Here is a 144,179-nt window from a genome sequence, read left to right as displayed (position 1 = left end):
CTTTAGATCGTGTCGGACAGCTATGGTCACCAGTATAAAGATTAATGGTCATTTGTTAAACTACAGTGCTTATGAATGTTTCACTAAGCTATAACAACCAGTATAAAGAGTATTGGTCAGTTGTTACTCATATCCACTTATCCATTGGAAAGTCTAAACATGTATCCCTAAAAACACGACCTTCGGGCCCCGTCTAATAAAAAACACTCAAACTATCGTCAATATTATGCTTTCAGATTGATTCCGTGTACTAATAATGATATTTTCCTTTTTAAGACAAACATTTAACGATTATAACATTTGAAAGATTAAATTATTCTACTAAACGTTATCAAACAAAAAAGCATAAATATATCAACATAAGGGAAAATGTCAGTATTTTGGCACTCTGTATTTGTAATGAGGTACACATTTTGTAAGTTGTTGCCGTTGTTTTACTGAGTAAATCAGAATAGATACAGAGAAAAAAGCGTATTACCCTACTGTTAATACTGTGCATACTTCGGAGGTTGTGGCAGATGGCAACGGAAAACTGATAAGCCACGCCTTATCTGGACGCTGATTGTTGATTAATTATTATTTAAATGTTTTTATTCCAAAAGAAAAACAAATATCGAAATATTAAAATAACCTTAGGATCAGCATCGTCGTTCAAAAGCTTTAACCTTGTTAATTACTAAAAAAAACTCTCAAGAAACTCAAATGAAACTTGGTACATGTGCTGCTATTGTTTTTGAGACAATAGGAATATGTATAGCAAGGCCAATAACTCTGGGTATTATTAATTTTCAAGTTATGACCCTTGATAATTGGAAAATATCATTTAAAAACTTTACCTTGTCCATAATTTGATAACCTTTAAAGATATTAAAAGGAAACTTTAAACACAGTTTACTAATAAAAAGATGCACATGTAAAGCAAGGCACTTAACTCTAGATTTACTTACTGTTAAGTTATGTCCCTTGATAAATTTGAAAATGTCATGCAAAACCTGTTATTTGGTCTTAAGTTAATAGTCGTTTAAGTTATGCATATATAATATACAGCTGAATTGAACCATATAATGGTTGTATCACAATGTGTTCTCTACTCAAGCCCCCGATCATAAAAGTTCTACACGCACAAATAGCTAAAACTATCTCTTCCGCTCTGTTTTCTCATCAGCAACAACCAAATGACTCAATTGGAAATAATAATGAAACTATCTGTATAATATAAAAATAGCAAAATGTGTTTGTACCTTATTTAAGAACCATTACTCAGTGATCTATATGTCACAAACTAACCCCCTTCACATTTAAAGACTTAAAGTGATTCACCTCATTTAGTTATGGACCGAACGAAATTTGACTTGGAAGCTCTTGAGCACCTGTTCTTCGAAAAAGCTATATCATGTTTTTTTCTCTAGAATATTTTATAAAAAAATATCAGATTTAATTTTAGTGTTCATATAATCATCTGTTCGTCTGTTTTACGAAATTCAGATTTTAATTATGATTTTGCTTTAATAAAAGTTATTAAAATCTAAATGAAATTGCTATCACTATTCCTACTTAAATCATATCCACCAGTGTGTTTGCGTTGTGTTTATCTCGGTCAGGTAAGTTTATGATAAAATAGATTAGTGATTGATTCTACTTCCTTGTTTCATGAAATACAAAGGAAAACTTGCCAACTATCAGTTGATCCGTTTAAACTTGTCACAAATAAGTGAATTGGAATACCTAAAGCTATATTTTAGTGAAGACGTATTGAAATTTTCGTCATCGTGGAATAGTTACAAAGGTAGAAATCAATGTAACGCAGATTCAACTTTAAAAAAAAAACAATTATTTAACTACAAGGCGAAAACATGGCGGCTGGAGGTTTATCTTTTAACAAAGGATCCGACATGATTCACGACTACAGTTGTTCCAAGTGTGAGGAAAATGACCTGAACGCTGAAGCCCAGCATTTCTGTCCACAATGTGAACACTATCTGTGTGACAAGTGTGTGAAGATTCATGGGGGGTATTTTAAGAAGCATGTTGTGTATGGGCGTGGAGACATTCAGAAGTGGGCGGGGTTCTCAATAGACATATGTGCCGAGCATGGCAAAGAGCGGGATGTCGTCTGTGGTGACCACTATCTATTTTGCTGCAGTGTCTGTGTGGCCCTTAACCACAGGTTAGAGTTAAACCACGGGTGATTACCAGTCTAATTATAATCTTAATAACGTGGCATTCATTTAGATGGACACCTTTTTGCTCTTTTTCACCATTTTGTGTGTTTGCTGTGTTTGACAATTTTAAAATGAAGGAAATAGAATACTTTCCCCCCCCCCCACCCCAGATAAGTAGATCCAAATATTTTGCCATGCTGGAAATTCTTATCTCACCCACGGACAAAGAAAAAAAAAGTGCCTGTATGTAAAATATAAATTAAAATACTTTTTTACTATTTTTTGTTTAACAGAGGTGAGGGGAAACGCATCTGCCATGGACAGTATTGTAAGACGGATTCATCCCAAGCCTCGCGCAGGGTGTTCTGCAGAAACTCGGTAAACCTGGTTTCCACAAAACACCCTCCGCTCGGGCTGGGATGTGACTATCTTATATTTCCGGCCAAGAAAGATACTTAAAATCCTTGCCGCTATGATAGAAATAAGGTACAGGAACAATAACCAAGATATATATATATATATATATTCAGTGATAAAGGTATATTTTAATAAGCAGAAATGCACTATTTTGTTCCTTTCATGAAATGGTGTTAGCCATCAATCAAATGAGAACATGTATTCCAGGCTGTGTAACAGCATAAGTCACCTGCCTGACTTGGCCAGAGGTTTCCTGAAGACAGCAGAGTTTAAGCATCTGCCAGCAACAGTGGACAGTATGAGGAACAGGCTGGATGAGCTCAAGAATAACAGGATGAAATACCAAGCCTCATTGAAAGACTCGTACAAGAACATCATTGCTGAAATCAAGGCTCTCCGCAAAGAAATAAACCAGATCTTAGATAAGGTGGAGAAGGAGACAGTTGAACAGTTGGATAGCATGATGAAAGATTTAGAGAAGTCTATTAAAGCTGATTTAGAAGCCTGTGCTCACATATATGACGAACTCGACACCATGATTGAGAAGCTCCAGCAGCTTACTGGCAAAAACAAGGAGACCAATTCTTTCATTGGATTCGGAAAATGCCATTCTAAACTGAGTGAAGCCAATTGTCTTGTGAAGGAAATACGGGGAAAAGAAAGAGTGGAGTTCAAATCTGATGAAAGTGTATTGCAACTTTTGGGAAATCTGAGCCGCCTTGGTAATGTTGCACATGATCTTTTCATTCATGTTAATAAGGCTCAGAGTTCAAGGCATTATCAGGTTAGAATAAAGAATGACAAGAAAACGTGCCTTATTGATGGTATATGTGAGTTACCCAGTGGAGAAATGGTTCTGGCTGACCGGAGCAACAAGAGAGTGAAGCTTCTGAACAAGCAGTTTGAGGTCATTGATCATAGTGATATGCCTGGTAATCCTCAACACTTGTGTCACATCACAGGCAATGAAGTAGCAGTAGTTGTATGTGACTGTATTTCAAATGAGGTCCACTTCCTCACAGTGACCAAGGAGAAGCTACAATCAATGAGAAAGTTCACTACAGACCATAACTGCGTCTTTATTGCCCACCATCAGGGTCAGTTATATGTTGGCTCCATGGATGGCCTGTACCTGTACACTATGGCTGGAAGACTCCTTAAGAAGATTTATGAAGACTTGTCTGGTTTGTTGGAAGTGTACAGTTGTGCTGTCTCTCCTAGTGGGGAGCGAATATATGTTTCAAATTATTATTCGTCTAAACTAATAACACTCTGTACATCTGGTCAAGTGTTATCTACAGTTAAAGATCCTACCCTACAAGATCCAACTGGACTATGCGTCAGCCCTAGTGGGCATGTGTTTGTGTGTGGGCATGGGTCTAACACTGTGGTGCTTGTAGACAAGGAGGGGAGACATAAGCTAGCCACAGTGGCCAGAAAGGCTGACGGCGTGTATCAACCTCGTTCAGTGTGGTTCAGTGAAAACACCTCCACCCTCATTGTTGGGAATTATGCGGATGACGAAATCACTGTTATCAGGTTATGTTGATCTAGATTCTACTACGCGAAAGAAACTTGATACAAGATGTCTATGTTTTCTTCAATTCTAAAATCTAGCAAGGGTGGCGTTTAATTTTGAATGTTAGCCGTGTTTTCTATAAGTTGTCATATAAATTAAATAAATAATGTGTATTATTTCTTGTGTAAATGCTGAAAAGAAATAGAAATAGTATTTTGTGTCAGTAATAATGTGTGGCATATGTATTTAAAGCGAGGTCTATTCTATGAACTTATTTTTTGTATCCATGAAATAACTGAGTAAAAGTACATGTGTAAAAAGTATATATTTATATATAAAAATGAAAATGAATATATATACATTTATTTTTTTCCATTTTAATATAATCTGTATATGACGACTTCACAACTTTGTTACGTTGAACCCAATATGAGTAAGTCATAAATATATTATATAATATATAATCCCGAAGCAAATCGAAGCGCTTAAAGCGTTGAAATCCTTTGGCCTGCTACATTTTGTGTGTATGGTAATGTAATTATAAAAACAAATAAACATAATCATATATTATGCATGCTCATGAATTCCTTCGCGCAAACTTTTAGATTTTTATGCTCAATTAAATCAAAACCATGAAGAACCAGTCACTTGAATTATTGATTTAATATGTCGAATACCCAAACAATTACTTAAGTATAGAGTCATACTCAGTTGCATATGAAACTTTGGTTTTATAAACAATGCACTGTCACGTATAAAGCATTTAGGAATGGTTTAGTAAATCTTCTCTACACTTCAAACATAACTGAGTCGTTTTTAATTTACTACCAGGGTATGACCGCTTAACCAAATGCATTCAAACATTGGACATGTTAAATAAGTTTATGTTAAAGTTTCTTTCTACAATGACAGGATCCTCGCGCAAAATTCCTCTGGATCGAATCACATACTTGTTCTATTTATTCCCTGTATGTATTAATTATCTTAATATTGTCCTCATCCAATGTCACTCGTGGACAAAATGAACAAATTTATATCAGTGGTTTAGAAATACGCACATGCAACATGCTCAAGACTCTGGCCTGAAATTATTGAGACAAACACCCTCTTCTCACACTTTCCGTTCCAATTGGCATAACATGATTATACTCACAAATTGAAGCAGGTCGAAAGCCTGTCGACGTTTTAAACGCATTGATTATAATGTAAAAGTGTATAATATGCATTTAGTAATAGTTTAGGGTTGTTAGTATGTACTTACACAATTAAACGGTTTGATGCGACACAGTACATACTAACAATCTTCATAAAACATGATGCAAATATAAAAATGTCAAGTAAGAGCCGAATTATGGTATTTTAAACATAGAATATATACTAATGAATGGATTACAATCACCAAAAAGTGATTGTAGGATTCAAGGAAATACTATCTTACATTTAAAACATTTTGGTTTGACATGATATATAACGTCAAAATGAGCATTTAATTGTATCTTCAATGCTATCCATTTTTTCTCCTGGTTCTAAAGTGTTCTCCTGGTTATTTTCCGGGTAATAAACCTGTCCGAATTCGTTCACCCAAATTCTATTTTTGGCCGAAAGTAACTTGTTTCTCGGCCGCGGCCAAAATGTGAACACAAATATATACATGAATCTATTGTTATTCAGTACGCGTTCTTTTTGCGTATTCTGGTTTTTATATTGCGATTTGTAACTAGCCAATATTAAAACAATTGCGTTTTCTATTATTTTAATTGTGTAATTACGCAAACACGCAGCTTAAAAGCACTATATTAAGTATATAGCAATATATTTTTTATAATAACATAAAATAAATACTCGTACAGCGCTATTTCTAGAAATCTACTTAATATGCAGAATGCAGCTCCGTAGCTATTTGAGCAGATTGGTAACTAAGTAATTTAGATGTAAATGTAAATTAGGTCGTTGACAACTGCAGTTCTAACAGCGCTTTGGTTGACAACAACAAAAATACGTCCCGCCTATTTGTAGACAATTGCTTGGTTAAGCGTGAAGCAGACGATCATAAAAGCTATTATTATTCAATGGTGTATGTGACGTTTGGTCGTATATCCTGGAAAATGGCGACATGTACATATTTGTATTGAACCGCTCGGACTATAACTATATAAGTCTTCAAGAAAGGGGTTGAATAAAAGTGCATTAAATTTTCCGATGTACAATTACATGAACTGTGGATGAGGAGAAGTGTATACGCTTGAATTGTACCGAAAACAAGATGGAAAGATTGAAAAATAAGTCATTTCGAATCCATGTTCAATTGAAATAAAGTACAAATATTTAAACTGCAATTACATACTTAATGATGTTTTCTGGACATTTATTAACATATCAGTTGGATATATTGATGCGACCCATATCTGGACATAAACTTATAAAACAATGTCATTTTACTTACCTCACAATTGTTTAGGATTACGGCATCCTTTTTATGCGTGTGGTGCCTTTGCACAACATCATACATTTTGCTACATTAAGTATGCATATTTTATGTAGAAATTTCTTAATTCCTTTAATTGTGATGACAATGAACTTTCGCGAATTTGTATTGCATGTAAAAGTTTGTCATGTACTCACTTATCCTTATGACAATGAAAATTCCTTTAAGGCTTGCATAATTGCCAAGTAACTACTCTTTAACTTGTTGACTTGTTACCCTATAAATTAGCTTAGTCATAAGTATGGAAGCCTTAATCAACGGCACAACACTTGTGTTCGCGTAATCTTAAGTACGAAATTATTGTTCCAATTTTGTGAAGGATGGTTCGCAGCTTCCTTCTTACTTGACTGAACGTGTTTATGTTGCATCATTTTATCGATTACCTGGTATTTGCAAACATCAAGTTACAAAGTAAGAAATGATTATATTAATATGTTAAAACTTCGTTATGAAGCTTAGAATTTGTCCAATTTATATTGTTTTTCATATTAATCCATTAAGGCTGCCGTTTCTTGGCCGCCGGTCATGTATCAGGTGAATACCTACAGATTTGAAAAAACAACATTTGTTCTGCAGCTGTCATTTTATTATTCTACGGAATTGGAACGAGTTTTTGCATTTATTCATCTTTACATATTCTGCACTTAACAATCATTGACTTGAGAAATTTTAGACTTTCTGAAAATGCAGGCACACTACCAAAATAATTGAAGAACTTGTATTTCATCTTTGGCACTAAGATTCTCCCATTTATCTTGAAGAAAATATTTTGCATAAAAGTTATTATGAACATAGCGTCACTATTTTGGCGGTCCTCAGATATATATTTGTTATTCCTCCATAATTGAAGATATCGCAATTTTCTACCTAAGTGTTAAGTATTGAACCACAATTGTTTTAAACCTGTCCCATGATATGTAGGAATTGTGTCCGATATTGGTTGTCCATTTCCGATGATAATATAATGCGGAAAGGCATCGCTGATTATTAAAGGCGAATTACTCAAAATCGGATACGACTACTCGTTGTAACAGGCTGTAGGTTTTATCAAAAGATAAAACAGGCATAATATATTAATTTGCAGAATAATTAAAACAGTTACAACAGAAATAATTCCAATGATATGTCTATGTGGTTACCAAAAGCAGGAATAGTAGGAAGCGGTGGACATTTCTTTTTACATTCGTTTCGAATATATGTAATTAGCCGAGTACGACAACATATCGTAAGATCAAGAACTTCAGTTGCAGTGTGTGTATACCATGTGATATATACGTCATAAATGCTAGTTCGGAAGGCAACATTTTGCTTAAAATTAAGACTTAAAACATAGATAACTGTTTTTTACTACACCATTTTAAATGAAACAAAGGGCAGTCTAGGCCGCTTCAAGATCCCCGCCTTCGTTTTATTACCGAAGTTTGATAAGGTGATTAGTTTCATTTAGCACTTCGACAACCCTGTTTCCAAAATAATGTTTGACAGTGCTCCGTCAGACGGACGTTTTGTGAAAATGTTTTCGAAAATGTTAAACTCTCAATCGAACTCTGGTAAAAGACCGAAGGCTGGACTCCGTAAGCGCCGTAAACTGCGCTATGTATCATTTAAAATAGTGAAAAAATAGTGAAGTTATCTTTGTTTAAAGTATCCATTCAAAGCAAAATATTGGCCTTCGACGTAGCATTTATGACGCTATTTAGTACGTGGTATACACACACTGAGTTGGAAACTAAAGCGAGTGTCAGTTTAAACTTACAAATTCAAATAAATTTGGCGCAACAATACATGTTGTTGATGTTTATTTTTCAAAATATATATCACAATTAGATATTAAAGGTTCGAATAAAGTATAGTTGGTACCAAGATGAACCCCTGATGGTCAATAATGGTCTAATTGACAGTCTTTTAGAACTAGGACAGGCAAACTAAACATTTTAGCACGTAATACATATCGTTAGGGTAACCTTTATATGTTCGACTACGATAAATGCACGACGTACTCCCATGTAATTGATTATAGCTTTGAACTTCCTTTATTGGTCAGTTGGGTTTTTGGTCAAAAACAACATCATTTCGAGCCGTTCCAGAAGAATTATCTAGTGTTATATCGCATGCAAACAAATATAACAGTAGAAATATCCCTGCACAGTTAACCATACGCAAAATTTGAAATTCAATTATGCAAAGGGATTTGACCTCGACAAAGAGTTCTACCAACATCAGTTACCGCCCTTTCCACAAACGTTACATACAATTATAACAGGCAGAATCGTTTATGCCAACTAATAAGAGTAAAAACTTATGCCTATTGCATCGCTAAAGGGCAAACATGATATACAGGAAACAGTACAGAAAGTGTGTGTGCGCAAAAGAAAGTCTTGAAAATGGAAATGGTTAAAACACCGCCATAAGTTTGGAATTATGACAGGAAACAACAATTTGCCAGGTGAAGGAGGTAGTTGCCAGAATGTAACCCTTAATGACAGAACCTGTAATCCTTGTGAAAATTATCGTATCGGTGACATTTAAATTCATTTTTGTTACATTGCAATTAGTTCTTTATCAAAAGACGACATTGCATTGATAATAATAATTATAAAATACCAAACTATTGTTATTTAAACGTGTTATTAAAAGAAATCCAGAAAGTATGAAGTTTTTTTAAGATGTCTATCTTTATAAATTGTTGTAAGCAAAGTTCACTTAAGAATATTATGTCTATTTTATGCTTTGTATGAAGAACTATATGTGCTTAAAGTTCATTTCCCAATGATTCTTTATATACCCGTATACCTAGTTTATTTCAATACTCTTTTTCATGAATGTATGATATGAGTTTACTGAATAAAACATGAACAGGCAGATATCAAGAGAATGTCTTCTTCTGATATTGATTGTTTTAAATTTTAAAAGGTGGGTAGTTGACGTTGTCTTATTCGATTAAAGTCATTTCTTAACGATCAGTTGTCGGTGCAAATGTCGGGCTAACTATACTCTATCAAAATGAGTTGTGCTGCTATATATGATCACTTTAAGTGCATTTACATACTAAGAAAATCTTTAAATAATATGTTATTTCAGTTTAAATGATTGGGGAATATTAGTTCTGAAATAATGTTTTGTTATGTATTAACATGTAAAGCATGTGACCATCTAATAACCATCAATTTCTTGATGTTTATCCATGTAAAGGAGTGTTTTCTTTGTTTTCGTTTATTATATTACCTACCTTATCGGAACGGTAAAAAGTAAGCGGAGTTTAACCGTGCTGTTACTAGCGTCCGGATAATTTTCAACACAATTTACTAATACGCACGCTAGTTTTGACCCTTGATCTGGGCAACCTGGTACAACATAGCTAATGCACCTACAACCCTCATGATTGAAATTATACAACTCGCGCTCTACGCTCGTGTATAATTTTAAGAACTCGAGTAGCGAGTTTTAAATTGGAAGGACGGCTTACTGATGTTGTAAATGTGTTGTTTTAATGTTCATAAAAGTAGCGAAATTATAGAAGGCGATACAACACAATACAATAAAAGTTCACGCAAGTATACGCAAACAACGGCAAAAGTATGCATGTATGGAAACAAAATTAAAACAATATCGCACAGAAAAAACAGCAGAAAAACAATAGCAAACAATACAATAGTGGCTGAGTTGTAGATAGAAGGCTTCCTCACAGTTCGGCGCATGAAGAAACCCCAGGTTTTTGCGCCACCAATCCACTTCCAGGTCGCCCTCTTGTGAGCGAAATCTGACCTGCAACTTTAGGAAGGTGTCTGAATAAATACGAGGTACATACACATGCTATTGGTGAATAATCATTAACCTTCACATGTTTTGTTTGAAACACAGCGTATGTTTAAATGTGTATTGATAACGTTTAGTAAAAAATGGGACTGATATTATTAATATAATGTTTAAGAAATTGCTAAAGCATTTCGGCCAAATTCGTTAACCAGGTAGATAGCTTTATGATAGCTTTATTCACTCAAGGCTTATTGCCCTTGACTTATATTTCTTCTTTTTTAAAACAAAAATATGACGCTTTAAGCAGACGACATATCCATGCCGCACTAATTTAGTTGTTTTTGTATTGTCTTTATACACAGTTTACACTGTATAACGTTTTCCATTATATATATTCATTAACCCCTATTGTAACTTGCCATACGACACTAAGGCCAGAGCTTTTTTATTTTTCGTTTTACGGGAGCGCCGTACCTAAATATTGCAAAACCCAAATACGTAAAAGATTCAAATTCCTAACTTTATTTTTATTTTTCCGCCGCCCGTTTTTTCGATCTCCGATAGAAAATAAAATTTAGTGTTATTTAACCTAATGCTAATTTCACAACAACACAAATTATCGCGCACAATTTCCAAGATGGCGGAAGCCGGCGGTTCGTGCTTATGATGTCAACTGAAATATGTTACATTGTTTTGTGATATCACATGCATATTATATGCCATGATGAAAATAAAACTTGAAACTTGCTTATTATCATCATCTAAGCGCTTGTAAGGAAAATGACCGCCTTTTACGAAAGTGGATTAAGTTTGAAGACTGATACACTGTTGTTCATAAAATCAGTGCGTTTGTCATTTTGTGATATTTTGGAACGGAATTGTATTTTCTTTATACCAAAGCATAAAATTTCTTAAATATTTCTGTGTGTAGACCGGTTTACACGGGGATACACTGATAATTGGAATTTGCTGTACAGTTTCTGACAGTGAGAACAGAAAAAGGCGAGAATGTGACATTGGATTTGGCTTGTTTGTCTAAAGACAATAAAGTTATACCAACATATCGCATACCATTTTAATGGGAATTGGCTCCTCTTTTCATGGCACCCATTTTAAAATGGATTTTTTGTATGTTGATTAAGAAACTATAAAAAATGGACTCTACTGTGAAATCTGGTAAGTTGAGTTACATACTTTGTTTCTTTTCTTGTATCTCAAAGACATTTAATTTCTTCATATGTGTTATTTATCTCAATATATGGATCCAAAATGATATTAATCAACATTTTAGACACAAACAATATGCCAGATGCCTTATGTTTTGCTAGTGCGAGTTTCAGAGACTATTAAAAGCTCTACAAATGTATAGATGCTCATATTAAAATCATGCATATATAAATTATAATAATTTACGTGTAATTTTTATTTAACCGTGCAGTGTTAAATACTGTGGAGTTTCAGTTGAAGAATATATTTTCATTGGTGTGAATCAGTTGACTTGTGGCGTTTCGGGAGTAAAATAAATATGCAAATGTTAAAAAAAGTTCCTTAAAAGTGCATTGTGCACCAGATTATGCACCAGTCAATTGTAACCATGGCCCCCGAGGTCCTTGGGTATATAGGGGATAATGAGGGAAATGGGCCGTGTTTTTACCTTCCAGGTGGCCCCGCAGTCCCTAGTGAATGCGGTGGTTTTGTTTTTGCGCCGAAAATAGTGGGGAAAAGGCCTTACCTTGATGTGCGGGGGAATTTGGCGAGGATTTGACCAGTACTTTCTCTCTCTAATTTGACTGGTGCATTATTGTGGCTACTTGTGAAAATGACATCTTGTTTTGACTTTATTATACATATCTATTATATACAGGCAGTATGGAGTACAAAACAAGTGTGCACAACTTCAAAACATACATTCTATAAATTTTTCCGAAAAAAATAAAAAAAATACGGAAAATCCATCTTATTTTTATTTATTTTTCTCGACGCTCATTTTTGGACATCTTTTTCTTAATTTTATTCCCTCCTCCTGGCGCTTATTTTTGAAAAATTTCCCGTAAAACGAAAAATAAAAAAAAACTCTGGCCTAAGGCTTTGTAACGCCGCATAACAGTATCGCCGCATAAACGAAATCGATCACGTTTATGCGGTGATTTTCAACAATAAACAGGACTTTCTTATGTGGCAAAAAGGCACACTTTCGCCGCATAAAAATCCAATTAAAACACATACTAGTACAAAAGTGGTTGATAAAGTTTAATCAAGATCGGACCTAGTTTTTTGTGTCCATTGAACAAGACTTTTAGAGACGTCATTTCTTACAAAGATTTAGTAAGATCGGTTTAATTGTGGACCAAACCAATTGATTTTTCTGAGAAAACGTTTGAAATGACGTTTGGCCCGACTAAAGGCGTGAATATATGTTACGACAACGCACAACACTGTCATTTGGGACAATCAGAAAATTGAATCGTCGTATGACGCAATCTCATTAAAATCAGATCCCCAATACACGCTTCACGACGTTACATAACGTAATGAAATAAAGTGAACGTCACAAATATGATTTTAATGAGATTACGTATGACGTTACATATTTTCTAGCCTTATTGTCAGTCTGACGAGCATGTACCCTTGACAATGCGCACTTTCAACGTCATTTCAAAAGTTTCTAGAAAAGTCAATTGTTAACGACGGACAAACAACAGAAATCCAACAATCCTCACAGCTTCACATGTGCTCTTTGCCCTCAGATGAGCTAAGAATTATTTCAAGAACCACTGGTAATTGTGCGATTGTGAAATTTATTCACGTCTAGGCCATCAGCGTATATCTCTGATTACCAGGGCATCGAAAGGAACCTTTTTGGATATTGTATTGTTTCCAAAAATTTCAACAAAACATTAGTTTTGGGCACTTGAACAAGAGGACCCAGAGGACTGATATAGGGTCATCACGCACGTCTTTCTGTCATTGACTGTTTTTATGCACTAGTCGTTTGTAAACAAGAAATTGTACACTGTGAACACTCCAAGGGAAGTATTAAAAAAGTTCAACTTCAATTATGGCTCAACTTCAAAATAATACCATTAAATTTAATCAATTTGCCTGCCTACTATCCCGTAATATTTCAAAAAGACAGTCATATGCTACGCCCTAATCTTAATCATCATCATATTCAACAATATCATCACAACCACCATCATCATCACCACAATCACAACCACCACCACCACCACCACCATCATCATCATCATCATCATCATCATCATCATCATCATCATCATCATCATCATCATCATCATCATCATCATCATCATCATCATCATCATCATCATCATCATCAACAACAACGTCATCAACATCGTTTTTGTTAAAATATTAGAACTTTTTTTTTAGCTTTATAATAAATGGTTAAGTTAATCCTCTTTATGTGGCAAAAAGACACAGTTGCGCTCCATATAAGCAGTTTTTGCTTTGTGCGTTGAGCGTCGCCGCATAAACATCGCCGCCCTGTTTGTGCGTTGAAAATCACCGCATAAACGCTAAAAAACACCTTTATGCGGCTAGGTTGCTATGCGGCGTTACAAGGCTTTAACATTTGTTATATATTGATTAAAACAAAAGCCATTCGGAGCAAACGCCATTTCTCGTCTGGTGTTGTTTTCTCAGCCAAACAAGGGGAACATAACGCGTATTACAACTATTAAATCCTTAGCTGTGTGAAGTTAGCTAAACATACGACATTGGACATTGGACATTCAAGATCGAATGTTGTGCTGGCACGACATTGGACATTGGACATTCAAAATTGAAAGTCGTGCTGGCACGACATTGGACATTGGACATTCAAAAATAAATGTCGTGCCAGCACGACATTGGACATTGGGATTTCAAAAATGAATGTCGTGCTGGCACGACATTGGACATTGGACATTCAAAATCGAATGTTATGCTGGCACGACATTGGACATTGGACATTCAAAAATGAATGTCGTGCCAGCACGACATTGGACATTGGGATTTCAAAAATGAATGTCGTGCTGGCACGACATTGGACATTGGACATTCAAAATCGAATGTTATGCTGGCACGACATTGGACATTCAAAAATGAATGTCGTGCCAGCACGACATTGGACATTGGGATTTCAAAAATGAATGTCGTGCTAGCACGATATTGGACATTGGACATTGGGATTTCAAAAATGAATGTCGTGCTAGCACGACATTGGACATTGGGATTTCCAAAATGAATGTCGTGCTGGCACGACATTGGACATTCAAAATCGAATGTTGTGCTGGCACGACATTGGGCATTCAAAATCGAATGTTGTGCTGGCACGACATTGGACATTGGACATTCAAAATTGAAAGTCGTGCTCGCACGACATTGGACATTGGACATTCAAAAATGAATGTCGTGCCAGCACGACATTGGACATTGGACATTGGACATTGGAATTTCAAAAATGAATATCGTGCTAGCACGACATTGGACATTCAAAATCGAATGTTGTGCTGGTACGACATTGGACATTGGTACTTCAAAAATGAATGTCGTGCTAGCACGACATTGGACATTCAACATCGAATGTTGTGCTGGCACGACATTGGACATTCAAAATCGAATTTTGTGCTGGCACGACATTGGACATTGGTATTTCAAAAGTGAAAGTCGTGCTAGCACGACATTGGACATTCAAAAATGAATGTCGTGCCAGCACGACATTGGACATTGGACATTCAAAAATGAATGTCGTGCTAGCACGACATTGGACATTGGACATTCAAAATCGAATGTTGTGCTGGCACGACATTGGACATCGGACATTCAAAAGTGAAAGTCGTACTAGCACGAAATTGGACATTGGACATTCAAAATCGAATGTTGTGCTGGCACGACATTAGACATTGGACATTCATAATAGAATGTTGTGCTGGCACGACATTGGACATTGGACATTCAAAAGTGATAATCGTGCTAGCACGACATTGGACATTGGCCATTCAAAAATGAATGTCGTGCCAGTACGACATTGGACATTGGACATTGGAATTTCAAAAATGAATGTCGTGCTAGCACGACATTGGACATTGGACATTCAAAATCGAATGTTGTGCTGGCACGACATTGGACATTGGACATTCAAAAGTGAAAGTCGTGCTAGCACGACATTGGACATTGGACATTCAAAATCGAATGTTGTGCTGGCATAACATTGGACATGGGACATTCAAAATCGAATGTTGTGACTAATTGAGTCGATAAAAAATAAGTCGACAGGCAGTAATAGGTTACTTAATCGGCTCATTGACAATATTTCGTGTTATAATACGTAAAACCAGATAAAGTAGATGTAGGAACGATTACATTTATATTTTTTTGAATCATCAATGCATGTGTATATTTTCCATATGTCATCATATACTGTGAATATAATTATCTTCACTTCGTTTATAAATGGTACTATATGTGTAGCAGTGGTGTGTAAACAATTAAGCTTATTAAAAGTATGCCATTTCGAAAGCATTATCACTGTTTGTCTACATATAATCCACGACCATTCATAAGTATATTCATTTGAATCTTTCTCTGCATATGTGACATCATGTCTATCTGAATCATGCTTAAGTTTCAAAAATTGCGATGGAATCGTTAAGACAATGCTCTCTTGGTGTTTATAAATTTATAATGAGTCATTGTTTTTGTGATCTCTAACCCTTTTCAAATAATTTTAAGACAATATCTCAAAAATATTAATTCCGAAAATTGCATGTCATCCGAATTAATTTAAAGTCGGTAGAAAACATTCATTCATAAAACATGTCATACATTAATTTGAATGTGCCAGCACGACTTTCAGTTTTGAATGTCCAATGTCCAATGTCGTGCCAGCACAACATTCGATTTTGAATGTCCAATGTCCAATGTCGTGCTAGCACGACATTCATTTTTGAAATCCCAATGTCCAATGTCCAATGTCGTGCTGGCACGACATTCATTTTTGAATGTCCAATGTCGTGCCAGCACGACTTTCAATTTTGAATGTCCAATGTCCAATGTCGTTCCAGCACAACATTCGATTTTAAATGTCCAATGCCGTGCCAGCTCAACATTCGATCATTGAATCATTCTTGAAATCCCAATGTCCAATGTCTAATGTCGTGCTGGCACGACATTCATTTTTAAATGTCCAATGTCCAATGTCGTGCCAGCACGACTTTCAGTTTTGAATGTCCAATGTCGTGCCAGCACAACATTCAATTTTGAATGTCCAATGTCCAATGTCGTGCTAGCACGACATTCATTTTTGAAATCCCAATGTCCACTGTCGTACCAGCACAACATTCGATTTTGAATGTCCAATGTCCAATGTCGTGCCAGCACGACTTTCAATTTTGAATGTCCAATGTCCAATGTCGTGCTGGTACGACATTCATTTTTGAATGTCCAATGTCACTTTTGAATGTCCAATGTTGTGCTGGCACGACATTCATTTTTGAATGTCCAATGTCGTGCTAGCACGACTTTCACTTTTGAATGTCCAATGTCCAATGTCGTGCCAGCACAACATTCGATTTTGAATGTCCAATGTCCAATGTCGTGCTAGCACGACATTCATTTTTGAAATCCCAATGTCCAATGTCCAATGTCGTGCTGGCACGACACTAAATTTTGAATGTCCAATGTCCAATGTCGTGCCAGCACGACTTTCAATTTTGAATGTCCAATGTCCAATGTCGTGCTGGCACTACATTCATTTTTGAATGTCCAATGTCCAATGTCGTGCTAGCACGACTTTCACTTTTGAATATCCAATGTCCAATGTCGTGCCAGCACAACATTTGATTTTGAATGTCCAATGTCCAATGTCGTGCTAGCACGACTTTCACTTTTGAATGTCCAATGTCCAATGTCGTGCCAGCATAACATTCGATTTTGAATGTCCAATGTCCAATGTCGTGCTAGCACGACATTCATTTTTGAAATCCCAATGTCCAATGTCATGCTGGCACGACACTCATTTTTGAATGTCCAATGTCCAATGTCGTGCTAGCAAGACTTTCACTTTTGAATGTCCATGTCGTGCCAGCACAACATTCGATTTTGAATGCCCAATGTCTAATGTCGTGCCAGCACAACATTCGATTTTGAATGTCCAGTGTCCAATGTCGTGCTAGCACGACATTCATTTTTGTAATCCCAATGTCTAATGTCGTGCCAGCACAACATTCATTTTTGAATGTCCAATGTCGTGCTAGCACGACTTTCACTTTTGAATGTCCAATGTCGTGCCAGCACAACAGTCGATTTTGAATGTCCAATGTCCAATGTCGTGCTAGCACGACATTCATTTTTGAAATCCCAATGTCCAAAGTCCAATGTCGTGCTGGCACGACATTCATTTTTGAATGTCCAATGTCCAATGTCGTGCTAGCACGACTTTCACGTTTGAATGTCCAATGTCCAATGTCGTGCCAGCACAACATTCGATTTTGAATGTCCAATGTCCAATGTCGTGCCAGCATAACATTCGATTTTGAATGTCCAATGTCCAATGTCGTGCTGGCACGACATTCATTTTTGAAATCCCAATGTCCAATGTCCAATGTCGTGCTGGCACGACATTCATTTTTGAATGTCCAATGTCCAATGTCTTGCCAGCACGACTTTTAATTTTGAATGTCCAATGTCCAATGTCGTGCCAGCACAACATTCGATCTTCAATGTCCAATGTCCAATGTCGTATGTTTAGCCAACTTCACACAGCTTAAATCCTTTGTAATGGGTCTTGCTTTACATGTGCACAGTGTGATTGGTTACCTGGGTACCAGTTTCATATGGATATTACGAACGGTTTTAAAGTTTTGACAAGGTTTTTTTTTCATTTAATAATATTTTATTGCATAATTATAAACATTATTAAAATTGTCAAAATATTTACATACATGTATATAGAAAAGTTTGAAATAAATGTTATCAAAGTAAGGGTCGCAAAGGGGTCGGGCCACAAGTTATCAACAACATTAGTTACGGCCCTCCCCTTATAGTTTCGTTAGAGTTAACAAGATGATTGGTATGTAAAGTAGTATATGCTAAAAAGAGCATAATGCATAATATGCTAAAAGTATATAATGTATTTAATTTGTGAATTTGCGTGTATAAGTAATATTCGTTATATTATTAGAAAAAAGAGAAGAAAAACAACAACATTGTATCAAACAAGAAAATGAAGAATTGATATAGAAGAAGAAAAAGAAACTGACGAGAAAAAAAAAGGACAGAGAAAAAACATATAAAGGAGACAAAAGCACACACCCCAAGCACAACCCTCACATAACGTTACATCAAATGTTACAGCGCTTACGCTTCCACATGGCTATTTACTAACTGTATACTCGCTTAGGTAGTTTGCTGGTGAAATCTTCCTGTATGTTTAATAAAGGCTTGGACTTGTTGTAAGAGTTTACTATTATCGTCATCAGTTAAACTGTCTATACCATTCAGGAGTTTATCAGGACTTAAAGGGTGATAGGGTCTAGTTTTTGTAAATAAAGTTAATCTCGCATTTTCATATAAAGGACATCTGAAGAAATAATGTTCAGCATCTTCGTAACTTTTGCCACATTCGCAAAATGGATCGTCACGTAGAAAGTTGTTAAAAAGATCTGCATGAAGATTGCTACATTTGTTTCTTATTCGAGTGTGTTGAATTTGCATTAATCTCTCACCATGATAGTAGTAGTTTGGGACTGTTGGGGGTTTGTACATCTTTTTTAGCTGATATTTAAAAGCTGTTAGTGTGTCAGACATTTTTATTTCTGGGTTAAGATCATTCCATAATTTCGCTGAGGATGGTATCGTGGAATTAGAATACATTTCAGTTCTTCTTGCAAGTGTTTCAAGGTTATCATTATTTCTTAGATTATATGGGGTATTATTTCTAACAAGTTGAGGCATATCGTCAATTAAATAATGTGGCAAGTAACCTTCCTTATATTTATACATCAATATTAGTTTTTGCATTTTTCTTCGATCAGCTAAAGATACCCAACCTATTTCATTTAATAAATTGTTAATAGAGACGGAACGGGTAAGTCCAGTGACTAGTCTTGCCGCCTCATACTGAATTCTTTCTAACATGTCTTTCTCATATTTAGTGCAATTGTCCCAGATTATTGACCCATATTCTAGAATTGGACGAAGGTATGAAATATATATTTGGCTAATAGTGTTCCGCTTCAGTTTATATGTAAGTAGTCTCATAGAGCCCAATACTTTGCCTGCAGAATTAATTATAGAGTTAACATGTTCATGCCATTTTCCATTCTCACTAAGTGTTACTCCGAGATGTTTATGGTGTTCAACAAAGTTGAGTTGGCTGTTATTGAAAATAAGAGTTGGACGGGTATCATTGGTTCTTGAGAAGAACATAACTTGCGTTTTAGCAGAGTTAAAAGTTATAAGCCATTGCTCTGCCCAACGATGTATTTTATCAAGATCATGATTCAATGTACGTTCAATGTAATTAACATCAGTTGAAGTAACTGCTAGCGAGCTATCATCAGCGAAAAGCCGTGTTATACTTAATAACGGATCAGCTATATCGTTAATATATATAAGGAACAATAAAGGACCTAACACGGACTCTTGTGGGACTCCAGCATTTATTGACATTTTTTGAGAGAATGATGATTTTACAAAAACCCTTTGAGATCTACATTGAAGGTAACTTGAAAGCCAATTAAAAACATCACCATTGATACCGTATTGTCTTAATTTAAATAATAAACCTTTATGCCATACTCTATCAAATGCTTTACTAATATCACAGAATACAATACATGTTGACTTTTTATCGTCAAACGATTTACAAATTTGATTATACATATCTAAGAGCTGGTATATTGTCGAATGTCCTGGTAAAAAGCCTGATTGGTTTTTGAATATGAGATTATTTTGTATAAGATAATTATGGATATGTTTGTGTATTACTCTGTCCATAACCTTGCCAACACAACTAATTAGGGAAATTGGTCTATAATTTGAGGGCAAAATACTTTTCACCTTTTTTGAATAATGGCAATACATGAGCTAACTTCCAATCGCTAGGAAAAGTGGTCTCTACTAACGATTTGTTGAATAATATTGTGAGTGGTTTGCAAATTGTATTTTTTTTGTTTCTTTTAACATACGGTGAGATATTTGATCAGGTCCTGTTGCTTTATTTATATCCAGAATACCAAGAATGTCTGTGACTTCTTGTTCATTAATAATAATATTGGTAAAAGAGGAATTGGTTTTAGAGGCAAATGGAGGAAGAGAAGAAGTTGAATCATCAACAGTAGATATTGACGAAAAGTAATTATTAAGAGTAGTTGCTTTATCGGTGTCAGTAAATGAAAATGACTGGTCATTGTTTTGCAGTGGTGGTATATTCTGGTCACAGTTTGTATTGCTTTTAGTTAAGAGCTTTACGGTCTTCCAATATTGTTTTTGATTGTTGTTTTTGAAATCAATTAAAGACTCCTCAATGTTGTTATAAAAATTTGTTTTAGCGTACTTTGTCATGTTATTAACTTTGTTTCTAAAGGTTTTGTATTTATTCCAATCTAATGTTTTACCACTTACGGTTGCTACCTTCTTTAACCTGTCGCGTTGTCTTGAAAACTTTCGAATCTCGTTTGTGTACCATGGTTTGTCGTCGGATCGTATAGTAACTAAATAATTTGGAATACATTGTTTGACTAAGTTTATGAACATTTCTGTAAATTTACGTGTTGCTGTATTTATATCAAGCGGGTGTAAAGAAGACCAATCATAATTATTAATTAGGTCATTTAGTTTAGTAAAATCTGCGCGTTTATAGTTCCAGACTCGCCTTTGGTAAGTATTATTTTCCGGAAAGTTAAAATCAATGTATGCAAAAGTACCTAGATGATCACTGATCGAGTTATTTGAATCAAGTATGCCAGCGTGATGCAGTTTTATGTTATTGCTTATCGCGATTGGGTCCAAAAGTGTTGCAGAGGTATTTGTCACTCGCGTAGGAGCATTAATTATATTTGTCAAATTATTTAAAAGAAGAATATCCTTTAATTTATGATTTGAAGTATTGAGTTGATCTTCATTTATGTCACCTACGATGATGATTTGGTTCGAATTTCGTAAGCCTTCTCAATGCCTAAATGTAATCTTTCCCACATTTCAACAGATGTATTGGGTTGGCGGTATACATTACAAATTATATAACTACTTGATCTGTCATAAACTTGCACCCAAATAGATTCTGGTATAATATTTTCAATATCAAATAATCGTTTCGGTCTGTAGACCGATGACGTATAGATGAGAAGACCGCCAGAGTACGATGAACAGCCTTTTCGAAAAACAGTATCAAATCCTTCGAGAGCAATATCTTCGTTTAGAATTTTGTGTGATAAATGCGTTTCCGTAAAGCAAAGTATGTTAAAATCTGACAGATTGTCCCTGACATAATCGATTTGATTACGTATACTACGGATATTTTGATGAAAAAGTGAGAAGCTGAAATTGTTTGTGTCTCCTGGACCGGGGTTTTGTTCAATATCACCAGATATAATAAGCAGCCTGTATAATGCAGTTGAAACAGACAAAACCAAAACGCAAAGAGGGTCGTTTAAATACATCATATCCGCAAAATCGTTATCAAAACGAACTGTTCAAGATCTGCGTCTGTTAGAGCCATCGTTGGTAGTGTTTCAGGTGGGTGGGGTGGGTTTGATTCAGTTTGGCTAGGTTGAGGTTCTGTGTCCAGGTCAAGGGGATTAAAATAGTCACTCTCACTATCACTATGGTCTGTATCTAGTAAATGGTTATTACTTGATGGTCTGAGACTTACTCCGGGCGACGAAAGGTTTCTCTTGCGACGTCTATTTTTGGACGGCATCAACAATCAGTTTATTTGTCACAATTACTTTTAAAGGAGCTTTAAATGTGGTTCATACGGCAGTCCGCTAGATGCGTTGCATATCTCAGTTTTAGTATACCTAATACCATTCATGATCTCCCATCTGAAGTAGATGATATCTCGAAAATTCACATATTTTTTTCTGCCGAAATTCAAATGTCCACCATCTTGTTTTCAACCGGAAGAAAAGGTCTAACGTGTTTGCACTCCGACAACACAGCCAACAACGACGACAACAAAACACAGAAAGGCCATCATAATATATCGGCCCCTATTTCTTCAAAAACTAGAAGTGTCAATAATTCACTAGTTGTAACTGTAATTGTAACCTCGGCCCTCTGGTCCGGGAAATAGCGGGGACTTTGACTTTCGGTCCAGCAAAGCCCGGGTAAAATCAACGACCTGCGGGGACAACTGATGGTAAAATCCCCGCCAAATGCCCCCGCACCCCGGGGACCCTAGGTAAGGCCCATGCCTCGCTATATTTGGCGCGAAGACAAACCTACCTCATTCATTCGGCATTGCGGGGCCGCCGGGAAGGTAAAAACACGGCCCATTTCCCGGCTTTCCCCGGTGTGGCCCCGGGGGGATGGGGACCGTGGTTACAATTGACTGGTGCATAAATAAAGAACACAAAAAAATAAACAGAAAGAAATGACTTTATTTATAGGTACACAATATAGGTTGATGTATATTCTAATGCACTATTATGTTTTACTCATTTGACTTTAATAATCAAAACAAAGAAACATATCATTTGTGTACAGTTTAAAAATGTTAGTCTTTAAAGATGTTGTTGTTGATTTTTAATTAAAATCTATGTGGCCACAAATTTGAAAAAGTTTCAAAATATCACATATTTTTTAATCTGTACCCAAATCATATGCCTTGTTTTGATAATTAAAGTTAAAATGACCTAAACATAATACTGCATTTAAATGAAAGTTTGTTCACCATCTTATATTGTGTCCCTTTAAGCATTTGAGCCGAAGACCTGAAGGTACTTTTAACAAGTTCGTGTCTTATTTTTTTCAGAATCTCCTGTAAGTCTAACCCGTTAGACTCGCTACAAATGCGCTAACATCTTCTTTTACACATTTATTGCCACGTGCATGGTTCAATCCGGTTTGTCTGAAAAGTGCTAGAAAAAAATGAGAGCATGTAACTAGATATTTAAGTATTGATCCTTCATTTTGAAAGGCCTTCCACATTGCCAAAGTCGTTCGAAGGACGGAAAACAAAAATGTTTAACCAGTTTTTTTTTATTTAGTTTTAAGGTTCAATATTTAGCAAGCATACTAGCAAATTCCAATCAGTAGTTTACAAGTTATGCTCCGGACTAGAAAAAGTAATAAAGGGCTTTAACTCTGTAATTTGCTGAACAAGAGTTATGGTCCATGTATACTGCTTTTTTTCTCATTTCGCCTTACCGTCGTATAGAGTTTAATTAAATTCCAATAAATAGTTTTCAAGTTATGCTCCGTACAAGGAAATTTGCAACGGACCAACCAATAACAAAGGACAACAATTCTGTATATAGCTGAAATAGAGTTTTGGTTCTTGAACATTGGACTTCCTCTTATTGTACTTTACCATTGTATAATGTTTAAATAAGTTCCAGACAGAAGTATTTTTTAAGTTATGCTCCGGACATAAAAAGTAACAAAGGGCAATAACCCTGAAATTAGCTGAAATAAAGTTATTGTCCTTTTAAACTGCACTTTTCTCAGTGGGCTTTACCATCGTATGAAGTAAAATTAAATTCCAACGATTTGTTTTTATGTTTTGCTCCGGACAAGGAAAATTGCCACGGACCGACCACGGTGTTGTGTCACTCCAATATATCCCCTTTGTACATCGTTTGTCGGGGATATGTTTACAAATGCCTGGTCGAAATGCGCTAAAGACATCGTAAAAAGGTCGCACAACAACTGAAAATCTATTAAAGGGTTAGTAAGATAGCTTTAAGCTATTTGCTGCTGATCATTGCAGTCTCCCGTTTCAGTATAACAGTTGTGGTTTAAATCACTTCTATAATACCATGCGGTTGTGAATAAATTTCGCAGAAACGCCAGCGAATAATGGTGACTTCTCGCAGGAGCTCACTCTAGTTAACTATTACAAATACAAACGACAGGATAAGACTGAAAATCTATCTAAAACTATAAACGAACTTAAGACTAATTACATGTACTATTCTGTCATACCAAGCAAACTTCTATGATCGTATCATACCGTATCATTGATATCAAATGTTCAGTCACAGTAAAGTTTATTGGTCGATAGCAATCATAAGTTACCATAAGTTATCTTCGATCGATGTTCAATTGTCTCACAATCGTCGTATGTTTTAGATATTCTATAAAAAAAAATACATGGCATTTGTATTTGTATTTGTAATTTGTAATTAAGTACTTTATTTGAATGGCATATCGTGCAATTATGAAAGAATTGTTGCCTAGTGTTACTGCTCCAATCAATTTGAAATGAGGTCCTAGGCGATGTTACCGGTCATAATCTTAAAAGTGACAAGTAATACAATGCAATCGTAGACCCAGTGTGACTTTGTATTTTGTTTCTACCACTAGTGTCCATTTGCAGTTACAACTCATTTTATCGTTTTGTACGGTTTCTGCAGGCCGATTTGTCTTGGCCCAAACGCATTTTATACCTAGCCTCATTCGGAACTCCTCGGCCATTTTTTCGAAAACAACCTCGGATGTATTTGGACGGTTTACATACTCAAAAAGTGGTACGTTTAAGGCCGCTGCAAGTAGATCGTGTAGTAATTTTATTTAGCAGTTAAACTTTATGAGTTAACTCTTGGGAATCTTAATTATGTTTGCAATAATACACTTCACTGGCAATCAATTTAAACTTGATACATATATACAACTCTAAAACACTACATTTAATTAATAATAAAATTTAAAAAAATACGAACTTCTTCAACTGATGTACCGGCATACATCCGAGTTTGTTTTCTATAAAAATAGCCGAGGAGTTCTGAATGACCTAGCCTAGGTAGTCTAGATTTACAATTCTGAGATCATTTAACCAGAACAAGGGGACAGAGAAAACACCATATACAAGAACTACTCATGGAGTTCGTGGACTTTTCCAATACTAGAATTTAAACAATATACTTATAACATTGTCAGTGAGTCTACTCATCACTTGTAACATTTGATTTTGTTACATTGACCTTTCATATAATTATTTGTTGTTCAATAGCATGGGTGGCGCACCCCAAATGACGCCAAGCGATATATGATTTTGATGACGCGAATTCAGTTATATAGGATAACGTCTTCTTACTTTCTATTCGTGTAAAACATATAATGGATTATTTCAAACTTACACACAATTATAATATACTAAAAAGTATTTATTGGTTCGTTTAATTTTGAACCTAATTTTGTGTTCGCAACTCCTTGAAATTATATTATGTTAATAATAATACTAATACACCAAATGCCAGTATTTTTTTTCATTTTAAATTGAGCTATATCACTAAATTAAGTCATATCCAATTGATACGTTAATACTTCCATATTAAAGAGATTTTATCTCATATTCTATAGTAATTATAATTATTCAGAAAAAAAGATATCGTTATTAAAAAGGTGCAAAACTTGATTTCAAAATACGTTTTGACGTTATTAGTTTCGTTGCATAGAATCTTTTTCCAATCATCTCTTCTTTGAATACTTTCATCAATTATGAATGTCCTTTTGTCATCTTACTGGTATATCAGCTAGATATGGAGATAAAAAGAAATGCAGAGATATACTCCTCGACTTAAGTATACGCCTAGTCGTTTTTAGCGTGCGCCAATCTAAGGTCACATGGCTTGTCAATATTGCAACATATCAGTGCAAATTAAGCATTTTGCTTATTGTACGTGATTAAATTGTCGGTTCTAATCCTGTGCAAACATTATGTGTAATCATCATCTCAATACGAAGTCATTAAAGTCTATGGATTTTTAACAACTCTCGTAAACAGGACATCAATTTTGAATCAAACATTTTTCAGTTTGCCAGAGTTCAAATCTACGTGTTTCGATTAATAAGCTTGGCATCTTTCAAACAAATACCATTATAATAAATAAAGGGGGAAAACACAAAAGAAGGTTTACTGGGTAGAAATAGTTCTTATTTTCTATATAAATTTAATGTTCATTTGCAAGAATCCGATTAAAATTTATTTCATGATGATTGCTAAAAGGTTGTTAAAACAATATTCCAATTCAAATGCTTCAATCTAGTTCATCAGTATCAAATGTGTAGGTGTTTAATTGCGACTATGAGAAGACCAAGCATTCCTCGATTTTGTTGCTTCGTCGCAATGGAATACCATTCGTACATTGTTTTGCTTGTCCGAAACAAGTCCGTCCATTTTCTTTACCGCTCCTTGGTAGCTCCGACTGAATAGGTCCAGCTCGCCAGGTTTGATAACAAGAATACCATTACATGGCTGGTACTCTGCTGGTCCACCATCAATCTTTAAACAAGATGGTTTGCATGAATAACCGCAATTATGAACAGCAGTTATCATAGCTTCCGACGGTCCGATTTGGGGAACCCATACTGCTAGAATGGCGACTGTTGTTGAAATAGGTGATTTCGCGGTTATACCTGGATAATCAACAAAGCTTTCCAAGTAATTCAAACCCTGGGCTATTACTTTAATCTGTTTTCCCCTGTAACATCGAAGGTTTCCAGATGTTCTTTCAATGTTAATCTTATTCATCACGCGTATTGGAACATAAAACCAGTCAGATTCAGTTTGCTTGGCTACATTGTCAGTCGTACCTTTCGACGAAGACAGCTGTTTGCGTGTCTGGACTGTTCCTATGTACGGCACGGGGAGTAGTGGAAATGGCTCAGCATGCGTGAACAAGTGACCATTTCGCTCCGAGCTTATCGCAACGTCGTATCTGTCATACGTTCCATTGTGTGTTTGGTTGTTTGGTGCGTCTCGCCGGACCCGAGCCACACCCAGCCGACCGGCCTGTGTTCGAGGTTCAGCTGGTGGAGCAGAGAACCTGGGACCTGTGCCGGCGGCTCGGGCAGCTATTGCCCTTGCATTGGCCGCCGCCGGGCTGGCAGCGTATCCTGCAGAACTCAACGGAGATCCCATTCCGTCGCTAAATGGCGCCATTCTAGCAGCAGAAACGCATCTTCCTCGTTTAACATCACACCAAAGATAAGGTGATCCACAGAAGGGCATTGCACCCGAACAAAATGGTGATCTTTCATATCGGTACCAGAATTGTGTCCAATAGCTCGCATAGCCGTCAATGCTACGATGTCCGGGAAAGCCATCCATTGGTCGTAATGGGTGGTGAAGGCCTACGGCCGGAGGGTAATCTGTCGCCGGGTTTACTCCACATTCGAACATCTGGTGAATTCGAAAATTTTCCCAGAGATAATCTACAAATGCGTGGTGCATGAAAAACACGGGATCCTCGGCTGCTGTGGCTAAGCTGCTCATCTGTCCACTAACCCAGTCATGAGGACCACCGTGGGCGTGCTCAATATCAAACACTTCGGCAGCTGTTGGAAATGTGATTTCTGCCGTACGACATCGGGTCATCATTCTAGCAATAAATTCTTTTGAATAGAGCTCACTGTTCGCCCCAATATTTCTAGCAAGTGGTCCAGTCACGGTAGGCCAGTGCCTGAATGGACCAGTTACAACATACCCGTCGCCATTTCCCAGGAATGGTGGTGTAAATATAATAGTCATTTCCGGGTTGGCCATGTTGTTGTCTAGTGTTGAGTCCCAATAGGGTAGTGAAACCATTGGGTTAATTCGTCTTAAGGATTCTTCCAACCTGAAAAATAACGGTATGTGTAATACTGTTCAAACTGTACAATGGAGGAACATATACTGATTAAGAATTAAAATATTGTGTACATTTATGTAACGACATCCTTTTACTTTACTTATTATGTTTTTTCTATAGCATTTTTCAACTTACATGGCTAGATAAACACGATGCCAACCCAGAAAGTTAGGTCCCTTGTGACCGGACGCTATCACAATAACATGAAGTTTAGCAAAAGCAGTATATCCTCCATTCTGTATGAAAAAAGAGATATTGTTATAGTGTGCTAAAGATAACTACCTTTACTACTTAAGCAAGTAGTAACAAGAGTTTGATATGTGTGTAATATTTTACGATAGGTTTGGCCCCTATAACCTTGCATCATTATACTTGACATTGGTTAATGTTTAGGTTATTAAAATTGTTCCAGGAGTTCCCATTGTTTTGTTGTACACTTATTGGTGCGTCTTAAGACATTGTATTGTTTCAGCTGATACAATTACAAATCTTTGAATTGTTGCGAACATAATGACATGCAGAAACGTACCTTTTTAATACCATTAAATGCATCATGTACAGCCATTCTCTCAAAGTCTGTCAGACGTCGGTACTCCTTTCGTATTCTAAATCCGGTCGGTGGAAATATACCTGGGCCTACCTCTCGCTTCGATCTAGACGACCCAGGACCGCGTTTAAACACCTAAAAATACATCATCAAGACTTAACGGCCTTCCACTGTGCAAAAGTGGATAGGGAAGGTCACAAATTAAAATGTTTCAAAAGTGTAGGTTTTATTTAGTTTTGAGAAACGATCTTTTTGGGGGAGTAAAACATACATTCTTTGTGATTTCTTTTCAAATAAGAAAGTAATTTAAAAACAATGGAAAAAATGGATAAAATTCATTTCTTGGTTATAAAATTCCAATATCTTCTTCTTCTTACAAAAAAAACTGTAATCACCACAAAGCATTAAGACATTGCTGATTGGGTAGTTCCGAAATTTCGACTCATAAACATATTCATTTTGTATAAACAGCTTTCCGGGAAAACCTAAATGGTTTTTGATTGGAAATCTGATAAAAATCTTCTTTCGTAAAAATTGAATTGCTCATATCCTAAATACAGCTTTACATGCAACCGATATATCAATTATGCTTGCTAAATGTTAAACCTTCAAAACAAAATAAAAAATATGAATATTATTTATTTTTTTAAACATTTAAAATGTTTGTCTTTCAAACGACGTTTGAATTGTGGCTGGCCCTTAACTACCATCACATTTAAAGGAAACTTAAATGCAGAATATTGTTTCGCTCTTCATGCATATTTCAACCATAAAGAGATAATTTGTAACCCGTGATTATCTTGAAAATGTTGACGAAGCACGAACAACAATTATTCAATTACAGGCAAATGAGCTATCAAATATAAAACTTTTCTATTGTTTTTTTTTTAAATATATCAAAGTAATAATGTAAGACACTAAATAAATTTTGTAAACATAATGGTAACATGATTATGAGAAAATAAAAACTAGAAATGAATAATTTGCCGGCAGCAGGGATTAAGTAAAAAAATGCTTTGTGGAAAATGGTATAACTATAGAGTTATAGAAAACATATTAATTACTTTCAAACATATAGATATTCAAATATAAAGAGTCAATAAATTTATAGTACATGTATTGTAATATATTCCATTGCAATTTGATCATTCTAACGCTGGTTGGTGATACAAGGTCCAAGAAAAGACATATTTAAATAGGTATATGTTTCGGTTTGTTTTTGAAAGCCCTGTTTCATTAAAGAGGGGGTATGTGCTGAATATATAGTTGATCTTAAACCGGTTAAATATTTTGTTTTAATCAAATTAAAGTTGAACCAAATAAACAAAAAAGGTAAAACAAGATTGGTCCTTTATCCCCTTACAGATTGAACAAAACGTACATCGTAAGAACACCTAGGTCCTCCAGGTCAGCAATCTGGGACCATATGCATTTCATCATGGTAGATATATATTCTACGAGGTTTTCGTGTAACACAAATACAAACATTACTGTTGTGAAAGAATTTGGCAATATTTGAAAGTTTATAATTATTGTTTAGGGATATAAATTTAGATATATTTTAGAACAAAGCTATAATCTTTGTGGACAGGTTTTTGCCTTTTAAATTCAAGATGTTATTTATTTCTTTTGTAATAAAATATATGTTCGTCAGAACAGAGTGTGCTTCTTTAGGATAGTTAATTGTTTAAATGGGTTTTGAAACAGCTGAATTTAATTCTGATCGAAACAACTAATTGTATTTTAAGTAAATACTTACGGATCTGATGATATCATTTATGAATTCCGTTTCCTTATCAGTCATATTGACAGCTCCATCCCAGCGTATTCTGTCCGCCTTCCAGACAAATTGCTGCATGCATTGGATGTGAGCTTCCTCCGAGACTTTCGCTCCGTCGTTTGTGCCGTTTGTCAGTTGGGCAACGCACTGTTGCACCTCAGCGGGCATTTCTGAGTAGACATCCGTCCTTGTTGACTGCGACACGACCATTGTGCCTGTGAAAAGCAGCCAAAATGCTGCCTGGAATTCATATAGAAGAATGAGCATAATTAAGAAGACAAACTTTTCAAACATAATGGTCTTCTCTTTAGATACAAAACAAGCTATTGATGAGGTAAAAGTCATATTTAATAAATCCAATTAAAGGTCAATGACTTTGCAGACTTAATTATCTTTTATTTCATGAGTATTTTGCGTTTTTACTCAAATGTTCAACCTTTTTGAATTCATCAAGAGCTAGCCAAATGTTAAAGAGAGAAATGAAAGTTAGATATTTTAAATTTTAAATTTCTCCTACCTGAAGGCACTCCATTTCAAAGACGGAGGAGGGTTATGGGAGTTTGTAATATACATTCCTTATATATACTAGCCTTGGACGCAATTCCTACCACTTTCAATCTTATTGATTGAGCATAGATGAATGCGTTCACGAATACAAATGTACCAATTAATTAATAAGATAATGATAATTATTATTAAAAATGGATATGGGGATATCGCAAGGTGCCTCGCGTTTAAATGAGATGCCATATAAGGATGTAATAAAGATTTAAATATATGTATGTGGTTTAAGTGCAACGATCTTATACAGGAATACAGACGAAACCGCACTAAGTAAACAATAACACACTAAATACCAAACAAACCCGTCCGTCAGTAGGACAAGAAGGCAATGTAATATTTTTCGAATAAAAAAACAAAACAGACAAATATATGATGTCTAGGTTTCATTGTGTTCATAGAAATTACTATAAAAACGTCGAGAGTAAATTATAATTTTATATTTGGTAACATATTAATAAAATTAAACATTGATCAATAGTGTATAGAGTAGTTTATTTGGTACTATTTGACAATCCACTAGCCCTATGCTAGTGGGTTGTCAAATAGTACCAAATAAACTGATGTAAAGAAAATTATATACAAATTTTGATAAGCCGTAGGACTGTCAAGGTGATTAGTCTAATTTCTTATCATTCAATTTGTTATGTCACAAATAGCCTGACCAAGGTTGGGAATCTCAAACTGATTTGATTCATTTCTTGTCATTTGATTTATAATGTATTTCAACATGACCAAAGTCTGGAGTTGATCAGAAGACCAAAGGTTGCGAGAAGTCCTTTGCTACATGTTTTGGTGTAATTAAAATTAGCCAAATTTACTTAGTTGTATTTTATCAGATATGTGTTTTTCGACAAAATGAATAATAAACTATCCAATCAACAATTTGATGAAATGAGTTTGCATTCAATGGAAAAGTATCTTGACAATATGGATATGTTTTAGTCATTATTTTAAACATTGTTGTTTGGATAGTGTCAAGCGTTTTTGTGCCGGAAACTGTTATTTTTCTTGTCGCACTTTTTATATGCAAATGCTATTGAATTTCATTCTGAAAAAAATAATAATTGCTAATCTATCAAAACATATAATCATGACTAAACCCTCCCTGACGGAGTGAGTGCTATACCAACTAAGTTACCGTGCTGCTTACACACCTCATAATACCTGTATCGAATACGGTAACGGGACATACTCCCCTGTCAAGGTGGAAATGAGCTTGACGAAACCACAGCTAGGATATTCAGTACATAATATGTTACAGAATATATATAACAGATAGTGCAATAGCTGGTATACAGTTCTTTCATACTGGAATGAGGTTACGGACATGTTTTGTAAAGAAAATAATTCTAATGATAAAATGGAGAGTGAAGGGACCGCATTAGAAATCAAAGCGCCGATGCCACTAACATACTGACGGCATGATAGCACACCCCATCTTATCTCATTCGTAAATAAAATCAAGGAGCCGTTTTAATATAACAGCGTCCGGTTTAAATTCGCCAAACTGGAACACTCCAACTACGGGTGAAAGTGCACTTTTGGATGCCATTTCCCAATCGAGATTTCTAAAGTAGCCACGGGCAAGCCAACTTTGAATACATTTTTCTGCAAGTTATCTTAAATTTTGAAAGTTAATACTAAATGTTGTATATAGATATGAGGTATGATTCCTTGCATGGTTGTTGTTGGAAATGGGGGGGGGGGGTAAAGTACTTTTGGCCCGTTTCGTTTTATTATCCGCATCTTTTTTTCAGTAAATGCAAGAAAATATTTTAGATTGGTAAAATATGACATGTTAAATCATACAACTTCTCCTATTTTTCAAAAGCAGACATGCCCCAAACCGCGATATTGCATCAAACAAAGCAGATGATGTCACCGATAAAGATAGATTTTATATTTAGGCTTATTTCTTATGCTTGAAACAATTTTTTCCTATTAGGGGTTTATTTAAACATGAGGATTTTACCAGCATAGGTTTCTCTCGTCGACAAGAAATCAATCTTTAAACGAGGTAGTGGTAGGCCAATTGCATATCCGGAAATCCTCGGCCATTTTCCATCGAAAACAACCTCGGATGTATGCCGGTACATCAGTAGAAGTAGTTCGTATTATTTTTAATAATAGTTTTAATTAATTGTAGTGTTATATCATGTGAAAGTGAATTATTGCATACATAATTTAGATTCCCAAGAGTAACGTCATTCAGTTTAACTGCTAAATTCAAATAAGAACGCGATCTACTTGCAGCATAGTTAAAATGTAAAGAATTCTGACATTGTAAACAGTCCATATACATCCTTGATTGTTTTCGATGGAAAATGGCCGAGGAGTTACGAATGTCCAATTGCTGTGATATTATCAAATTTACCAAATTAAGGGCAACACTTTAGCCAAAACGCGAAATTATCCACTTATTTCGATTTAAGTGATGTAAAACTTTATTCAAACTACTGTTTAAAACAAACAAATATAAGCGCCAAAAACTAATTGACAAAATTAAATTTAACTGATATGAAATAAAAATTCAAAGCTGTGTTCACACGATTTAAAACAAGCATGAATGATAAAAATACAGGTACCAAAACACGAAGACAATTGATTAATTTAATTTTAAGTGATTTAAAATTATCATTCGCAGCTTTTAAGCACAAAAACAAATATATGCGACATAAAACGAAGTAATTGATTAAATTTTAATTCAACTAGTCTAAGAATAATAAACAAATTGGTGTAAGACTATTTCTTTAGATAACATTATTATTTATATGTTAGGCGGTCTTGCTAGTTATACATGTATATGCGCTTTCGTGCACTACAGATATCATAAAACATACCAAAACATACAATAATCAAATTTTTAACAATAAAATAAATGGTATATAGGTGATTATATTTTATATGTATATACATACACATAGACACATACATATACACATATAAACACACACATATACTTATGTTGGATATAATGCTAATGCTATAATGCTATATAAAGTTCGAAAACCTTGTATTTAAACGTACTCAGATTCATTTTCTGTATTGATCAACGCAATTGATTTATACATAGTATGATGTTGTCTATAATACCTAGGTATAAATATCATTCTTACTCCATGAAATAATGTGCATTCTAGAAGAAAATGGTACTCATCTTCTAATAAGGAACAAACAGTGCATTTACGATCATTTAGGGGCGTTGATTGCGGTCTATTCCATCGTCCCGTTTCAATGCTTAATTTATGCGAAGCAATTTGGACACCGACATTCTAAATTTAGTAATATTTATTATGTATGGTTGAAGTCTAAATTTTGACACATTTTTGTAAAACGTAACCCTTCTGGACATGTCTAATCTACTTTGCCAATCTTGAATAAAACTATCTTTTAACCTTTGTTTAACAAAACACAAAAATATCTTAACATTTTCAATTTCTTGATAAAACCAGGCATCATATAAACCTAAACTACAAAGTAGGTCTTGTGTGAGTGAGCACTAATTTGGTTTGTTAGAATGCTGTTCAATATCTGTTTTCAGCATGTTATAAACCTTTTAATAATATTTACTTTCATTACTATGCAATAGTTTTACCAAGTATTTTATTATACTCATGTATCTTATTGTCTTATTAAAACTAAGCTTCCCTAACTTTCCATAAATGAAGTCATTTTATGTCGTTTTTTACACCGAGAAGACGTTTACAGAATTGTAAATGAACGCGTTCAACTTGATTGCCTTGAGCAAATCCCCAGACTTCCTCAGCATAATTTAAAGTAGGCGCAAAAAGTTTGCCAATTAAATCAAGTCTATGTTTAACTGATATGCTAGTAAATTTGTAAAGATATGTATTCATTTGAAATATCGCTTTAAGTGCTTGACCATCTAGTGCTGTTTGAGCATCAGACCACGATCATCCATTGCTAAACACAATGCCAAGGTACGGAACCTTGTTTGTAATTTATTTTTCAACATTGTTAGAGCTCGAAAATAGAGAGCTTGTTGTATTTAAACAGTCATGGTTTGAAAATATAAACAACAGTGATACCCTATGTACGTATAAATACTTAAAGGAATACTTTGGAATTGAATTCTATCTTGATGTTGTATCCAAATATTTAAGAATTGCTTTGTCTAAGCTAAGATTGTCGTCATATAAATTTCATTTTGAAATAGGGCGATATGGCCGTAATAGAATTGATAGGGCTGATCTTCATTTTATTTTGTGTGACTCTAACAATATAGAAGATGAATACCACTTTGTCAATATATGCCCTGTGTATAACAATATCAGAAAAGAGTTGATAAAACCATTCTATATTAGAAACCCTAGTATGTACAGATGTATCTATTTAATGAAATCGCAACACATCGTCAGAACAAATCTAAGTAAATGCATAGGACAAGCATTTCTTTAAGAAATTCTGTGGTAAATGATTTGATCCAGTCTATAGAATAATATATCATTTCAGCCTCCCAAATCCCTATTATCCTGGTATTCCAGATATGTACCATTTACATTTTAATTTAGTTATTTACTATTTGTAAAAAAAAAATCCTTATTTTATTTTCATTTGTTGTTGTTTTTTCTTGTTATTTGCTATGTATCATTGGACCATATTTGTTATTTGGCATATCATGTTTTGTCAAGAAAATGTTACTTAAAGGTTTACGACAGTAAACAAATCTGTCTTTCTTTAACTTAATTATATGACAGTTAAAGGGTTAATTCTTAATATGAAACAAAAATTATCGATGAAAAGTAGGCCGAAAAGAATCATGCCGTATCGACCAGATACCACTGAGATTTATCGCTGATAGCGCAACACTAATCCAGATAGTCGTTTCCGTGATAAAGTTTGCCGGAAATTGTCCGCATCAATAATGTTTCGCTATTTTTTCATGTGATGAAACCGTCATAGTTCGGATATTTCCGTGTTTATTCGGAATGTTTAAAAAATAAATTGACAATTATTCCGTCGTCAATTTTAAATAGAGTGTCATAAAAAAACATATATGTTTTCTATGATCACGAATGAATTTAAATACATTCTTACACTGAAATCAACTTAAATCTATCGCTGAAATACACTGAAATTACACTGTTCGCCATTTACTGAATGAAAAATGAAAAGTTCGAACGTACAAGTACTTAATAAAAGTGAATAAACCTTTGATTTAAAACAGTTTTCCTAGTTGTATAGTGTATTCTATAAAACATGGGTATTCAATTACCCCTTACCGACATCAGATATCAGTCTGATTCGCTTGGAGACTGAACATTTTCCAGATAAAGAGTTAAGACCACGCTTGACTGCTGACAAATATTCCAAAAAGTGTGTATTTCAAAGTCGTCCAGTTTAAAAAGATATTTGTTATATGATATAACAGTATTGTTTCAGTAGTTGTTTTTGTTTGTACTTTGTTTTTTACGAAAGCAAATGTTAGAACATTCAGCTTCAAGTTAAAAAAACTGTTTTAGATAACCATTATCCTAACAAACGGTAAGTTTGTTGTTGTTGTTTTTGTTGTTGTTTTTTGTGGGGGGGGGGGGGGTAGATATCAAATTCTTATCTTAGGCACACATTTACTGGTGATGTGTTTGGTTTTGATCAAGGGGAAGTAACTACACCTCGTAAATATACGTCCCTTTTCGTGCTTATTCGTTTGTTACTGCTCATTTAAAAATCAAGGGACTGTTAAGTTGCGTTCTCAGTATATATTATTTTGAATAGATAAACTATTTACTCTACGAAAACATCTTGTTACAGTATGAAAACAAAGTATTTGAAATAATAAGTCAATTAAAAACTAAAATCGTTCATTATATTCATACGGCAAAAAAACAGTATTAAAGTGATATGGCCACAATAGCATCTGTTATGTTACTGTTTCTACACGGCATCTTAATTTCTACAGGAAACGGATTCCTAATAAAAACGCATGACCAAATCACAGTATGGCAGAAAGCAAGTCAGTAGTCAGACTACAATTTATCATACCAAATTCTTTAAGATCTGAATGGGCCTCAATATCAATGTTTTGGCATGATTTCCATTGTAATATAATGTACAAAATAAATATCAAACTCATTAATATCACCTTCAATATTTAGATATGCGCTAGAATTTACAAATACGTCGGTTTCTTAATATGTTATGAATAATATAAGATGCTTTAAATTGGCAATTGCCTCAAAACTAATGAAATAGAAATTTAATTTTGAAGTGGAATATCTCATGGAAACTGGTCAATATGTGGACTATATGAAAGAAATATTTAGTCATAAGGTTAATAATAATATTGCACTGTCAATTAAATCAAAAACGTCTATGAGGAGTTTACTTATACATTAAATGAGCCTTACTCATGATGATTACGAACAGATTATATAGTTTAAGATACTTACACCTAGTCTATTAAGTATACAAGATGGCCACCATGATGAACGGATAACAACACTATTTACTGTATAGTATGTTGTTGTTGTGAAGGTAGAAGGATGTTTGCGTTAAATAGTTTTTTATTCGATTTTTTTGGCAAGGATTTCAGGAAGGAGCATATTAAAAGTTGTTATTTCATAATTCAAGTTGTGCTAAAATTCAATTATGTTTGCTAGGTTTTGGTCGAAAGCTGTCTGCTCCTATATCTTAGTCTCCAAAACGTGTTTTCTGTGCGGAGATGTACTACTAGAATTGACAATTGAAATTAAATGTACCTCTGCCTTTAACATATACCAAACGATTTTAGACAACGGCTAAAATGTTGTAAAAGAGGCATGTATAAGACGATTTTACCTAACTTCCTCGTTTTCAACCCGAGATAACATAAATTCGGAGATTAAGTTGACCACTACTTTAAAGGTATTGGTCGAGATTATCCGTATTCGAACTTGTTTGAGAAGCCAAAAATTATCATTTATATACAGAATAACAAAGATCGGATGATAAAAGCAGCGTCGATTGCTTAACCAAATGCTTGACCACGTGACCTAGTCTTTGGCCCGAGTTGACCTCAAATTCAAATTATTCGAGATTTCATTCTGCTCAGATTTCAGAAGTATTGGTCATTTTAAAGGTTGACCAAGTGATCTAGTATTTGATCTGAGATTAACCATAAATTTAACCAAGATCATTCTGACAGAGGTTTACAAAAAAACAGATGATAACAGCGACGTAACCAATGAGGCTTTTAAAGTATAAACAAACAAATCGTTGATGACGGACGACGGATGCCTTACAACTAACCTACCACAATACCTCTACCTGAACACTTTAAAATGGTTTAAAATCGTTTTCAAACCATCCACATCGAGTCTAGTGGCAACATTATTGCTCGGGGTCACTTGACGATTGACTTCCATTCAATTTATTGTTGCCAAACGTCTGTTTTATTGCGGTATTGATAACACATATGTGAATATTCATATCCTTGTCAGATCAATACTGAATTGTTTTGTTTTATTTTATTAGTTTTTGTACCAATGTAATTAGTTGTGTTAAAGCATATAACAGTAGCAAAATGGGATTGAATCGGAAACAATTTTTTTCTTTTCAAAATCTAAAGTTCTGTAATACACATAAAGGTGTTTAACTGCGTCTATGGGAAGACCAAACATTCCACGATGTTGTTTCTTGGTTGCAATGGAAAATCATTCTTACATTGTTTTGCTTGTCCGAAACCTGTCCGTCCAGTTTCTGCACCGCTCCTTGATAACTCCGACTGAACAGGTCGAGCTCGCCAGGTTTGATTTCAAGAATACCATTACAGGGTTGGTACTCCGCCGGTCCAGCATCACTTTTCAAGCATGATGGTTTGCATGAATAACCGCAACTATGAACAGCAGAGATCATAGCTTCCGACGGTCCAATTTGGGGTACCCGTATTGCAACAATGGCGACCGCTGTTGAAATTGGTGATTTCGCAGTCATACTTGGATAATCTACAAAGCTTCCCAAGTAATTCAAACCCTGAACTGTAACTTTAATCTGTTTTCCCCTGTTGCATCGACGATTTCTAGATGTACTTTTCATGTTAATCTTATTTATCACGCGTATCGGAATGTAAAACCAATCCGTTTCCGTTTGCTTTGCTCTTCTGTCAATTGTTCCTTGTGACGGAGACAGTTGATCTCGAGTTTGAACTGTTCCTGTATAAGGCACTCGGAGTAGTGGGAGTGGCTCAGCATGCGAGAACAAGTGGCCATTTTGCTGAGAGCTTATCACAACATCGAATGTATCATACGTGCCATTGATGGTTTTGTTGTTTGGGGCGGCTCGGCGGAACCTAGCCCGACCCAGCCGACCTGCCTGCGTTCTAGGTTCAGCTGGGGGAGCACGGAACCTTGGTCCTGGACTGGCTTGGGCAGCAATTGACCGTGCATTGGCCGCCGCGGGGCTGGTGGCGTATCCAGCAGAACTCAAAGGAGATCCCATTCCGTCGCTAAATGGCGCCATTCTAGCAGCAGAAACACATCTTCCTCGAGAAACATCACACCAAAGATAAGGTGATCCACATGAAGGCATTGCAGCCGAACAAAATGGTGATCTTTCATAGCGATACCAGAATTGTGTCCAATAGTTTGCATACCCGTCAATACTACGATATCCTGGGAAGCCATCCATAGGTCGTAATGGATGGTGGAGTCCCCCTGCCGGAGGGTAGTCTCTCGACGGGTCAATTTGGCAGTCGAAAAACTGGTGAATTCGGAACATTTCCCATATATAATCTACAAATGCGTGGTGCATAAAGAACACGGGATCCTGTGCTGCCGTTTCTAAGCCGCGCATATGCCCATTGACCCAGGCATGAGGACCACCATGAGCAAATTCAAGGTCAAAAGTTGACATAGCAGTTGGAAACGTGATTTCAGTCGTACGACATCGGGTCATCATGCTTGCAATAAACTCTTTCGAAAAGAGCCTACTTTCCGTCCCTATAGCTCTGGCCAGTGGTCCAGTGTTTGTAGGCCAGTTGCTGAATGGACCTGTTACAACAATCGCGTCGCCGTTTCCAAGGAAAGGTGGTGAAAATACAATCGTCATTTCCGGGTTGGCCATGTCGTTGTCTAGTGTTGAGTCCCAATAGGGTAGTGAAACCATTGGATTAATTCGTCTTAGCGATTCCTCCAACCTGCAAGATAATTAAGAAAATCCTTTTAGATTTTATAATCAATTCCCATACTTTTTATTATTGATGTTTTATTATCGAGCATTTTCTACTTACATAGCTAGATAAACACGGTGCCAGCCCAGAAAGTTTGGTCCCGAGTGGCCGGAATTTATCACAATACCCCTATGAAGCTTAGCAAAAGCAGTATATCCTCCATTCTGTATAAAAAAAAGTTTTAGTTTTTAAATGAAAACGAAATTTAAAAATAATAGTAATGTATAGTTTAATATTTCTGTTAAAAGTTAGTTCTCAATTGATGTTTCTATTATGTTTCTGCTGGGTGGCCTTGATCATTGGGCCGTAAATGATATTTTTTGTTAAATTGTTAACTGTTAGGCTTTTCTCTTCTGTTTCCATTGTTTCATTGTAAATTTGTTATAAACATGGAAATGTGTTGTCGCAATGCAAATTAAGTCTTATATTAGAACTATCAATTCTTTGTACGAATTACAACATAGTATTGAAACGAAAATAAGGAAATACAGAGGAAACGTACACTTTTAATACCATTGAATGCGTCATGCACTGCCATTCTCTCAAAGTCTGTCAGACGTCTGTATTCCTTTCTTATTCTAAAACCAGTCGGAGGAAAGATACCTTGGCCTATCTGTCTCTTCGATCTAGAAGACTGCTGCCTATGTTTAAATACCTGAAAAACACAAGACTGCGGTACCTACCATCACGTTTGTAAACAAATCTTCGCTGACTCGAACGGAGAGTTATTTACTTCCAATATGCATTTAACTTTATTTTCCCATAATTGTGATAGTATCTACTGTACTAACAAAGGGTTTTAATCCCAGATAACTTTAAATATGTCAAATAGAAAATAAACACATAAACAATCAAGAACGGATATCTTTTAAATTAGTTTCAATTCGGGTTGCAGTTCATTTCGATCAGCGATTAAATGTTTTTTTCAGCAAATACGTACGGATCTGATGATATCATTAATGAATTCCGTCTCTTTATCAGTCATATTGACAGCTGCGTCCCAGCGTATTCTGTCCGCCTTCCAGACAAACTGCTGCATGCATTGGATATGCGCTTCCTCCGAGACTTTTGCTCCATCGTTCGTGCCGTTTGTCAGTTGGGCAACGCACTGTTGTACCTCAGCGGGCATGTCCGAGTAGGTATCCATCCTGGTCGACTGCGACACAACCACTGTGCTTATGGCAAGCAGCCAAATGGTAGCCTAAAAAAGTGATATGAGTATTCGGTGGAAATCCCAGAGAAACCTGTATTAAAATGATGGTCTTCAATTTCACTGCGAAAGGAAATAATAGAAAATAATAATTCAAGAAACAATAAAGTATAGAGTGTTTTTACATTTATTGTTTTATGAAAGTCAATAAAAAATGCGATAAATGTATTTTTCCATCACCGTTTTTAAGTATTCAATTTGAAACAAAAAAGGTTTATTAATTAAAAGAGAAAATATGACAGCAACAATATTTTTTTAATAATTTATTAATCACAATTTAATAATATAATCCTTTCATTTGGAAACTATATTAATGGTGTTATTTTGTCTTAATGCTCTTACCTGAAAGAACTCCATTGCGCTGGTTGGGGAGTGATAAAAGAACTCGTATATATACTGTTACTGCTGCCATCAATCTAATTGAAAGGTGAAATCATTTTATTTGGTCGCGCCAGCAAATAAAAGTGAAACAAAATAATTAGGAGTAATGACTAATTAAAAACCATGCAGAGATGTCACAAAAGGTTTTAAACGTCTACCTCAATTATTTCGATTGAGGTTTAAAAGGGATGACAAAATATAATGCTGTAAGATAAAAACATCACGAATGAAATATTACGTTAAAAATAAAAATATGTTTGATATAAAATGATATAGGAATAAAAATGCAACCGCATTAAGTAATCTATAACACTATAGACCATCAATTATTTCGTAGAATAGCTGATGATTAAGCAAGTTTCTCGTAAGCATGTTAATTTGTATATTAAAAGCAAATCCAGGTTCAGGACAATTGGCAATGTCATAGTATGCGATTAGAAAACAAACATATATCAAACAAAATAACGAAATTGTTTCGCTGTGTTCAAAGAAATTAAGTGTCATTCAACCTCGATGTTACGTTTTTTTACACATTAGTAAACTCAAAAGTTAATCTATGGGGGATTGATGCAACGACTGGTCCCAAATTAAGTAAACTAAAAAAAATATAATGCAAGTTTAGTTATTCGTAACCTTAACAAGGGTCTCAGCTGTATTATATTTCTTGACAATTTGGCGTATTAAAGCTTTGCCAAGGTCATGAATTAGCCAGGATGCCAAAGGTCACTATAAGTCATTCGTTCCATGTTTTGGTGTAATAAGGAGATGAACAAACAAAAGTACTAGTTTATCATAGATATATTACATTTTATTACAAACAGTTAAAGAAATTCGGCAATACGAATAAGAAAACATGTCCAATAAACAATGCCTAGTGACTAATTAGTGATATCATCTCGATATAGAGAGATATTGGAAAAAACAAACAATTTACTGAAATTTTCCTCATACATATAAACATGTGTCTTGATTAACAACAATATCAACAATGCCACAATACATTGTTGTGTTGATGGTGTCAAGCATTTTTGGCATCGGACACTTATCCTAAACGTTTCGCACGTTTTAGTTTGAATACCAATAGTTTTATTTTTAATTCATTCTATTACAATGTTCTTTTGTACTCAGCTTCTAAAATGCCAAACCATGTTTGGAAAGGACACACATATTATGCTTGCTAAATATATTTTTTAAAGTTTTAGTATTGGTCTGTTTGGCCCCATGCATTGCTGATCACGGTCCGCGGGACATTATGTGAACACGTTTGTTCGGGGAGGTCGTTATTAAACAAACTGATAAAGTTTCATAAAGTTGATAAACTTATATCTGTGTTCAAAATTAGAAAGTAAGACGATTTTTGGTTGATACTACATACGAGTGTTAGATATCTCAGTTCTGTTCCTTAGCACTGGTTTCTGGTTCCTATTAACGTTTTTTGTTAAAATATTTGTTTAAATGATTATGAACGTACCAAAGTAATTATGAACTCTGTTATACAATGTATTCATTTTGGAACATAGGTTAAGAAATTACAGTAATGACAAAATAATCGAGACTACAGATATAACATCAGGAACCAAACATTTAACCATATTTCTGTTTTAAAAGCTACATTTCCACTAAAGCCAGACTCCGGATTAAAACGAACTCACCGATATCACCGTCAGGGGCTATCACCGGTGACCCGGGATGGTCCTTGGTGAAAAGTAGTCAACGGTCCCTCGACGTTCTCAAAACACCTGACCAGCCCAAACCCAATACGGCACCCTTTAAGTCTTAAGGACCGACGACTTGCATACACTAAATAAGAGGCACACAACGTCACAAGACGCAACATAGGTTGGCATTGATAAATCACTTTTCAGTTTGAATAATAATGTATTTTGATATGTTCAAGGTCACCGGTTCATCAAGGACAAATGCTAGAAAAAGTCATGAGAGAGCAAGTTAAAAATACATCAACTATTATCGGCACATGTTTCCATAATAATCAAATTTTTAACCGCATCAGACTGATCTGCTCTTTTTATGGGATTCTTTCTTGAATAAGAGATGACATATTTAATGTTCAACATCAATCTTTCGTGGGTTTCCCTTACTCATTTATCCCTACTTCGGATCCCCTGATTTTCCCCTGATTTTCGGGTAAAGTCCTTACACTTACGTTATAATATTTTAGATATTATAACATATCAACTTTCGTCTACTTGGCCACATATCAAATATTCATTCTGAAAACGTGTTGATAACCTTAGGTTTAATCTTATTAATATATATTTGTCTACAGCTTCGATTTCAGTTAATGTAAATTATAGATAGATCACATAAAACTCTTATTAAGGGAATATGAGGTTTCATTAACAATAAGTGAAAGATAACCACTAGAACTGTATATAATGTGCCGCTTTCCACAACGTCGATTTAATTCGATTTTTGAAAACTGCACAGCTAGGTTAGGGGCTCCGCTACATCATCAATTTGAATCAAGAGTTTTGGTTGATCACCTAAACAAGAATGCTTTTCTTTCTGCATCGTACACTCAGGTTCAGCGATGTGAAGCCGGTGCTGCTGCTACTTTAACATTTAACTGTCAGACTTTTTTCTTACGAAAATTCCTACAATTTATTGCTTACAATGTTGACCATAATATATGTACATTGAATGGTCATAATAAATTTCAAGGAATTGGTAAAGTATGTTGTACAAACACTGGATCAGATGTTAAGATGCCAACACCTAAAAAAGAAATGAACCTAGAAGAATTTGCAGAGCTTGACAAGATAAACATTAAGTTGTCACACAATTTATGTTAAGCCCGGCTTAGAGCATTGCAGACATAGAATGCACATATTCACATATTTTCAAAAATCATCTGGCCTCTAAACAAGAGAAAGCTAAACTGGTCAGTTGTTATGCAACTGTACTTCAAAGCAGAAGAAGAGTCTCCTGAAAACAACATGGATAACATTCATGATAAATTTCAACCTAAGTGATATATTAACTCAAGCTTAGCTTACACTCTGTCAGTTCACAGTCATCGATATATGGAGGTACATCAGTGATAACCTTTAATCTGCCACTTTCTAGAAGGCCCCTAACATCATTTAACGCCATGCAACAGATCATCGGCACAACGTTGATACCAAATGACCAGCATAAGGACACAAAGCCTGAAGGAACAGTGAAAGATGACAATGACATTAGGAAATTACTCGCATTTCTTCAATATCATTCGCCTTTTAATGAAAACAGACGGAGCTCTGAGAAAACTTGAGACTGGGTTCGCATCAGATAGCTAAAGTGAAGGCTACTTGTAGAAAATATGGCTTGGCAATTTGTGGATGAATTTTCGTTGAAGAGATTAAAATCAAGTCGTTATCATTGATGTTATAACATAAGTTAAAATTTGGTAGCTTGGAGATTGTAGCATTGGCCCGGTTGAATATAACAATGACCAAAGAAAGCACTATCTAATAGATGGTGGATCATTGCTGCACCGTATTCCTTCGGCAAAAAGATGACTTTTGGTTCCATATTTGATCTTTACCCTAGTTACATCACTCAGAGTTGTTCCGAATCAACTATCGTAATTGATGTCCACATTCAGGACCCATCAATCAGCGATACCATGCATCTACGCCGCTGAAATTGAATCGTTGGAAAGTAATTCAAAATCCGACTAGACACTTCATTCAGATCGAAGAAAGACAGCTTTTCCAGCAATTCAGAAATATTTCAGTAAGCATCTTGATAGCCGCCTTGGAATCACTAGGGATGCAACCTTGCTTATTGCTGAGACAGCCATTGAACAGGCTCCAATTGACCGCATTCAACATTGGAAAATACACTGGCTTACTTGTACGTCTATATTAGCATCTACAAACCCCATCACAATTCCGATATAAGGCAAAACAGGTCATCACTAAAAAATATATGGGACATTCAAAACGCTGTCAGTTCTTATTAGAAATATTTTGTGACCTTTTGCATTTTCTGCATGACCTTACACGATGTGACTCAACGTCTCGGATATTCGGAATGGGAAAGTCGTCTGCATTGAAAGAATTGGTTATTAATGCATACTTGCAGGAAATTGGTAAACAGTTTATCGTGAGAAAAAAAATGTCATGTTAGTAGAGGAAGATCTTTGTCTTTTCTTTCTCTAGATACACATCAAACATTTCCAGCGAACGTGATGACAAGACGCAGCATTTTTACATATTCATCCAGTCTGTATTTAGACCTGGATATGGATTGGAAATACAATGCTAAAACCTGAGAATGGGGATGGTCTTTGACCGGTAACAGGTTTATACCCTTGAACTGTGCCCTGCCTCCTGTACCTGACTTTATGTAATTCTTTGCAAATGTACTCATTGTTGAAACTATATATGTAAAATGAAATCATGCGTATCATAGTAGCACTGCTGTCTTATATTTGAAAACACTGAAGGAAAATAAAATAAATTTGAATGTTATCATTTTCTTAATTTTTACTTAAGTGAGTGGGGTATTTTAACTCCCAAATATAGTGGTTAGGAGTGCAAGAGCGAAACAAAAATGCTGATATTGCCAGTTTCTTTATCCGTTTTATAACATCGCTCTCGATTATGCAATGAAGAAAGTATTTGCAAAGTAAGTATGTTTAACGGCATTTTTTATTCTCTAAGGTAGACATATTCTTCAGACAGAAAACATACTAATTAATTATTCTGCAATTTCTTCACTCTTCGATGCTATTTTTGGCTACGTTGACTAGCTATTTCCGTTGTTCCGTTGACGATGCGTCCCCATCTATAGAAGAGACCGTAAAGCTTTCTGTTCCTTTTGTGTTTTTACCTCGAGATTTATTCAACAGCATTTATAAATATCCTATTGTTAAAATCGATTTTCATTGTTTCTTTCCGCTTGGTTTATTCAAAGATACTATCATTATTAGACTATATGAAGACATGGTTTTATACCTTGCTGTGGCAAGCTATGTTATAGGATTGCATCATGGCACTGTTGCTCCGGCTTGATTCATTCGTTTGAAGGTGATGTTTGTATCCGATCGTTGAGATATTTAACTTTGTCTGTTTAGATGTTATTTGTTATGTTTTTCTTCATTGTTTTCAAATTCATGCTTCCTCTGATGAGGCTTATATTTATATATATTGTAATTATTGATAAACTAGTTTAAAGCTGCACTCTCACAGATATACCCTTTTTACAACTTTTTTTTTATTTTTTGTCTTGGAAAGAGCAAATTTTTGCGTAAATATCTGCAAAACAATGATATTAGATCGCTGACAAGAAATTAAATCGTAGATTTTCATATTTTAGTTCGAAAATTAATGTTTTATGACGTTACTAACGGTTTAAGAAAAATGCATAAAGCATCAATTTTTGAACTTAAATATAAAATTCTGCGATCTAATTTTTTTGTCAGCAGTCTTATATAACAGGTTTCCATGGATTTTTGTAAAATTTGGCTCGTTCCAAGACAAAAATAAATAAAAAAGAAGTCAAAACGTTCAATCTGTGAGAGTGCAGCTTTAAGTTCCCGGTAGACTCGCGTTCTCTAGTTCATTGTCCTTTTGTCTCTTGCCTTGTTCCACTAAGCAGGGTTGTATTAAATGTTCGAAAACTGGGCTTGTCCTGTATTTTTCCTTGTAGTTTTGATAGTGTGTATGTCTTGTGTGCTTCTGAAAGATTTCTCTCCCAGAATGTCAGGTTGAGGTTTTGACCCGTGGAGATCTATGTGAGAACCCCGTTCAAGTCACGTGATTCTTCACCCTAAATGTTGTCAAATAAACTTTTAAATCGGTGAAAAATGAACTATGGTTATTGTTTTAAAGAAATGAAGTGTATCAAAAGAAATTAAACCTCACGCAAAGTCAGTACTCTATGTCTATGTAACCCTTGTTTTGTATTTTTCGTTGATAATGTGTAAGTTATTTGGCCCTGTGCCTCAAAACAAGGTCATAGTCTTTAAGCAAATCGGTGAAAAGTGAACTACGATTATGTTTTTTAGAACAAAAAAAGAAATTAAAACTGTCGCAAACTCGGTACTTAATGTCTACGTAACCTGTGATGTTGTGTATTTATTTCTCGTTGAGTATATGAAAGGTATTTGACCCTGATCATAGTCATTGTTTGACTTCTTGGCTTGTCACTGCAGTTTTCATTGTAGTATATAATTGGAAATCACATAATTTTCCTGGGTACAAGACCAAGGGAAATGGGGCGCTGGAGACGACCATGGCAACATTTTAGTGCCTCAGTGTCTTATTTTGTTGGGTCATCGTGCTAACCTAGTTCAAACGAAAGCATAAGGACATGACCATTGGCACGATATGTAATCGTATGCAAAACAAGACCATTAGCGCGATAAATAATCGTATGCAAGACAAGACCATTAGCACGATAAACAATCGTATGCAAGACAAGACCGTTAGCACGATAAATAATCGTATGCAAGACAAGACCATTAGCACGATAAATAATCGTATGCAAGACAAGACCGTTAGCACGATAAGTAAGGGTATGCAAGACAAGACCGTTAGCACGATAAATAATCGTATGCAAGACAAGACCATTAGCACGATAAATAATCGTATGCAAGACAAGACCATTAGCACGATAAGTAAGCGTATGCAAGCCAAGACCATTATCACGATAAATAATCGTATGCAAGACAAGACTATTAGCACGATAAATAATCGTATGCAAGACAAGACCATTAGCACGATAAATAATCGTATGCAAGACAAGACCATTAGCACGATAAATAATCGTATGCAAGACAAGACCATTAGCACGATAAATAATCGTATGCAAGACAAGACCATTAGCACGATAAATAATCGTATGCAAGACAAGACCAATGCAAACCAGTAACTACTACAAAGCGGTGACCTCGATATCTATTGTTAAGGATATGTTGATGCAGATGCGGTTTGTATGTGGTTTGTCTCTCGTTGTGCCTTAAAACAGATAATTTGTGGTAGTTTTAGCTACCTGATCATGTATCTTCCGTTTTAATTTATTCTGAAATTCATGATGCAATTTAGCTTCTTTACATTATTGAGAAGATTACCTGCACTCAAGCAGTTTTAAGCGTAAGATAAAATAAGACTCTTGTTCTAAGCTATGACACCGCACGACAACACTTTCAATTACTACAACTTACTAGATGTCGTTTTATACCTAAAAAAGATTGACTTTTTACGGTTTTATAACATAGTTGTGAAAAACCTATTTTAAATTTAAAATATCAACACTGAAGAAACTAGTTTTACTCCTTTTATTATATGGTAAATAGGTGAAAAGAAAGGCTACATTCGTAGAATGAATAAACAATGCTTTGCGCGATTTTATAATTCTCAAAATAGCAAATTATTCAAATTGAAATGCATTAACAAATAAATGGGAAAGTTCTACAACCCCGCGACCACATGCCGCCCTGGAGAGGCCCACGGCGAGTAGCTTCTCGGGCTGCAGTGAAACACAATTGGTGGGTCCTGCTCGGGCCTGTCTAGCCCATTACGTCCCCGCTCATAAGTCGCTGAGGCGTCGTCGTAGCTTTTACGGAACTTTGCGACGTCAATGGGCATTAACTTTAAAATGCCGGCGCACGGCTGATACAAAGCGGGTTTCGAATCGGGAACCAGGCAAGTAGGCAAGCACATGTGCCCACAACCGTGAGTCGCAGTCACCATAGCTTCTGAAGGACCTACATTTGGCGCTCGAACAGCGACAAAGCCTGGCGACGTGGACGCAGGGAGGTTCGATTCAAATATGAGATAGTCCGTGTACGCTCCCAAATAGTTGAGTCCCTGGGACTGGACTTTAACATGAACCTCAGTGTGTTCATAAAAGCATGCATCTGATTGTCGAGGTCGAAGAATGCTATACGTGTTTGGTCTCGTGCTTTGTGAACTGTCATGGTACTTTACCAGTACAGGAACGAACAGCCACTCTGACACGTTGCCGTTTTTGGAGTTGTCGTATGTGGTGAAATTATCGGGAAGACGTTGATCAGTGTTGACCGTGGGTGGAAGAACTTCCATTGGTTCCGATACAGGGAATACATGTCCATTATTTCTCGCATCTATCACCCGATCATGGCCACCTGGCACTCCACTCGCAATATTGAAACCCATGGCGTCCGAGGTCCGTCCGTCAGATGGAGGAGCAGTAAAGCCGCCTTTCGATTTTGCAATGGACGTTTCGGTTTGATTACCTTCCGGCAGTGCTCGACGGACACGCATGAGACTCAGCTGTGCTGCCTGCGTTCTCGGTTCTGCAGGTGGCGCCCTGAACCTTGGTCCTACATCGATACTAGCTGCCTGCAACCTTGCCCTGCTCGATCGGGGTGATGCGGCTCTTCCTGTTGCAGAGAAAGCTGCCGCTGCGCCAAGCGCAGGCGCACCTTCATCGGGAGCCAACATCCGTGCGACAGAGATGCATCTGCCCCTCATACGATCGCAAGTAAGGTAAGGCGTGCCACAATATGGTCGTCTCATGGAACACCTAGGCGACCGTTCATACCTGTACCAGAAACGTGTCCAATAGCTGCGATATCCGTCTATGTTCCGATATCCAGGCAGACCGTCCATGGCGCGGGTAGGAGCATGCTGGCCCATTGTAGGAGGATAATCCCTGCTGGGGTTCACGCCGCAGAATCTGAACTGACGAATTCGGAAAAGCTCCCAGATATAATCGATAAAAGCATGGTGCATGAAGAACACGGGATCGTGCGCTGCGGTGTTAAGGCCAGCCATTTGTCCTCCGATCCACACATGGGGTCCGCCATGGGCAATCTCGAGGTTAAACTGAGGCTGGGCCGTCGGGTCGGAAATCTCCCTCGTGCGACATCTGGTCAATATCATTTGAATGACCTCTTTTGACAATAACCTACTGGCTTCGGCTATGTTGCGCGTCAACGGACCAGACGGTGTTTGCCAGTTTGCAAAAGGGCCGGATGTAACGAATCCGTCACCGTTTCCAAGAAATGGGGGAGAGAATAGAATGCTGTTGACCGGATTTTCCATGTCGAAGTCGAGTGAGGAATCCCAGTAGGGTAGAGATAGACGTCGGTTTATCCGTCTGAGTGCCTCCTCGAATCTATCAATCAACAAAGCATTTAAATTCCAATATATGTTTCAACCAAATTCAGCTGTTGGGTAAACTATGTTTTCATATCTACATTTTATAAATGTAAAATTGCAATAAAAATCTTGTTTGAAGTCATATCACGAGGAACATTTGAAAACGTTTGGTTGAACGGTCACCTGCTTTAAAAAGCCACCTGTCATATCGGGTCACTAAAATCACCCTGTACGTTTTTACTTTATAAAGTACGTGCATTTAGCGGCGTATGTTTGATGTAATCGTCTCTGAGTCACATTTATAATGGACAAAACGAAAAAAGTAAATAGTTATTCCCATATTGAAGACTTACAGTGAGAGGTAGACCCGGTGCCAGCCGAAGAAGTTCGGGCCCTCGTGCGCGGACGTTATCACTATGCCTTGGTGGAGGTTGGCAAACGTGTCATACTGACCATTCTGTGGAAAGGTCCTTGGTTAGAGTTGTTTAATTGAATAATATAAATAAATAAATTGTCTGATTGAGCTGCTGATGTTCTTGATGGTGTTTTCATTATTGGTGTTTTCAGTGCCGTTGTTGTTGTTGTCGCTTTTGTTGTTGTTGTTGTTGTTGTTGGTGGTGGTGGTGGTGGTGGTGTTGGTGGTGGTGGTGGTGTTTGTGTTATTGTTGTTTGTGCTGGTGTTGGTGTTTATGTTGTTGTTGGTGGTGATGGTGGTGTCTTTGCTGTTGTTTGTGGTGGTGGTGGTCGTGATGGTGGTGGTGCTGTGGGGTTGTTGTTGTTGGTGGTGGTGGTGGAAGTGGGGATGCCGAAAGTGGTGGTGATGGTGGTGGTGAATAAGGCGTGCACTTAGATAAATAGGCCCGTTTACCATCGTCAGATACCTGCGAGTACCTGAGTACCCGTATACATATTTTACGTCCCAGAGTAAACTCGACACAAAAAAGAATCCCTGTCGACCGAAATGTTTCATCGTAGTACTATTTTGTGTCCAAAAAGCAGCAAAATTGAAAGTTAACAGTCTTGTTAACTGATTACTTAAAGATGCAATCTTACTCCCAAATAAGATTTACCACAATTAATAATATTGTTTTAATATTCCAAAAATGATGAATAAATGTTGAAAGCAATGGTTCTTATGAAGGATACCGAGTTTGATTTGAAAGAAATGAACATTAAACACGGTATTTCTACCCTATGAGACTAAAGTAGACCACAGTAAATATTTTAGCATTCACCAATCATTTAATATTTTTGGTTTTTCAGCTATTAAATATTCTGTTACAGTCTTGTTTTCAGTAATTAATATTTTCCATAAATGCATTTTCTAGTAAGTAGTTAAAGATTTATCACTCAAAATTTATGTTTGTTATATGAGTAAGTATTGATTTTGAATAAGAGTGTCACTTTCAAAAATTACAATGGTGTAAACGTAAGAGCAATTAATATGATATGACAAACTTCTACCTTAATAAGGTCAGTGATCATTCAAATAGTTTGCATGTAAACAATAGTTACATGTTCCTAATGTAGTTCAAGGCCTTGTTGTTGATATGTTACAGGTTTATTGTAGACCGATTCATATAAAAAGTGTACCAGTAATGATTTCTACGTTATTAATATATTAATAAAAGAAGTAATTAATTATCTTGATGCAAATTTGCGAAATGATATGAGGTGAATAACCAACGATTACATCAACTTTCAATTAAAAATAACAAAAAAAAACAATACTTATGTGTTTACCATTTTCATTTGATTGAGTGCGGCATGGTACGCGAATCGTTCGCCGTCTGAAAGACGCCGGTACTCTCGTCTGATTCTGAAACCCGTCGGCGGAAAGATGCCTCCTCTGTTGGTCTGACGTTTACTTCTAGACTTTCCTTTCGGCGAAGCAAATATCTGAAAGTAAATCTGGATGTGATTGATCGCGGTTTAATTTTTGTAAAGGGGATGGTAAGCTTTTCAGATTGAAACGCAGTTTAAGAAGAAACAGACGATTTCCTGAGTGTTTGTTTTCATGGGTTATGTGATTGTGTTTTCAAGAGCTTGCTTTATTACTATACAGTGCAATGAAACGCATAATTTGCATAATAATTCAATGACATGCACTTTCAATCGTGTCTCGATTGTTAATATGTATGTAATTTTAGTACTTAATATGATTAAATTGCTTTTATTAGTGATTTTAACATGACCTTTTTTTCTTTGTTTTTCATGCATGAATAAAATTTGAGTATAACGTTACAGATTTGATGAGGGAGCTGATGAAATCCACATCCTTTGCTGTGACATTGAACTGGTCCCAGTTCACTTGGTCTGTTCGCCAGATGAATTCTTGCAGGCAGTGCATGTGCGCTTCTTCCGGTGACGGCAGGAAAGCGGCAGTGTCGGATGTTTTGTTGCTCAGGCGGCTGATGCAGTCAGCAAGGTCAGGCGGTAGCTCTGCTTGAACTGTTGCGTCCGGGAGAATCTGCGCATGACCGCAAGTGGCGGCGCCGGCCACCAGCACCACAAACAAGCACTGTAAACAAACATGTGTCACATTTGTAAAAGTTGTATTGCTGAAAGATGCACTCTTACTCCCAAATAAGATTAACCACAATTAATAAAATTGTTTTAATATTCGAAAAAGGATGAATAAATGTCGAAAACAATGGTTCTTATGAGGGATACCGAGTTTAATCTGAAAGAAATGAGCATAAAACACGGTATTTCTACGTATGAGACTATACGAGTATACGACCTCAGTAAATCTTTTAGCATTCACCAATCATTTAATATTTTTTGCGCTTTCTGCTATTAAATACACGGTAACAATCTTGTTATCAGTAATTAATAGTTTCCATGAATGCATTATTTAGTAAGTAAATAACGGTTGATCAGTCAAATTTAATGTTTGTTATACATGTATATGTATTGATTTTGAATAAGAATGTCACTTAAACATTTTGCATAGTAAGGAAGTTAAGAATTACAGGTGTTTGTGCATTTATTTAAACCGTCTATTCCGTGAAACTATCCTCAAGAAATAGTTATGCATTGTTGAGTGTACCATAATAAGACTATTGGTGTGAGTGTGTAAAAGGCGTTGGGAGTGCTGAAAATGTATTATATTTTAGCCGTTTTATACTTTACGGCAATGAAGTTTATACTCCGCCGCGAGAGGGACCTATGACGAACTCGAGGTGGGGTAATTTCGTGTGTTCTTACGTGTCAGATATAAGCGGTATTTCGACTATTTAACACTTCTGTAATAGTGCAAGCAATTTTATAGTATAACAAGAATCATGCACTCAATTATCACTTTCACTTCTGAAACTAGGAAGAGAAAAATTAATTACATTTACGCTTTAGAAACTGAACGCTTGCCTATTTCAATGGTACAATGTAAATCAGTAACCGATCATCTACGGGTGTCTAGGTTTAAGCCCGTCTAAGGAGTGTGAGAGAAACAATCATTAACATCCAAGAAAATACTTTTTTGTCCAATCGGTCTTATGCGTCAGTCAAATGTAATCACCCCCCCCCCCCTCCCCCAGGTCCGGGACTTTAACTTACGGTCCAGCCAACCTCCGGTAAAATCGCCGCCCTGCGGGAACTGACTGCTGGTAAAATCCCCACCAAGAGCCCCCGCACCCCTAGGTAAGGCCCATTCCCCGCTATTTTCGGCGCGAAAACAGACCACCGGAGGCACTCGGCACTGCGGGGCCACTTGAAGGTAAAACCACGGTCCATTTCCCCCGCTATCCGCGGTATACCCCCGGACCTGGGAGCGTGGTTAAAATTGACTGGGGCATTATATAACATAGGCTAAATAATTAGAACGCTTATTAAGTTTTTAGCCAACTATATAATGGTTAATTCAGAATAATGCGGACTGTTTGCATATATATATTTTTAACGGAATCTTGCCAAATATCTCAAACAGCGTCAAAGTTGGTCTTTTCAGTGTGCAAGAACAATTTGTTTTATACTACTTAAAAAAGAACAAAACAGAATTCCCCTCTTCAAAATCCTTTCAGGTGAATTGGCATATTTTTAATACATGTGTAAAATGAAGACGATGAAAAGTCGAGTTCAATTTATGTATACATAGTATTTTAATATAAGTGCTTTCGTTTTCAACACAACTTTAAATGACAAAATAGATACAAAATAAGAAGATAGGTTACTTGGAAAACTACATACTTATTTTATGTTTTATTTTGAGGTGTTTCGTTGTTCAAGGTGAGTATGTTCCAGTGGTATAGGTGTCCACCTACCACCCAGGTGGTCCTGGGTTAGATTACCACCAAGGTGAGAGAGATCCAGTGCTCTTGATGTCCACCTCTCAGCCAGGATGTCGTGGGTTCGATTCCCTTAAAGTGAGAGTGGGCCAGTGGTGTAGGTGACCGCCTCTCAATAAGTTGATTGTGGGTCAAAGAGCCCAGATAAGGGTTAATCAGGGTTACACATGCCCCACAAGGTAACAAGACTGATGCCCTCCCTGTGCCTACGCCCATGGATTAGCCAGTGGCGTAGTCAAATTGATAACATACAGCTCACACCAATTGCAAATACAATGTCTATCTACGTGAAGTTAAAAAACAATTGTTTGATCTTTATTATTGTCGTAAATTGTTCACTGTCCAAGAAATTAAACGATTCAGTGAGTTGATGACCTTTATTTAAATTAACATCATAAATTACATCAGTTACAAATAACCGGACGGAACAATATATGTAGTACACCATAGGCTCCTTTAGAGGTGAAATGTAACTGTCCAGTTCATAATTATTGATGTGGAAAAGGACATTTGTAAAAACCAACTCCGTGTATAACTCGCATTAAACTATATGTTCCCTGTCATGACCGGAACTATTTAATTCTTCACGCAATAGAGCATATCCAATAAAAACAGATTGGACTTTTTTTTCAAAAAGAAATCGAAGTGGTGGCCGGCTATACAAACGTGCACATTAAGCTGGACCGAGGATGGGCGACCTTTAACGGAGGCTGGGCAGACCTGACCGAGGGTGGGCGATCCGGACGAGGACAGGCAAAGCTGTTCGAGGATGGGCGACCTCAGATGAGGATGGGCAGACTTGACCGATGATGCGCGGAACTGACTGTTTGACAATGACGTTATTATTTCATTTGACCAAACCCCATTTTCCTACTGATAATAACATTCATTTATTTATGTTTTTAAACATTTTCCAGACTTGCAATACTTGAAATATGTGGTGTTAGTATGTCTTAACATCACGTTTCTTTACGAAACAAAGACTACCACTATAAATCTGATCTATACATGTATTTGAAAAATGGACGAATGTTAAAAACATTCATAAAGACAGCAAAAAGATTTACGACACCGTTGTCAACTTGTAAACGTGAAATATTTTACGATGTGATGATATATTTAATTCAAACTAGTACGGCTGAATCAGTTGTCCCATATCTTTGTAGAAATTCTGCCTATCACAAGTATCCATTTAAGTTTCAGAGCAGTAATGATTTGAAGTTAGCAACGTCGTTAACTTTAACAACATTCAGAACAATCGCCCTATTTGCACTTAGTAACAAATTAAAAATATATTGCTTTTGAAAAATCTTATATATTTTTCATTTAATTTAATATTCAAACAAAATCATCATCTGTAATGTGAGTTCACATAGGGTCACATCGTTATCTATATCATTGAATACAGTTGCGAATTCTGGTTGATTGTTTAACCGTTGTAGCTAAATCATATTTCATTTCATTTAGACTGATACATTTTGGATTTTTCTTTATAAATTATAGCAACGGACAAAAACAGTGTTTATTCGAACACAATCACATTGTTGAAATGGTAATACATGTGCTATAAAAAGGTCCTAATTGCTGAAACTGATAACATACTGCTGGGGCTGTATTGAATAACCATCTTAGATTTTACCTAGTTTTGTGATTGGAATAAGAGGTCTTTTTATTGAACTATAAAAAAACCTGGCCAATGGACTGAATGGAATAACTGGGGCGTGTCTTAGGAAAGGGTACAATACTGGTTTTGAATACGAGCCCTGGGAGCTGTATTATATAACTACCTTGTATTGAACATAAGAATATCAGGGCGGATCTAGAATTCCACGTAAGATGGGGATTTACTTAACCTTTTGAATTGCGCCCCTCCCTCAGAACCAAAATTATTTGGATTATAGTGTTGGTAGGGGTGTTGGGGCTATTCTCCCTTGAAAATGTCAACACTTTTTACCCCGGTATGATGCATTTTTTGGCATATTTTATTACTTTTTTCTCCGTAATTGAAATAAAAAGTACATTTGGACAATTTAAGGGGGGGTCCGGGTGTGCCCCCCCCCCCCCCTGGACCCGCAAGTGAGTATGAATACGAGTACTTGATATTGGTCTATAGACTTATTGGCCAGTAGACTGAATGGAATGACTGGGGCATATGAAATGGTATGTATAAGAACTATAATGATTATTAAACTATTATAGCGCCCATGGTTAATGAAGTATCTCGTATGTACTGTTGTAGTCTTATTTATGCCTTAACCTCGTCTTATTGCCCAGTGTGACTAAAGCCTTTTCTTCCCCTTCAAAACGTTGTTTAAGTCACGCTGGTGTATGTGAGGGGTCAAGCTATAATGCAGTGCACGAGTAGACCTTTATAAACTCAAAAAGAAGAAGAAACCAATGGCTAAATACCCGAACAACAAGTAATTATTTTTTTCTACAGTGCATACGAGATTTCTTAAAATGTTATAAACGACATTTCATACTCAAGGTATCTGACCGACAAGATGCCTGGGTCCCATTATAAAAAAGGTCGTAAAAATTCCAGGGGTAACCTCGTTTTGGCGTCAACTGTATTTCAATAATTTATCGTAAGGTCATTCATCGCATAAATTCTGCCCGTAACTTTTCGGGTGAACTTTTATTAAAACGAGCCCCTGATGACACCCTTTAAATTTAATACCATTTCACTTTTGTGCGCAGAAAAATACTGTAAAGTTTTGCCACCGTAATAGATGGCAAAAAAAACTTTGATTATGAGGAATATCTGGGACCAATAACAAATCCTACTCTTAGGGTATATTGATGGTGTGGAGAAGTGGTATAATAAGATGGGTTATAAATGGTATCAGATATTGCTTATAGAGTTGGTATTTTAAAAGGGATAATATAATTATATTATTCTGATGAAGAAAATGGGACACAGAAAACTTATTTTCCTGTTACATAATAGTTACCATGCCCATACAAATAAGACGGTGTTGGCTTTCCCACACGAAAACTAAGAAGTGTGATTTAACGTCAGGTCTATCTTCTAGATTTTTTCGTATGTCCTTAATGTTTGCCATTGTTTTTTCATAGTTTCAAAATTAATGCTTTCGGTGCTATGTTAATTTATATACATAACTAGAGTTATCTTTGTAGCAAGTTAAGCCAGTGCGTTAAATATTACCATGGCAAACCACTATGCTGCTTCGGAAAATGGAAACTGTTAACTTACTAAAATGCTGTTGTCACACGGTGCACCTTTTCCGGAGTAACAACAAAGCGAGTTAATCGATTTGTTGTGGTTTATGGGTTAATTAACCACACGACAGAGCTTTTTGAAGTATCTTCTTTTTACGATACCAATTGAAACTATTTGGGTTTTTTCTGACTCATTAAATGCGTTTCGCTTTGGCACTGCAGGTAGGTATTAAATAATTAAACAACAATGCATTTCAATTTAATAGTGTATATAACTAGCACGAGGATTATCCCGAAAGTTTGGAGACTTGGTTTGTATCGTTGCAATTTATTACAGCAGCAGCTATTTGTATAACTTTGTTAATTCTTTGGTTTTGTCAAAGTTAGCCATATTGTTTAATGATTGGTCAATATTAATCCAAGAATGTATATTAACCAATGAAATCAATATATTAGCAAACTAACCAAATATAACATGTGGACACCTTATTAATGTTTAATACATTTGGCTGCAGAAAATTAAGTATATCATGCTGTAGATTCATGATACATGACATGTTTTGATGTATTTTTGATTTATTACATGGGTAGTAGGGGAGATAATTGAGTTTTACGGAGCACTTCGCGATAGCGATAACGTTTAGAAATACAGTCATGGTTAAATATTAATTACCAAATTAAAGTACTAGAAACAAAGATGATACAGTGGTGTCTGCTGTGACTCCCAAAGTATAGCTGATTAAAAAAGTTCTATATGTTAAGAATCTCTTTTAGAAATGCTACTAAATTGTTTTTAGCTAAACTAAATAAGTAAAAACTTTGACAGCATCATGCACGCAACATCGTGCACGCAACATCGTTCGGTGATGGGGCATTTTGCTAGGTTTGAGGAACATCAAAGTCCAGTTAAGGATTAGTTGGGTTGTCTATGGGGTTTTTTCAAGCTCGTTATTACAATGACATGTTTATCCATGGCTATTTAGATGGCATAAATTTGATCAATTAAAAATCAGTGTTAAACAACAAAGGTAATTTAAAGCTGTTTAGGAGATTATCATTCCAAAGAAATGCACAAATTGTGATTAGTTTGTCAAATGAGAGTTCTAATACTAACTTCTTCATAAAAAAACATGGTCACAAAACTTTCCGGGCATCCCTCGTATATGACACTTTTAGCCGATTAGCCGTTATAATACATTAGTGCAACAAATGAAAACATATTTGTACTTTGATTCAAAGCATGCAAAATTTGTTAAACATAACAGAAACAATTGATTATGGCAATTATTCATTGCACAGTGTTAATGCACTTTAAGACGAGTTCAAAAACATAATCAACTTCTTTTAAGATTGTTAAGCAAAATTTAAGTGAATTCAAGGTTGAACTATAAGTCTTGTTCTGCATCAAATGAATATAAATATCATCATATAAAATGGCAACCCATAGACACTGATGGATGAACAGGACATACATACGATGACAATACAAAGACATATTCAAGAAATATGAGTGCTATTGATTGGAAGATAAGATTTTAATATAAATAATGTATTCAGCATTTTCATACGTTATCGTAGACAGTTGAGTGTTTAAGTTTTAAGTGTCATGACTAGTCTTTTCTTATAAGTAATTGAAATAAATTGCAAACTTACGTTAATGGAATAACAGTTTTTTTCGTAATTATTATTTTTTAAGTAGTAATGATATAAATAATAATAATAATAATAATAATAATAATAATAATAATAATAATAATAATAATAATAATAATAATAATAAATAAATATAATAATAATAATAATAATAATGATGATAATAATAATAATAATAATAATAATAATAATAATAATAATAATAATAATAATAATAATAATATTAATTATGATTATAATAATAATAATAATCATTATAATAATAATAATAATAATAATAATAATAATAATAATAATAATAATAATAATTCATTAAGAATATTTCCTACCTGCAGATGTGTCATTCCGCTTTGCAGTGCAACGCCAAAATAATAAAATAAAATATAAAAGGAAAAAATGTTCCCGCCTTTTCGTGGTCAAAACGTGTCTATTGTTTTAATGGTACGACAGCCAATAAGATTGTCCTCAAAACTAACGAGGGACGGTTGTTTCATATCGGCTGTAAGTTGTTTTAAACATAATTATTATGTCTAGTGACCTTTGATTGGTTACTGAAATGCTTGTACTGTCTGACTTGTACAAGGGAAATGATATTTAAAAGCGTACATGCGGGGAAATACGTCGTGGTCATGATTTATGTATGCTCTTACTTTTGCAAAAAAATAATGTTGTTTCTTCCGTCAGTAAAATTTGGCTTCAGACAAGAATTCACTTTTCTACGTAAAATACTAATCTCTGTAAAAAAGTCCGGCGATTCACCCCCCCCCCCCCCCCCATCCCCCCAAAAAAAGAAAAGAAAATAGGTGTTGTTTTATTTATTTTGTTCACAAGTAGTAACTTTTACCTGAAGTCCTGGTCGTACTTCTTTGATGCATACAAGAATGTTGTCGTAAATACTGTAAATATCCCGTTGACTCGAACTCTTTTTGTTTGAATTTCTCGTTTGCTGGATTTGGATGAAAAGGACCGATATTTTTTTTAACTACACCCTTATATAATAGTTGGACCCCATGGCTGTGTCGATTCTGTTTTTGGCTAGAAGAGATTTCGATCCCAGGTACTTTTGTAAATTACGTGTTGCTGTAACTCGAATTCCAGTCGTCTATTATTGGCCTAGGGGAAGATGATTCGAGTGACATAATCATATAATTTTCAAGACCTACAGATACGTCAAATTATTTATACAATCAAAAGCTTTGATAACACACAACCGCAATCAATCAAGCACTATATAGATAATGATTATAATTGAAAATATAATAACCTTGAAAAAACGTGTGTCAATGTTTATTGCCAATTAGATAAATTTGAGATGTCACGATACTGTTCATATGCTCTTGTTTAAAATGGTTCAGGAGATTAATCGTTATTGTTTCTTCGTTGTTGTTGTTCTTGTTGTTGCTGCTACTGTTGTTGTAGTTGTTGTTGTTGTTTGTTTGTTTTGTTTGTTTGTTTTGTTTGTTTGTTTTGTTTGCCTAGAAATTATTTTATTATATTTAGTTCGCTTATTTACATTATGACGATTTATTTCATTGGCTGTCATTTTTCGCCTAAATTTCTGGCATTTGTCATGGCCCATTTCGCGAACGCTTCAATAACGCTTGCGTCGTTTCTGAATGGGATGAACGTTTGCCATCAACGGCGTCTTTTGAGAGGATGCAGTGTCAGGGCCTGGAGAGTGGTGCCACTTTTGTAAATACCGGGCGATAATGTTACAGGAACAAAGTGAGAAAAAGTGTCACGAAAACCCTCCATAGAAAACTTGACAACCTTTCGGAATGTCATGTTCAAATTTGGTGCCTGTCGCAACACATGTAACATTAACGTAACATGGGTGTAACAAGGTGTTAGACCATGTAACATGTATAGGGGATTTCCAGAATGGAACAGTAACAAGCGTAAAGTTAGTAACACGTTCCGGCAGATACTTGACGCGGCACATCTGGAGTACCTTTATTATTTTCGTTCAAAACAACCTCGGATGAATATGGACGGTTTGCAATGTGTTATTTTTCAGGCAATATGTCTAATTATTCACCGGCATACATTTGATGCTTGTCGTATGGCGGAGATGACCGAGGTGTTCCGACCGGAAGTGGCAATGGAACCTTTAACAAATACTAGGTACCGTCATTGACAACAAAGACCCCGCTGTTGTGAGAGCCATCTAATACTATAACGTGGCAGGTACCATCAATACCGGTATTGGCTTATGACAATCTGGCACTCTTTAGACTTGTCACGGTGTACCCCTATGGAGGCTATTTGTTGCCAAAAGTCCAGACGTGTATGTGTGTATTTTATGTTTGTAACATAGATGATTTACCAATGTACATTTTACAAACGCCAACTCATCGGTTGTATGTTAACACTTCACACTGTACATTTTCATTTTTCATTGTGCCGATTGCAGTTTTATTCTCGTTGCATCTATTCTACAGAAGGTTCAGTCGTGTTTATAGAGTCGTTTATGGTAAACACTTGTAATTCTGAGAAAGTCACATGTCGATTTTTACGTTGCGGTTTGTAGAAGACAGATTTCAGTTCGTAGTTCTACAAAGTACATTGTATGGTGGTGACTTTTCATTCGCAGTTGAACATGTTTACGAGATGAATTTAATTTTATTTATAGATAGCTCCGCCTTAACCATGTCTTAACTCCGCCTTAACCATGTCTTAACTCCTCCTTACGTCTTTCGGAAATTTCCGCTATCACTCGGCTCTGTTTAAACCAATTATGGATACTTTGGACCATGGACATTGCGAACCTTATTATGGACATTACGAATCATCTATATTATGACACTATGGACTATGATTTGGAAACAGGATGGATTATAAATTATTTCATGTCGAATAAAATAATATATGATATTACAACATGTTTTTGTCTATATAATAGTAATAAATACGCACATATGACATGAAATGAGATGTATGCAAAATGATACTTGACTTGATGTAAGTCATTAACATTAAATTATACTTCAAGAATGAAAAGTCCCATTGTCTTATTTTTCTTTTAAAGCTGCACTCTCACAGATTGACCGTGTTGACAACTATTTTTATTTTTTGTTTTGGAATGAGCCAATTTTTGCGTAAATGTCTGAATACCAGTGGTAAAAGACTGCTGACAAAAGATCAGATACAGTTTTTCAGTTTTACGTTCTCAAATTGATGTTTTATGGCTAAAAAAGATACTACAGTAACGTTTTAAGAAAAATGAAAAATATCGGCAGTTTTTCAAACAATTTGAATCTGTTTTATTGTGAGTAATCTTATTATTTGTATAGAAAGCATTGCTGCCAAAATTAGCCGAGTCTGGGACAAAAAAAAAGGTTGTCAAAACTGTCAATCTGTGAGAGTGCAACTTTATATTACTATAAACACTATTTTAAATTATACCATTAGAGGACACTTTCTTGCCTTTTTGCAATGTTTAAGATTGCAAGTAATATTAGATAATTTAAAATTTACGAAGAAAAAGATCTGAATTTTCATTAAGTTGAAATTATTCACTAAGATGCCCCAGAGGTTTATTACCTGGTAGCTGGAACTTTATGGATAAAATACACTAAGATTACAACTTCATATAACTCGTACATTATACTGTAACGAATATTATTTTATAAGTAATTAATAAAGTATTTTAATGATGAAGTCAATTTATTGCTAATAAACAATTGTTACTTGCTGCTACCTTTTATACCACACCCACACTCAACAGTCAGGGTTTTTTTCACATTTAGGTGAAGCGGCCCTAGCCCTTTTGGAGGGGAAAAATCGCGCGTTTGTTTTTTCTAATCTAAGACTCACGATATGTATTTTTTCATGTTCTTGAAATCCCCCACTTGATTGTTATGGTTCACAGTGGCAGATCCCGTAATTCATAACTGGGGGACACAAGTGGATTGGAGTGCTGTTCTTCCGTCCACATGGATATTTTGTTTCAATGATGTATTGAAATTACACGTTTACACCATGCATGCTTATTAAGATAGTAAATGTATAACATCAGAAAAAACTAGGTGGATATCATTATGATGTCCATCAAAAGTTTCGTGGGTTTGCTGGAGCAGGTTTTGAACAGGGACTTGCGTTAGAGGGGCGTTACTTAGGGGCACAACTTTTTGGACATGATCCCTCGAGTGGGCATGACATTAATATCTTTAAAATGTGGGAAGTGGGGTTTAGGGGTACTCCCCCTAGAATATTTTAAATATTTTTAGTCTGAATTGGTGCATTATGGCGTAATTAAGTACTTTTTTCTGAGAAATATTAACAAAAAAATTAACCTTTAAGTTTACTTGCGGGCCAACTGGGGGGGGGGACACAGGCCCTACAGCCCCCTCCCCACACACACACTGAACGAGTCGCCCATGGTCCACTTGTAAATAAAATAAATGAACAATTGTTGCTTGCTTGGGTATATAAGTAAAAAAATACTGACAGTGGCAGTATAAATCTGGGTCCGTGAGCCCAGCTCAGATACACCCAACTGCAATTGACTAAATAATATGGTGATTTATAACCCATTTAGGAACATTGATCGTCAAAATAAAATAAAAGATGAAGTTAATTTTAGTTTTTATTGTGACATAAAGAGAGAGTACTCGGACTTACAACCGGGAATTTACAGGAAGAAGGCGAAGATGTTATCTGCCTTGCTTGATTCGACGGAAATAAACGAAAGAAAATCCAATTCGTTAGCTCCGCCCATTCACATTCGTTTCTTTCGGTGACATTTACCATATAAGGTATAGGCGAAATCGTCTATCCTTGTAATTCTGAACTTGTCAATTCACTTTTGTAAACCTGGACTTGTTGGACTGCAAATGTTCATTTTACGAATGCGAGTGTCGACTGTAGGATTGCAGTTTTACATATGCATGATTCGGCTTTCTAAATTACATCATCATATTGTTAAAGGCAAGTTATACGATCTATGTTTTAGTGAGTTTATACAGGGTAGATCTGACAAATATACATTTTGACTACTATAATGACAAATGACAAATCAATACGGAAAAACTGACGAATAGAAACAACAAATAGCACGTCTACATTGACAAATGTAAGAGATATTTAGTACGATTAAGAAGCACATTGTGGGAATTACACGTCTGGACTTTTGGCAACGAATAGCCTCCATATACCCCAATGTATCCACCAAAAATCATTGTTGATGAATATGCATCCAAGTAATCAGGTTAAATGTTAAAATGTTCTTCAAAGGGACATTAGTCTTCATAATTAAAGTTCCATATTTACAAAGCTAATTTTATATTAAAGGGGCTATATACCGTATGATGAAATAGCGAATAAAAAGAAAATTGTCGAAAACTGACATAAACTTGGTATCGATGTGTACAATGCATTAAAACTAACTATCTGAAGTACCACATTGTTTACAATTAATTTATTTTTCGCAGTTTTTTCGTATTTTTCCATTTAAAAAGATTACTAGGTATGTATACCTAGTAGAATTCATTATTATGCTGATTGGGTAGTCGATGTTATCACGTGATATTACCAAGTTAGGTATAAAGCTTAAATATTCCAACGGTTTAGGGTAAGCCTTTGTACACAGTGGATACAACACTGGACTGCAATTTTGGCTAAACCTGTTCGAAGCCGGTCTCCCACTCGATTTTTTTTTTCACATTTTGGTATTATTTTTTTTACAATTACAATATCAAAGAGTACAACATTTCATTAATAATTGTCCTGAGATTTGCTCCAGTTAAAACTTTTTTTGGTGCCAATCTGGTGTATAGTCTTTATGATCTTTTTCTCAGATTTGTTCTGATTTTTTTCTACGTTTAATTCAATATCCTTAAAATAATTACTACCCCGTTCAAACTTACCAATCACCAGCTATTGATGTTAATGATTTGACTTACGCTTGACTGTCAAACATTTCTTTATCAGAAAGCGATCACACGAATAAGATCTGACAAAAGTTGATGTGTTTGATGTGCTTAATTCTTGATGATTTGTGTTTAAATCTTCTTTATTTAAAGTCTCACTATGTTTAACTTATGTAAACTTATTTTGTATGTATTTCCAAATAACTTGTCTTAATCTTTTTTCACATTTTAGTCCCCAGAATCATAAAAAAATCATTTATCGCAATTTCAAAATGCAACAAAACAACCGAAAGAATAATCAAAATTTATCGCACACAACGTCATTACGAAATTTTCATACTGCTTTACATAATAATGATTTACATTTTAAACAGGAAGTTTTGGGTAAAATGTTGTTTTAAACAAAATAATCATACCTACACTGTTACTCTCATAAAATATTTCACCTGAAAGCTATATTATATTCAACTAGAGGTGAAAATTGTGGTCTTCAATGACGATATTTGAGCAAAGATCAACATTTGATGAAAGGTTTCAGCCTTTAAATGGTATCTTTGTTCTAACTTTCCTTATAATTTGCCCCACTTTATTTCGTCATACACAAGAAAGTGCATTTAACAAATACATCTGTACCTATCTGCGATTTTTCACTAAACAACATTGATAATTTTTCATCCGAAAAAACTTGCATCATATTCATTTTAATAGCATTTGCTTAATTTTCTTTATGTAAAATTTCATTCAAAAAATGTTCAGTATTTTGTCGAGTTATTTTTCCAGCCTAATCCGCAACTGTTCATGTGCTCTTTGCAAAGCGCTATGCTCCACCTTTACTGCATTCTCATTCATCAGAGGTTTGATAGTGATAAATCTATGTCATACGCATAGCATCATCCCTCTGGTGTACGAGAATGCCTTTACTGCAAACTAAGGAGTGAAAATATCAACAGTAGGAACTATTTTTAAAATCAATTATAGTTAATTCCCTTTGGTAAAAACAGAGTACCTCACTCTTTAACCAGAAAATTACAATAAATATATATCGAAATAATAATTTGTTATTAAAAACAGATAACATATGTTAAAATAAAGAGCTGTTTGGAAATAAACATTATTTGCAATTTATGTAACGGTAATCCTATCTTACAAACGTTTTCTTGAACATTACAAGTTGAAGCTGAACGATCAAACATTTGCTGTCATACAAAACATTACAGGCGGAAAAAAATGCCCGAACATAAAATTGATGTTATAGCGTTTATTTTGTATATTTTCGAACTGTCTGACTTTGTAATACGAACCTCCCCGAAATGTTACAATGTAATACGATCTTCCCGGAAAATTCACACATTAATTTTTTAAAATAAACTGAAAACCGCATCACAAGTCAAGGCTTAAATGTCAACAATGAAGCGTGATCATTCCTTTTCATCTGGAAAACGACCCGTCTACAAGCGACAGAGAGGGTGATCGAAAACCCATATATAAAGAAGCCATACATCATGAAATAAACTTTAAGACTCGAAAACATAACTTAATCCAATGTTAGTCCACATTGTGTTCGACCTTTCAAATATTAATTCAGTAAAAATAAAAGTAATTTGGTCAATGTAGTCATGCCCCGTTCAATCTAAAACAAATCGTGCACTCATCGTTATTATTTGGAACGTAAATGCATTAATAAACAATTTTTTAGGGACATTTTATGAAATGTTTGAGCTGAAACACGGGTAAATAATACACTCCAAATTCAAACCTTGAAGAGCTATTTATCCACAAACCGGCGTAGGTATGACAATTCGGAGCTCCTCGGCCATTTTAATGAAAACAAACTCGGATGTATTTGGACGGTTTACATACTCCAAAAAGTGGTACGTTTAAGTCCGCTGCAAGTAGATCGCGTAATAATCTTATTTAGCAGTTAAACTTTGTGACTTAACTCTTGGGATTCTTAATTATGTTTGCAATAATACAATGCAATGGCAATCAATTTAAACTTAGATCAATAAATACAACTCTAAAACATTACATTTAATTAATGATATAATTCAAAATTTTACGAACTACTTCAACTGATGTACCTGCATACATCCGAGATTGTTTATGAAAAAAATGGCCGAGGAGTTCCGAATGAGGTACGACAGTTCTACGTCATCCGGTGGATAGAACTATTCGTGAGGAACGTCCCATGGAAAGCCGGGAAGCAAAGGGGTTTTCAAAAAGCGAGTTATTTTGAAAAATATATTAAAATTCTCCAAAAATAAGCAACAAAGAAACAGAATAATTATTAGTTGAAGAGTAAGATAATACTTTATTTCACTCGTGTTTAAAGAAAAACTATAATATATCTTCACCACTCAAAATAGGTTGTTTTTTCTGTGATTAATTCAGTCTCTTTTTAGAACAGGGGCTAAAAAAACCTAAACGATGACTTTAAATCAATGTATTGAGTTTCCTACTATTTTTAAACATGTGATTTAGTGAAGGTTTGACACTTTTATAGGCCGTAACCCAGGAAAAAATAATATCATTTTCCCAAATGAGACATCCCCTATCACCCCATTTGCTTCGGGTTGGATAAAATACTTGAGTTTGACAGCCAAAGTGATTTTAATCAAATATGAAAAATAAGTTGTTTTAAAATAGAGTGAATAAAACAATAAGTAAGAGTGTTGAAATGAACCGCCGCCGAACAACATGATCTGCGTGAAAATGTCCTTATTGAGTAAGGAAAATTAAAAGCATATTTTGGGGAGAGTTTTTAAAAATGTCTTTTATCTGTCTTGCATTCCCGTTCACCAAAGCGATGATGCTATGCGCCTTTTTTTTTTTCTCCAGATATATCACTATCAAACCTCTTATGAATGAGAATGACTTATTTCAAAAAATGATAATAAGGTATTCTGTGGAATAAAAACGTGAGTGATCCGGTCGTCGATCCGTTCACTGTAACCTTTTCTAACGGGTGAACACAATTGATGAGGAAAAATTTGGCGAGCGACAAAGAAAATGGCATAACCCTATCATGATAGTAAGATGAATAATGAAGTTGACTTGGATAGCGGAAGGAAACTACTGTTTCATGATATGTTAATACCATTGTTACAATCTGTCTTGAATTATTGAGAAGAATCATGTCACCACTTTTATTTATTGTCGCTAAAACAAACACAACAAAATAATAAGTATTTGAGCAAACCTCCAGCAAGTTAACGGCTGAGTTATGAGGTTTTGAATGTCAATGTCCAGAAACCCAATTTAAAAGGTTAAATTCTTCATCGAACTTCATCGAATGTTTGTTTCCTCATGTTGAACGTCAACCCGATGTTGAGGCTTAATGCGTTCTCTTGTTGAAGCAGTAATCTCCGCAGACGATAGCCTCGTTCTGGAATTTTTACGACAAAATGTATTTCTAAATGCCATTAACACAATGATAACGGCAGATGCCACTTCTTCCACCCTATAGGCTGTCTGTACTATCCACCATTGCCAGGCGTCGACGAATTGAACGTCACTGTAGACACCAAGCGTGCTTGACGCTGAGTAGACATGTGTAGCCGCTATGGACAGGGAGACAATGGACGCTGCGATGCAAACCTTCACCACCATCATAGTCTTCCGATAATGACCTGAAATATAGAAATGCTTGTTTTATATCTCCAATAGTTTAGTAGTTTAGCTTTAAGATGTCCGTGCGAATGAAAATTAACCTGCTATTTGTCTCTTTGTTGTTATTTTTATGACACTCGTGAAATAAATTACGAATACGATCTTACACCAAAATCAACAAATATCCTCTATTTCGTTCATGCTTTTAGGTGAAAAGTGGAGTTTTATTAGTGAAATAACAACAGTGAAATTATTTTCATTGCAAAATAAGGAGTGAAAATATCAACAGTAGGAACTACTTTTAAAATCAATTGTAGTTACTTCCCTTTTATCAAAATGGAGTACCTCACCCTTAAACCAGCAAATTGTGTTAAAAGAAATATCTTTCAATAAAGGATTGTTTGGAAGTAACTGTATTTGTTGTTATTACCAACAATCTGAAGCTGGAACTGATATTGGACGTTTAGTCATTGGCGAAGAAACACTAGGCCAAGTTCGACTTAGCTATATGCATCCAAACATGTATATATCCATGCACTATCCATTTATTTTGAAAATATATATCTTTTTTAAAATGCAAGCCTAACATATCTTAAATAGTTCAAAACTCACCATTCCTCATCACTCCTCTAGATTCTTTTCTCTGAATCCTGTGTATAGAAATGTTCTTATACAGGAACCTTGCAGTGTACCCGTAACCAATAGCCAGAAACAGACCATACAGTATATACAACAGGTCACAAACAAACATCATATGTTTGCAGACAAGTGTGTCAAACACACAGGACAGGTCGAGCGAAAATATCATTGCAAAATGAAATGCTGTGATTCCAAACAAAACTGGTAAGCGTTGAAACAATGGTGGTCCGACGGACATCTTTGTGAGATCAATTAGAACAAGAAGTAGAACACTGAACGATGCGGTCAATCCAGGTACGGCCAGTGACCATAAAATGAAAAACACCATCGGAGCTCTATTTGACACTGTCTGATATGGGTTACCGAACAGGCATACTGCCCTCAATAATGTAAACTCTAATAACAAGATCTGAAGTGCGATCGTTAGCTTGTATCGTCCTCGTCGTCGATTCCGGGTTAGGTGGCAAGCCATACTGAAGATAGTCATTGCGGCTATAATCACAAACACCGATGCATAGAAGTAGACATGAATCTCCCAAGCTGGTCCCCACTCCAAAAATGCAATCGGCCACTCGGGCTGAGGTTCAGCTGCACTTTCGGCTTCGACTTCCGTGTCTGCTTCAAGATCTGGCATTGTTTCAGAATCAGCATTAGTATCGTTAATGGTCTCATCACTACCCATTGTTGATTCAGTGTCATTTTCAGTCTGATCATCCTCTATGTCGTTCATGTCTTTAAATCCCAGCACATTGGTAGTTCCTCCCTGTTATATAGTTGTTTATCTTTAAAGTCTCAATTGAAATTAAACTCGTAACTTTCAAATTAACCTTTTTCTATAAAAGTTTAACACAAAATGGGTAAATACGCCAATGATATACCTCAAAACGTTGATTGGTTAAAACTTTTGAAGCATATTAAATGCACCATTTCCTGATTGCGATAGCATCAGTAAAGCGCAAATTTTAACGACAATTATACTATCGCTCAAAGAATTGTTGATATATGATGACTTTATCGATAAAATAAACTACAATATATAAGAAAAACGTGTATGTTTTAGTTTTATTAGGGGAATTACAAAGATCTAAATGTGCCCCCAACCGATATAGAAGCTACTAAGCAAATGTGTTAAAGGAATTTAACTGCATGCTCCTTTTGATGAAGCTGAATTTAAAAATGTGATTGTCATCTGAGCCCATATGTAATTAATGCTGTTGTAAAGGGGAGATATTAACACCACTAAACGTACACGTCTTTGCGTGCGTTCGATGTTCATATCATTTTAGTATAGCTTTGAATTGCAGCAAAACATGTGAGCCCGGCTGTATAAAGATGCGAGTTTTTAAACGGATGAGACAGCATTTTAATTATATTCTTTACGGGTGGTAGTCAGTCGTTATACAGCGAGATCAGACGCGGTAGTGTCTTATCCTAGGCTACTCATAACACGCAGTTCACCTCTGATTGAAAGCTCAAAGTATACTTCCATGTTCATCAACTGTTTTGTTTCGTTTGGATCTTTTAAAAGGAATTGTCTAATGTTTTCTTCGTCGTTGTCTGCACGAACGGACATAGTCGTCGTTCTATAGCTACCATGCGGATAAATTACAAAGCTATTCACTTATACCACATATGATTTATTGAACGTTTTTATATATTTATTTCGCAAGAGTTCATAATAATGATTGATTAATGATAGTTGACACTCAAAATGTCATAATAGCTCATTTATGGTTTATTTCAGATTATTTGACACCCGTATATAATAATAATATTTCAATCTGATTGCTCTTAATTTAAACATGAACTTTTGTATTCTGCCTTATCTGTTCGCGCCCATTGTCATGGAACAGTTCATTAAAAACTTCTTCCTTGATCAGGTTGACTCATTTATTACATCATGTTCAAGATGCACTCGTACTTCCGAATAAGATTTACCACAATTAATAATATTGTTTAATATTCCAAAAAGGATGAATAATGTCGAAAAAATGGTCCATATGAAGGAAGCCGAGTTTATTTTGAAAGAAAGGTGCACAAAACACGGTATTACTATCGTATAAGACGATAGTAGATCACACTATTAAAATATTTTAGCACTCATCATTCATTAATATTTTTGCGTTTGCAGCTTTTAAATACACGGTTACAATCGTGTTATAAGTAATTCATATTTTCCATAGATGTATTGTGTAGTGAGTAGTTAAAGGTTTATCACTCAAATTTTTTGTTTGTTATACATGTGTATGTAATAATTTCGAATAAGAGTGTCACTTTAAATACACTTTGTATTGAGACTGTAACAAAGTTATTGCGTCATCGGATACCCATGTGTGACCAGTTTTGCAATACTCCAGTGGAGAGCATCGGAATTAATTGGCCTAGGTTCCACACGATTGAATCTATATTGACATTTGAAAGCCTGCAAACAAGACATGGTTTTAAAATAAGCGTGCTTGTACCATGTCAAATATTGATATATGTCCGTAAAGGGTGTGATGATATACCGAAGGAAATGGTATGTTAGCAGGGTCAGATCCAGGATTTGACGTTAGAGGGCGCGCGACTTTTTGACTTTCGCCCCTTCCTCAGAACCGAAATTTATTTGGTAAAAAGTGTTGGCAGGGTGAAGGGCGGGGGTGGTGTACTTACCCAAGATTTTTTTAACAATTACTGGTCCGAAAAGGTGTATTTTGAGAGTATGTTATTACTTGTTTCTCTTATATTGAAATTCGAATTAAACTTGGGACGATTTTAGGGGGCGCCAGGATCCGCTTGAGGTAAGAAGACATTTTTTTTTGTTTTTGCAAAGTCATGTTCGATTGTTGCACACACAATGCGGCATGGGAATAACTTACGCTTTACCGGCCTCGTGGTCACATTTTGAGCCGCAAGCCTAACTCATGAGTCATTGACCATGACACGTAAATTAATTATAACAAGAATGCATTTCTACAATGTAATGTAATCATGCAGTGGCGTAGCTACATATAGGCCTTGTAGGCCTTGGCCTACACCTTTCTGGAAAAAAATGACAAAATATAACATAACCCTAAAATGCAATAAAAACTGATAACATCTCAAACGTTGTATACACTGTATAACGTTATTGTAACAAAAGCAAGTTTGTTGTTTATTTAAACTTTGTGCTGGGTGTACTGCTTGCATTTATTGTAATTATTACACGCACGCACGCACGCACGCACGCACGCACGCACGCACACGCACACACGCACATACATATATAATGGATGTTGTTGTGCCTTTTGTTTTTCTCCTAAAATGCTCCCAAATTGCACTATTTTGCTTCTAATTTAGAGAGAAATCGTTGAGTTGGGTATCCTCGAATTAACCTAGAACCATCGGGCCTACACGTTTTTTAGGCCTAGCTACGCCCCTGTAATGTATTTGTCAGGTCTTAACAATATGTGTTTATGCTGTGTCTAGTGTTTTCATGAGTTCATGATTTTCAGGAATCGATCACCTATACTCAATGCATTGTGATTTCACGCTGGTAATCGTCATTTCCTCATAACAAGGCGTGAGTACTGTGTACAACATGTGTACATAAGTCTCGAACCCATCCCGTCTCCTTCCCTCGTAAATGTACTGGAAATGTGGTGAGGAGCAATCGGTTGGGCGGAAAATCGAAGGTCTTGAAAAAAATCGACACACCTTTTTACTCTTTTTTTATTTCAATCGGAACAAATCGGCCATTTTCCATCGAAAACAACTTCCGATGAATATGGACGGTTTACAATGTCAGAAATCATTACATGTAACTACGCTGCAAGTATATCGCATTATCAGAAGTTCAACTAAGCAGATAAACTTAATGATTATCATGACTTTGGGGAATCTGAATGATTTATACAGTAATATACTTCACTGGCAATCAATTCAAGTTTAGATGTATAAAATAAACGTTAAAACACTATAATTAATTGATACTTTTATTTAAAATTTTACGAACTACTTTTATTTATGTACCGGCATGTATCTGAGGGTATTTTCGATGGAAAATGGCCGAGGTGTTCCGAACGTTTAGATCAATGTTTTTTTCTCGAGGATGACACTCGCTATGAAATTGTATTAGCTTTCACTTCTGCACGACCCCAATAGTCGCATATAAGTAAGTACAAATCTAATTTTTTTAGACTGCATCAAAAACGTTCAGTGTTACTTTGGCAAAAGCTGAAAGTACCATTTGTTGTTAAGCTAAGTCCAGGGCCAAAACTTTTCTGAAACAAGTCAGGTAAAAAAAACTCTTGATGCTGTTAAACTTTAATTGCATGCTTATTAGCATTTCTGTAAAAATTTGGTGACTTTAGGTACCTTTTTCGTTTAGACCGCTGTTTTACTTAGCTCATTTTGATGGCTTAAACCCGGGCTTAACACTTGTTGGTTTGGTGTGTTCAACTGTATTAGTTTTCGGGGAAAACGTTGTTGCTTTTTTACTTTTATTAACGAATTCGCCTTTTCATTTTATAAAAAATATAGTCTGACAGTATCTTCTTCTATTCTATCATTATCAGACTATACATTTTATAAGTTCGTAACTTGAGGTCCAAAATCCACCTTTAGCTAGTAAAATACAAACTGGCATGCAAAGTGTACACATCTATTTCACAATATTCAGAGCGCATTTTAGCGAGATCTTGTCCCTAAAAATACATCGTTTCTGTTGCGCTATTGCCTGTTATAGAATTGTGTCGGGAAATAATTTAAAAAATGAAAAAAATACCTGTTTTTTACGTTTTCCTTGATCGCGTTGAATCTTTTCAGTAGGTGCCCATGACTAACGTCCCTACCATTGAAATATATTCCAATGGGCAGAAACATTGTCGCTTTTTTAATAACGCATTTTATTGTTCGACTCAAAAAGGGACATAACTAGTACACAAGTCGCATAGAGTCATACAAGAAGTAAACATGATTTACGTTTACATTAAGAAAACTTGTTTCTATTTTTATGCATTATTATTCATCAGCGCAGTAAAACAAAGGTTCAATGTTCTCCGATAAAATATGACCGATATAACTAAACAATAAGCGAAGGAAGAAAGGGAGTATCTACAAAACGAGCCAATTAAGAGTTCTTGCCCTTTGCATCCACTGATAAATGTCCCCATTCATTTATTATTAATCTCGGAGATTTTCGGAGAACACAAACTGCATTTCTCCCAACACCCAAGCGTGCAGAGAGAGGTTTTGCTGTGTGTCGTTTTGGATAAAATATTTGATAAAATTCCCTATGAAGCTCATGAGCTCCAAAATCTTTTTGAAATACTTGAATTCTTTTAGAAGGCATACGTTGTGAAAAGCTTAATTTTCCTATTTTGCAATTCAAAATCGTGAAGGGTAGCGAATCATTCGTAGTTGGAGTAAATCTGTAGTCAGGAAATATAGCACCAGAAATGTACTCCAAAACCAAATGTTTGATCCATCTTCCCACAACTATCATATTATTTGCCACAACCCGAAGTAGTATACGTTAAAAGGATCAGCTGTGTATCAAACCGGTTTATTCCATTTAGAACAACTCGACCATTGCTTTCGATGGAAAATGGCCGAGGTGTTCCGAATGGTATGCTTCCTGTAAATCTAAAGTCTGTGGATTCCAAATAAAATATATAATATTAGATATTTTCCATGGGGTCAATTTTAAACACGGTCAACATCTTAAACGTTTCCCAGGCCGCGGTCGCCTGTTTTGGGGCAAGAGCCTGATCAAAACGTCTATTTGGTTTTAACTTTTACCTCAGAAGAGCTTAAAAAATATGATATCTATTAAAATGCCATACCTTCATTATCCCAGCATTATCAAGTGCCATGATTTTCTATTTAATCAAGGTGACGAACACATTTGCTTTACACTGAACGTGGAAAAATTCGACGAGTCCGCAGTCGCAAAACAATGAACAACAATGTCATTTAAGGCAATGATCAGCCTCAAGTTATCACTAAGGACTCCCAAGGCTATACAGGTCCATTATAAACCATTTCATGGTTTGGCATGAAGAGGCGAAAACGTATAGCGCACTTTGTCGAATAGTTTCATTTTCAATAATGTATGTATCTTCTGGCTTGTATATATCAAGTTATTCTTTCTTTACTGTGTACAAAAACGTCTCGTAATATTCAAGAGTGAATGAGTCGACGAACCTTTAAATAACCAGGGGAAGTAACACTGAATCCAACGACTTGAAGTGTTTTTATAGTTATGTGTAACCGCCAGTAGCTTCCCTTGAGTAGTCATTACGTTTTAGTATATCTAAGTTTTATGTTTCATTGTCATGTCCCTTATTTATGAAATATAGAGTCTTTGATATGTTTTCGTTGCTAAATCCATTGAATTATAAGTGTTTTTACCGATTGCTATTATTATTTTGACGATTTATGAAAGAAGGTTGAAAAATATTATGCGCATGCGCACTTACCGATTAGTGGCGGTGATTTCAGATTTAAGAAATAATGGGTATGTTTTTGCAACTTTTAACAACCTTTCATGAATATAATTGATACAAATCATGGTAATTTCAACACAAATTATAATGACAACCATAATGAATGTGTTTAAATGAAAGCCGTTCATCATTATCTATACCAAAATTGAATGATTAGTCATTGTTATTGATTTTGTTCCAGATGTCAAAAACTATCGAAATTAAATGCCATTTCCGGGTAGGCTTTCGGACGTTTTTGCACAATTGTGTTGTTTCAAATGAAAATGAACTTAGCTTGAATGATGCAGCTTAATTTTAGATTTTGATAAATAAATTTATACTCATATGGAAATAAAACACTACGTTATCCTTAGCCACAATAATGCGCGTTTAGGGAACGTTTTTTAACATTTGGATATTTATTGTGTTCCCTATAACGCCACAAGTCGATTTATTTATACCAGTGTAAAATAAAATATTAGACTATTATATTACAACAACACTGAATTGTTAAAAGAAAACATAAAAGGGACACATAAATGCTATACTGGTTAATACCATTTATTTATAACTTAAGTTTTCCATGATAAACTGACGCTGATCGGCTTCTGTCAACTTTTCACTGCCATATTGGGTTAGCCACTATTAGTATATTTATCCTACACAGTGACCTCCCCTGTTGAGACATCGATATTCTTGATACATTATTCATAAGGTTGATGTTTTTTTGACTGTTTTCCTGATAAGTATATATATATATAAATGTATTTGTTTTAGTAAAGCTTTTAAAAAACCTTATTTATATGTGTTCACATTTTTATCAAATATTGATGCCCTTAACTGAAGATGACTACCTGATTTCAAATGCGCATTTTATTAGTGGAGTTTAACCGGAACAGGTGGGCGTTGTCTTTGCGCTAAATATACTAAGCGCTGGGATCTTGGCTAGGAAAACAACAAGTGGTATATGGACGCGAAGAGTCGCCAACAATAAAATTATCAAAGGCTCTGAAGCGGCTGTTTATATGGACTAACGTTATCCTTTGTAAGATTTACTAATAACGGCGACTAATAACAACATAGTCGGTTCAAAAGCTTATATTGTATTGTTTGTATCTTGTTGACTCAAATTAAAAGTGATCTTATTTTAACTAGTTAACATATGGATGTGCCCTCAACCTTATCCTTAATCTTCAACATTCTCTCCTCGACACGCTTGGTCTGGTTCACAACCGTGCAACCCAAATAGATTAAAGTTCATTTTCAAAATTTGACACTTTCTTTTTAAGCTGTTCAATAGCCCTCACTTTACCTTAAAGGCAATTAGTCTCTTGAAGGTAGATTATTAGATCTTTATTAGAGGGTTCCTTACTTTCCGTAATAGTATCCAATTAAAAAATACTGCCATTACCACGTACAGCATGTGACATAAGCATTTTGACATTTTTACTTGGAGGGAGGGGTGTAATTTTGGTGAAAGGTTTGAGTTTGACTCAGTTATTTTTTATTTAATTTGCTGTCACTAGTGTTGGGAATCGGTCAAAAAAATTTTAGTCGATTAATCAGTCCACTTAACCGACTGATTAATGATTATTCGGTTGCTAATAAATGACCGTACAAATAGTTAATATATATAACAGATAAGCATCTATGGGGCAAACATACTTGATTAATTTTGGCAAAAACACTTAATTTCTTAAAGGAAACTGAAAAACTTAGATATTTGTATATAAGTAAACAAAAATCAAAGTAATTTCTAAAATAAACCTCAAGATATCCTGAAAAACATAATCCCATCACCCCTAAGGTGAGTAGAACTTTATTGTTTCTCTGTTTAACATCAATTATTTTGTAGCTGTGAATTATTTTTAAAAATAAAAGAAAGATGATGACAATTTTCATATTTGTTAACTTTTTAAGTTTATGATACAGAAAAAAGTGACAAAAAGTTTTGCATTTAACGAGTAAACAACAACGTAAACAATGTTAAGAATGTCACGGAAACATTCTGCTACAGTTCTCTTTTTATTCTTTTAATTTTTGCCCTTCTTTCTTGGACACGGAAAGCATGATTCTGAGCCTGACGCCATCTTGAAGCAAGTGCCTTAGCGATTATGTATTAAGAATAGCGATTGGTTTTAGTGCAGGTTATAATCCAATCAGAAATAAATTTTCTGGTTTGCCATGGAATTCCTTTTAACCATAGCGATTGGGTTACATCATTCAATCAAAAGAAGGTTTACCGATATCGGTAATTTTACGGTTTGTCACTAGGATTATTCGTTACAAGAACGATTCGTAATAGAAACTATTTACGGGAAAGTTTGTATCGCAATATTGGCCATCTTTGTAAAATTCGTCGAAGAATGAAAAAAATTGTCGCGAATTATTCAGAGCTCTCTGTGGCAACGATTAATCGACGAACTGATTAATCAGCCCAACACTAGCTGTCACCCCCCTCCCCCCTTCAAAAAAATACATTTTGGTTTAATTTGCTGTCACCCCCCTTCCCTGTTCAAAAAAATAATCTCCATATGTCCATTTCAGGGTTCGAATTTAGACTCGCATACTCTCAAAATGTGAGTGACATTTGCAAATTGCGAGTGACTTTTATTCAAGCTCGCAAAATTCTGCGAGTGGCTTTTTCTAGACCACAAAATGTTAAAAGGAAAGTAGAATAAACACGAACCTTACTCCACTTCTAAGTCGAATGTAAACAGCCTATAAGTGGCATGCTTACACTACCAGTATAGAGAAGACAGTACGGAGTCACACTCTAGTAAGCTTTCAAAAATAGAACAATTACGGAAAAGGCTAAGTTTTATCTCAAATCTTTCCAGGAAGCTCCGAATGCTCCCAATACAAAGTGAATACAAATGACGTAATGACCTAGCTCAATCATTGGCTAAATTTAGCGCTTTCGCCCACTATATGTAAACCCCATCAACCTTTTAATATACTGTATCCGCCCAACTGTCAAAAAGAATAGACTTCGATATATTTTATAGTCCAAAGCATCCACGCTACATTTACTGTTGCTTTTATTATACCCCCACAAACGAAGTTTGAGGGGGTATATAGGAGTGAGCTTGTCGGTCGGTCTGTCGGTTTTCATGGTTACCGGACGATAACTCATGAAAGGCTAGACAGATTTGAAATTTTTTTGTAACACAGGTGTAACATCAGAAGATACAGGTCAAGTTCGATATTGGGGCTGGTGGGCCCAAGTTCAAGGTCACTGTTACTAAAAATAGAAAAACAGTTTCTGGACGATAACTCATGAAAGGCTTGACAGATTTGAACAATTTTTGGTACACAGGTGTAACATCAGAAGATACAGGTCAAGTTCGATATTGGGGCTGGTGGGGCCAAGGTCAAGGTCATTGTTACTTAAAATAGAAAAACAGATTCCGGACGATAACGCATGAAAGGCTTGACAGATTTGAACAATTTTTGGTACACAGGTGTAACATCAGAAGATACAGGTCAAGTTCGATATTGGGGCTGGTGGGGCCAAGGTCAAGGTCAATGTTACTTAAAATAGAAAAACGGTTTCCGGACGATAACTCATGAAAGGCTAGACAGATTTGAACAATTTTTGGTACACAGGTGTAACATCAGAAGATACAGGTCAAGTTCGATATTGGGGCTGGTGGGGCCAAGGTCAAGGTCACTGTTACTAAAAATAGAAAAACGGTTTCCGGACGATAACTCATGAAAGGCTAGACAGATTTGAACAATTTTTGGTACACAGGTGTAACATCAGAAGATACAGGTCAAGTTCGATATTGGGGCTGGTGGGGCCAAGGTCAAGGTCACTGTTACTAAAAGTAGAAAAACGGTTTCCAGACGATAACTCATGAAAGGCTAGTTTTTCTTGTCAGCAGTGTAACTTCTAAATTACTCAACAGATTTAAATAAAACAATACATGCATGATAAAAGAAGATGCAGTGTGCAGTAACCTTGGAGTTATGGCCTCTTTTCAAAGGAATGGTTTGCCATTCCTGTGTCCAGGCGGCATTTGGGGGTATTCGTCACTCCTGTGACAGCTCTAGTTATGTTAAGTCATAAATTACATGTACAAAATCCACTAACCTGCATGAACATCATTTGCAACTGTATAAAGACACTTATTTTTTATTGATGTTTGTTTATTAAAAAAATAAAGGTATAAAATGAAGTTGTATAAACAAATTTAGGAGTCTATTTAAATTTCCACTTCTTTATTTAATTTCGCTTTGAACATTACTGTAAAGGCAATGTAATGTGCTTTAATTACCAAAGTGAATAGATGTTCAGAATTATATTATACCTGTGGTCAGGGAGTTGTTTTATTCATCTCAGATTATGTTGTAAAAGAAAACAGATATAAAAGTAAGCTTACTTATTATTTGTGTCTGGTCAAAAAAATGTTCCTTTTTCTTCTCATGGCTACTGTATTTGTGACCAGATATTTGTCCAAAATTATTGTTTTTGTCTGTATTTTGTCAGAAATGACTTAAAAACATCATTTCAGGCCAAACAATGAAACATATGCCTACTGGATTATGGATTGTTTATGTGTCATTAGGTCAAATTCTAGTCATGATTATTATTACTTTAATCATATAATAGCCATTTTAGCAAAATTATAATAGCCATTTTAACAAAAAAGACTATTAAAATAGTAAAAAGCTTGAACAAGCGTCATCCTGACAAACATTTCACAGTCAAATGATTTTTCATTTTGAAAGAACACTTGCCTTTGGGGGAAAAATGAAATCAGTTTTCATTTGAGTGGGAAAACAACATTTTACCTCAGTCTAAAATAAAAAACATGTTGACTGGAATCGGCCATTTTGTTGGAAATGGTTAGTCTTTTTGTGGTAAATTTTGTTAATGTTGAAAGTGAACAATAATCCAAATGCACCTCCTTTTGTTTAAAACATTGCTTGGGCAACCATTTTGTTTTCATGGCACCTGTTGTTCATCTTTTATAGAACCCTCTACCCTAATGTACTGTGGCACAAAACAGTTGGTCTGGTAAACCTTGGTTGGGCTGGTAAAAGAAGTTTACATCCTATTCTGGCCAACTGGGTGGGTTAATACCATTTTAAAAAGTGTTTATATTGGAAAGGAACATTTGACCCAAAATAACTTTTACGTTATGAGTAGAATTTTCATGAAAATCAACATGGCTGTAAAAAAAAGGACATACCGTATTATATCATGTATAGGACGCTAGTATAGATAGGACGCAGGCAAAAAAATCGTTGAAAAAAGGGTAAAAACCCTTAATATATAAGATAGGACGCAGCGGAAAAATATCAAAATCGGAGCCGAAAAATTGAGGTTGGTAAAGTATTTATAACATAATATTGAAGTAAAAAAATACAATTGTATATAAGGCATATTTCGATAATTATTGTCGTATTTCGGTAATTTAGCATTTCGGTAATTAAGTGTACACAACAATTATATAAGTCTTGACATTTTGAGAACATTCACGCATATTATAAGGCTTATACAAATGCTGTAATAGTCCCGACACGCCTTCTGACTGTCAGTCAACCGTTGCAATAGTATCGACATGCCTTTTGAATGACAGTCAACCGTTGCAACCGTTGCAAAACTGTGTATTGTCAAAACTGATGATTGTTCTGATAAGGCTTGTCGCTGTGCGGATTAAAGCATGTCAGGCATAATTAATGCGTGTCGGTAATTATCCTTGCCAGCGGAAGGCACGACGGGTAAAGTGCAAACAAACAACCATACGGTATTACCATCGCAATAGTTTGTTGATGTTTTTCTAATGACAGACAGCGTGTGTTTATCACACCTTCGCACATTTGAAAAGATTTGATAGTGACAATAATGCTACTTTGTGTTATGCACATTCCTTTATTAATTTTTTGAAACAGTAACATACAACAAAATGTTTTGCAAAATATCAAAACATTAAAATCATGAACAACGATTAATTGATATTTACCTCCTTTCCCGATTTTCCGTTGCCGTTATAACTCAATCCAGTTAAAGTGCTGACTCACATCGAGTTTTTGTGAGTAGCATCCCTTTTGTAAAAAAGTAAACACTCATGTTTGTTTTCAATTTATTTCTCAATAAATCATTTTAAAGTGAACATTCAATATATTTCTGCGTGGGTTAACTTGATACTTACTAGGGATGCAAACGAATATTCGAATATTCGATCAAACGTTTGGTATTCGAATGTTAAAATCGGTATTCGAATATTCGAAAAAAAAAATTCAATAACGAGAACAAAACACATTTTGCCTTCATCACTGATGTTGTTTATAAAGCTCGTTTATCTTGTTTTTACAACGATTGGCCCCGAATCCCAGAGGTGTGAATGTGATGACTAGACACGCGACATGTGTCATTTAGGGACATTTCGTCGGGTACTATAAAAAGTCCCCCTACTTTTACAATAACTGGCTAGGGATCGGCTTTAACACCAATGTGTTGTCTTGGCTGCAAATTATGCTGTGCAAAATAGCGCAAAACGAGGTGATGATATAAATGCCACAATAATGTAATATTGTGCTCAGTAATGTTGTTGCATATATGTGCTTTAAACTGTTTTCATCTTTCAATACAATTTTCGTGCTTTGAAATTGATTTTTGAATATAATTCCTCTATTGTTGTACAATAAATAAGTCCAATCCACTTATGTTTTCGTTTTACTATTTTACTAGTTCCCGAGTTGGTTTGAGTTTTCCATAGTTATATTTAGTCAGTTTAGAGGTCAATCTCAGAACGAGGCTGATCATCCTACGGAAAGACCTTCCATTGGCGCAAAACACTGTTTTACTAGGAATCCATCTAATTTCACATTGTTTACAAAAGGCAGCGGAATTGAATTATTCGATTTTGTTGTTTGTCTGTTTATAATGTATTGCTTTTTACTTCCTGAAAATGGAGAATTTCAAAGGCTCATTTGGGGAAATCAGGGTCCGCCGCGCGTACTGGATACGACAAAATAGGGTTTAAATGCCCCGGCTATTACTTTAGCGAATAATAATAGTAGTTTACTACATCTTCTAAAATATGTATTTCGCTAATCGAATATTCGAATATTCGATCGAAAGAATTACCGAATATTCGAATATCTGTTTTGCCATTCGTTTGCATCCCTAATACTTACTATTACCGCGTTCTTCCCCGATCCGATATTTTCGATCTGAAATGGACTTGGAAAAAAACAGATGCAATTCTAATAGCATAGAAAGGACGCAGGCATTTTTTAAGACGAGAAATGGGGGTAAAAAAGCGCGTCCTATGCATGATATAATACAGTACATGTTATTAGAGACATTTTTTTATAAAATTGAATGCCAATTTTCTTTAAGTGTCCATTTAAAATAAAAAATAAAACTGTCTTCTTCGTTATGAAATATTACAACATTTACAAGTCACAAAAATAAGACATTTCCAAAGTACCACATAAAAATGAAAATTCAAGTGCCTCAAAATAGTTTTCTATCAGTCCACTGAGAAGAAATGGGCAGTTATTTAATGAAAATGAATGTCCTTTGGTCAATATCCGGTATCAAATGCATGCCAGTCAAATTTCTTCTCTAGAGTTTAATTTTGTATGTTTATTATATTTCACAAAAACTTAACTTTGAAAAAGTTAAACTCTCAAAAATAAATTGCCCTACTAAAATGAAGTCTAATGTGTGTTGAAACTGATGTCTCCAGTATCTTCTAAACAAAACCTGCATAAAAAGGGACATCACAATGCGCTTTTAGTAATTTTCTCTAAATAGCAAACTTATACCGTAACTGTCAGTGATTTTTTTTGGTGCAATGAACTGCCTTCTAAAGGCTGTTTCCCCTTGCGAAAAACTGTCCATATTTCCCAAAATTTTATAATTTTTTCCCAAATTGACAAACGCTGATTACGTTTATGAATAAAAAAGCAATGAAATTCTTGAAAACAGACAAAATCTTGACAAGACTTAGTCTTTCACAGCATTATGTATGCATAAAAAAGTTAAAAAATGTATAATTGCCATTATCTTAGCCATTTTGGCCTGATTTTGTATTTTTCCCTAAGTCAACTTTCCAAGCATAATTCCAAAAAAAATCACTGGCTGTAATCCAGTTTTCAAGTGCAGAGGGCCCTGTGAGTGTCCTCCAAATCTGGAATAATGCCTTGAAATAATGTCATAATAGTAGTATTTAAGTACAATAAGCGAAAAAAGAGTTACTGCGAAAAAGTGTATATTTTTCCAAAAAATTTAGTTCTGTGAATTATTCATTAGATTACTAAGAAGAGGGGTTTACTGAGGTTAAAATATATATATATCGTATTATTTGGCAAAAAAAAATGTTCACAGATAAATAAATCTGTTATCATTCTAAATAAAATGCAGACAATGCGAATGTCCGTCGGACAGTCGGACATGTCCGGTATATTTCCATTTTGACCGACGAAACTTTTGTTTTGGTCGGTCACAATGTCCGGTGAAAAATTACAGTCAGCACCGTTTAATTTTCGGAAAATTTACTTTCAGTTTTTAAATAAATGTTCAGAGTTATTTTTAACTATTATATCATGATTATTCAGGGTGTTAATCCGTGTATCACTATTTGTAAACCCCGTTTCGACATGTTTCCGTAAAAGCCGATAAAACGCGCAAGGTTCCGATCTCAGCTCGTACTATAATACTTTTATTTTACGGAAATGTTCGGAAATTGCAAAATGTTTTTATTTTCGGCCAAGTGGTTCCCGGCAATCGTGTTAATTTAAATATGATGATTAATATACCGAGCTGACTTTCTTTCCGCTCTGTTTAACATTGCCAATAACAAGAAATCTACTTTCGTTTTTGCATATAATTTAATGTTGTGCCTGAGTTTGACTTGTAGTACAATTCGTTACATTTTATAACTGTACTGTATCTTTAATTTAAAGATGAATTAAAAGAGTAAGATCTAGCTGTTCCATGGGTAGGCGAACCAGATATGAGGGGTTTTTTTGGGAGGCAAAGGAAGAAAAAAATTATGACATAAGATTCGAATATTGATTTTTTTTACATGATGTTTAGCATTTTTTGTAATTTATTATAGTACTGTAGGACAAATCTTACCAAAAAGATCTAAACCTGTTATAATGGGGAATTACAAAACTTATTTAAAAAAGAGGCTTAAAATCAAGGTTTAGGCTGATGTAACCGAATACTGTTTGTAACATTGCGACAGGTAAAAATTTGTTGCGACAGGTAAACTTTAAGTGTTTACCTGTCGCAATGTCCTGTGAAGGAGAAAAAGTTTTTGCGTTGTCTGAAAATGTTCTATTTTTTGGCTTGACTTGCAAACAGATTCTTACAGACCTGAATGTTTGGAGGGCTCAGAGATGCTGTAGATTGTATCTTTTCCAAAATGCTAAAATGGTACTTTCATGGTCTTTAGAAAAACCATCTGGATAAACAATTTACGCCTGCTCAATGTACAAGAACACTAATTACGTTTTTTGTTCAAGTTAAATATGTAAATGCTTTTCTCATTAAGTCGGTGTAGATGCTAACCATAGTGATTTGGATCATATTTTTGCTATTAGGTAGGCACATGTACTCTATATTTGTGGTCTTAACAGCTTTAACTGAGTTTTATTGGAATTACAACAATAATGAATAGTAAGAATACATTTTATCCGAGTTTTTACAATTTTTCACTCATTGTTTAAAATTTTGTTTTGATGATATGCTATATTAAAGGACATTCTGCAAAAGGTTACAGAAAATCAGGGAGAGTCTTAAACACGAGTTCATATACAAGTGGCAAAATTACCGATCTTTATTTTATTGCAACTTTTTCTAGTTGAGTTTTGGTAATGAAATTTGCTGAATTACATTTCTATTTGGAAATGAGAGTTAATTTTGTAAAATGAATGGATTAAAGATAATTCTTTATAACTTAAAAAAGTGCTTTTCTGATTCTAGACTTGGACTTGAGACTGGTCGTAATTATGGACCCAGGTCTAAACGGGAGAGTGTGAGATGAAATACAGGAAGACATTATTACAATGTACTCGTTTATAATGCCAATTATGATGTGTAATCTTATTTCCTCAAATTAGATGATGTATATTACTTTGACTAATTAGTTTTGTTTATTTCCAGCCTCCCATGGGATTGGCGGCTCCGTAAGTTGATTTCTTGTTTTCCACTTGAAAATATTTAAAGCTGATACAAAATTCATTTACTAAACTTCACTAACTAGCAGCAGTTTAGAATAAAGAAAATTACCAGCTGTTTGGGATAGATTTCAAAACATTTCCTGCTTGTCTAATAACCTGTGATGTTATAAGCGTCATATTAAACATGCGCCTTTTGACTGAAGTCTCCATTTCAGTAATGTGAGTAAGGCCGTAGCCATGATCTGAACCTTTTAAACATGATGACAACCACCAGTAGTTAAAATATTCTAGAAACTATTTTCTAGGACCAATATCCATAAATAATTGTCAATCATATTATGTTTGGGATCAATATATTGTCTGGTACAGGATACAATATGCCATATTAGTGTGGAACAATCAATAACTTGTAACATGCAGTTCTATAGACAAGAGTGCACAAATATTGGGTTATCATTGTTTAAGGATCTCACTCAGGATAATATTTTATAACTTTGTTATAGGATTGAAATGCAAACTTCCAGGTAAGTTTTGGAGTGAAAACATAACTTTTTTTCTGGACTTTGCTTGCTGTGTAATACAAATCCTTTATACCACTGTTTTCGAGATGAGAAATTACTTTTCACTGACAGAGATTGTAGTTGCATAAGACAGCACAATAACAAAATATCTGTTAGACTAAGCTTCATCATGTAACACGTACTGGTATCAACTGTACTAAGGTGTTTTAAATTTCCTGCATTAACTAATTGCAAAAAAACATTGGTATGAATAAATGCAAAGGTAGATATTTAAACATTAGCAGATTAACAGAAAAACTCATAGGCAATTTATATATATTTATTTATATATATTTGTTTTCTTTTCTATATCAATGAAATTTGTATTTCTTCCCTTAAAAACTTGGTGGTAATGAAGGGAAGTTACTGCTTCTTTGCAATAATTATGCAAATATTTTAGTTGCCTCCCTTTCACTATTAGCTGGCTTATGTCAAGCTTGGTATAACTGTTCTGTAAAAAAGTGTTTATTTTTTGCTGAACAAACTCAATTAGTCAGTTAAAATTAGTTCATCAATAGGTTTACCTTAAACTTTTACCACTTTGATGGCTAGCCATCACTCATATTGTCACCACTTCATGGTCAGTTAGACTCTCAATACTTGTGACTGTGTGATTGATTTCTGTCAGACCAAAGGGTGAAAGATAGGTTGAATAATGCGCAAAAACAATCATTTGAAGTGAAATTTTAAGCCTTTTTATTATTTCTTCCTCTTTGCTTTAAAAAAAAACCGTAACTATGTGTAAGACATATCTTGCATGTTAAACACTCTATTTTTTTTATAAATACATGTAAATATCATTATAAAGCTCACAACCTGTATTTAATGTTGAGATGATGTTTTATTTCTATGACTGTTGTATCTCCCCATATCTTATGTAGCTGTAGCCAGACTCTGGATGATTGAAGGTTTGATCGGAGATGCACATTCTTTACATAGTTGCCATATTACAACTTTTCCCATACTGTCACTGAAGCTGTACAGGTTGATAATTCAATCTTTGGAGGTTCATAAATACATGAAATGTACCACAGTTGTCTGTAAAAGATAAATGAACTTTCAGAAAAAAAAATTGTTACCATCATGTTCAAATGTTCGTTGTCTGATTTTAGCTATTTAAATTCAGCTGTCACATTGTCATAATTATCATATTGATGAATCATGGTAAGGCCTGAAAAATATATTTGGTTCGGGTTACCCGACCCTACCTACTAAATAGGTGACCATAACCTACCTACGAAATTAGGGGGACCATTCTGTTTTTATTGTAAGTTCAAGTAAAAAAAAATATTTAAAAAAAAAGTCTGTGTTTTAATATGTAGTTTAAACCTTTAAAGCTTTATACAGAATAATACTTTAACACCATTCTAAAAAGATGACAATTACTTTCTTATATAAAGCCTATTTAAAAAAAAAAATGCCTACCTACCCTAACTGTTCTTGAAAAGAATGTAACCCTAACCAATCCAAAAAATTTTTTGGCCTTACTGAAGAGTATTGAAACTGTATCCTACAATGAACATAATGCAATTACAACCATGCTTTTGAAAGGGAAGAATATTACGATGAACACTTACTGTTCATGCTTGGCATGAAGTATAGGACATTGTTCTTGACTCTTAACTGTGGCATTTTGCTTTAAAAGAAAAGAGGTTAGCGGTTAATTGTTTCACTATCACTGTCAGCTAGCTGAGATGTGTCCTATTGAACTGTTCAAGTGCTTTCAAGGAAAAAAGACATGTTGTAATCAAATTATTTTCCGCAGGCAATCGCAGACAACCGGACAAATAACACCGACTTAAGCAGCCACTCTGGCTGGTGTTGCCTTAAATATTATTGGTAATTTCAACAGTTACTACATCCTGGCATTTGGTTTATGTCACATGATGACCTATTTCATTTATAAACAATGTCAATTTTTAGATAACATATGCTTTCGATAAGAACAGGGATTTAATATCTAGGAAAATAAATCATGTGATAGCTTTAAACACTATAAAGAACAATGTATCACAAGGCAAACAAAGACTCCCTCTAGTGTTTTTTTGTATTGTTCGTATTGATGATAATTATATTTCATGGAAACCGAAACTGTCTGGCATCATTTGTGCAGGAGATCAGTCTCCCTGATTATTGGAAGTGGAACTAATACCTGAAAGATTTATGCAACAAAACCTAACATCTGCTCTTAATTAAGATGCACAGATAGGGTTTCATTTGTTGATGGGATACATGGCGGGCTACATGTGCAGTACAGACATTGTCAAGTCTTTTTAGGTTTCTATAATGCTGAGAGCTGTTTGTGGGAAATGATAATTGTTTATAGATTTTCAATTATTAATATCAAGGCTCAGTTTGGATTTTAAATATTATATTGACTTTTGCTTCAAGCATAGAAAAAAATGATTGGAATAAACCATTCACAGTCATATTTTTAAACATTTGTCAAGTGTTTTTGACGTAAACTTGTTGGAACAATTTATAGGCTGTAAAATGCTATGTTTTTAATGCCACTTGTATGTAAAAAATATTGGTTGTTTATGACCTTGCCAACCGGACCAATGATGTGAAAAGGTTTATTGAGAGGAATTTATCTTTTGGTGATGAGATGTTTTATCCCTGTGCAGGTGATTTCATAGCTAGATAATCATCGACATGGAAAAACAGGACCCGTATGAGTGAAAATGCACACATGTATAAACATCACAGCTGATAGTGAATTCTTGTGTTTATTAAAGCCAGGTTCTGGGACATAATACTGTAGCTGGAAATATGAGTGAAATTGGAGGACGTGAATATAGCTTGTGATTAAGTTGTGGTATATGAAATAGCGGTTGACTCACATCAGCCAAAACTCCTGCTGCATATTTCCTGTGTAGCTGGATTGTAATCTGTAGTGAGAGTGTTTCGGTACACTTATATAAACAGGTCTGGTTCAGCCTCTCATCAGGCAAGATTCTTTGTTTCTTATCTTGGATATTTTATTAATTTTCTTGGGGGAAAAAAGGTGTAAAAGTGCTAACTTAATCAACAAGTGTTGACATTTGTTAGAGGATTTTTATTAATTTATATTCTATAAACATTTTTATGATGTCAACACCACATGGAGTTACCCAGCCGATGGGGACACGGGGCCCAGCCCCACCCCTCCCAGAGAAGCCACCTTCAGTTGCTGAGAGAACACGGTTGCTTAAATCAAGTTTTCGCCACAATGATGTTGATAAACCTAGGCCAGTTGTAGCTGATTCCAGCCACACTCCAACCAGGTCTAGCCCTTTGTCCGAGGTCACAAGATCCGCAGGGTCTTCAGTCTCCAGTCTTAACTCCAACCCTGCGGTGGGGGACAAGGAACGGGAAGAATCACCGCCCAGTTTTGTCAATGGTGCTAATACACCGCCAGTGGTACCGTCTAAGCCACCACCCATGGTAACTCCTCCCATAGTGAACCCCGCCATGGTGACCCCCGTCATGGACAATAAAGAGGTTGAGAGGCAGGCCGCGGTAAGTTGGGATTTATCGGGGTGTTGTTGTTACTGAAGCAGATTTTCATATCAGTGTGGTACATGTACATGCTGTAGAAATCACATCTTAGTAAGTCACTCATCATAAATGCTCACAAATGAGAATATTGAAGATTTTTGAAAGAAGTGATGAAAAACTGTTTGTAACAGGTATCTCTTAGTTTAAACTTTAGTTTAATCTTTATTTGTTTAACAACAATATGAAAAAAGTTATGGTGACTTAAGATTCACTCTTGTTGGCCGCAAATTTGCTGGAGTGTGGTTTTGTGTTGTGGGGGTAAACTGGAGAACCTGAAGAAAGCCCACTTGTCCAGCTTGGTGACCACCAGTGTTACTCGATCATGTACAGTCTCTTGTCATATAGCATTGCCACAGACACTACTATTTCTCTCAGACTGATTTATAACACCCTATAGTAGCATATAGATTCCATATTACTATGTAAGTATTCTGTGCCTTTGTAGCCAGAATTAGGAGGATTGGGCTACATTGTTTATATGAGTTTCTGGCCTGTTAGCCAGATTAAATCCATCACTCTTCTGTCAAAATTAGTGAGCTGAGGATGGGCAAAGTACCATAGCAGATATTGCCAACCACACATGCAACATGTGCAAATATATTGAACGGAGGTTCACCGGCTTTGTTTTAACCAAGGCTGTATTTTCCAGAAATTACACAATTTATTATTCTTATCAGTTACTGAAATAACAGTGTTAAGGTCATATTCGCTCACTGCAGGCATTAAGTGGTGGCCTTATTTACAAGCTCATGGGATTATGCAATTGATTTTTACATTTCAAGTATATTTGTGAACATCTCATTTAGTTGTTGATTTAATGAGTACATGTAATCTAGCTTTGGCTATCATTCATTGAAGTTCACCTGTATTCCATTATATTGACAATGTTCATGTAGTGATTCATAAGTGAATGATATTGAGATTTTCTTGAACAGTTCTGAATACTACTTGGTTGTATTATTATAACCAGTGCTCCAGTTAGGCCTAAAAAGCAGGGTAGGGCACCCCGCTTCCCATTTTCCAGCACCCTGCTGCCTTTTACTACACCCTGCTGTGCCCTTTTGTTCGACAGAGTAAATTTTCAATAATAAATAAAAAATAAATTCTGTATGTATTATTTTGACCCTTAAGTAATGATAACAGGTATTGGAAGTAGCTGCAACACATTCACAATGAGAATTGAGCATTGGCCCTTGCAAATGCCCCATCAAGGCTCATTTAATGTGCATCTTAAGTGCACTCTCTGACCTAGCACCCTGCCCTTTTCAAATCCTGACTTAAGCACTGTATGAGCTTGTAACCCATAAGCCCCAATATGTTTACATAGTATGACAAAACCCACTGTACAAGCCTGGGTTATTTCTCATTTGATCATTGGTTCTAGGCCTTGTACATGTAATGGTCACTTTCTCCAGGTGAGGTTGTGTGTGTTTCTGATGTCTCTGACCAGGTGGGGAGACATTATGGACTGGCTGGCATCTGGAACTGTACTCAATGATCACCCCACAGAATTCAATTCCAGACACTTACAGTGCTCATTGTAATAGATAAACATCATTCCTATGGCTTACCTTCTTACTTCCGCATTCTTTCTGGTTGTTTATAATCAAAGAAGGGTTTGAAAGACCTAAGTAACTAAGGCAAAATTGAAACATCTGATATTCCATAAAACTTCCCTTTGTCAATGCATGTGTACCATAGGTTGGGTGTTCACCATCTCTTATATCATGTATTAAGCCCATATCTTGCTACATTGACTAATGGTTTGGTCACACTGTAAGATTTCCCCCACTCCAGACCTGCACGATATCTTATCATTATAGCCATGGTAGATACATTATCTTTACCCATGGGTACTGATAAATACCCGGATGCTGGGGGCTACTTTTTGCTGTCCATGGTTGTCACTTATTCCAGTTGTGTACACACATCTTCCTTGTTTCATAAATTTAACAAATAAATTTACTTTTTATAGGAATAAATATGGCACCCATTGAATTCATATCTGTAAAGAAGAGATTAACTTCTCCAAATGTGCATGTATTGTTTTAATAGTAGTAGTGTTTAACCCCTCAACAGTTCTGTCACTCACAATATTTTTGTTTGTAATTCAATGTGTATTTATGATATTTGTTAGCGTTTATAGATTGTATTTTGGTCTTTGAATTGTAGACTTAAATGTTCGGTGTTCAAGTATTAGTCTTACTGTTGGAAGAGTATCTTAGTGAATATGCATTTTAGACATGCTTTCACGGTCAGACCCTATATATACGCAAAACATATATCTGATTAACAGTTCAAACTCAGTTTTCTTTTTAAATAATAATTTAAATTGAATAAAAGGGAAATATACTAAAACCCAAGTAAGTATAAAGTTTTTATATTATTCTTATATATTAGAATTTTTCAAGTACCGAGCTGCAATTTGTGCTGTTTAACTGTTCCTTAACAATTAAGGTGAACAATCAATGTCATTTTAATTTAAAGACACCAGTTAATACAATTGCAAGAAAACTTAACATAAAATTGAAATCGTTGTGCTGTTGTGCTGAACGAAATGAATCTTTAACTTACTGATGAAGCACATGGTGACGCTTACATAGTTACAACACATGAAACTTTCACAGTTTTTGCATATTTTTCCAATTTGAATTTTTCTGGGTTTGTTTGCCATGTTGGAATAAGTTAATTTAAAAACAGCATCTGAACATGTATCTGTTCTAATCATGTGACTTATATGCAAAATATTCACACTATAAACTGGGAAACCATTATGCGCTATTTTTAAACAGGTAAACACATCCAAGACAGCGACAAAATATTCTTTTAATAATGTAAAGTGATATGTATTACCGGCCTCATACTAGCTCGTTTTGACAAATCTAGGCTTGTTTGAGGAAATACTGTATTTGCTGATTTTGGTTTTGAAAGTCCCTTTAAGGATCATCCATCCATGTTGTTTCTTGATTCAAATTATTTCAAATCATTCTTTCTCTGCAATTTTTTTGTCATTTCAGAAACTAGTTAATGTCTATCTATCCATGACCATAATATCTTTAGATGTCATTAAATATTGATTTCATAATTATACCCCCGACAAAACGAAGTTAAACAAACTTAAAAACTTAAAAACTACTGGATGGAATTGGAATAAACTTCATACAATGGTAGAGCATACTGACAGGAAGTGCAGTGTACAATAACAATTACAGAGTTACTGCCCTTTGTTACTTTTTCTTGTCCAGAGCAAAACTTGAAAACTATTGGATGGAATTTAATAAAACTTCATTCAGTGATGATAGATCATAATGAGTGGAAGTGCAGTGTACAGGAACAGCAATTATATTACAGCCAATTTCAGAGTTATTGCCCATTGTTACTTTTTTCTTGTCCGGAGCATAACTTGAAAAAAGTAACTTTACTCATTTATAGATGGACATAGGCAATCGTATATTCTGTGCTTTAGAACATCAAATATATCAGTATTAACATCTCAGTATTAGCATCACTGATATTGTTTAAAGCCTTTTTTCTATCTTTTAAAAACATAATAAAAAAATGAATAACTGATGATAGTCCATAAAATAAAGTTGTCATTAATATGTTGGCTTTTCAAATAGTTGATTGCAATTTCATATCAGGGCGGCATTCAGGGGTATTAATCACCTTCAGTGATAGCTCTAGTTAATCTTAAAATATTTTACTTCTTTGGAAACAGGATGGGAGAAAAAGCATCTACCATTGGCTGTTATGGAAGATAGATTCATCCCAACGCCTCTTTTCAAATATTTTCTGAAACTCGGTTAACCACCTTTCCGTAATATATCATATACACTTAGATGCATCTATATATCTTCCACTCCAACCAATGGGAGATACTTTATTGCACAATGGAACAATTAAGAACTGTTCAATACCTCAACACCAACAAACCACTTCATTTAAGAGGTAGCATATGTTTATCAGTCATAATTCAAAATCTCTTGAACTACTTTTTCACCACCTGAAGAAGATTTGTAGAACAGTAACTGTTTTAGGTCAAGGTCACTCTTAGGAGTCAGATTGCTACAGGTCAAGATCAACTTTAGGAGTCAGATTGCTGTAGGTCAAGGTCACTCTTAGGAGTCAGATTTCTGTAGGTCAAGGTCACTCTCAGGAGTCAGATTGCTGTAGGTCAAGATCACTCTTAGGAGTCAGGTTGCAATAGGTCAAGGTCACTGTCAAGAGTCAGATTGATGTAGGTCAAGGTCACTCTTAGGAGTCAGATTGTAATAGGTCAAGGTCACTGTCAAGAGTCAGATTGATTTAGGTCAAGGTCACTCTCAGGAGTCAGATTGATGTAGGTCAAGGTCACTCTCAAGAGTCAGATTGCTGTAGGACAAGGTCACTCAGAATGCTGTTTTTTGTTCCTGCTCCATTCAATATCACTTCATGAAAAGGTTTTGGAGTACCTTGTCGCAAATGCTTATCAATTGCAAGCAATGTGCAGAGTTCATGTTTCATCCATGTTGGTTCAAGATCACACATGAAGAGGTGCAAGGCAACCTCCTCAATGCCTGGAAATATTTTGGAATAACTGGCAACTATTGTTCACTGCCCTCAGACAATATTTACGGAAGGCATCTTTAGCAGTATTAGTTACAGGCTGTACTGAGAGAAGTTCATGAAGCCACTCCAATCTTATCCAATCAGCAATGTTATATGGCACTGGAAAACATTTCTTGATGTTGCTTCTTTGGAAAAGATGCACTCATTCAAGGTTATGTGTGTAATTAGCTGTCTGAAGTCTTATATTTTACAATAATAGACTGGTGATGATGAGAATATCTAGTTTTGCTGACCACTGAATGTAATATTGACCTTCCTTCTCGATCAATATCACATTTAGAGGACCTAAAAACTATATATTTATACCATACAAGCCAATAATTAGTCTTGTCTGTCCGTCCTCACAGTTTCTGCTAAACAACTAGAGAACACTGGGGCACAGGGACAGCAAACTAGGTAGGCAGCATGGCATTAGCACTAGATGATTCTATTTATTTTGTGGTAAGTTGGTCAAATATCAAGGTTGTGGTGACATTAAGCTATATACAAAACCTTTCTCAAAAACAATAACTTAAGAATGCTGGTGCCATGGTATCTCAAACTTGGTTGGCAGGTTGGTCATGGTTCAATTTCTTAAGAATGTTGGGACCCTGCTATCTTTAACTTGATAGGCAGGTTGGTGATGGTTCAATTTCTTAAGAATGTTGGCGCCCAGGTATCTCAAACTTGGTAGGCAGGTTTGTCATGAGCAGTATGTATCTACCCTATTGATTTTGAGGTCAGTGGTTCAAATGTTCATAGTTGTGGTGACATTCATCTAAAAATAGTGTTTCTTAAATCAATACCTGAAGAAAGCTAGGGGCCTAGGAACTTCAAACTTGGTAGTCAGAATGGTCATGACCAATAGATGAACCCTTTTTATTTTAAGATCAAAGGTCAAGGTCATGGTAGCATTGTGATGAAATTATGTTTCTGTGCAATAACTGAAGAATACTCAGGCCCATGGACCTCAGACTTAATTTGCAGGTTGGTCATGACCGGAAGATGAACCCTATTGCTTTTTAGATCATTGATTCAAAGGTTTTTCATTTACTGATGAACGTTTGAGCCTAGGAACCTCGAACTTGGTAGCTAGTGTAAACACTGGAGGCTTGGAAGCTCATACTTGTTGGGCAGTGTGAACACTACCAGCGTATTTCCCCATATCTAGTGCTAGTTATTTTGTTTTTTCATTCTCTTTAAATACAAATAATTCTCTAATATTTACATATTCATATTATTTTAATTATTGTAACATGCATGTCAAATAATGCCAAACAATCTCATTTAAAAGTACAACAGACATCAGTTGACAATCCACCCCATCTTGCAGTGACTTATTATATTGTTTATACTTTGCTCTTTAAAAGCTATCAATATTTTCAAACTGCATGGGAAGGTCTTCATGAAAATAAAAATGCTATATACTGCTGCCCATATTGGCCCAAAAACATATTGTTATATCTCCTCAACAAGGCCTTTTGGGGAATTTTTACATTTCTGTGACAATTTTTGTGATGTTCACTAGAAATTCAATCTAATTCATGATGGACATCAAAACGAAATGTCACCAAAATTAAAATTTTATAATAAATTTTGCGGTATATGGTTAAATGGATGTTTGCCTTGGCTGACATAAACGTTTGGTATTATATAATAATTTAAAACTAAACATGGCAATACATGGTCCTAAGCAGTTTGTCTGAAGATGTTGTATAGAGCATAGCTTTGCTTCAGTCAATATACCTTCCTCCACATCTAGTATCCTCCCCTGACTGCTCGGAGTCTGTAGACAGTCCAACCCCATTGGATCGAAAACTCTTGGCTCGAATTCCTTGTTACCTCAAACTGGATGTAAAGGACTGATTTCTATTACTGAAGGTAAGCCATACCGCTTGGCTTGAATTTTCCGAGGTAATGTCACCTGTCAATGGGAGTTTGAGCCAAAGGGGTTCGACTGTACTTGCATATATCCCATAATGCCACATTTTGTTTGTTAAATATTAATCATTTACCAAATATGATGCATAATATTTACTTGAAGACAACATGCAAAGAAGGGTGTTTTAGTGCCCTTGTTTTTGAAGAATAAAAAATCATGAAAAGGTTCTTTATTTGACCTGAAAGAAGGCCTTTCTCATCTGTTTTGTTTCTTAAGAATATTTATTCAAACTTCCTGTATCTAGTAGACTGTTTCTTAGCTGTGCATCTGGGCATATAAAATGTGCAGCATAAATACTTCATATGTCTGCCATTAATGCTGATTAAAGTAACGACTGCCAAAAAACCTTAGTTACAGCTTAATGAACGAAATTATTTCAATATGGGAAAACTATTGCATTGGACTGAACAAACTGCAATTCAACAGTCTTTGGTCTGAATTGTTCAGTAATTAGAATCAAGTGCCCAATGTAATAAAAATTGTCTTTAGTTTGGGTTTTTTATGTGTTTATTGGAACATAAAATGAATATACTATTTTTTTCAACCTTGGCATCATTAAGACAGTAATTATTAGTGCATCCACTGCCATTATTGACAGCGAGCGTGAGTGGCGAGTTTTGTTTTATATCAAACTTTTCAAGCTTAACCTGCAATAAGTAGTTAGGGTATATCGAAACTAATTTGTAAATTATCGGCATGTTACTTATTTCATGGTAGCTTTTATCATTAAACTGCCGACTTAATAATGAATGCTTTATGGTACAAGGGAAATAATCAGAACATGTATTTTGACACATGAGATTGATTAAGTTTTCTCCCTTAGACTGCCATAGTGTTGTGTTTATAGTCTTATTGCTCTGTCAGGGTTGATTATGTGAAGACCTAATTTAAATGAATTACACTTGAAATTAACTTAACAATTTGTGAGGACTGAAAATGATGTATGTTCTATACAAAGTAGGACATTTTTGCTCAATTGTCTGAAAATTTTATGACAAGCTGTAATCAAAGATGTCTACCAAAACAATGTGTTTCAATATAGGTTTATCGCTCATAATACAGTCTTACATCTGTGCTGGTAAGGTTACAGACAGTGTGGACTAGTATACTCACTGTGCCCATAGTAAATCTTTACTATTTATGAGCATATAAGGTATGTATGGTGATTGTAATTGTCAGGAGGAAACCCACACTTAATGTACATCCTTAAAACATTGAATGAACAAGTATAGAAGGAAGGATTTGTGTGAAATACTTTTTTGTGCACTCATATATAAACCATTTGCAGAGTTTAAAATTCCTAAATATTTTTGCCTTAAATGTGAAAAAATTCTGCATATCAAATACTTTGGAATTTACAATTAAAGGTATGGTATATATACTACTGTATAAAAATGAAATTGCTCTGATTATGGTAAGAATAGGTCTTATAAGCATGATCAACAGCCTTGTTCATTAAACTTATTCTTGAAAAATTATTATCTGACTATACCTTAGGAATGTAGTCTTCTGTGGGAAAAAGGTGCTAAAAATTTGTATTTTTTCCAAAGGTCGAGCGATCAATTTTGTTTTCCATTTTAGAAGTGATAATAATATCATGCATATATCTTATGCTATCAGTAAAGATTTATCCTGGAAGGATCTTTATACTTATACTGCTTGAAATGATTCATTTGTATATGCTGTATTCAAACAGATTGATAGCATGCAGCATGTTCTGTCAAGAATTATTTGTATTGGTGGCAAGTTAGGTATTTATTTATGCACCAGTCAATTGTTACCATGGCCCCCCCAAAGGTCCGGGGAATCATAGCGGGGACGTTTACTTTCATTCCAGCAAAACCCAGGTAAAATCTCTGCTGTGCTGGGGACAAACTGCTGGTAAAATACCAGCGAAATGCTCCTGCACCCAGGGATACCTAGGAAAGGCCCATTCCTCGCTATTTTCAGCCTGGAAGGTAAATACACAGCTCATCCCCCCCCCCCCCCCCCCCCCCCCCCCCCCCCCACCCCCCCCCCCCCCCCCCCCCCCCCCCACACACACACACACACACACACACACACACAAACACTTTTCTCGGTACAACCCCAAACCTCGGGTGGCCTTGTTTACAATTGATTGGTGTATTATTTATTTTGAAAAAAATGATGTTGCATTTTAGTGTAGAATGTATTTGAACTAGTAAAGCTCCGAGCGTTTGCAGTGAAAGAGTCAAATTAGCAAAATAATAAAGACAATTGGCTAAATTTATGTTGAATTGGTTGAATTTCATTATAGTTGTCATTCTACAGACATTAGACATACTTTTGTTGAGAGATTCTTGGTATTGCTTATTATGCCCCCTTTTGAAAAAAGTGGGGTATATTGTTTTGCACATGTCGGTCGGTCGGTCGGTCTGTCTGTCTGTCGGTCGGTCGGTCGGTCGGTCGGAATACCAAATGGTTTCCGATCAATAACTTGAGAACGCTTTGACCGAGGGACCTCATACTTGGTATGTGTATTGGTCATCACCAGCAGATGAACCCTATTGATTTTGAGGTCAGTGGGTCAAAGGTCAAGGTCAGTGTGACCTTTACATGAAAAACGGTTTCCGATCAATAACTTGAGAACGCTTTGACCCAGGAACCTCATACTTGGTAGGTGTATTGGTCATGACCAGCAGATGAACCCTATTGATTTTGAGGTCAGTGGGTCAAAGGTCAAGGTCAGTGTGACCTTAACATGAAAAACGGTTTCCGATCAATAACTTGAGAACGCTTTGACCCAGGGACCTCATACTAGGTAGGCTTATTGGTCATGACCAGCAGATGAACCCTATTGATTTTGAGGTCAGTGGGTCAAAGGTCAAGGTCAGTGTGACCTTTACATGAAAAACGGTTTCCGATCAATAACTTGAGAACGCTTTGACCCAGGAACCTCATACTTGGTAGGTGTATTGGTCATGACCAGCAGATGAACCCTATTGATTTTGAGGTCAAAGGTCAAGGTCAGTGTGACCTTAACATGAAAAACGGTTTCCGATCAATAACTTGAGAACGCTTTGACCCAGGGACCTCATACTAGGTAGGCTTATTGGTCATGACCAGCAGATGAACCCTATTGATTTTGAGGTCAGTGGGTCAAAGGTCAAGGTCAGTGTGACTGTAAGCTGAAAAAAGGTTTTCTGATTGTCCATATTTTTTTAAGTTTGGTTTTGTTTGGCATTTAAAGCTTATTGTATTTAGATTCTGGATCTCTATATTGCCTAAAATGATTTTTTAAGTACACAGACACACATTATGTTTTTGTTAGCAAAACTGATCATATTTCACTATGGAGTGAGGGTTGAAATAGGGCTGAAATAAGAGAGCGTATCAGCTTACTAAGTGCTTAATTCATCACAATTATTGTGAGATTTGTGGAATAATTAACTCTGGTTCACTAGGTTGTCAGGGCAATACCCTTCAGTTTATTTTACTTCACACACAGTCTTAGCTTCAGTTAAAAATTAAGGTGTAAGCTATAGCTTATTATTTTGTCTCCTGGAGATCATTCAGTAGTTTTCATCCCATGGAAGGGATTCTGTAGAGTTTTGATGGCCCCAAAGAAGAGTAACCTGTAATGGTACTGTGTCCCTAGATGTTTGCGCTTGAGTGCTGAGTCTTATGTTTTAATCAACTTTCACCTACAACTAAAACACTGTTATTGCCTTCAAACTTTTGAATCACAGTACGGGTTGAGTAGAGTGTATAATCTGTGTATTTATGAGGTAACCACCTGTATTATACCCCTAAGGAGGTCATGCTTATAGTAGTAATTTGCTAAATATAAATATTTGGGTTCGTTGGTGACCCAATGTGTTATACATGTAAAGGGAACAATATCAGGCATATCAGGCGAGTGCAAAACTGGAACCTGAGTATGGTTTCCTGTGCCCCATATATCCAATATCGAGCCACCTACTAACTCTGTAACGTATATATCGCGTAGACAACCTCTTTACATTGATCAATCTACTGGAAATGTCTCAATTAGTCGTCAGAACTGGAAAATAGATGCTATTTTGGTACAATATATAGAAAAGTGACCCAATATGGAAAACTATGGGGTCACCATATGAACAGTCCTGGACTAATGGTGTCGTTCATGTTTGAGGTGCGATTTATTGTGTTATTGGTAATTTATTGTGTTATTGGTAAACAATGAAAAATTTATGTATGTGCAATGCATCTTTGGCCACGTTGCTTATTTTTTTAGAAGAGCTGTTACACCCAGACACTGTGAGTAAAATACATAGGTCAAGGATTTTCAAGTGTTGTCAAGACTTCTTTAAGGGTAAACTCTCAAACCAGGCCTTTGAACATTGTGAGAAATTACTTCCTTATTCATTTTTTCCTCTTTTCCACTCATTGTTTCACAGGTTTTTGTGACTGGTGTCTGACAAATTACTTGTTGTATACTGAGGATCATACATTTTTCAGACAGCATTTCAATTTTACAAAGGAAATAACACTGTCCCAAACAACACTTCATGAGCGAAGGGAAATAACACCGTCCCAGACAACATTTCATTAGCCAAGGGAAATAACACTGTCCCAAACAGCACCTAAATGGCCAAGGGAAATAATTTGTCCCAAACAACATTTCATTAGCCAAGTGAAATAACACTGTCCAACACAACATTTCATTGGTCAAAGGAAATAACACTGTCCAAAACAACATTTCATTGGCCAAGGGATATAATCTGTCCCAAACAACAGTTCATTAGCCAAGGTAAATAATCTGTCCCAGACAACATTTCATTGGCCAAGGGAAATAACACTGTCCCAAACAACACTTCATTGGCCAAGGGAAATAATCTGTCCAAAACAACACTTCATTGGCCAAGGGAAAAAACACTGTCTCAAACAACGCTAAATTGGCCAAGGGAAATAATCTGTCCAAAACAACATTTCATAAGCCAAGGGAAATAATCTGTCCCAGACAACATTTCATTGGCCAAGGGAATTAACACTGGCCCAAACAACATTTCATTAGCCAAGTGAAATAACACTGTCCAACACAACATTTCATTGGTCAAAGGAAATAACACTGTCCAAAACAACATTTCATTGGCCAAGGGATATAATCTGTCCCAAACAACAGTTCATTAGCCAAGGTAAATAATCTGTCCCAGACAACATTTCATTGGCCAAGGGAAATAATCTGTCCAAAACAACATTTCATTAGCCAAGGGAAATAATCTAACCCAGACAACATTTCATTGGCCAAGGGAAATAACACTGTCCCAAACAACACTTAATTGGCCAAGGGAAATAATCTGTCCCAGACAACATTTCATTGGCCAAGGGAAATAACATTGTCTCAAACAACGCTAAATTGACCAAGGGAAATAATCTGTCCCATACAACATTTCATTGGCCAAGGGAAATAACACTGTCCCAAACAACACTTAATTGGCCAAGGGAAATAATCTGTCCCAGACAACACTTCATTGGTCAAGGGAAATAACACTGTCTCAAACAACGCTAAATTGACCAAGGGAAATAATCTCTTTAAGACAACATTTCATTAGCAAAGGGAATTATCTAACCCAGACAACATTTCATTGGCCAAGGGGAATAACACTGTCCCAAACAACACTTAATTGGCCAAGGGAAATAATCTGTCCCAGATAACACTTCATTGGCCAAGGGAAATAACACTGTCCCAAACAACACTTGATTGGCCAAGGGAAATAATCTGTCCCAGACAACACTTTTTTGGCCAAGGGAAATAATACTGGCCCAAGCAACACTTAATTGGCCAAGGGAAATAATCTCTTTAAGACAACACTTCATTGGCCAAGGGAAATAACACTGTCCCAAACAACATTTCATGTGCCAAGGGAAATAATCTGTCCCAGACAACACTTTATTGGCCAAGGGAAATAACACTGTCCAAAACAGCACCTAATTGGCCAAGGGAAATAATCTGTCCCTAGAAAATTTCATTTAGCCAAGGGAAATAATCTGTCCTAGTAAACACATCATTGGCCAAGGGAAATAATCTGTCCCAGACAACACATAAATGGCCAAGGGAAATAATATGTCGTAGACAACACATTATTGGCCAAGGGAAATAATCTGTCCTAGACAACACATCATTGTCCAAGGGAAATAATCTGTCCTATGCAACATTTCAATGGCCAAGGGGAATAATCTGTCCTAGACAACACATCATTGGCTAAGGGAAATAATCTGTCTTAGACAACATTTCATTGGCCAAGGGAAATTATCCTTCCTAGACAACATTTCATTGGCCAAGGGGAATAATCTGTCCTAGACAACACATCATTGGCCAAGGGAAAAAATCTGTCCTAGACAACATTTCATTGGCCAAGGGAAATAATCTGTCCTAGAGAACACATCATTGGCCAAGGGAAATAATCTGTCCTAGACAACATTTCATTGGCCAAGGGAAGTAATATGTCCCAGACAACATATTATTGGCCAAGGTAAAATAATAAGGGGAAATAAACTGGTCTAGACAACACTTTATTGACCAAGGGAAGTAATCTGACCAGACAACACATTTTAAAAACTTAAAAAGTTGTTCCTTGCTGGGCACAGAGCCCCTGTTGGTTAAGAGCTGTCAGTGACTGTTCATCCTGTCACTAGACCGCCCGGACCAAATGTGTGCTATACCAGTTTAATGATTATTATCACATAATGATATATCCTTGGACAGCCCCCTGGGGTGTTTTTGCAAGTTTTAGATGACTGTCTCCAATTCACCGTAAATTGACATACAACAACACTTAGTACAATATACATAGAGATATCCTGCATACTTGTAAACCTCGCATATATATAAATGTCCAACGAATGAATATGGCATGTAATTCTATTAAGTATAAGATAGTTAATAAAGTAAAAAAAATTGTGTTTTTTTCTTCGTTATTTTGCTTGTGAAAAACAGGTTCTGATGTTGCAAAGATAAAAATGAACAAATGTTTGCCCTCTAACTTTTGGTCATTATTTTGATGGATGGGTGTTCAATTGCCTAGTCCGAACATTTTGACAGCCGAAACTGACATTATTATGACTACCTTATTTGCCAATGTTTCAGATCTTGTAAGATAATTTAATATTTCGGGTACAGTTATGTGATGGTTTGTAACCTATGCATGGCCTGAGAAATATTCATAAAACTCTAGAAATAAAAAAAGTCTAAAAAGAAGCATTATTTAGATAAGATAGGAGAACCCTACACATGTGCCCAGATAGAGGATCATGTCAAGATTTGATAATTGATAGAAGCTATGGGAATATGTGTGTGAATTCTGTAAGAAATGTTGAAATGACTCAGTGAATGTGCATGTCGATGATCGGACAGTCACCTTGATGTTCGAGCAGTTTTGCTTGCAAATGTACACTCAGTGAACAGTGTTTTCTTTATGGACGCTTCAGATAAAATTACTGAACTTGGATTTCTTTCAGAAGAAATTGTTTGATTGTGATTGTGTGCATTTTCTTGAACTAAGACATAGCTTGCACTCATTGGAACATATTAAAACAAGGTTTTTATCCTCTGTTAATTGGATTTATGATTGTTTGAATATTTCCACGAAACTTTTTCCACCAGGTGGATTTTGTGATATCGTTGGTTTATTTTAGGAAGAAAAAATATTAGGAGAAGAGCGTTTAAAGATATTTTGTGAGTTTATATTAAAACGTAACAGTAGGGATATATGTTACAATGGATGTAATTGATAATCGGCTGCCGACTTCAACTTTCTTGCCTCAAGATGGATTGGCTGCAGAGGTAAATTTAAACAATTGTACAGAATTGGATGTTATTGCTAATTAATCTAATTGTTTAACAACTTTAACTGTATGTAGTATACACTGATTGTTAAATCAGGTGAACTTAAAAGGTATAAACTTTTTTTGTAATTAATTTAATAGTATTATGAATATGCTTGATTATTATGTAAGTAGTCAAATTTTCTTGAATATTAAGTTGTGGTAGATTTATGATAGTAATTAAAAGATGCAACAACATCAATTTTGCTACTAAGTTCGAAGGTATGAACATTTTTGTACCGTAAATGACTGGTTATAAGACGATAGGGGGTATTAGACGCAGGGAAAAAAATATGTGCTAAATCGGGGGAAAAAACTTTTAATTTATGTTTTGGGTTAAAAGACGCATAGAAAAAATGTCAAATTGTCTGGCATTTTCGGCCACCATGTTTGTTGACAGTGACAAAAAATTTTTTTTTCGTGAAAATGGCGATGGTTATCTTTAAAACCATACAATGATAACACAAAGCAAAATTGGTTTCATTTTTATTCGTTTCATGTGATAACATAACAGATTATTTAAAATAAACACATTCAATCAGCACATATTGCACAAAGAAACACACAAATTGTCATTCACTAATCCTTAAATCGCTTTCCTCAAAGCCCTCAAATTCCTCGTCATCGTCGTCACTCTCGAAGAAACGCTCCATTTCATCTTCCGTCATGTCTTTGGTCGTCTTGTCCGTGTAGTAACCGCCATTAATTCGTGCTTCTGTTTTCGCCACTTGCGTACGTTGACCTCATTCATCGTGTACTGGCGACCCGCTGCACGATTGCCGTGCTCTTCAGCATAGCTGATAACAGCTAGCTTTTCTAGTGCTGTGTACGATGTACGCACTTTCCCCATGATGGCACTAAAAAGTACCTAGTGTGACAATTTGTTGTTGGATGGCACTAAAAAGTACCTTTTATGACAATTTGTAAGATTCTTTCTGACAGTATATCGTAAACAAAATACGTCAAGAATGATAAGTTAAGTTTTGCAAAGACCTTATATTGTACGAGTTTGTTCTCAAAATGTCAACACCTACAGAAAAGAATAAAGAACGTGACAAAGTGCGAATAAACAAGACCATTATCGCAACAGTTTGTAGTATTGGTATGTTAACAGGTTAAAGGCAGTCGAGTTTTTCACACCTTATCGTACAACTGACAAAAAATATTTTGACAGTGCCCAGCTTTGCTTTCTTATATGCAAGTTTAATTATTGTTCAATTCAATTTATTATTCAAAATTAAATTGAATAACTTTAATCGAAAAACATTTAATCCAAAAATATTTTTGTTAAAATTATAAACGTCTTACGATATACCGTATACCGATCTTTAACTTGCCGTTTTAACCCGTATATAATCGATCAATATGACGCGAGTAACTTCCCTTTCTACATAAATGTAAACAAACTCTCAGCTTAAAAATCGACCTCAGAAAAAAACTTTGAAAAATTGTTACGGGTTATTATACGCAGGCATTTTTTTGCATCGAAATCTGAGGAAAAAAAGGGCGTCTAATACCCAGTCATTTACGGTAACTAATTTAATGGTATTATATGAATAGAAATTTGAAGATAACAACATATCAAATTTTCTACTCACTCACTAGACTTTGACGGTATCAACATTTTTGTAATTAATATAATGGTATTATGAAAATACTATGTACATAGATAAAGAATCTTTTTTGCATATTATCTTGTGGTAGAATTATGATAGACATTTGAAGAATGCAGCAAGGTATCTCAATTTTGTTACTGTAAATTTAAATTAAGTAAGGAATTTTTTGCAGCGAAGTCATTTGGTTGAACAAGAGTAACATGTTTAGTTAAGTATAATTAGTTTGGCTTGATTGTGAATGAAGACAGCTTGAAACTGATATGAATTAAGTTTATCAAGTCTGTTTTCTTTGCAGAAAACAATACTGGTGTCCTTTTTCGAGAGGCCATTAAGATATAGTACCTCAGGTGGGCCCATTGAGAAAGTACCTCAGGTGGGCCCATTGAGAAAGTACCTCAGGTGGGTCCATTGAGAAAGTACCTCAGGTGGGCCCATTGAGAAAGTACCTCAGGTGGGCCCATTGAGAAAGTACCTCAGGTGGGCCCATTGAGAAAGTACCTCATGTGGGCCCATTGAGAAAGTACCTCAGGTGGGCCCATTGAGAAAGTACCTCAGGTGGGCCCATTGAGAAAGTACCTCAGGTGGGCCAATTGAGAAAGTACCTCAGGTGGGGATCGAACCTAAAACCTCTTGGGTGAGAGGCGGACAGCATAACAACTAGACCACTCCTCACCCTCTCAGTAAAATACTTAATTAGTGATTGCATTATGTTAACTAAGAATTTTCAATGCTGCTAATTATAAGCAGTGTAGATGTTCAAAAATCTATTGAAATTCTAATAATAACAATTTTATGTATCTGTTCTGATTTAGAGATAAGCCTTATATCATCGTGGATGATTTGAAGTTAGATTTCTAGGTGTATTATACACCTTTGTTATTGTTTCTGAGTACCAGTTCACCTTTGAGAAGACTAATAGTGGAATTTAGCCTTTGATCTACCCTACATTTTCCATGCTTGGTCTGCATTTTGTTTTGGATTTCTTCATCACATGTAAAAACACAGATTCTGCTTAACATGCTTTGCTATTTCTTTCTTGCAAAATTTTAATCAGATTGCGCTGGAAAATTGCAGTGCCAAATACTTATCATTTGGTCTGGAAAGAGAACATATACAGATCCCCCACATCCCCCTTCTTCCCCTGACTCCCCCCAAAAAAACTAGCCGACCAAAGCGAAACAGAAGTAAATGTTGACTCCATGCAGTTCTGAAAAGTCCATACATTATTTTTTAACTCAAGATCTCCTGCAAATATATAAATAGACGATCAAAGTAATACTGAGGGAGAGGAAATGCATTAACGATATCGAGGATGCTGCCAGGTGCTTCCAGGCCTGCATGTTATATAGACAAAACTAAATGTTTGTGCAAAAAGAGTGAAAGTTATGAGGCTGCTTGATCTTTTAGTTATGATTATGAGGCTGTGTAGATTCGACCCACCCCGAACACTTGAGGAATTTTGGTGGGGTGCTTCAATATAAACCAAGTTCTAGATGCCACCCTGCCACTTGTATACAAAAACACTCTCAAAGAAACTTGTAAAATCTTGGCTTTGAATTTTGGTTCTTTATACCATCAGCTTAGGTAAGGTCTCCATCCAAAATTGTATGAGGGACATTGATGAAACAGAATTAATGAAAAACTTTACTGATTGACACCGGGGATATCAGCTTAATGTATCAGTTGGTTAATGATCCTATTATTCTTGAAGATCTCCTATTCTGTTATAATGATAAATTTCAAACTTTTGAACCTTTTCTAAGGACACTTCATTGTAGAGGATGGTTGGTATGTTTGTTTGACCAGGGAATGCCCCAATTTAATACAATGCCTTTTGACAAACAAGAGTCCATCCTTGACTGTATGAGCCACTCAGGTGAAAACTTATTAGAGGTCTTGTTTGAAATATAGTAAGAAATAGATAGAAAATGCTATAAAAATGCTAGGTTTATGAGAAATTTGTGTTGGGTGTATCGAGTTTATGGCTTTTTCTTAACACTAAAGAAAGGAGAAGTAATTTTGTGTGAAATGTTATAAAATCAGAAAAAAATGTTTTCCACTTGATGTGAATTTTTTTTGCGGTTAATGATAAAGTTGCTTAAACATGTGAAGTGTATAAAAAAGGAAATTAAACAAAAAGCAAAGAAGGAAATTAATCAATTTATTGTGTTTTATAAATTCTCAAGGAAATATATCGGTTTTAGAAAGGGTGAATAATACCTGAAGGCACCAAGGTTAATGTATAAAGACCATTAGTTTTACATGATGTTAATGGAGAATTCAGCCAGTTTTATACTGTCTGATAGTTAAAGATTGTGTTTCGAATGATTTACACACCCTCATATAGGTTCTAAAGAGGCTCTTGTATTGTTTTGAGAGGATATAAAAGGATATATTCAAGTGTAGAATGTCACATAGAGAAAACTCTCGGATGGATTTTTTCAAGAACTTTGAGGTACAGTATGTGTGTTTTATTAACAAAAATCTGTTTAAAAGCTGTTTGGAATTTTGATTTTATCATAACATGCTCTGAGATTATAAGTGAAGGGGAGAAATTTCTGAATGTGATTTCTTGTGCTAAATTAAAGTATAGTTATGAAGTTGAACATGTTGATATTTTCTCGTTTCGAAGTTGAATATCAGTATTCCTTGTTAATCATGTACAATGTGTGCGTTACTAGAACTGTTGCAGTCAGTGTTTTCCATCCATCACTGTCTGTCCTGGCTCCCAGCTACATGTATCACTCTTGCACACAATTAGCAGCTCGTTCCATTCTCCATGCTGCCTTGATCATCATCTTATTATTTCCTGGAAACACCGGACTTTTGTTGCAGTTTGGTTCCCTTATTGTTCAGTTATATGGTTCATTTCAGCTGTGATGTACTATTTGAAGTAGAAAAAACAGAGAGAGTTTGGGTTCTAATTGTTACAAGGTTGCAGTTATAGTCCATAGGAGTTGTATGCAAGAATGTGAACTACATGGTTTTCAAGGGAATATATAATTTGGCAGTGGTTGAGATTAGCCGCAAGCCCGCAGCACTTGTGAAATACACTCTCTTGTTCAAACTCATATTTTTACATTAGCAGAGCTTGTTAAAAAAAGATTTGGAGCCAAGCACAGACCAGCAATTATAGTGTTAGAATAAGAGCTTTTTTATCCAAAAGCCTAATTTCGATGACTGGATTGTGAGTTGAGCGACCTCCAGTTTATTGGTTGCCTTTTATTTGTCATGGCTCGGCTTTCTTCTGATATTCTGTAACCTTATATGTATTGTAAAATAAAAAGAAGCATTTCTCTTATATGGTATTGTACTAGCCTGTTAAAGTTTAATTACAGACTGTGATCTCTAAATCTTAACTATTTTAATGATGTTATCACCATTATTTTTGCTATTGTAAGATTTAAAAGATTTGTCGCATTATTTGCGAGGTCTACACACAGTCGCACGATACACAATATAAACCGCTGAAGCAATTGGGAGATCTTATATTATTTGCCTTTTATGTCTAAAAGTCTTGAAAACAATCTGTGTGCTCAGGAGGAAAGTCTTGGTGGAAAAAATAAGAGATAAACAATACGTAAGTGTTTGTCTATGAGAGACTACGGTCTTGTGGACTTGGGAAGGCTTGTTCCAAAATCTGGAAGACATTGATTTCTCGGGAACTCAGTTGAGAGACAGCTAGCTACTTGTGTAAAGGACGTGAAATGTAAACCAGGCAGTAGTTCTAAGAAAAAAAAGTGAAAAAAGGCGCTATTTCCGCTTCATATTTGAGAGGTTATAATGCAGATTTGCGGAAGCAGATAGTTCAAGTAGTTAGCTCTGCCTGAAGGATAAAGTCATCTTGTTCCTCATTGCATTTCGTAAAGATTGCAAGGACTGTATGACTGGTTCATGTATTTAGTGTAATTGTTGGGTTACATTGTGATTCTGAATGTGGAGTATTACCTTTTCTTGTATGTCTACGATAGTTTATCAATGTTATTTTGCAGGTTGTGACTGTACATTATTAATAATATAATGAAGGGATTGTCTCATTGAAATGGTTACCTTTGTAATAAAACATCTACATACATAAACCTTATCTGATCTACAGTGTTACTAAAATGGTCATTATTTTGTCATTACTTGAATATAGAATACTTAGATATATAACACTTAATGTTCAGTGATAGGTTTCATATTGTTGGAAAGATCTTCTTTCTATTCAAGGAGTAAGAGATATTTCGGTGAAAGTGAAGCTGGATTATTTTAGGTCACAATATAATAACAGGCTGTCTCGGGTGACATTTAAAGTCGGCTACAAAATCATCTATGTGTGAGCATTGTATTGTTGATGAAACTTATCTTTGTGGAATGAATGTCAGGTGTTTGTAGCCAAGTTTCACATACCGTTTTCTTTACTTTCAGTTGAGTTCGGCCAAGCGTGAAGCATTCTTCAAGAACGCAGAGTTAACTGCCCCTACCCCAAAGTTTGACCCGAATGTGCGATTTACGTCGGAACGACCAGATAGAGGTACTGAAAGAAATCGAGACCCGCCAATAAGGGAACCAGTGAAGAACATGGCGACGGAGGACAAAGAAAAGGAACGGGATCGGAAATATGGGGACACTACTAAAGAACTGGAAGGATATGTCGGTTTCGCAAACTTACCGAACCAGGTGTACAGAAAAAGTGTGAAAAGAGGATTTGACTTCACATTGATGGTAGTAGGTTAGTATGTTTTAAATATTGCTTTCATAACATACGTATCATCATTAATTATCTTTAAAGCTCGTCTGAACCAGCAATCAAAATTGTCACAAACCCGCAAGCCTTGCTCTGGTAAAATGCTTTTTGGGCTTGAATCAAATTTTTTATTTCATACAGCAATGTGCTGTTTGTGGAACTCAGACTTGTCGTTTGAAAGCCTAATTTTGATGACTGCCTGGACATGAATGTGAGTAATTGCTATGGCGGTGATCTTTCATAAACTCATCGTCTGTTTTCAACATTTTTTTTTGAAAAACAAACTTCTCCTATTTATTTCTACCCCCCTGCATAGTTTGATACTGTTCAAAATTGATCCCAAACACTCCAGAGTTGTTAATCAAGATTACAATAATTCAAACACATTTTTGAGATTGAGTGGAAGCAACTGTTGTTATTATCTAAGCAACTGTTGTTATTCAAGCCTCTGGTGCCTACAATTTCAAGGGAAACTTGGCTGCATTGTGGTTCCAGGGGCGGAAACAGGATTTGACGGTAGAGGGGGCATAACTTAGGGACGTAACTGTATGACTTGCACCTAAAACATGTTGGCAAGGGGGTTTGGTACTGCCCTTAGAAAATTTTAACAATAACTAGTCGGAAATGGTGAAATGGTGCATTTCGGGCGTATTTTAGTACAGTGGGGGGGGGGGGGCATCCCCTTCCCTCCTGCTTGGATCCACTAGTAGTTTCAGATGCCACATAGTTTGTCATCATTATTTTTCACAACAATTTGGCATCTATTCTGTCAGATATTTGCTTTCACCTGACAACTATAAATTGTTCAGGCCCCCATATCAGTGGCTGATTATAAGGCATCAGTTTCAGTTAATTGTAAGATAAACTTTCCCTGCTACCATATTCTTGTCAATGTAGATCCTGGAGTGTAAGTTTTGGGTGACCAGGTGTTTTGTCCCTATGCTGTAAAGTATACTTTGCTGTCGGCAGTAAATTTTAATACTTATGTACAGGGAATCCTAGATTGGTTGTCATTATTAATGTCATGTAAATGGTGAAATTGTATGACAACGCATTAACTTTGTTGGTCAATTGCTGGAGTTAATTCAGTTTGCTCTTATTCATTGAAATGTGCAATTTCAGATATCAGCATTTTTTTGCAAAATAAACGTATCATTTTCAGGCATAGAATTTAAAGGAATTAACAAATGTTTGAGGAAAAAAACTCCATTGTTGCAGAATTTAAAGATTTCTATTTCTGTTCCCAGAATAATAGGACATTTGATGAAGTTCTGGAATTGTTCTATATTTGCCCCACGGTCTAGACAGGCTAGAGCTGATTTCAGCTGATCTTGTATAGATTTTGCAGGGAGAGTCCACATTTCTCCAGATCTAGGGCGTTGCTCAGATGAGCTATTGTGTTATATGAACAACTTCCCTGTTATTTGAGTAAACCTGGAGATAATTGGCCCTTCAATTTGGGAGAGAAAAGTTTGATAAGGAAAATGCTTACAAAAGATAATTGGAATTTTATGAATGAAGAGCTTCATGATATTTATAGAACTTAAGAAAGACCATAGTCATATCTTTGTATGATTGTTAGGTTTCAGTTTTCATTATTTAATTAAGTTTCGATGCATTGTGTCACGTCTCATTGGCATTTGATAAAAACACTTCACCAAAATTGGCATGTTGAAATGGAAGTTAATTAATGTTCACAGTAATATAGGCACACTGTAGTGTCCCGTAACAGACTTGCTAAAATATTTGTCTTTTTTCTCCTTGATTGTCACAAACCTTTAACATGTAGTGTATATTTATGTTCCTGAATAATTGTCTTTAATTGAAATGTTCTGTTTTTACACCCTGTTATTTTTCAAAGAGTTAAATCATGGGTTTTCAATGAGTATTTATATTAAACGAGATTAAACATTTAAGTCATTACCCTGGGGGTGCTGTTTTTTGTTTCAAACAACTGACTGCTTTTGATCTTTCGTTACATTTCGATTGATGGTTGCAAAGAAGTTTTGGACAAGTTTCCGTGATTAGACATCTGTGCCATGATCTCGCTGACAAATAGTGTAAAGTATTGTCCAGACCAGCGAAGAGGAGTACACGCTGCGCAGTACATGGCAACGCTCCACTCTGCCAAATTTATCATCATTGATAATTACCTTGCGTTGTCTATTAGAATTGGACGTTTTGACTAAATCCAGTGCATTTCAATGCAAAAACATTAGTATTGCCTTCGCTTTTCATACTTATCAATGTGTTTTTACACTCTTACGCACGCACATTCATTTGGCAAAATTGTATGTCGAAAATGAATTTCGAGAAATAAGAAAGCAGGAAGGATCGTGCATAGGGTCAGTAAATATTGATACGAAATGTAATGGGAGGCCAGTCTCGTTGTAACTGATAAACACACTTATCATACAGCCCATATAATGTTTTGGCATGAATGAAATTAATCAGGTGAAATGTGTGTAGGAATTTATAGTATTTGGACACCTGCCATCTTAATGTCTCAATGTTTATAGTGTGTTTTTTCTTTGTTAATGGTGCAGATATAATGGGTACATATTTTCAAAATGAAAGAAAAAGTTGATTTATTTGCTGATGTGTCAGTCCTGAAATTTGAACCCTGTCAGGATTACAGCATGAAGAAAGTGAATTATTTGTCATTTTTGAAAGGCACTGTCGTTGACATTTTTTTCTTTCTCATTTATTTTTTACATAGAGTATATATCAGCACACAGTTTTAAATTCTCACCGTATACAACAATTCTATGCATTTTGATAGGATTCACATATATACAAACACAATAATGCTCATACACACACACATATACTCATACATTTTTGCATACCAAAGCGCACGAATAAAAAATCAAACAAACATGAATCACAAACACAAGCGCGTTTGTATACATACACGCACTCACACACATTCAAACACACACATTTTTATGATGTTTATATGATTGAAGAAGATTTTCAATTGGCTTTTATTGTTGTCATCAAAGTATCATTTAACCCATAATAAGGCTTTTATTGAGTCAAGAAAATATTCTATGTTTGTTAGTTTTAATCCTCCATATTCGTAAGTTTGATACAGAATTTGTCTTCCTTTTTTTATTTACTGTCATTTACATTATACAATGTAGCAATATTCATTGTGCTTCCTGCATGTCATCAGGCAAACATCCTTGTTATTTGACTCATCATCGTCAGCATAGTTTCATATCTGACATTGAACATATGCGTAAGTGTGTTTTATGAGTGATCTGTACTTTGACTAGCTTACCATGCTATTTTTATGGGTTGTTTGTACTGTATCCTGTTACCAATATTATATCATTTAATAAAAATCAGTGTACAGCTGCGTAAGCCAAAAATTATCTATATTCAGGGTCACCTGACCCTACTTAAGAAATAGACGCCGACCCTACCATCTATACAGTCAGTTGGTTAAAAAAAAAACAAACTTTTTGTGAAAGTGTGTGTAAGTTTAAAACCATTAAAGCTTTATACTGAAGAGTATTTTAACTACATTCTCCAACGGTGACAATAATGTTCTTACATAAAGCATAATAAAAAATAAAAAAGGCTTTCCTACCTGACCTGTTTTTAAAAAGGATGTAACCCTAACCAAACCATGTTAAAAGTTTTAGCCTTCTAATATAACAGTCTTGTGCAGTTATTAAAATAATGGAATTCTTACTTCAAGGGGAAGCAACTATGCTATTAACTACAAACATAATGTGTATTTTCAGGGGAGTCAGGCCTGGGAAAGTCCACCCTCATCAACTCATTGTTCCTCACAGACTTGTATGCAGCAGAGTACCCGGGACCTTCACACAGAATACAGAAGACTGTCAAGGTGAGTACTGAGTACAACTTCAGCTGCTAGTTGTATATTTAAAAATCCCTGTACATGACATTATGTTCTCCTTTCCATGCAGTATAAGGACCACAGTAAGTTTTGCATGTAAGATGAAAGAAATACATAATAGTACATCATGTGCCACAATGTTCCAAATTTCTTGTGACCAGCCACTTAGCCAATCATCGTCCAGATTGTTTGATGCCTTTAAGCACCCCTGATTTGGGTTGCCCGCCTTGTTGAGTCGGCAAGGTCGACATCATTTAGCTGCACGGTGTGCCCATCATGGTGGGTCAGAGACTCTAGTCCCAGTCCAGGCATATCGACATAAAATAACAGCAATCATCATTTGACAAACAAAATTATTATAATTTTAAAGATAGGTTATAAGACATGACTGCATAATCAAATGAATTTACTAAACAATCTTACCAGGGGTATGCGAGTTAACATTTCATGATTCTCGTCCTTGGATTTAATCTGAAACATGAAAACTTTCTCAGACATCTAGCTCTTGAAAGTGAGAATTAAAATGTCACATCTATTTATCTTATCAAGATTCATTGCTAGTTAGCTGTGTTTTGAGATGTTATTTTATTGCGGCGATATCATGAATGCGGCAAGTGCTCATGTAATGACTTCCATGGAAACATGCGCACAAGTGCGATAGAATCACTGCACTGTGTGCTATTTGGTGATTTCATAAAATGAATAAAGATGAAATCATAAAACAGCAACTGTAGTCGAGCTGCTTGAGATGGGGTTTGGCGTAGAAGTTATATCTATAAATCTTTGAGAAGTATTTCATGGAACTTTCTTGCATGGCTTTGCGTACATACTGAAAATGTTACTTCTAAATTCAAAAGTCATGTGTCATGAGTCTTGTTACCTGTTTGTCCAAGGTTCTTCTTAGAAACTTCTACACTGATACAGCTTCCGTTGGCTCTAAAAGAGATGCTTTGTTAAACTCAACATCTTTTTAGTTAAGTTCTGGTCACCCCTTCAATATAATTATACATGATATGCTTGATCTTTACTTGAAAAACTCAGAGTCTATTGCTGCATTTTTTTCATAATTGCAAATTAAATGCATGTTTAACCAGTCAGTTTAACACACTGCATCTTGTTCAGAGCCGTTCTGACTGACGTGAGTTCCTCATGTCTATATATAGCATCCAATCAGCATAGAAGATTATAAGAGCTATTATTGTCTTGTTTTTCATGACTGGGTCTCTGTTTGCAGGTTGACAAGACAAATGTGGCGTTGAAGGAGAATGGAGTCCAGTTGAGACTGACTGTGGTTGACACACCCGGCTTCGGGGATGCAGTTGATAACAGTAACTGGTGGGTGACAGTGGGACTTCTGAATGCCAGATTGATTAAACAGTGATGAACACAAGCTGGCAAGCCCGAGTCAAGTCTGGGCTATTTAAAATAATAAAACATGTGAAATAACATATTTTGTGTCTAAAAGCCTATATTAATTGGGGTTTTTATGCTGTAAATGATTAATGAATAGTAATTCACCTACATGTAAGTGAAATCTGTTTATAATTTACATTTTCCTAACATGCCTGACACTTGTGACTGATTGACATGAATAATAAATTTTTAAAGGCTTCATCGCATGAAGTTTTTTGCCAAGTATATTTGCATCGTAAATTTTAGAATGAAATTATAGACTAAAACCCTGAATTGATCATGATGCAGATACTTCCTTTGTGATTTCACTTGGTGTTGTCCATGACTTTAACACTCTTTTTTATTTTGTCAAGGTCAGAAAGAAGACACTTGAAAAAATACAAGTGTTATGATTACTCATTTGTTGCATTCAGTTGATATAATTGTAGTAAAGCATCTGGAGAGGCATGCAAGCTACTTGCACAAAAATCATGTCGGTTCAGTGCTGTAGATTACATAAAGTTTGCAAGGTTTAATTTTCGCACATATTGGCAAATCAATTCTAGATTGAAATCTAGTAAAGTGGAAAAAAAAATTTTTGATCAAAAATTGATGTTTAGATAATAGCATCACAAGTTTTTTACCTTATGATCTTAGCTGTAACAAAATATTAGAAATTGAAAAAAATGCCTTGCAAAATGAACACAGCCTACTTTAATGTATTATGTTAATTATATTTCAGCTGGCAGCCAGTGATAGACTTCATAGACTGTAAATACGAGGAATACCTCACCAACGAGTCCAAGGTGGTCCGCTCAACAACGGCCGACACCCGCGTCCATTGTTGCCTATACTTCATAGCTCCCACCGGTCATGGGTATGGGTGCACTTCCTAATTTGTTTCAGTATAAAAGTAATTTGGTTTTGATGTCATGTTTGTGAACTTTCCCGGATTTTTAAGCCAGTTGAAAGCTGGTTCTATTCTTTGGTCTTGATTAGACATTAAAAGCTTGAGTTTGGCTTGTAAATGGCTGATATAAAAGAGGATTTAAATCTGTCTTTGGAAGATTTAATCTTGTAGCAAAATAGCTCTAAACTTTCTCAAAAAGAAATGATGAAATAAGTGTTTGTCACCAGATGTGGTTTGTTTAACAGAAAGGTTTTAAATTGAACATAGTGTTGAAGTCTTTATAGTCAAATTAATGATTGTTTGAAATTATACTCAATATGCAAATTGAAAAAAAATAATGTGATGGGGTTGAGAGTCTACAGTACAGTTCAAATAAAATATTTTTTCTATACCATAAAAATTATCCATATTTTTCACCTTTGTTCTAATAAGAGGCTTCAGAAATTGAGTGATTTTTATGAATTTCGATTTTTGATATTATTTTTTGAACTTTTCAGGTTAAAACCATTAGATGTAGAATTTATGCGTCGTCTCCACGATAAAGTCAACATAATTCCATTGATAGCTAAGGCAGACACACAGACACCAGATGAGTGCAGGGAGTTCAAGAAAACAGTAAGTGACTCCCCTTCATGTATAATGCCCCCAGAGAGATTAAGAGTAATGATACAGTGGACGTAATTACCACAAGCCCGCAAGCCTTGCACTGGTAAAATGCTTTCAGGGCTTGCTCAAATTCGGGGATTTACATCAACAGGGCTTGTTAAAAAATGTAATGCCAAGCAGTAGTATATTCGGGCTTGTATTCAAAAACTAATTTCGATGACTGATGATATAGAGGATAATAGTTTGTTGAAGTGTAAGATTGCAATATATTTCAACACTGAAACAAACAATTTTCCTTTTTATGATATATGCCTTAAAGGATTTTTAAAACCGTGAAAGGTCATTTTTATTTCACTAAAAATCTCAACCAGAGAGCATAAAATAAACAAAGATCAAAAGTGAAACTTGACATAAAAATGAGTGTCTGTATCAATTTTGGTTAATCTTAGCTAAAGAAAATAAAATACCAGAGTGCCTATCATGAACATTTACCACATCAAACAAATCTTAAGCGTAATAGGTAAGAACTACATATTCTAAGGTACAAAACTTTACCAATCTAAAACAGGTATGGTTATCCTTAGGGCTGTTACTGCCATATCTTTACGGTATAAAATGACAATGAGAGGGGAAAATTTCCACATTTATGATTTATAACATTACTATATATGTAGAATCCTAATTTAATGTGAAGTGTGCTGCCCTAGCATAACATGATTTCAATTTTCTTGTCTTGATATTCTACATTTTGCTCGTGTACTGAGAAAAATAACATTTTGATGTGTTATCTGTCCAAGAGATTTATTATTATGACTTTGGGTTCATATTAATACATTATAATATTTAAGAGTTATTAAAGTCTATAAACTTCTTTAACAGCCCTCATATGTTTATTATCATGCCATTTTATGGATATAAAATCTCTCATGAGCACTTGTACAATTTCAGATCCTGAACGAGATAGCGCAGCATAAGATCAAGATATATGAGTTCCCCGAGTGTGATGATGAAGAGGAAAACAAGATTCAGAAGAAACTTAAGGTACCTACAACAGCCTGGATCAGGGGGTTTTCAGCAAAAATTGGGAATAGACCTGCACATTTCATTTTGGGAAATTCTAACTCGTTAATGCTTCATATTTGGAAAATTTATCAGTGTTTCTTGTGAACGCTTCAAGTTTCTGTATCAAAATTAATGTTAGATTGACAAACTTAACTATTATCAGCACAAACAAATATTCCATGAATTACAATAAACAATAACAAAAAATAATCCTTTTTTCATCTGAAATATGAAGGCTTATCAGCCCATTTGACTCGGTGGATAATAACATCAAATGAACTCAAAGGACCTATGAATATATTGACTTCTATTGCAGGACCGGGTACCATTTGCTGTAGTTGGTAGTAACACAGTTACAGAGGCCGGCGGAAAGCGGATCCGGGGTCGACAGTACCCCTGGGGTATCGTGGAGGTGGAAAACCTCGAACATAATGACTTCCTTGCACTCAGGAATATGCTTATCAGGTAAATCATGGTCACATTGGGTATTTTTCTTTCTATGTTAGTTCATTAGTTTGACTTATGAACACTTAATGCTCATAAGCTCTGGTGTTTTCTATTATAAGCTTGCGTGTTCTTCTAAAAAAAAAAAATCATTTGTTCCTGTGATATCATTGGTGTGTTTGTCTGCAGGCACCAACTTTTACACTGGCCCCAACTCATAGAACTGTTCAAAGATATTCTAATTAAACATTGTACCCACATTGCTGGAGGCAAAAGGCACAGGTATTGAAAGGCCCATAATTATGGCTTTAATTAGTTTGAGTTATGCCCCCTTTTTGAGTAAGAAACAAAGACGAGTGTTGACATCTGCTTGTGGCGCTATTGAATACATGTAGGAAAACAATGTTTGGTATCAAAACATATCATAATGGATCATTATGAATAAAAAAAATCTGCAACAGAAATTACCACTTTCATGAAATCAGTATCACTAACATAGATATGTTAGGATATGTGTCATGACAAGTACTCTCCTCTCATCTTCTTTGTTTTTTAGGACAAGTTCAAATGTACAAAACCTCTATGACTTTGTTTGTTAGGGCAAATTTCAACGTAATTGACCTATTTGTTTGTGTATTGTCAGGAAAATTACTTAAATGAACTTATGATGCTATGTTTGTCAGTTCCAACATTCATAGCTTAATATGTGTCTGTGTATTGTCAGGACAAGCTCCAACATTCATAACTTGTCCGTGTATTGTCAGGACAAGCTCCAAAATTCATAACTTGTCAGTGTATTGTCAGGACAAGCTCCAACATTCATAACTTGTCCGTGTATTGTCAGGACAAGCTCCAACATTCATAGCTTGTCCGTGTATTGTCAGGACAAGCTCCAACATTCACAAGCACAAGCTCCAACATTCATAACTTGTCCGTGTATTGTCAGCACAAGCTCCAACATTCATAACTTGTCCGTGTATTGTCAGCACAAGCTCCAACATTCATAACTTGTCCGTGTATTGTCAGGACAAGCTTATCTTGTCTGTGTAATGTCAGGACAAGCTCCAACATTCATAACTTGTCTGTGTATTGTCAGGACCCACATGCAGGACCTGAAGGATGTGACAAACAACGTTCACTATGAGAACTTCCGCTACAACAAGCTGGCCCCCGCCAACACCGACGGCAAGATCAAGCCTGGATCACTCACCAAGTATGTGTCACCCTGTTGTTATGACCATTGTGTAGGAGTGGCTTAGTGAAATAGCATACCTTATTTAACTGTACTTTCCACCAAAGTTGCTAAAAAAACTGCCCCTTCGAAATTTGATAGTCCTTTAGGGATGGCAATTCATATTAACTTTCAAGTTAATTTCAGTATCCTGATTATGCATAGTTATGGCTTTAGGGGTCACAATTACCTGTATGTGTGTTTATATATTAGATTCATTTTCTGTATTAGTATTTGCTACTTATAAAAACAAACAAGTAACTTGGAATAGACAAGAAAAAAAGGCCAAATTTATTATGTTAAGATTAAGCAAAAATTAAGATTGTCCATCTACATGTTGAAGGGATGCATACATGCAGCTTAAAGTTATTAAGGAAATCAGCACCTGATAATATCAAGATTAATCAAAATTACAATTCATATGATGTGTAAATCAGATTGCAACCCCATAATAATTTCCTTATTTGTTTAACAAGAGAAAATAGTGAACGTGCATGTAAATTCATGTTCATTTGTTTGTTTAGGTAATCATGTGACTAGTAAACCTCTGCATTGGTTTATTGATTTTGAATATATATTTCTGGGTGGTCGGCATCTTGTCATTAACCCTTCTCCATACTCCAGGGACCCATTGTCACAGATGGCAGAGGAGAAACGGGAACATGACACCAAGATGAAGAAGATGGAGGCTGAGATGGAGCAGGTGTTCGAGATGAAAGTCAAGGAGAAGAAACAGAAACTTAAGGACTCTGAGGCTGATGTAAGTGGGTGAGACGGGGTTGAGTAACATAGAAATATCAGAGAAACTCAAGGATTCTGAGGCTGATGTAAGAGGGTGAGACGGGGTTGAGTAACATAGAAATATCAGAGAAACTCAAGGATTCTGAGGCTGATGTAAGAGGGTGAGACGGGGTTGAGTAACATAGAAATATCAGAGAAACTCAAGGATTCTGAGGCTGATGTAAGTGGGTGAGACGGGGTTGAGAAACATAGAAATATCAGAGAAACTCAAGGATTCTGAGGCTGATGTAAGTGGGTGAGACGGGGTTGAGTAACATAGAAATATCACAGAAACTCAAGGATTCTGAGGCTGATGTAAGTGGGTGAGACGGGGTTGAGAAACATAGAAATATCAGAGAAACTTAAGGACTCTGAGGCTGATGTAAGAGGGTGAGACGGGGTTGAGTAACATAGAAATATCACAGAAACTCAAGGATTCTGAGGCTGATGTAAGAGGGTGATATGGGGTTTGGTAACAGAAATATCACAGAAACTCAAGGACTCTGAGGCTGATGCAAGAGGGTGATACAGGGTTGGGTTTTATAGAAATATCACACAAATTCTAGCACCAAAAAGCTGATAAGTGGGGATATGGGGCTTGGTTATATATAAGAAATCACACAAAATTTGGAAGACTTGGTTTATGTGAGTGTTGGATATAGGATTTCTTCGTTAAGTCATACAGTCAAGTGATAGTGTTGTGTGAAATATATAAGCTTGTCAAATAATATTTGGTTGAAACCATGCTAATGATAAGTCAAAAGTAGAAATATTGAAAATGATATGACATTATTATGAATGTTATATTGCTGCAAGTTAATTTTGGAATGTTGAAGGAGATGAATTTTCATAGGACAGGATGTATTTGTCTGTTACAGCTGCAGAAGCGTTCTGAGCAGATGAAGAAGAGCCTGGAGCAGCAACAGCAGGAGCTGGATGAGAAGTGGAAGAGCTTTGATAAGGAGAAACAAATGTGGGAGGAGTCGACAGGGTACTCAAACTCGCTGGAGAACGTTAAAGAGTGAGTATTTGGGTGGGGCACAGCTAGGGGATAGAAGTGATGTCACACCGGCATGAGAATATCATGTACAAAGTCATGTAACACGCATTTAAGATATATAAAGATGGTCTGTTTTTCATTTAAAAATATATATGTACATGTAGTTTCATAGCACTAGTCTGAAACAACAGTCAAGAGTCTTTAAAAGAACTTATTACCTTGGCTAAAACTAAACGTTAGTTCAAGATATTCTTGTTACACCAGTCCTGTTACGCTATGACATTATACATATATGTAGCAAGCCTCATAACTGGGGCTCATCTAAATGTTGTTTTACTCCTTGACCAATTGAAAGAGGCTAGCTTTGGCATCTGTTCATCCATTTGCAATGCTATTTTCTAAATATTTTGTTTTTTTTCATAAAGGGAATAAAGCTTATTATCAGGGGATTTAAGATTGAAATGCATTATGGCATGTTGGAGAAATGGTTACCTTTGTTACTTTTATTCTCATGCCTTTACTTGGTGTCTTTGGCTTTTGACACCAAGAGGAAGAGGAATTCACATGTAGAATAGATGTCACAAATAGTATTGTGTGTTTTAGAAAATGGAAACCTATAGATCAACACCCTAGTGGAAGAACTCAATATATGTACATAGAAGTACAGTAAAACATGTTTTAAGTGGCAACTTTTGGGAAAAGGACAAAGTGGCTGCTTAAGACAGGTGGCCACTTAATCCAGGTGGGAATTTTCCACCACTTAAGCTTGTTTAAACATAGGTTGAAATATATATTGAGTTCTTGCATTAATGGGACATAATATTTAAAATATAAAATCTGTGTTTTTCTGGCTCTAAAGCATCAATTTATAGAGGTCCTATTTTATAAATGCATTAAAGATGATTGTTCAAGTCTGATAAAGGCAATTTGTACACTTTGGGCTTGAATCAAGGATGTTTTACTTTTAAGAAAATAAGTGGACTACCGGTACCTGTTGTTTTGTTCAAAATATTTGAGAAAATAATGTTAGTAAAAAGGAGGAAACTGATCACATGGAACTAGTGTATTGATTGCTTCAAAACAATTCTATTTCTTATTTGTTTACAAGTAACAGTACATTAGGAAGAAAAACGGTACATTTGGAAGAAAAAACATGTCTTTTACATAAAAACTGTATGTAACGGTATAAAGACAAGTGAAATCAACAGTTTATTTTAGTAGTAAAGTCCGCTTTAAATACACTTGATTATATTATACAATGGTAATAAATTTTCAGAAGTAACTGTTGTGTCCAATGTATATCAATAAACATGTGTGTTGTAGTTGATATCTGTGTTTACTCTTTTTCTCTAGCCACAAAGATAAGGGGTAATTCGTTTGTTTTATTTTCCTCGTCACTTATGTAGTGGTATTTTTTGTTTGATTTTTACATTTTGAAATTCTGGTTATTATGAGTTTAGTTCAGCATTTGGGCTTGTATTAGGCTTAACACACTACTTAATCAACTCATTAAGTTATATATGATATTATACTTTAATTTGATGCTTACACATAGAACAATCAATTCAATTCAATTCAATACTTTGTCTTAAAACCAGTCAATCTTAATTTGAGTCTTGTAAGTTTGTATGTATTTCAGAAATAATTAAGTGCTTGAATTGAAAAAAAAATATTGCTTAATAAGTTAATACACGTGCCAATTTTTGTAATAATGTTTTGTAAGTTCTCCTGAAAAACAACCCGTATTTACAACTGCTCACCTGGTATGACATGATACAATACTATATCATGTCTTGTCAGCTTTCCATCTACGCACAGGCTTCTAGCAACAGCAAGTTCAAATTGTTATATCTATTAAAAATTAGCCAGTAAATATTAACCATCCATCATTCCAAACCCTGAAAACTAGTAAATATTTCAATAATTTCAAAATGTAGGTTTCATGTATTTCAACTGCACAATAATCTTTTTAAGAATATTTTGAATTTTTTTGTAAATAAATAAATACAGTATTTTTTGGTGTTAAGAGGGTGCTAACATTTGGTGTGATGTAACCAAGAGATATTAATACCTTAGTGTAACCGTGAGGTAGAACATTGTTTTTGTTGTTATATTGATTTGTTTAGTTTCTACCTGTATCTTCTTGCAGTATTGTCGTTATCAGTTATTATTAATACCTATAATTTATGCATGAACGACAAGCGTTTTATAATTGTCAATTTTATCATACGTGATTGTTATATTTCTTTCAGTGCGCACAAAAAAACAAAAAAAGGATTATTCTGAGGGACAGATGGTAGCCAGAGTAACAAGTTTGGTTTCCATTGGGAAATGGATAACAATGGCAGAGAGCAGGCAGCATCCTACCAGACTGGTTCATGTGTTCAAAGAGATCTTTTATAAATATACAAAAAAAATACCGTCTTCGGTTTTCAATTTGCAGATATAAGGTTAACTACAAATACATATAACATTTATTGCTTATGTAAACATGAAGATAATAATAATAACAGATAGTAATTGTAATGGAATTCAAGCTTCAAAATTAACCATTTTTTATAACAACTAAAAAAAAATGAAAGTTCAACAGTGTAGCTTAGTCAGGTTTAAGTATAAATGCGGGTTAGTCATTGGACGAGTGTTTCGTGAAATAATAAGTGTGTTATAACATTAAATGGACCAATCAAAGGAGTGCCAAAATCATGAGGCAGATACATGTAATGTTGTAGTTTTGTTTTGTATTGTTTTAACTGATGATGTGTAGATTTTACATTTTCAACTTTCTATCGCACATGTAAAATTCATTGCCTGCGTGTCAGTGAATCCTGAAACATAATTTATGAATAGAATTAACCATGAAAGTTCCCTATGAAACCATGTGGAGGTTGAATATCATTTCTAACCATTCTTTAACACGTGTATCATGTAAGCTGTGGGCATTGACGTTCAAAATTATGTATGCTTAACTCTTCATACTTGTATTACTATGCTCAAAAGCAGGCTTAGAAAACAATTATTCTCATTAAATGTTGTCTTTTCTTTCTTCATGTCAGTTTTATAATGTAACTTCTTGCCTTTGTCATTAAGTATTGTCAGTTTTACATACATGTATAAGTGCTGTTCTTTTAATTTTAACGCTTTTCAAGATGCCAAGAGGTGGCGTTTTGTAAAATTGTAGTTCCTTAGGCAACTTTATGTTATAACAATGTCGGTAGGATTTGTAGCTGGTATAAATTTGAGTGGTTTGAAATTGAATGACTGTCATAAAATATTATTCCGCATGTGTTAATTCTATATGTTGTTAATTCTCCCAGAATGAGTTAGACAGTGAAACAGGGTAAATAAACTGCTCATTTATTTACTAAACTCATTTAAATTGACAATGTTGTTATTAGGATCAATTTTTCTGTACCATAAGGCAACTATTAATAAATAGTATGTTGGGGGTTTCCCCTCCCATATTTTAGGTGTGGTAGATAGGTAATAGGTTTGGGGGCCAGGCTGGGGGGGTGTCTTTTCTACCCAAACCTACGACTCCCTATTTTAAAATGGAATCAAAAGTTATGACCCCCTGAGTGGCTAAACAAATAATTGGGTTGCGGGTATTTTTTTTGTTGTTTTGGGGTGCCGAATTAACTATTTATAAATGTGGCCTTTTTGTCAGCAATTATTGAAGTGTTTCCTATAATAAAAGAGCACGGTTGAGATTTGTGGTTAGAGTGTAAGGAAATAATCTGGAATTTGGACATTGCTTTTTTAAACTGATAAAAACAATCAGGAAGCAAATGTGTTCAAAAGTTCAAGAAATCTAATCATGGAATACAGACTTTATACAGTTAACCCTTTTCAGACATATACATGGACAATTCAACATAATTAGCCCTTTTCAGACATATACATGGACAATTCAACATAATTAGCCCTTTTCAGACATATACATGGACAATTCAACATAATTAGCCCTTTTCGGACATATACATGGACAATTCAATATAATTAGCCCTTTTCGGACATATACATGGACAATTCAAATAATTAGCCCTTTTCGGACATATACATGGACAATTCAACATAATTAGCCCTTTTCGGACATATACATGGACAATTCAACATAATTAGCCCTTTTTGGACATATACATGGACATTCAATTGTTGTTTACATGTAACAGATGTATTATCTTCTTCCAAGTATTTAAACATGTTTGAATGATCATTGTGCGGATGAAACATACCCTTCTTCTGTTCCTGACGTTTTCGCAGCAGTGTTTTCTGTCAGCTGTTTATTTGTAGGACATTGTTGATAACTTAGTTTTAAGTAGTAAAATGCCAAGCATCATATTTAATGGAAGTAAATAATGTATATTTATTTTTCATACTATAGTAAACCCCTTACTTATAATAATCTTGAACTTATTATATATTTTGTCAATACCTGCTAGTGCAATACAACCATATAACCTTAAATAGCCATTGTATATTTGTATCTCGACATTAATGCCTTCTAAGTCTGATAAACAAATCAGGTTTACGTAATGTTATCCTAAAACGCCTGTCTATATGTCATAGTAAACTATTGTTTCCATTGTACAATTTCTTAGAACATAATTACATGGCAATGTCTTCCATAATGTTTCACTTCAGGTGATGTTATTTCTACGACATCAAAAATTATTGACTTCAAATAAGTGATTAGGGATTTTTTCGTCTAAGGATAAAATTGTTGATTCTTTTTCATTGTTCATTTGGGATGGAATGGAAACTTTATTTTGTAGCTTGTGTTGTATATGTATCGGTATTGTGGTATTATAACAATGTCATTCAAAACCATGATCATCATTAAATATTCTCCATTTTCATCATGATCAAATAATCATTGTAATTTTAAGTGTATTCATTTATTCATTGATAATTTTTATACATTTAATAAAACAGATAAAACTGTGTCGAGTTTTTGTTTTTTAGCTTACCTGGGTTTCGAGAAAAACAGTTATAGTGATAGCCTTGTTGACGCCGTCAGTGACATTGTGGAAAACTTGAACCATTCCCCATAACTAAAACAATAATATAAGATATTCACACTAGACTTGGATTACATGTTGAAAGAGACAGAATGTCCACCTGTTCCATGGCCCATAACTCTGACCATAATATGTTTACAGTTATTCTCCCTTGAGATTTAAATAATCAACAGTTCAGTGGAATATTGGCATCAGGTTGGTGTGCCCAAGTTGAATGGTATATGCTATAGAAGCCATACTGTTACAGAGAATCTGAATAAAACTATTTATTTATACAAGTTTATTACGAGTTTATTTCTCTTTTCCCAGAAGGTCATAGACCAATGTGGTACAATTTGCAAAATATATGATATGGCAAACGTGCATCAATATTAAGTTGACATGATCTCGTACATGCATTACGGTAGCACATTTTACATAGGAGATAAAGACTTATATACTGAAGCCATTTTCGACTCCATATTTGAACAAGTGTTTGGATGAGGTATTGCTAGATAATTCATTGCTAACATGTTATTTTATGATGAATGCCCCTTTAATGAAACTAAATCTTGAGCAATGAATTGAATTGAAACTTCTATGTAGAACATGGCAGACGGGAGATAACCCTGACCTACATGTACGGAACAAAAAAAAAACATTGAATGTGACCTTTTTTAATTCCATGCATAGATATTTACAATTCGTTACCTGCATCAGGGCATGTTAAAAAAGAAATGTACCCATTTCTAGGCAGCGTCCGTAGGTAATCAATAATATAATGAACACTACAGGGACACGCCCTGAGTAGTCACAAGTTCAAATATAAATACTGTTTATAGGCACATGGTAATGGCCCAATCGGCACTGCACGAGAGTCATAAACGGACCACACGCATCATAACACCTTTCTCGTTAAATGTGATTCCTGCTTTAGAACGGTGAATTTAATCCCAGTTTATTGGGGGTCTAACTTTAGTTTATATGATAAACACATAGTATTACATGTAGGCTTTTAAAACAGTGATATACGTTAGCATTTTAAAATACATGTATGAACTAAATGGAACACGATCTGCTATTATACTTTTAGTCATTGCAGAAAGGGGAACATTAGCAACGGTGTTGTTGCAGTTGCACAAAAACACACTTGTAAGCACGATGTCTTCAAGATACATATATACGTAATTAAAGACGAATATTCCGTTATAAAACTTTTGAATGAGGCAGCTACATGTATATATGTATTCCAGTTCTCGGTGTTCTGTATTCGCAATCTGTATCCGCATTTCAAGAAATCGAAACTCAATTATAAGCGCTTCCATTATAGATAACTAGATATTACAGTGATCATATGATAATTTCAAGACAGCTCCTCTGAGGCTTACGTTCATGCACATAAAACATACAAGTGGTCACGTTTTTCACGAATAGTATTTTCCAGTATAGGCTCATCCCTTAATCGAAAAGCTCAAAATACCAGCGACGATAACATGCTTAACAATTTAACTACAAGTTCATGTATAAGCCGATGCCCAATTTTTTGCTCTCCGATTTACAATCTTTTCTCAAATGACTTGCTCACAAGTGTGTGCTTATGAAGATATGGCATTATAATGTCACTTTCAGTGGTCAAGTGACAGGAACAGTTCCCGTGGAAAAAAGAACAACATTCTACTTGGTTTAAAGATTCCGACTTTTGGAGTGGAAATGTGAAAATCTAATTAGCTTTCAGGGCGAGCAAGTAACCTTTTTTTAAATATATAAAACTCATTTCAAAATGAAAAAAATGCAATTAAGTACAGTCATTTGAAGGTGTAAAGTCATAGTATTGAAAATGCTCGAAGACGGATCTCCGCAGACGTTCAAATATAAAGGCCAATTTCGAATAGAACAATCAAACGCCGTCAAACTGAAATTGATGGAATGAGTGAATTAAGCAATCGGTCACTATATATGCTGACTATTAGGAAGGCAAAATTTGAACCATGAACAACAATTAAGTTGTGCAGGGTCTCGGCCCTCAAAGAGCATCTTTAATTATAGGCCATTTCAATATTGACTGCACCAAGCATAATATTGATTTAAAATATAGTCAAGAAATTGAAAAGGCTGTCATCGATGTGACCAATGGCTACCAAATGCACATGCATGCACGTACTATTAAACTAGCGGTACCTTTAATACCCTGGCAGTTTTCATCATTACATGATAATAGATCGATTATCTATTCATAACCGGACATCTTCACATGGATCGATTTAACGATTTAGACTGTCGTAATGGGTATAATTGAAGCATTCTGAATAATAATTTTAACATGATTTTGTATTACACATCGATTAAGTTATAAAATGCATGTAGCATTATTAAGTAATTATCTGTTAAAATTAAACGATTGCCTGCTCCGCGCTAGTAAAACAGTTGACTGCTACGAAGAACCCGGATATTGTCATTAGCAACACAACAAGCAAAATGGCGGATACAGAAAGTGTTGATACTCACGATACAAGTAATGAGGCTGGAGAAGACCCGCTACAGGACTTAACAGACGAACAATTATTCCAACTTGTAGAAGACACAATGTAAGTTAGTTTCATCGCAAAATTTAGTAAACTTTTGAGCCCATTTTGCTTATTTCTATGTGCCCGTGACGTGATTTTACAAATGTTTACATTTTTCTATAAATTGTATTGATTTTAGTAAATTCTGAATAAGAGATTTGTAGTTTAACAGTACTGTTAAATGTTTATGAAATTGTTTATCTTATTGGAAATGAGAAAAAGTTGGCTGTATAATATCTATAATCTATTTCTCATTAGTCAAAAATATTGTATTAAAAATTATAAATAATACGTTAATTTAGGTACAATGCCTTGAACTATTGAAATAAGCCTTGATTCTGATCTTATTTCTTAAGGCAAGAAATCTTATTTAACTGGCCCTTTCCAGCAAGCTGACCCTAAGAAGTTTAAACCTTATCTTTGACAATTTTACTTGTCCTCGGCTTTACCTTTGATCAAGTGCACAGGTTATCATGAAGATTAATTTGTTTTAAAGGCGACAACCTTACCTAAAATCAATCCATAATGAAGTGTTGTGAATTGTCATAGTTCTTGAACTTCAATGTTATAGTGATAAGGAAAATTGAACATAAACGGTAGTCTGAGATACATTTCTGTCATGAAGACGTTGAGATACAGTAGATATGAAAGTTTACCTTTTACGCCACTGGAGAATGTGGCTACCAGATCCAGGATCCTAGTGCTTCATTACCTTTGTAGCACATATGGTCCTTATCAAAGGCCTGGACAGTTTGGTTCTCAGAAATTCTTTCATTTGAACCCCTTTGTTTCTTGAATGCTCAATATTTTGTCAATTTTCAGCCGAGCAAATGAAGTGCTTGCCACAGAAACCCACATGTTTGAAAAATACCTGGAGAGGGTTGAACCCAAGGACATGGGTGGGGTCACCCCCGGGACTGGCGCTACACCCTCTCAATCATCACAGGACCTCGTCCGCAGGGTGGACAGGAAAAGGTCAAAGTCACGCAGCAGCAATATTGACAAATCACTCCGCCTCTCAGCAGAACAAAAATGTGACATTGCACAAAGAGAGATTGAAGAACTGAGAGAAGAAATTGATAAACTGAAGGAAGAGTCAGAAAATGTCCTGGATTTATACAAGGTATGCCACTGCTTCAGATAACTTCTCATGTATATATCATGTATTCATTGGTAATTTAATGAATTTACTGGTAATTTAATAATATTTTTGAAGTGTTTTTTCATGATTAATGTAAGCTGCACTTAATTAACCATCTAAAAGTACAGTATTGTAAATATGTCATGTCAATGAACGGCAAAGCAAAGTTGTTTATATAAATCATAGACTGAAGAAAACTTATTTTGTTTTGAGCCACAGTGAATCAAAACAGTGGCATGCAACTTCTGAAAATATATTTTGAGTTATTTGAACAGCACTCTGTAGTTTGTCATCAACATTTCTGTACCTGATTGTTTTAGTTATTTCAAACTCTGTTGTATAATTTCAGCAAATCTTCTTTACAATTTTGGTTGACATTTTAGGCAATTATGGAGGAGGCTGATTTAAGGCTTGCAGAGACAAAGAAAGAGTCCTACGAGTTTGACAGGGATATAATGAAGGGATCGGATAAATCCAACCAGGGGAAAGTTGTTGCAGAGAAAATTGTCAGATACTTTGAGGACAGACTTCGATCAAGAGTAATTTAATAATTATTCCTAAATATTAGTTACTTGTTCATCACATATAAGTATGTTGTTTGTTTTGCATTAATCTGTGAGTTTACATGCATGGATGGTTAAATAACAGAGTAACATGCATTCATATACATGTTAAGATATAAATGCTATGGTTCATGTGTTATGAATCCTGACTGAATAATTTCTATTCACACACACACAGTCTCACAGTTTATCTATATGTGGTACTGTAATGTTTCTTGTTTTTCTTCATTTTGAATTCTTAACTTTATTTCAGGATACTTTGATAGAAAAACTGCGCTTGAAAAATTCAACTCTGAAGGTTCAGAAAAAGAAGCTTCATTTGCAATTAAAACAGGTACCAGTAAATTCATCTTTAAATGACAAGATATTAGCATATATTAGTTTTTGAAGGTAAATAAAAAGAAATCATTTTAAGACATAAGAATCAATTTTACAATATATTTTTATACACATTAAAAAAGCTTCAGTCCGTATCTTAATAAGGAACCTGATTAACATATTTACCTTTAAGAGATCAAATGAGTCAATCAACTTAAAGAGTGAAAGGGCTTTTTGGTAAAGGTGTCACACTCGACCAAAGGTGTCTGACTTCATATAGGTAGTGAATTTGGCCCACCACAGGTACATTCTTATGGCCTCATTAAAATGACACTGGTTCTGGTTTCTAACCAAGAAACAGACTCAAGCGTGTTCTATGTCCACTAACATCGGTCTTAACAATCAAGTTAAAATATATTAGTATTAAATGAACAATAACGTAATTCTCTTTGTTGTGTGTATAGAAAGAGGAGATGGGTGAGGTTTTACATGAGGTGGACTTTAACCAGCTGCGTATTGAGAACCAGCAGTACCTGGAGAAGATTGATGAGCGAAACCAGGATCTTCTCCGCCTCAAACAGATGACGGGTAGCACTACACAGGTCCTCAACTCCTACAAGGTAAGGCTATGGGTAGATACTGGTACAGGTGACGGAGCGTATTATTAGATGTATGGGGCAGGTAGTAGCTTAGTTCTGGTTGTTCTTTTGATTTGTTACTTGAAGGCAAAATACTTATCAAGTTTATGTGCTCATAGGGAAGAAGTTGCCCATTTGCTTAGTGTATACTCTATACCATTGTTGTAAATACTGATCACGATGAAGGTAAACGGCAATGAAATATGTTAAAATACTTAAAGTGATTTGTTTATCATCCCTTGTTTGATCCTAAGACTGATCACTCACTCTTTTTAGGTAATGACACAAATTTAGATCAATCTAGTGTATGTAAGTTATTAACCATTTCTGCATGTCTACTGAATGTCTTCTATACAGTTCCAAGATGTGCAAGTTATAGGTACTGTACCTACAAACTGAGTGATTGAAATTATACATGAGCGCTTCAGTACGAGTGTTACAGTATAGAATTTCAACCACCAAAAAGAGTGACTTTTCTGATATGTTCCATTAGGTCAAGGACAGTATTCAAAACAAGCATGTGGTTAAAGTTGATAGCATTGTATTTATCCACAGGCTCGTTGTTGAATGGTAAGCCTTGTTACTTCTCTGATGTGAGAGTAAATGCAAAGATAAACAGAAAGAAAACACTCTCAAACCTGGTACAAAACTTTGTTTTATTAGTGTCAGCTGCAACACATATACCTGTGGTTTATTATGCTGAAAGTTGCTATGTGTTTCAGAAAAAGCTGTCCACCCTGACCATGGAGTCTGAGAGACTCAAGTCAGAGATCACATCACGTAATGATCTGCTCACACGAATAGATTCAGAGACCACTGTAGTGGAAGAGGTAATATACTGTCTAAAATATTCATGTATTGATATATTTATTTTGTGGTTCAGTTGGTCCAGTGGTTACCGGTATTAAAGTAAAGATGGGTTTAAGATTGTTGGAGAAAACAGCCTGTTTATTTCCTCACATAATGAAGTACAACTGGTTTATTTACAGAATAAAGATTTAAGTAAGGTCCTTATCAGGCTTATCTGATGAAAAAACATGATTTAAGTATGAAAAACCTTTATGAAATGTATTTCAATTCATTAACACTAATATGAAGTAAATTATCAATAGCTGCATAATTTGTCATGTTATTATTACAACATTTTCTAATGGTTCATACTCCTACTTTTTGATATTAATTGAAACTTTCATTCACCAAACCATCCTGTGTATGTATAGGAGAGGGCAAAAGCCGAGCGTCGAAACAAAAAGCTCCGTCAGCAGTTGGCGGACTACCGCGTGCCAGAGGTGATGGAGTATGTATCAGAGAAGGCCGACCTGTATGAATTGCAGAAGAAAGTCAAGAGCTGGGAGAGGAAGGTTGATATTGCAGAGGTAGGTGTCGTCTCACAGGGGTGTAATGTAAACATCATCACATACATTTTTTTGCGACGTTCTTGACTATAATTTCTGGTGTTTTAAAATTGTGTTTGAATCCATCTATGCCTTTTTTCAATGGATTTTGAGTATTCTTTTTCACTTATGTTATTGTTAACTTGCTTAAGAAGAAGTCATTCAACTTTATCCATTTTTAAAAGATTTTTGTTCTCTTTCTTTGTGTATTTTTTTTGCATTCTTTCTTTTATTCTGTATTTTTCCATCTTGTCCAATTTTCTCTAACCTACTTTTCTCACTGTCTATTTTTTCTTCCCACAACCATCTATCCATCGGAATACCTAGAAACTGCAAGTGATACTTGTGGAGAAGTTCAGCAGCCTGAGAGGGTGGGGGAGTTGGGAGGGAGGGGATGGGCAGGGCCAGACAAACAGAGGAAGGGGAAACTGGGAGTGGCGTGCTCGTCTCAGAACAACATACTCATGTAGTTCTTGAACCGTATAAAGCAGAAATGGTTCTCGTAGTTATTTTTGGGGAAAAAACATGAACACATTCAGGTTTTTAGCCAAAGAGTTATAGAATAGAGCTGCAGCCTGCTCTTTTTAGTAGCATCCCTCTGCCCTCAAGAGACCACCCTTAATTCTGCCTTTTCGGAATTGAATGCTTTGGATAATCAAATATTTCCTTTGTTTTGTTTAAAAGATTATTATATGATTATAAATACATACAAAGTTAACATTAATATGGCAGTTGAAACTTAAATACAATGTGCCCTTTTCACCCTGTCCCTTTACTGCAGCACCCTGTCCCTTTCCTGCAGCACCCTGTCACTTTCCTGCAGCACCCTGTCCCTTTCCTGCAGCACCCTGTTTTATTTCTGCAGCACCCTGTCCCTTTCCTGCAGCACCCTGTCCCTTTTCTGCATCACCCTGTCCCTTTCCTGCAGCACCCTGTCCCTTTTCTGCAGCACCCTGTCCCTTTCCTGCAGCACCCTGTCTCATTTCTGCAGCACCCTGTCGCTTTCCTGCAGCACCCTGTCCCTTTCCTGCAGCACCCTGTCTCATTTCTGCAGCACCCTGTCCCTTTCCTGCAGCACCCTGTCCCTTTCCTGCAGCACCCTGTCTCATTTCTGCAGCACCCTGTCCCTTTCCTGAAGCACCCTGTCTCATTTCTGCAGCACCCTGTCCCTTTCCTGCAGCACCCTGTCTCATTTCTGCAGCACCCTGTCCCTTTCCTGCAGCACCCTGTCTCTTTCCTGCAGCACCCTGTCCCTTTCCTGCAGCACCCTGTCTCATTTCTGCAGCACCCTGTCCCTTTCCTGCAGCACCCTGTCCCTTTCCTGCAGCACCCTGTCTCATTTCTGCAGCACCCTGTCGCTTTCCTGCAGCACCCTGTCCCTTTCCTGCAGCACCCTGTCTCATTTCTGCAGCACCCTGTCCCTTTCCTGCAGCACCCTGTCTCTTTCCTGCAGCACCCTGTCCCTTTCCTGCAGCACCCTGTCTCATTTCTGCAGCACCCTGTCCCTTTCCTGCAGCACCCTGTCCCTTTCCTGCAGCACCCTGTCTCATTTCTGCAGCACCCTGTCCCTTTCCTGCAGCACCCTGTCTCATTTCTGCAGCACCCTGTCGCTTTCCTGCAGCACCCTGTCTCATTTCTGCAGTAACCTGCTCTTTTAAAAACCTGACTTAAACTGTAACGCTGAAGGTACCTTTGACCTGGGTGCCACAATTGTATTGGCTGTCAAATGAAACGTTCGGCCGATTGTTCAGAGCTTTGTTAAAGTTAACAACATAATCAACTACAATATTGTTAACTTTGAAGGGTGAAAATTCATGATATGATCATATCAACCGTTAAAAAAGTCTCTACCGACCCTTTTTAAATACTTCAGATCCCAAATGTATCCATGAAAGTTTCAGAGGAGTAAAGATTTAAAAAGTAACAATGGTGTTGATAACAACTTTGTTAACTTTTATAATTTTCTGAACAAAGGGCCCATTGATGTCATATTTTTTCTTGCATCATATTTTCCAGACCCATTTCTGCTTCTTACAAGTCTCTATATAAACTACTCAGCCTTAACAGTTGCTGGCTTTTTATGTATATATTGTTCACTATAACTTAAATTATAAGAATTGTAATGTTTTATGAAGTTAAATCATCAAAGGAATCAATTATCAGGTTTTTTATTCAGAAATTACACCTATTTTAGAAAAAAGGAACACATCTTTAATTGGTGCCAAATAATAATGTAATGTTTTTCCTATTACCAGCAATATCAAAAACAGTAAAAGTACTTTCAATCCTTATGAATATTGTCAAAGAAATCCAAAACAAATCTTACATATAATCTTACTGTTGGTAGAAAAAAAGCATTTTTGTTACTCTTACTTGTTTTAAAGGCTCATTTACAGACTGAAATTTTAATATCTGGCCCCAATATCAGAAAATACTCAAGTCAAATATCTCAATCTCACTCTCAACTCAATTTACCACATGAAAGCATAGCATGATTCAAAATGTTTATATATTTTTTGAAAACATATTTTCTCATAGATTGTGTTGATAAAAACAATTTTTTTATCGTTTAAAGGAATCTAATATAAGAGCAAAAAATACACCTGAGTGAACTGTAGTCAAATAATTTTTTGGCTGTAGAATATTTTTCCCTCGGAATGTTGACCAAAGGCGTTAATCAAGATAGAATGTGCTTTTAAAAGGTGCAACACATATATATTTTTAACAACTTTTGATGCTATATGGTAAAATGAGTTGAGACTGAGATGAAGATTTGACATAAGTATTTTTCATGAAATTGGGTAATAGCCTCAGTGACATCCATCTAGACTATTTTCATGAAACTTAGTACACAGTAACAATACGCACACGGGTAGCAAGACCGATAAATCTATATGTAATAATACTTTAATAATGTCCTGAAATTGACTTTAAAATTCATGCCTCAATATCACATACATACTTAAGTCATGTTCTTGTGTATTTTGTCAGATGGCGCTGCGAACTCACAGAAAGACATGGCAACAGCTGAAGACAAGCCACCAAAAGGCCAACCAGTATTTCATGATGGAAGCCCACTAGGCCGCAACAAACGGCGCAGGCAGATGTAATATGTACTTGTGATCTGTATGTAAATATATGTGTAATTAGAACAATTTTTGGAAACTGACTTACTTGTTTTGTGGAATATATTTACTAGTGTGTCTTGATTTTGATGTTTCTGTGAATATCTAAATGGAAAGAATTAAGAATGAAGACAAAATAAAAGGAATATAAAATTTAATTTAGTTTTTTTAACCTTTGTATATTATGTTACTACATAATAATTTGCATCCGATTACCAGATTTTCGGCTAAGAGTTTGGATTAAGGTAGGATTTTTTCGCGCTTGGAATGAATTGAACTACAATTATAATAATTATGTAAATAACTTATTTTCATTATTGAACAATCTAAAAATCTTGTAATGTGATCCCTATATGCTGTGTATAGTGATTGTAAAGATTTATTATGCATTTGTTTTAATCTGTTATACTGTTATAATATATTTCATTTTATACCAACAATTTCATGTGTATTTATAACTTATATTGCATGTAAATGTTGTATTCTCATTGTAAGAAAGAGATGGATATTTATAGGTGATGTAATTAAATATATATATTTGATCATTGATTCCTCAATGGAACACATTGTGATATTTGGAACACTGCATGGTATTGTTTTTATGCATTCATATGAGTGAATGAATAAAACTAAGATGTTTGTTCATTATGAGTTTATGACCACGCCTATTGACTGCATTAAGGCTAGACCCCGCCATGGCGCCATCACGAATATTGACATGAGGTACATGTGTAGAATTGGCAGCAATGCCCAGTCCCATCTCGGTATAATCATAGTTGAAGTGACAGAGCGAAATACAAGAAGATCGGGGTGCGAAGACACCTCTTGGTTCTGTAACATGCCCTGTGTAAAGCACCAATACATTAGATATACCCTTCCTGGGGTTATGCCAGTACTTGCAATTCTGAAGTTCCCACTTCTACCCTTGTAATGCTCCAGGTATGGGATATACGCCATTTAACGTCTTCCGGTACGACGGACCCGCGTATCAACCCTGCAACTTTTCATACCGTAATGTCCGTGACCCCAATACATTGGGGTGTATACAGTACTTTCAACTCAGAATTTCCCAGTTCCACCTCTGTAATGCCCCAGGCAAGGGATAGACGCCATTTTAACGTTTATCGGTTTGACGCACCCGCGGATTAACCCCGCAACTTTCCGTACCTGAAGCAAATGCTCAACTTCTAGTATATCGGGGCAGTAAAACACTTAAGATCAATTTCTGTGTAGTTTTAAGTTAATACTTATTTCTCTTAGCTCGATCGTGACAAAAGCTGATTGCTTACAGAAACACTCCGTTCCCTTAGTAGAGACCGGAACTGTTGTCCATTTCGAGTGGTCAAGAGAAAGTACCCCTGGCGGAGCTCAAACCCACGACCTGTTTTGTTGTTTATATGAGTTCATCAAGGTCTGTCCGCGCCCATTGGTTGCATTATGGCTTGATCCCGCCGTGACGCCATCACGAGTTAAATTGTGTTTAAATGCCATAAGTGACATGAGATAGAAGTGACGGCAATTCGCAGTCAAATCCATACATTGGAAGACTTGAAGAAACAGAGTGAGATAAAAGAGATCCGGGTGCGATACCCTAGCTCTTTGCGAAGAGACCTCTTGGTTCTTTAACGTGCTCGGTGTAAAGCACCGATACACGGGATACAACTTTCCTGGGTTGAACCACTTTTCCAAGCACTACCCTTTAGATGCCGAGCGCCAGGCAAGGGAGCTACTTGTACCAACTTTTAACGTCTTTCGGTATGACGCGGTCCGGGATTGAACCCACGACCTCCAGCTCTGTAGGCGGACGCCTTAACCACTAAGCCTCGGAGACGGTACCCGCGCCTCTTTAGTGGTAGGATTTTATATGGAAATTTTCAAGCTCTTCATCGATTTGCCAATGTATAGTCAAACAATATTATTATTAAGCAATCGAATTGTTTAAATGTGGGTACTGGTCGAATGAAAATCTGTGGATAAGTACTCAGTTCTATAACATTGAAAGACCAACGGAATCGATGGCGCGATATTTCTTTGTCTCATTCTCGCATTTTTTCCGTATGACTAGCACTAGCAGGACTAGGGGTGCGGTGCACCCGGTGCCACCCCATCCCATATCATCATCAAATATTCTTTTTTATTTCAATATAGGAGAAAAAAGTAATAAATTACGCCCCCTTTGCAACAGTTCGAATTTTTTTTAATTTTCTATGGGGAGTACCCTTAACAATCCGTGGCCAGAATTTAAACAAAAACAATCTATTCTAAGGGAGGGGTGACGCCCTTAAGTTACGCCCCCTCTTACGTCAGTTCCTGGACCCGCCCGTCATAATTTGAACCTATTCAAGCCTGCTAATTTTCTAGTCAGCTAGAAATACACCAGATATTTATCCACTGGCAAGTCTTGAAATTATTACAATATAATAGATAAACCGTGACTGACAAACATGCGCGAAATTCAGAAAAGAATGAACAGCGGCTGTGTATAACACAATACATGATGAACTTAATATGGGATGGATCCCTAATTAAGAAGATAAAGCAATCAGACATAAAACTGACAATTTAGGTCAGAATGACGTTGTCATAAATACTGTCCTCCGCTTATTAAAGTGACTCGCTCATGGTTTGTAAAATGCACATTTTTTTAAATACGAAATAAAGTGTGGCAAATGATAAGAAGTGTTAAAACAACAATACAAAAAGTTAGAACCCTTCAGCAAATGTTGATCAATAATTGCTCAATCATCTTGGAAGACCACAATTTTCATTAAAGTGGGACTGTTTAGGGCAAATTTTGGTAGAATAGTGCGCTTTGGGTTAAAAGCATGAAACTTGGCACACATGATCCCCTAATGATTATTTTTAGATATGGACCGAAGTCAGCAGCGCCCCGTTGTGACCATGGCGGTCATTTTTCAAAATGGCCACCGAAATGGCCGACAATTTCTTCAAATGCTTTTATCTTTGTTACCATATGTCATAGACTCATGTTCTTGGTGTCTAAATATACAAATTTTAGGCCAAGGAAGCCATTGGCCACATACATAATTTGATAAACAAAGTATTTTCTTAAAAAAAACAAAAACGTTTATATAATTTAAAATGGCAATTTTATACAACCAGTGAATCATTGTCAGTAGTAAAAATAGAAACGACTGTTCGAAGTGTGCCAACAAATCAACCCACATATGTATAATATGTTATAACAATTAAGGGATTTGTTTTACCACAGCGAAAAGCAGTTTTGAATTAATACTATACATGTCCACTACGAGCCCCATTACACGTTATTATTTGAAAACATGACTACTTTGGGTTTTCACACATGTGTACGGTATTCGTCGCTTATTGTACGTTGCACATCAGAATCACGAATAAAGGTTTATATCACTATCAAATCTATACATTTATAGTCACTCTTGGTACCAGTTGCCTTCACAAGGACAAAGGGCCCTGCACTGATGGCTTGCCTTGCTGCATTTGCACTTACCCCTTTGACCATGCGTTGCGACAATTTCAGTGTATCAGTACATTACACATGTCTTGTGCCTGACCAGTGGTGGTCCATTTATGTTACCATGAACCATCACTTTGGTGCCATCCCCAGTTTACAGCACTTGTTATATGGTTAATGTTTGTAGTGACTGACTCAGACATGCCCTGCTCTAGATTGATGTGTAAAGAGATGCTGCCTTGCTTTAATTGCCTCAGTCTGTTGACATGTATTATCGTACAAGAGAACAACATATTTCTTTAGAACTTCAATTGTGCTGACAAGTAAATTTTGAGGGGCAGCAGGGAGTAACCAGAATGCATCATCCCGTAATACATCCCACGTTTCCATGCTGTCTTCTTCCCAATGTCAACAATTACGGACGAAGAGTCACTTCCCGTGAACGCATACATTAGGTCAATGCTGGTTCATGAGGTGGGCCTAAAGTAGTTGTAAGAGTATGTGGTACAATTTACCGATGGTTCTTCCCTACACCAAATGATATCAAGACTTCATGTGCTATGCAATGCTTTCTAGTTTTGACAGAATGTTCACGACTGCATCAAAGTCGCATGTCCTAATCATGACCAGAGTTATGTACCACTCTGGTGTGCCTTTGCGTGCATTGTTTTAATCTGCAAATCTGCTATAAATCTCTTAGGTGCTGAAAGTAGGTTGACCCCGTATATGCTGAAGACTTGTTTTTTTATCAGGAAGGTCTCTGTCTGAAGCCTCTTCTGCCAACAACAGGTGAAACAATTATGTCTTGCTCTCACTAACACAAAGAAAACTTAGTTACTTGGCATATTTGATGAAAGCTCCACTCTCCTCCTAACCCAATTGAGCGTAAACATACAGCATGATATCAATCCTATCGGCATGTTGCAGCTGTTGTTCAATGTTTGCCATGAATACTGTTTTAGAATAGTCATCAACTGTTTGTGAGTTTTATTGGAGGCACAATTTTAGCTATCACTGCACCTACCAGTATTTTTGCAATTACTTATGGGTTTGCGTCTACTGGTCACGCCAAAGCTGCAAGTTCTACAAGTAAGTCTGTCTTGTTTCCAGAATTTAGTGCCCCACCTTTCAAGAGTGCTGGAGGCTATGGCTGTTTTTTTTGTGTTTGCAAAACTCTTCAAAATTACCCTCCCTGGATTAGCATGCAATGTACAATCTGGAAAACAGGAAACAGTCTTACTTCATTGTTGAAACCTGGAAGTTTGTTTTTCATTATTGGGTCATTGATTGACTTTGTTTGATCGACAAACATTTCTTTGACAAAGAGGTCATAGTGCTCCTGGTCCACTTTGTACGCTTTTTCTACATTTGTATGTACCCCAGAGTCTATAATGAGCTTTGTGTCCAGTGTAAGCAGGTCGCCACTGTTCTCTTTAAAAGGATTTCCATTTTCTTCAAAGACCTCAACAAGAGCCTTCACTTCCTAGGCAAATGAGGTTTGAACAGCTGTAGTTCATAATGTTCAGTTGAACCATGAATGGTGTCATCTTCAAACTCTGCCACCGTTTGTAATATTTAGGGGCCTACAAACATCTAGCATTGTATTGGATATGGATTGTCAGTCAAGCCGACAGTCAAGCCATCTCCTTTCACATTGGCATTTGCCTGTGCTTGATTATGTGCCATGGCGGATAATGGACAGTTTGTTTTGTGTGCAATTGACTTTTCTGCCACAAGCTCTTTGTAGATGGCAGGGTGCATTTCTTACAGAGAGTACATGTCTCTGATATGCATCGAGAGCCATCCAGCATAATTGATATGGTCAAAGTTGAATACCCATGCAATGAACATTGCACACGGTAGCTCAGACAATTTCTTGTCAAGATTGATTCGATGATCTGAAATAAACAAGTTCCTTTTCAAACACAACGGACCTATATTTAAACTGTGGTTGCTCTGCTGTCATCTTGCCACACACGTCTGTGAAATTCGATAGTTCTCTCCCGCTAGGATAGTTTCTATATATTTGTCGTAGGCATTATGCTGCAGGATTCAGATGTCCGCAGCTGCTATCTGTTAGGCATGCCTTGTCCTGGTTAAATTTATGGCTTTCAATGAGGAGTCATCGACTCCACTTTCTGCAATCCCGTCATTAAAGATGACAGTTGTCTAAACCCTTGCATCAAATCAGTCGCCAATGACATGAAATGCTGCCATCTCAATGTGTATCAACCATGATAAGATATTCATCTTCTCCACGTGTTGCACCTTATTGATTGAGCTATTGCATGCAGTGGTTGATCTGGATTTTGTCCAGTGTTGAGGAATTCTGTTGCAGCCTGAACTACATTCATGGAGTTTTTTTACTATGGTATCCGAATGTGCGAATTCAAGAACATAAGAGCCTCAATTGTACTATTATGTTGTATGGAAGCATGGTATGCAGACCATGAGACAAAATCTTCCTTGGTAAGCTCCTGTTTATTTAGCAGTCCCCATAATTTCACCAACCAGACATTGACCTTTAATGGTGCAACTGCTGCAATAAAAGTATCTGGCTTGACTGGTCCTTTAATTAAGGAACAACAGGATCTGGTCTAATCATGAGACAGACACTATTTGGATGGCCAAAGAAATGTAAGTGTTAAACAACATGACCAAAAACAGTGGTGGCAGAGCTATACGACATGGGTTTTTTTAACAGAAACATGGAATGGTTCAAACATTACCACGAGGGAATGCCGTTGCAGCCTTTTGTCCCACGTTGGAAGACAAACGTTCAGTAAGAAAGATTACTGGGAAAATACCATATATTATACAATTTCGGATCCAGTAACTTTTATAGATTTCCTAGATACCAGGATTATGATCGGTGATGTTGCAAAAAATGGCCATTTTAAATAATATAAAAGTTATTTCGGGAACGAAAGTACTTCACACATCATTTTTTGTGTGCCCAATGGCTTCCTTGGCCTAAAATTTGTATATGTAGATACCAAGAACATGAGTTTATGACATATAGTTACAAAGCATTTGAAGAATTGGTCGGCCATTTTGGCGGCCGTTTTGAAAAATGGTTGCCAGGGTCACCAGGGGGCGCTGCCGACTTGGGTCCATATCTAAAAATAATCAGTAGAAGATAATTTATATGTGTGCCAAGTTTCATG

The 144,179-nt window shown here is 35.6% G+C and overlaps 7 protein-coding genes across 14 annotated transcripts; 3 read left to right on the top strand and 4 right to left on the bottom strand.

Moving 5' to 3' along the window:
- Nucleotides 1-2,067: 2,067 nt before the first annotated feature.
- On the top strand, nt 2,068-4,204 carry LOC128244393 (uncharacterized). The gene is made up of 2 exons (XM_052962402.1): nt 2,068-2,167; nt 2,787-4,204. Exon 2 carries the CDS (start codon nt 2,878-2,880, stop codon nt 4,126-4,128), a length of 1,251 nt encoding a protein of 416 aa, XP_052818362.1. The 5' UTR covers nt 2,068-2,167; nt 2,787-2,877; the 3' UTR covers nt 4,129-4,204.
- A 22,272-nt stretch (nt 4,205-26,476) lies between these two features.
- Nucleotides 26,477-31,031, bottom strand: LOC128243916 (tyrosinase-like protein 1). Its single transcript, XM_052961927.1, has 5 exons — nt 30,985-31,031; nt 30,447-30,707; nt 28,670-28,822; nt 28,276-28,376; nt 26,477-28,128 (listed from the first exon to the last, which is right to left on the bottom strand). Exons 1-5 carry the CDS (start codon nt 30,997-30,999, stop codon nt 26,583-26,585), a joined length of 2,076 nt encoding a protein of 691 aa, XP_052817887.1. The 5' UTR covers nt 31,000-31,031; the 3' UTR covers nt 26,477-26,582.
- Nucleotides 31,032-38,482: 7,451 nt separating this feature from the next.
- LOC128244629 (tyrosinase-like protein 1) lies at nt 38,483-41,800 on the bottom strand. The gene is made up of 5 exons (XM_052962645.1): nt 41,750-41,800; nt 41,138-41,398; nt 40,700-40,852; nt 40,258-40,361; nt 38,483-40,164 (listed from the first exon to the last, which is right to left on the bottom strand). The coding sequence occupies exons 1-5, from the start codon at nt 41,762-41,764 to the stop codon at nt 38,622-38,624; spliced, it is 2,076 nt and encodes a 691-aa protein (XP_052818605.1). The 5' UTR covers nt 41,765-41,800; the 3' UTR covers nt 38,483-38,621.
- A 7,321-nt stretch (nt 41,801-49,121) lies between these two features.
- Nucleotides 49,122-60,404, bottom strand: LOC128244910 (tyrosinase-like protein). The gene is made up of 5 exons (XM_052963046.1): nt 60,335-60,404; nt 53,129-53,404; nt 52,627-52,782; nt 51,237-51,340; nt 49,122-50,899 (listed from the first exon to the last, which is right to left on the bottom strand). The coding sequence occupies exons 1-5, from the start codon at nt 60,347-60,349 to the stop codon at nt 49,210-49,212; spliced, it is 2,241 nt and encodes a 746-aa protein (XP_052819006.1). The 5' UTR covers nt 60,350-60,404; the 3' UTR covers nt 49,122-49,209.
- Nucleotides 60,405-69,024: 8,620 nt separating this feature from the next.
- On the bottom strand, nt 69,025-70,855 carry LOC128242680 (uncharacterized). Its single transcript, XM_052959933.1, has 2 exons — nt 70,097-70,855; nt 69,025-69,504 (listed from the first exon to the last, which is right to left on the bottom strand). The coding sequence occupies exons 1-2, from the start codon at nt 70,851-70,853 to the stop codon at nt 69,161-69,163; spliced, it is 1,101 nt and encodes a 366-aa protein (XP_052815893.1). The 5' UTR covers nt 70,854-70,855; the 3' UTR covers nt 69,025-69,160.
- Nucleotides 70,856-76,544: 5,689 nt separating this feature from the next.
- On the top strand, nt 76,545-127,759 carry LOC128242679 (septin-7-like). Of its 8 annotated transcripts, XM_052959931.1 has the most exons (15): nt 76,552-76,601; nt 86,702-86,724; nt 87,222-87,242; nt 111,201-111,504; nt 115,275-115,381; nt 116,628-116,728; nt 117,528-117,662; nt 118,193-118,310; nt 119,250-119,342; nt 119,680-119,828; nt 120,904-121,020; nt 121,663-121,798; nt 122,697-122,839; nt 124,172-124,186; nt 125,071-127,759. In XM_052959931.1, the coding sequence occupies exons 4-15, from the start codon at nt 111,354-111,356 to the stop codon at nt 125,102-125,104; spliced, it is 1,299 nt and encodes a 432-aa protein (XP_052815891.1). In that variant the 5' UTR covers nt 76,552-76,601; nt 86,702-86,724; nt 87,222-87,242; nt 111,201-111,353; the 3' UTR covers nt 125,105-127,759. The 8 variants fall into 8 exon arrangements, with proteins under 8 accessions (XP_052815889.1, XP_052815891.1, XP_052815885.1 ...); XM_052959929.1 differs by lacking the exon at nt 87,222-87,242 and having other exon boundaries at nt 76,545-76,601; XM_052959925.1 differs by lacking the exons at nt 76,552-76,601; nt 86,702-86,724; nt 87,222-87,242 and adding an exon at nt 89,401-90,779.
- Nucleotides 127,760-130,263: 2,504 nt separating this feature from the next.
- LOC128243699 (coiled-coil domain-containing protein 113-like) lies at nt 130,264-138,193 on the top strand. The gene is made up of 8 exons (XM_052961605.1): nt 130,264-130,400; nt 131,202-131,502; nt 131,904-132,059; nt 132,337-132,417; nt 132,866-133,021; nt 133,762-133,869; nt 134,260-134,415; nt 137,425-138,193. Exons 1-8 carry the CDS (start codon nt 130,291-130,293, stop codon nt 137,512-137,514), a joined length of 1,158 nt encoding a protein of 385 aa, XP_052817565.1. The 5' UTR covers nt 130,264-130,290; the 3' UTR covers nt 137,515-138,193.
- Nucleotides 138,194-144,179: the final 5,986 nt, after the last annotated feature.

The sequence above is a fragment of the Mya arenaria genome, chromosome 8 (assembly GCF_026914265.1).
Source record: "Mya arenaria isolate MELC-2E11 chromosome 8, ASM2691426v1".
In the NCBI taxonomy this organism is placed as follows: Eukaryota; Metazoa; Mollusca; class Bivalvia; order Myida; family Myidae; genus Mya; species Mya arenaria.
The sequence above is the reverse complement of the archived record's forward strand: the minus strand, read 5'-3'. Positions and strand labels throughout refer to the sequence as shown.

Bases quoted from the DNA above. Each gene is read 5' to 3' on its own strand.
- LOC128244910 (XM_052963046.1), bottom strand. The intron at 52,783-53,128 runs GTAACGTTATAC...ATTTACTTTCAG, and splicing joins TCAGCTCCCTCATCAAATCT to ATATTTGCTTCGCCGAAAGG. The intron at 51,341-52,626 runs GTAAACACATAA...ACCTTTCCACAG, and splicing joins CACTCAATCAAATGAAAATG to AATGGTCAGTATGACACGTT.
- LOC128243699 (XM_052961605.1), top strand. From the start codon at position 130,291: ATGGCGGATACAGAAAGTGTTGATACTCACGATACAAGTAATGAGGCT. The intron at 130,401-131,201 runs GTAAGTTAGTTT...GTCAATTTTCAG, and splicing joins CAACTTGTAGAAGACACAAT to CCGAGCAAATGAAGTGCTTG. The intron at 132,418-132,865 runs GTACCAGTAAAT...TTGTGTGTATAG, and splicing joins TTCATTTGCAATTAAAACAG to AAAGAGGAGATGGGTGAGGT.
- LOC128242679 (XM_052959925.1), top strand. From the start codon at position 90,366: ATGATGTCAACACCACATGGAGTTACCCAGCCGATGGGGACACGGGGC. The intron at 90,780-111,200 runs GTAAGTTGGGAT...CTTTACTTTCAG, and splicing joins AGGTTGAGAGGCAGGCCGCG to TTGAGTTCGGCCAAGCGTGA. The intron at 119,343-119,679 runs GTACCTACAACA...CTTCTATTGCAG, and splicing joins AGATTCAGAAGAAACTTAAG to GACCGGGTACCATTTGCTGT.
- LOC128244393 (XM_052962402.1), top strand. From the start codon at position 2,878: ATGAGGAACAGGCTGGATGAGCTCAAGAATAACAGGATGAAATACCAA.
- LOC128244629 (XM_052962645.1), bottom strand. The intron at 40,853-41,137 runs GTACGTATTTGC...TGTGTTTTTCAG, and splicing joins TTAATGATATCATCAGATCC to GTATTTAAACATAGGCAGCA. The intron at 40,165-40,257 runs GTAAGTAGAAAA...ATTATCTTGCAG, and splicing joins CACCGTGTTTATCTAGCTAT to GTTGGAGGAATCGCTAAGAC.
- LOC128243916 (XM_052961927.1), bottom strand. The intron at 28,823-30,446 runs GTAAGTATTTAC...ATGTATTTTTAG, and splicing joins TAAATGATATCATCAGATCC to GTGTTTAAACGCGGTCCTGG. The intron at 28,129-28,275 runs GTAAGTTGAAAA...GTTATTTTTCAG, and splicing joins CATCGTGTTTATCTAGCCAT to GTTGGAAGAATCCTTAAGAC.
- LOC128242680 (XM_052959933.1), bottom strand. From the start codon at position 70,853: ATGAACGACATAGAGGATGATCAGACTGAAAATGACACTGAATCAACA. The intron at 69,505-70,096 runs GTGAGTTTTGAA...TCTATATTTCAG, and splicing joins TAGAGGAGTGATGAGGAATG to GTCATTATCGGAAGACTATG.